We start from the raw sequence: 144179 nt of genomic DNA on the forward strand, positions 1-144179 counted from the left end.
TTGTGGCTATCCTAAAAGAATTGTTAGAGGTGGCACGGTGGTGTAGTGGTTAGCACAAGGCTTTATAGTGTAGCCAACCCAAGTTCAATTTCTGCTGCCTGTAAAGAGTTTGTATGTTCTCCTCGTGACCGTGTGGGTTTTCTTGGCGTGCTCCAGCTTCCACCCACAGTCCAAAGAGGTACCGGTTGGTAGGTTAACTGGTCGCTGTAAATTTTCCTGTGATTAGACTAGGATTAAATCAGGGAATTGCCAGACAGCGAGGCTCAAAGGGCCGGAAGGGTTTATTCCGCACTCCATCTCAATGAATAAATGAATGCCAGAAGCACGTTGGCAGGCAGGCAATTACAGAGCTAAGAAAAGAGGAGGTTTCATGATGCCAGGGAGAATATGATTGGAAATGATAAACTGAAGAATCCAGAATTATCTTCATCCAGAGGTTCCAAAGAGGACAATCGCTGGTGCTGTGAAGAAGTTCCCACCGTTACAGAAGGCAATCTTGGCCATATCAGCCTGCTCTATGTCTTACGGAGGAATACAATTCACTCCCTTTATGCAAATGAAAACTTAATCTTCAAGCTGAAACAAGGTAAGCATTTCTGGGTTGAGTGGCACAGTAAGGCTCCGGTCAGATAGATTCAATCCCAATGCTGTCCGGGTGGGGTCTGCACTTTCTCCATGTGACCACGTAGGTTCCCCGAGCTTCTCCAGTTTCACGTCCCGAAGCTGTGTGGGGTGCGAGGTTAAGTGGCTACAATAAATTGTTTCCCGTCTGTAGCTCAGAGCCTTGTTTAGGTTTGAGATGCTAACCAGCTCCCATAACGGTGATTATAACAAATTGCATAGCAACACATTGACAGACACCCAGAGTTGGGAAAGAATAACACAGCTATTTAGGCAGACACGTAATAAACAGTAGCAGCTGTGGCACTGTAGTGGAGCAGTTAGGTTTGGTGCTACAGGTCGTGTTGAGCATGCATACTGTCCTTCAGATCACATGGCTCTCCCACATTCCAATGTACACGGGCACTTAAGCTGGCTTCTGTGATAATTACTCCTCGGGGCATTGAATGGCAGGAGAATCAGCAAGATCGGTATCTGAGAGAAAATAGGTTGCAAAGAGAATGGGACCGATGGGTGTGACCTGCCTTCTCGTATCACAAGGAGATGTGAGAAATGTGGCAATGGAAATGGATTGTGAAGCAGGATCCACACCGATGGAAGTAGGGGGGTTGCTGTTAATGACGTGCCAGAGAACTATTCACAGACCACTCAGGAAAATGCCTATTTTCCCATGTGGGTGGTCAGGCCCACAAAGTGATCACACATACCATGCTGATTTATTATTCAAGTGAGAGTCGTTGTTAAAGGCCCGTGTGTGAATCGAGTGACATAGTGAAGACTCTCAGGTGGAACGCCCGCCATTCACTGGCGGCTGAGAAGACAATACCTGAAGAATGGTCTTCAGAACATGACCTCTACTGGCCAATGAAACCACATGTCGGATTTTTGTCTTTGGTCTCTGCAGGTAGGCGATAAGCACACATGAGATAGAACTGGCTTTCAACCTGCCATCTCCAAAGGGGCAGACCAAAACCAAGCTTGGCTGCTGTGGTTGGGATCTGCAATGATGCAGCTGGCTTTGCAATCCACTGTTTAGCTCCTGGAGCTAAAGATAATAAAAGTTCCATGTCACTCAGTGTTCTTGCATAGACTGCAGACTCATCGACATACAATCAAATTGAGAGTAGTTTGGAAAGGTGTTAGAATTATTGAGCTGTCATTCTTGGATTGGTTGGAATCAATGGCATTAATCCTCAGTAAAAGGCAATGAGGATTTGCACAAATTCAATTCACAAGACAAAGATAAAACAAAAAGGACTCTAAAATATTTTCTCTCTCTCTCTCTCTCTCTCTCTCTCTCTTTCTTTCTTTCTTCCATCATCTTCACCTGTCTCTGCCCTTCCTTTCCTTTTCCCTATTGTCCTCTCTACACTCAGCAGATGGTTTGGTTGGTAAGCCATCAAGTTGCCTGAACAAATGTTTATGGTAAAATGACAATTTTGACCATTTGAAGAAGTTTGGTATCCCAAACACTATCACAAAAACAAGTGTAAATTTCAGTAATTATGAATCAGGAATCCACACTGGATTAGATTTACAGAAAGTCAAGTTTATCATGACTATCCCAGACAAATAAACAATTTACAGTTTTTCTCAACTTACCAGGTTTCCTAGTACTGCGTGGGTGGAGGTTTACACTAGAGTTGCAGGGGAATTGGAACCAGAGTGCCCGAACAGATAGTGGAGGTGGTTGTGGAGACAGATGTTGTTAAATCTTCAAAGTTAGGAATCAAATGATGCGACTAATGTTCTGAGCTGCGTATATTTCAAATGCAAGAAGTGCTGTAGGAAAGGCGGATGAGCTCAGGGCATGGATCAACACTGGAATTATGATATTGTAGCTATTAGTGAGACTTGGTTGCAGGAGGGGCAGGACAGGCAACACAGCGTTCCGGGGATCCATTGTTTTAGATACGACAGAGCGGGAGGGATTAAAGGAGGAGGGGTGGTGATACTAGTCAGGGAAATGTCACGGCGGTGCTCAGTCAGGACAGACGAGGATTCATCGAGGGAGGCTCTATGTGTGGAAGTGAGGAATAAGAAAGATAAGGCCATGTTAATGGAGCTGTATTATAGATCACCCAAAAGCCCAAGGGAGAGATCACAGACTGTTGAAAGAAACATAAGGTTGTCATAGTAGGTGATTTTAACCTTCTACATATTGACTGGGACTCCCATACTGTCAAAGGACTAGATGGGATAGAGTTTGTCAAATGTGTTTAAGAAAGTTTCCTTAATCAGTTCATAGAAATTCCAACAAGAGAGTGTGAGATACTTGACCTACTATTAGGGAATGTTTCAGGACAGATGACAGATGTTTGTGTAGGGGAATACTTTGCATCTAGTGATTATAATGCCATTTGTTTTGTGCTAAATATGGGAAAAGATAGGTCTGGTCTGCAGGTTCAGATTCTAAATTGGAGAAAGGCCAATGTTGATGGCATCGGAAAGGATCTGGCAAGGGACTGGGACAGGCTGTTTATTGGCAAAAGTGTACATGGTAAGCAGGAGGCCTTCAAAAGTCAAATTTTGAGAGTACAAAGTTTGTATGTGCCTGTTAGAATAAAAAGCAAGGATAACTGGTTTAGGGAAACCTTGGTTTTCAAGAGATATTGAGGTCCTGGTTAAGGAAAAAAAAAGGAGGTGCATAGCAGGTATAGGCAAGTATAGACAAATGAGGTACTTGACGAGTATAAGAAATGCAGGAGCCCACTGAAGATGGAAACCAGGAGGGCTAAAAGAAGGCATGAGGTGGCTCTAGCGGACAAGACGGAGGAGAATCTCAAGGGCATCTACGGATATGTAAAGAGCAAAAGGAGAGCAAGGGACAAAATTGGTCCTCTGGAAGATCAAAGTGGCAATCTATGTGTGGAGCCAAAAGAGATGGGGGAGATCTTAAATGGGTTTTTTTGTATCTGTATTTACTCGGGAGATGGACACAGAATCTATAGAAGTGAGGCAAAGCAGCATCGATTCCATGGACCCAATACAGATTACAGAGGAGGAGGTGTTTGTTGTCTTGAGGCAAAGTCGGATGGATAAATTCCCAGATCCTGATAATCCCTAGCAGAGATATTTAAATCATCCTTAGTGACAGGTGAGGTACTGGAGGATTGAAGGATAACCAATGTTGTTCCGCTGCTTAAGAAAGGCTCTAAAAATAAAACAAGAAATTATAGGCCAGTGAGCCTGACATCAGTAGTATTGGAAGATATTCGAAGGGACTGGATTTATGAGCATTTGGACAGGCAGGGACTGATTAAGGACAGTCAGCATGGTTTTGTGTCTGGTAGGTCGTGTCTCTCCAATCTTATCGAGCGTTTTGAGGAAGTTACCAGGAAAGTTGATGAAGGCAAGCAGTGGATGCTGTGTACATGGACTTCAGCAAGGTACTTGGCAAGGTCCTGCGTTGGAGGTTGGCCAAGGAGGTTCAGTCACTTGGCATTCAAAATGAGGTAGTAAATTGGATTAGTCATTGGCTTTGCGGGAAAAGCCAGAGAATGGTAGCGCCTCTCTGACTAGAGGCCTGTGACGAGTGGAGCGTCATAGGGATCGGTGCTTGGTGCATTGTTGCTTGTCATCTACAGCAATGATCTGGATGATAATGTGGTTGACAGGATCAGCAAATTTGCAGGTGACACTAAGACTGGGCTGTAGTGGACCCCCGAGGAAGACTATTGGAACTTGCAGAGGGATCTGGATCAGCTGGATAAATGGTCTGAAAAATGGCAGATGGATTTTAATGCAGACAAGTGTGAGGTGTTGCACTTTGAACGGTGGGGCACTGAGGAGTGCGGTAGAACAAAGGGATCTGGGAATACAGGTCCACAATTCATTGAAAGTGGTGGCACAGGTAGATAGATTCATAAAGAAAGCTTTTGGCACATTGGGCTTCATAAATCAAAGTACTGAGTGCAAGAGATGGGATGCTACATTGAGGTTATATAAGGCATTGGTGAGGCCTAATTTGGAGTATTGTGTGCAGTTTTGGTGACCTACCCACAGGAAATATGCAAAAATTGAAAGAGTACAGAAAAAATTTCCAAGGATGTTACCAGAACTGGAGGACCTGAGTTATACAGAAAGATTGAATAGGTTTAGACTTTATTTCTTGGAACGTAGAAGACTGTGGGGAGATTTGCTAGAGGTATACAAAATTGAGAGGGGTGTATATATATAAGGCAAGTGCAAACAGGCTTCTTTCACTGATATTGGCTTGGACTACAACTAGAAGTCATGGGTTAGGGGTGAAAGGTGAAATATTTAAGGGTAACATGAGGAGAAACTTATTCACACAGAGGGTCATGAGGGTGTGGAATGAGCTGCCAGTGTAAGAGTGTCGAGAGTGTTTGGTAGGAATACAGTATAGCACCTCAGCTCTCACCAATAGTACCAGAAACCGTTCAAAGTTCAAAGTAAATTTATAATCAAGGTACATATATGTCTCCATTGGCAACCCTGAGATTAATTTCCTTGCGGGTATACTCAATAAATCTAACAATCAATGAAAGACTGCACTGACAGGGCGGACAACCAGTGTCTAAAAGACAACAACCTGTGCAAATACAAAAAGGAAAAGAAAGAAATAATGATAACAATAACTAAGTAAGCAATAAATATCAAGAACACACGATCAAGAGTCCTTGAAAATGAGTCCACAGGTTGTGGGAACATTTCGGTGATGGGGGCAAGTGAAGTTATCTCCTTTGGTTCAAGAGCCCGATGGTTGAGGAGTAATAACTATCCCTGGACCTGGTGGCGTGAGCCCTGAGGCTCTTATACCTTCTTCTTGATGGCAGCAATGAGAAGAAAGCATGACTTGGGTGGTTAGGGTTGCCAATGATGGATGCTGCTTTCCTGCAATGATGCTCCATGTAGATGTGCTCAGTGGGGTGGAGAAGCTTTTACCCTTGATAGACTGAGCAGGAAAAGGACTGTAAACATATGGTTTTTGTTCCCCAAGCTCCCTGAATTTAATAGATATCAGCCGCAGCACCAATTTGTAACATCGTACTGTCAGACACCTCACTGATAATAGTGTAGATATTAAACTCAGTTCCACTGTCGGTAATGTGACTGACATCTACATCTACTGTCAGTACTGAACTTAATGCCTTCATCCATTATTGGTGCTGTGTCTGATATATGCACCATTGTTGGTGCTGTGTTTGATACCTGCATCATCATTCCTACAGAACTAATTGACAAGTCACAGAACCTGGACCTCTGCACCTCCCTCTGCAATTGGATCATCGACTTCCTAACCAGAAGACCACAATCTTTGTGGATTGGTAATAACATCTTCACCTCACTGACAATCAACAACACATGCCTTAGGGATACATGCTTAGCCCACTGCTCTACTCTCTCTATACCCATGACTGTGTGTCTAGGCACAGCTCAAATATCATCTATATGTAACTCTCCATTCGGCTAGTGGCTTAATATAGGGGATGATAGACCCTGACCCAGCCAAACTTAAGAAATCTCATTTGGGTGGATGCTGCACGATGTGTCCCCTGTTACAAATCAGTACCACGAAATAACAAACAGTACACAATATGCGATTAAACAATTGAGCTTTATAATTCTTGATTTGACTATATGGTTAGTGAAGAAAGCAAAAAAAGAAAACGGGCCCATTCTCATGAAACAGTCCATTGCGCAATGTTAGAGCTCACTGATAAAGCCGTTCGTCCACCATCGACCTCCTCCGATTGTCGCTGACCTTTGGACCCTCGTTCCGCGTTCACTCCGTCCGGCGGTCTGCCAACTCTCTCCATTCCTGTCTTCACTCCTCATCTCTCCCTGGCAAAAGACCACGAATTCCCGGCTCCCAGGTGCACAAGAAAGAGCAACATCCCATTCATTGGCTAATGCGCCCCGTTATCTCTAGTCATAACCCAAACATCGCTGCTACAGAGAAACCATTACCTTAGCAGTGGAACATTACAGAGAAACCGTTACCTCAGCAGTGGAACATTACAGAGAAGCCATTACATTAGCAGTGAAACCTTACAGCGTGTTACATATAAATTTGCTGACAGAATCTCGGATAGTGACGAGAGGGTGAACCAGAGTGAGATATACCAGCCAGTTGAGTGGTTTCACAGTAACAACCTTGCACTCAACATCAGTAAGACAAATTGTGGACTTCAGGGAGAGTAAGACAAGGGAAGACAAACCAGTCCTCACTAAGGATCAGAAGTGGAGAGAACAAGCAATTTCAAGTTCCTGGGTGTCAATATCTCTGAGGATTAACCTGGTCCCAACATATCGATGCAGCTACACAGAAAACAAGACAGCAGCTATATTTCAATAGGAGTTTGAGGAGATTTAGTTATTACCTAAAACACTCAAAAACTTCTGCAGATGTATTGTACAGAGCATTCTGACAGGCTGCATCACCGTCTGGTATGGGGGGATGGGGATGCTACTGCACAGGATCAAAGTAAACTGCAGAGAGTTGTAAATTCAGTCAGCTCCAACATGGGAACTAGCCTCTGTAGTATCCAAGACATCTTCAAAGAGCAGTGCCTCAGAAAGGTGATGTCCATCATTAAGAACCCCCACCACACTGTCTTCCAATTGTTCCCATCAGGTAGGAGGTACAGAAGCTTGAAGGCACACACTCAGTGATTCAGGAACAGCTTCTTCCCCTCTGCCATATGATTGCTAGGTGGACATTGAACCAATGAACACTACCTCACGACTTTTTTTTAAATTTCTATTTCTTCACTACTTATTATAATTTAACTATTTAATATACATATATATACACACTTACTATAATTCAGATTTTCCTATATATAACAGGTATTGCAAGGTATTGTTGCCGCAAAGTTAGCAAATTTCACGTCATATGCTGGTGATATTAAATGTGATTCTACTTCTGATTCTGATTATTGATACTTGCATGATATCTGCAGCCATGATTAATGCTGTATCTACTGTCTGCTTACACTATTGTTTACTGTGTCTGATATCTGCCATGTTTCTCAGTGCTGTGTCTGATACCTGGAATGTTTCTCAGTGCTGTGCCTGATATCCACCATGTTTCTCAGTGCTGTGTCTGATATCCGCCATGTTTCTCAGTGCTGTGTCTGATATCCGCCATGTTTCTTAGTGCCGTTTCTGATACCGAACCCACTCTTGGTGTTTTGTTCATTGCTACAGTTCCTTCTGATTTTCATAACCAGATAATTTCCAAAACAGAAAGAGCATAACTTTCATGCTGACTTTAAAGTGAAGTTAATCAGCCTCTACATTACCTTTGATTGTTTATCAGATCTCTCCACAAGAAGAGGACAGACACACAGATAAAGTTTTCAGAGATGATACTCTCCATAGATTCACTCCTTTAATCACAGCTTTGCTTTAGAATGAGCTGCTTTTGCAATGTTACCAGATAAATGGAACAGGAAAGATTGTGGATCATTCGGCAGTCTGCCCAAATCTCTGTTTACTTAGTGATAATTCTGGGTGGAATGACTGAGTGTATCCACTCAGCAGACCCAAAATGGCGAGCACATAGATTCCAGGTTTAATTTCAGCAGCTGCACTCCACACCAGAGGAAAGAAAAGTTGTTTTACCTACTGTGGGTCAGAAATAGACAACACAGGAGGCAGATTGTACAGGATTGTGGAGAGAAGGGTTTGATAGGGAATTGTTTAGGCGGATAATCAGCGAGAGATGGAGATCAGCATGACTTTATTGTGCGATGTGTGTAATGGCCTTGCAAACTGAAGCAGGAGGGACTTCTCTGAGTGAGAGCTCAGGACTAGTTGGGTCTATAGCTCAGTCTTGGGCAAGTTCATAGAGGAGATTCAGCTACACCTCGAGGACTCTGTGTGACTGTTGACATATCCAAGCCAGAAACAGCTATAAAAACAATTTTTTGTCACTTTACTGGCTCAGGAAATGTTCAAAATTAATTTCATACGTCCTAATCCCTCAAGAGTAATCAAATCTTTCAAATGGGGTTTGAGTACAATAAGGTCTTTGCACCAGGCCACTCCATCAGCACAACCCAAAGCAACATCTCACTCCTTCCAGCAGTGGTAAACAGAGGCTACACTGTGTACAACAAAACAAAAATGGACTGCAGACACTTATCTACATTATTCTTGCAGCACCACCCAAGTCTGAAACATTCACCACATATGAACACCACTGTTTGCCTCCAAGTCAAATACCCTGAGCTGGAAATACATGAGTGGTCTTTTATAGAATCTTAGAGCATGACAGCACTTCAGTCCATCTAGTCCATGCTGGACTTCTATTCCACTGGACTATAGCCCTCCATCCCCCTCCCATCCATGTACCTGTCCAAACTTCTCTTAAATGTTACAATTGAACTCACATCCACCATTTCCGCTGGGAGCTTGTTCCACACTCATACCACCTTCTGCGTGAACACCCTCAAGTTCCCCTTAAATATTTCACCGTTCACCCTTAACCTATGACCTCTAGTTCTCATGTTGGCCAACCTCAGTGGAAAAGGCCTGCTTGCTTTTATCCCATCTAGTCCCCTCAGAGTTTTGTATACCTCTATCAAATCTCCCCTCATTTTCCCACACTACAGGGAATAGAGTCCTAAACTATTCTGCCTTTCCCTACGTTCAGGTCCTTAAATTCCAGTAACATATTTGTGTCCTGCGGGGGGCATATCTTATGCTGACTGCTGAAAGTCGCTTCCGTTGTGATTGGTTAGTTTACAAACTGCAGTTGTGTTTCCCATTGGTTAGCTGCCTGGTGTCCACTTTCAAGTTTCCTGGGTAGATAGAGAGCACACGTTGGAGGTTCTTTCTCTTTTATTTGGTTTAAGGCAAGCAATGCACATCACCATGGACAAGGTATGCTCTGCACACTCTTTTAACTAAGAGTTTTTCTTGAATATCCCTGGTACTTTGGTGGGACGATGGGGTGAGGGATAGGGTTCCTCACATCCTCACCTACCACCTCACCAGCCTATGAGTCCAGCACATTATTCTCCGTAACTTCCACCATCTCCTACAGGATCTCACCACCAAGCACATCTTTCTCTCTCACCCCACCAACTTGCTGCTTTCCACAGGAATCACACCATACTCGACTTCCTCGTAAATTCGTCCCTCCCCAATTATCTCCTGCCTGGCACTTAGCCTTGCAAGCGGAACAGATGCTACACCTGCCCCTACACTTCCTCCCTCACTACCATTCAGGGCTCCAAACTGTCCTTCCAATTGAGGCGACACTTCACTCGTGAGTCTGTTGGGGTCATCTACTGTATCTGGGACTCCCTTTGTGGCCTCCTGTATCTCAGTGAGACCCAACATAGATTGGGAGACCGCTTCACCGAACACCTATGCTCCATCCACCAGAAAAAGTGGGATCTCCCAGTGGCCACCATTTTAATTCCACTTCCCATTCTAATTCCAACACGTCAGTGTATAGCCTCCTACTGTGACAATATGACCACACTCAGGTTGAAGGAGAAACACCTTATATTCCATCTAGGTAGCCTCCAACCTGAGGGTGTGAACACTGATTTCTCAAACTTCTAGTAATTGCATGCTCCGCAACTGTCCCCCTCCACCACCTCCTTCTCCATTCCCCTATTCCTGTTTCCCTCTCTCACCTTATCTCCCTACCTGCCCATCACTTCCCTCTGATGCTCTTCCCTCTTCCCTTTCTTCCATGGTCTTCAACCCTGTACTATCAGATTCCCCCTTCTCCAGCCCTTTATCTCTTTCACCAATCAACTTTCCAGCTCTTTACTTCACCCCCTCCACCTCTCCCAGTTTCACCTGTCACCTGCCACCTTGTACTTCTTCCTCCCCTTCCCCCACCTTCTTACTCTGACCTCTCATCTTTTTTCTCCCGTCCTGCTGACGAGTGGCAGACTGAAACGTCGATTGTTTAGTCTCTTCCATAGATGCTGCTTGGCCTGCTCAGCTCCTCCAACATCCTGTGTGTGTTGAATAAAATTAAACCTGCAGACTCTATTTCCCAAATTGTTCACACTGAACCAATAAGACGGACATCTCATTTTCTAAGTTCAGTGAGAATTGACTCAAGACAACTTCTAGTTCTACGCATGGATCCCATTGAGTCCTGGGGATTTTACCTGCTGGGTCTCACCCTCCACTGGTCACTCAGTAATAAACAAACTCTACTTTATTATCACAGCTCTTCATTGTTGGGGAAGCAGGTTTCAGTATCAGACACATCCAAAGCAAACAGTTGACCAAATACTTCTGCAGTGTAGCGAACGTGGCAAACAGAGCGTATACAGTCAGTGTCTGCGCAGTCGGAACGTACCACTGGTGTGTGATCAGCTAATCTGTACAGGTGCTGTGTGCACAACTGGTGTGAGCAGAGGTACGGGGTGCACACCCTGTGAGTGTGCAGCCATCGAGTGTGTAACCAGTGAGAGCACAGCAAGGTCTCTTAAAGAGAGGTGAAACAGTGCAGTACCGTGCACCTGTAAGGAGAGATGCTTTAAAGTATTTCCCAGAAGACAGATGCAAATTTCATTCATCCACAACTGGCAAATCTATGAACAAGTGTATGAGTTTATCTCCCTCCAACAGCTGTCTCCCATCATCACAGTCCTCTCCCACAATCTTCATACATCTGTTCTTTACTTCATTTTTCCTCTCTCCATGTGTGCCTCCATCTATTCTTCACCTTCCTCAGTCTACAAACTCCACTCCCACTCATCCCTCAGTCAACAAACTCCACTCCCACTCACCCCGTCAGACTACAAACTCCACTCCCACTCATCCCTCAGTCTACAAACTCCACTCCCACTCATCCCTCAGTCAACAAACTCCACTCCCACTCACCCCGTCAGACTACAAACTCCACTCCCACTCATCCCTCAGTCAACAAACTCCACTCCCACTCACCCCGTCAGACTACAAACTCCACTCCCACTCATACCTCAGTCAACAAACTCCACTCCCACTCACTCCTTCAGTCCACAAACTCCACTCCCACTCATTCCCATCAGCCCACAAAATCCACTCCCACTTATTCACCTCAATCTACAAATCCCACTCACACTAACTCCCTCAATCTGAAAACTCCACTCCCACTCACCCCGTCAGTCTACAAACTCCACTCCCACTCACCACGTCAGACTACAAATCCACTCCCACTCATCCCTCAGTCTACAAATTGCACTACCACTCACTCCCACAGTCTAGAAAGTCCACTCACACTCACTCCCTCAATCTTCAAACTCCACTCCCACTCACTCCCTCAGTCTACAAACTCCACACACACTCACTCCAACAGTCTATAAACTCCACTCCCACTCACTAACTTCAGCCCACAAAATCCATTCCCACTCACTCCCTCAATCTACAAACTCTACTCCCACTCACTCAGATAACAAACTCCACACCGACTCACTCCCTCAGTCTACAAACTCCACTCCCACTCATCCCTCAGTCTACAAACTCCACACCCACTCACACCCCTCACTCTACAAACTCCACTCCCACTCACTCCCTCATTCAATAAACTCCACTCCTATGCACTCCCTCAGTCTACAAACGCCACTCCCAGTCACTCCCTCAATCTACAAACTCCACTCCCACTCACTCCCTCAATCTACAAACTCCACTCCCACTCACTCCCTCAATCTACAAACTCCACTCCTACGACTCCCTCAATCTACAAAGCGCACTCCCACTCACTACGCTCAATCTACAAACTCCAGTCCCACTACCTCCCTCAGTCTATAAACTCCACTCCCACTACCTCCCTCAGTCTACAAACTCCACTCCCACTCACTCCCCTCAGACTACAAACTCCTCTCCCAATCACACCCCTCACTCTACAATCTCCACTCCCACTCACTCCCTCAATCTACAAACTCCACTCCAAATCACCACCCTCATTCCATGAACTCCACTCGCATTCACATCCATCAATCTACAAACTCCACTCCCACTCAGTCGACTCAATCAAGAAACTCACTCACACTCACTCCGCAATCTACAAATTCCACTCCCACTCACACCCCTCACTCTACAAATTCCACTCCCACTCACTCCCTCATTCAATAAACTCCACTCCTATGCACTCCCTCAGTCTACAAACGCCACTCCCAGTCACTCCCTCAATCTACAAACTCCACTCCCACTACCTCCCTCAGTCTATAAACTCCACTCCCACTCAGTCTACACAATCCAGAAACTCCACTCACACTCACACCCGCAATCTACAAAAGCCACTCCCACTCACTCCCTCAAACTTCAAACTACACTCCCACTCACTCCCTCAGTCTACAAACTGCACTCCCATGCACTCCCTCAGTCTACGAATTCCACTTCCACTCACTCCCTCTATCTACAAATGGCACTCCCACACACTCCCCTCAGTCTACCAACTCCGCTCCCACACACTCCCTCAGTCTGCAAACTAAACTCCAAATCACCACCCTTATTCCATGAACTGCACTCCCACTCACCCACCTTTGTCCAGAAAACTCCACTCCCACTCATTCCCCTCAGTCCACAACCTCCACTCCCACTCACTCCCATCACTCTACAAACTCCTCTCACACTCCCTCCCTCAGTCTACAAGCTCCACACCCACTCACTGCACACAGTCCGCAAACTCCACTCCCACTCACTCACTCAGTCTACAAACTACACTCCCACTCACTCCCACAGTCTACAAATTACACTCACACTCACTACCTCTCTCCACAAACTCCAATCCCACTCACTCCCTCAATCTACAAACTCCACTCCAACGCATTCCCTCAATCTGGAAACTGCACTCCCACTCACTCCCTCTATCTACAAATGACACTCCAACACACTTCCCTCAGTCTACAAACTCCACTCCCACTCTCCCCCTCAGTCTACCAACTCCACTCCCACACACTCCTACAGTCTACAAACTCCACTCCCACTCACTCCCCACAGTCTACAAACTCCTCTCCCAATCACTCCTTCAGTCTACAAACTCCACTCCAATGCATTCCCTCAATCTAGAAACTCCACTCCCATTCACTCCCTCAATCTACGAATTCCACTTCCACTCACTCCCTCTATCTACAAATGGCACTCCCACACACTCCCCTCAGTCTACCAAATCCACTCCCACACACTCCCTCAGTCTGCAAACTAAACTCCAAATCACCACCCTTATTCCACGAACTGCACTCCCACTCACCCTCCTTAGTCCAGAAAACTCCACTCCCACTCATTCCCCTCAGTCCACAACCTCCACTCCCTCTCACTCCCATCACTCTACAAACTCCTCTCAAACTCCCTCCCTCAGTCTACAAACTCCACACCTACTCACTGCACACAGTCCGCAAACTCCACTCCCACTCACTCACTCAGTCTACAAACTACACTCCCACTCACTCCCTCAGTCTACAAACTACACACCCACTCACTCCCTCTGTCCACAAATTCCACTCCCACTCACTCCCTCAGTCTACAAACTCCCCTCCGACTCATACCCTCAGTCTACAAACTCAACTCCAAATCACTCCCTCAGTCTAGACACTCCACTCCCACTCACTCCCTCTATCTACAAACTCCACTCCCACTCACTCCCTCAATCTACAAACTCCACTCCCAATACTCCCTCAATCTACGAAGTGCACTCCCACTCACTCCCTCTATCTACAAACTCCACTCCCACTCACTCCCTCATTCTACAAACTCCACTCCCACTCACTCCCTTCACTCTACAAATTCCACTCCCACTCACTCCCGTCATTCTACAAACTCCACTCCCACACACTCCCTCATTCTACAAACTCCACTCCCACTCACTACCTCAGTGTACAAACTACACTCCCACTCACTCCCTCTGTCCACAAACTCCACTCCCACTCACTCCCTCAGTCTAGACACTCCACTCCCAGTCTCTCCCTCAATCTACAAACTCCAATCCCACTCACTCCTTCAATATACGAACTCCACTCCCACTCACTCCCGCTATCTACAAATGACACTCCAACACACTCTCCTCAGTCTAAAAACTCCTCTCCCAATCACTCCTTCAGTCTACAAACTCTACTCCAACGCATTCTCTCAATCTCGAAACTGCATCCCACTCACTCCATCAGTCTACAAACTCCAATCCAATGCATTCCCTCAATCTAGAAACTGCACTCCCACTCTCTCCCCTCAATCTGCAAGCTCCACTCCCACTCATTCCCTCAATCTAAAAACTCAATTCCCACTATTCCCTCAGTCTACAAACTCCACTCCCACTCACTCCCTCAGTCTACAAACTCCACTCCAACGCATTCCCTCAATCTCGAAACTGCACTCCCACTCACTCCCTCTATCTACAAATGACACTCCAACACACTCCCCTCAGTCTGAAAACTCCACTCCCACTCTCTCCCTCAGTCTACCAACTCCACTCCCACACACTCCCACAGTCTACAAACTCCACTCCCACTCACTCCCCACAGTCTACAAACTCCTCTCCCAATCACTCCTCCAGTCTGCAATCTCCACTCCAACGCATGCCCTCAATCTCGAAACTGCATCCCACTCACTCCCTCAGTCTAAAACTCCACTCCAATGCATTCCCTCAATCTAGAAACTGCACTCCCACTCACTCCCTCTATCTACAAACTCCACTCCCACTCACTCCCTCAATCTACAAACTCCACTCCCAATACTCCCTCAATCTACGAAGTGCACTCCCACTCACTCCCTCTATCTACAAACTCCACTCCCACTCACTCCCTCATTCTACAAACTCCACTCCCACTCACTCCCTTCACTCTACAAATTCCACTCCCACTCACTCCCGTCATTCTACAAACTCCACTCCCACACACTCCCTCATTCTACATACTCCACTCTCACTCACTACCTCAGTGTACAAACTACACTCCCACTCACTCCCTCTGTCCACAAACTCTACTCCCACTCACTCCCTCAGTCTAGACACTCCACTCCCAGTCTCTCCCTCAATCTACAAACTCTAATCCCACTCACTCCTTCAATATACGAACTCCACTCCCACTCACTCCCGCTATCTACAAATGACACTCCAACACACTCCCCTCAGTCTAAAAACTCCTCTCCCAATCACTCCTTCAGTCTACAAACTCTACTCCAACGCATTCTCTCAATCTCGAAACTGCATCCCACTCACTCCATCAGTCTACAAACTCCAATCCAACGCATTCCCTCAATCTAGAAACTGCACTCCCACTCTCTCCCCTCAATCTGCAATCTCCACTCCCACTCATTCCCTCAATCTAAAAACTCAATTCCCACTATTCCCTCAGTCTACCAACTCCACTCCCACTCACTCCCTCTATCTACAAATGACACTCCAACACACTCCCCTCAGTCTGAAAACTCCACTCCCACTCTCTCCCTCCGTCTACCAACTCCACTCCCACACACTCCCACAGTCTACAAACTCCACTCCCACTCACTCTCCACAGTCTACAAACTCCTCTCCCAATCACTCCTCCAGTCTGCAATCTCCACTCCAACGCATGCCCTCAATCTCGAAACTGCATCCCACTCACTCCCTCAGTCTAAAACTCCACTCCAACGCATTCCCTCAATCTAGAAACTGCACTCCCACTCACTCCCCACAATCTACAAACTCCAGTCCCACTACCTCGCTCAGTCTACAAACTACACTCCCACCCACTCCCTCATTCTACAAACTCCACTCCCACTCACTCCCCTCACTCTACAAAATCCACTCCTACTCACTCCCTCAATCTACAAACTGCGCTCCCACTCACTGCACTCTGTGTACAAACTCCACTCCCACACACTCCCCTCAGACTACAAACTCCTCTCCCAATCACACCCCTCACTCTACAATCTCCACTCCCACTCACTCCCTCAATCTACAAACTCCACTCCAAATCACCACCCTCATTCCATGAACTCCACTCGCGTTCACTCCCATTAATCTACAAACTCCACTCCCACTCAGTCGACTCAATCAAGAAACTCACTCACACTCACTCCGCAATCTACAAATTCCACTCCCACTCACTCCCCTCATTCTACAAACTCCACTCCCACTCACTCCCTCATTCAATAAACTCCACTCCTATGCACTCCCTCAGTCTACAAACGCCACTCCCAGTCACTCCCTCAATCTACAAACTCCACTCCCACTCAGTCGACTCAATCAAGAAACTCACTCACACTCACTCCGCAATCTACAAACTACACTCCCACTCACTCCCCACAGTCGACAAACTCCTCTCCCAATCACTCCTTCAGTCTACAAACTCCACTCCCACTCACTCCCTCAGTCTAGACACTCCACTCCCACTCACTCCCTCAATCTACAAACTCCACTCCCACTACTCCCTCAATCTACAAAGCGCACTCCCACTCACTCCCTCAAAATACAAACTCCACTCCCAGTACCTCCCTCAGTCTACAAACTCCACTCCCACTCACTCACTCATTCTACAAACTCCACTCCCACTCACTCCCCTCACTCGACAAACTGCACTCCCACTCACTCCCCTCTGTGTACAAACTCCACTCCCACTCACTCCCTCAGTGTAGACATTCCACTCCCACTCAGTCCCTCAATCTACAAACTCCACTCCCAGTACCTCCCTCAGTCTACAAACTCCACTCCCACTCACTCACTCACTCTACAATCTCCACTCCCACTCACTCCCTCAATCTACAAACTCCACTCCCACTACTCCCTCAATCTACAAAGCGCACTCCCACTCACTCCCTCAAAATACAAACTCCACTCCCAGTACCTCCCTCAGTCTACAAACTCCACTCCCACTCACTCACTCATTCTACAAACTCCACTCCCACTCACTCCCCTCACTCGACAAACTGCACTCCCACTCACTCCCCTCTGTGTACAAACTCCACTCCCACTCACTCCCTCAGTCTAGACATTCCACTCCCACTCAGTCCCTCAATCTACAAACTCCACTCCCAGTACCTCCCTCAGTCTACAAACTCCACTCCAAATCACCACCCTCAATCCATGAACTCCACTCGCGTTCACATCCATCAATCGACAAAATCCACTCCCACTCAGTCGACTCAGTCAAGAAACTCCACTCACACTCACTCCCGCAATCTACAAACTACACTCCCACTCACTCCCTTAATCTACCAACTCCAATACCACTCACTCCCTTAGTCTACAAACTACACTCCCACACACTCCCTCAGTCTGCAAACTAAACTCCAAATCACCACCCTTATTCCACGAACTGCACTCCCACTCACCTTCCTTAGTCCAGAAAAGTCCACTCCCACTCATTCCCCTCAGTCCACAATCTCCACTCCCACTCACTCCCATCACTCTACAAACTCCTCTCACACTCCCTCCTTCAGTCTACAAATTCCACTCCAACGCATTCCCTCAATCTAGAAACTGCACTCCCACTCACTCCCCTCAATCTGCAAACCCCACTCCCACTCACTCCCTCAATCTACAAACTCCACTCCCATTACTCCCTCAATCTACAAAGCGCATTCCGACTCACTACGATCAATCTACAAACTCCACTCCCACTACCTCCCTCAGTCTACAAACTCCACTCCCACACACTCCCTCATTCTACAAATTCCACTCCCACTCACTCCCTCAAACTACAAACTGCACTCTCACTCCCTCCCCTCAGTGTATAAACTCCACTCCCACTCACTCCCCACAGTCTAAAAACTCCATTTCCACTCGCTCCCTCAGTCTGCAAACTAAAGTCCAAATCACTGCCCTTATTCCACGAACTCCACTCCCACTCTCCCCGCTCAGTCCACAAAACTCCACTCCCACTCATTCCCCTGAGTCTACAAACTCCACTAATAATCCCTCCCTCAGTCCACAAATTCCACTCCCACTCACTCCCTCAATCTACAAACACCACTCCAAGTCACCACCCTCATTCCATGAACTCCACTCTCGTTCACACCCATCAATCTACAAACTCCACTCACACTCAGTCGACTCAATCAAGAAACTCACTCACACTCACTCCCCAATCAACAAACTACACTCCCACTCACTCCCCACAGTCGACAAACTCCTCTCCCAATCACTCCCTCAATCTACAAACTCCACTCCCACTCACTCCCTCAGTCTAGACACTCCACTCCCACTCACTCCCTCAATCTACAAACTCCACTCCCACTACTCCCTCAATCTACAAAGCGCACTCCCACTCACTCCCTCAAAATACAAACTCCACTCCCAGTACCTCCCTCAGTCTACAAACTCCACTCCCACTCACTCCCTCTATCTACAAACTACACTCCCACACACTCCCCTCAGTCTACCAAATCCACTCCCACACACTCCCTCAGTCTCCAAACTAAACTCCAAATCACCACCCTTATTCCACGAACTGCACTCCCACTCACCCTCCTTAGTCCAGAAAACTCCACTCCCACTCATTCCCCTCAGTCCACAACCTCCACTCCCACTCAGTCTACTCAGTCCAGAAACTCCACTCACACTCATTCCCCTTAGTCCACAACTTCCACTCCCACTTACTCCCATCACTCTACAAACTCCTCTCACACTCCCTCCCTCAGTCTACAAACGCCACACCCACTCACTCCACACAGTCCGCAAACTCCACACCCACTCAATCCCTTAGTCTACAAACTCCACTCCAACTCACTCCCTCAGTCTAGAAACTACACTCCCACTCACTCCCATCTCTCTACAACCTCCTCTCACACTCCCTCCCTCAGTCTACAAACTCCACACCCACTCACTCCACACAGTCCGTAAACTCCACTCCCACTCAATCCCTTAGTCTACAAACTCCACTCCAAATCACTCCCTCAGTCTAGACACTCCACTCCCAGTCACACCCTCAATCTACAAACTCCAATCCCACTCACTCCCTCAGTCTACAAACTCCACTCCCACTCACTCCCTCAATCTACAAACTCCACTCCAAATCACCACCCACATTCCATGAACTCCACTCGCGTTCACACCCATCAATCTACAAACTCCACTCCCACTCAGTCTACACAGTCCAGAAACTTCACTCACACTCACTCCCGCAATCTACAAACGCCACTCCCACTCACTCCCTCAATCTTCAAACTACACTCCCACTCACTCCCTCAGTCTACAAACTGCACTCCCATGCACTCCCTCAATCTACGAATTCCACTTCCACTCACTCCCTCTATCTACAAATGGCACTCCCACACACTCCCCTCAGTCTACCAAATCCACTCCCACACACTCCCTCAGTCTGCAAACTAAACTCCAAATCACCACCCTTATTCCACGAACTCCACTTCCACTCACCCTCCTCAGTCCACAAAACTCCACTCCCACTCATTCCCCTCAGTCCACAACCTCCACTCCCACTCACTCCCTCAGTCTACAAACTCCTCTCACACTCCCTCCCTCAGTCTACAAACGCCACACCCACTCACTCCACACAGTCCGCAAACTCCACTCCCACTCAATCCCTTAGTCTACAAACTCCTCTCACACTCCCTCCCTCAGTCTACAAGCTCCACACCCACTCACTGCACACAGTCCGCAAACTCCACTCCCACTCACTCACTCACTCTACAAACTACACTCCCACTCACTCCCTCAGTCTACAAATTACACTCACACTCACTACCTCTCTCCACAAACTCCAATCCCACTCACTCCCTCAATCTACAAACTCCACTCCAACGCATTCCCTCAATCTAGAAACTTACTCCCTCTCACTCCCTCTATCTACAAATGACACTCCAACACACTTCCCTCAGTCTATAAACTCTACTCCCACTCTTCCCCTCAGTCTACCAACTCCACTCCCACTCACTCCCCTCACTCTACAAATTCCACTCCCACTCACTCCCCACAGTCTACAAACTCCTCTCCCAATCACTCCTTCAGTCTACAAACTCCACTCCAACGCATTCCCTTAATCTAGAAACGGCACTCCCACTCACTCCCCTCAATCCTCAAACTCCACTCCCACTCACTCCCTCAATCTACAAACTCCACTCCCACTACTCCCTCAATCTACAAAGCGCACTCCCACTCACTACACTCAATCTACAAACTCCAGTCCCACTACCTCCCTCAGTCTACAAAATCCACTCCCACTCACTCACTCATTCTACAAACTCTACTCCCACTCACTCCCCTCACCCTACAAATTCCACTCCCACTCAATCCCATCATTCTACAAAGTCCACTCCCACTCACTCCCTCATTCAATAAACTCCAGTCCCACTCACTCGCTCAGTCTACAAACACCCCTCCCACTCCCTCCCTCAGTCTACAAACTGCACTCCCACTCACTCCTTCAGTCTACAAACTCCACTGCCAGTCACTCCCTCAATCTACAAACTCCAATCCCACTCACTCCTACAGTCTACAAACTCCACTCCAACGCATTCCTTCAATCTGGAAACTGCACTCCCACTCACTCCCTCTATCTACAAATGACACTCCAACACACTTCCCTCAGTCTACAAACTCCACTCCCACTCTCCCCCTCAGTCTACCAACTCCACTCCCACACACTCCTACAGTCTACAAACTCCACTCCCACTCACTCCCCACAGTCTACAAACTCCTCTCCCAATCACTCCTTCAGTCTACAAACTCCACTCCAATGCATTCCCTCAATCTAGAAACTCCACTCCCATTCACTCCCCTCAATCTGCAAACCCCACTCCCACTCACTCCCTCAATCTACAAACTCCACTCCCATTACTCCCTCAATCTACAAAGCGCACTCCGACTCACTACGATCAATCTACAAACTCCACTCCCACTACCTCCCTCAGTCTACAAACTCCACTCCCATACACTCCCTCATTCTACAAATTCCACTCCCACTCACTCCCTCAAAATACAAACTGCACTCCCACTCCCTCCCCTCAGTGTATAAACTCCACTCCCACTCACTCCCCAGTCTACAAACTCCACACCCACTCACTCCACACAGTCCGCAAACTCCACTCCCACTCAATCCCTTAGTCTACAAACTCCACTCCAACTCACTCCCTCAGTCTAGAAACTACACTCCCACTCACTCACATCTCTCTACAACCTCCTCTCACACTCCCTCCCTCAGTCTACAAACTCCACACCCACCCACTCCACACAGTCCGCAAACTCCACTCCAACTCACTCCCTCAGTCTACAAACTCAACTCCAAATCACTCCCTCAGTCTAGACACTCCACTCCCAGTCACTCCCTCAATCTACAAACTCCAATCCCACTCACTCCCTCAGTCTATAAACTCCTCTCCAATGCATTCCCTCAATCTAGAAATTGCACTCCCACTCACTCCCCTCAATCTACAAACTCCACTCCCACTACTCCCTCAATCTACAAACTGCACTCCCATTCACTATGCTCAATCTACAAACTGCTGTCCCACTATCTCCCCCAGTCTAGAAACTCCACTCCCACTCACTCCCCTCACTCTACAAATTCCACTCCCACTCACTCCCCTCATTCTACAAACTCCACTCCCACTCACTCCCTCATTCTACAAACTCCACTCCCACTCACTCCCTCAGTCTAGACACTCCACTCCCAGTCTCTCCCTCAATCGACAAACTCCAATCCCACTCATTCCCTCAATATACGAACTCCACTCCCACTCACTCCCTCTATCTACGAATTCCTCTTTCACTCACACCCACTATCTATAAATGGCACTCCCACACACTCCCCTCAGTCTGCAAACTAAACTCAAAATCACCACCCTTATTCCACGAACTGCACTCCCACTCACCCTCCTCAGTCCACAAATTCGACTACCACACACTCCCCTCAGTCTACAAACTCCTCTCCCACTCACACACCTCACTCTACAATCTCCACTCCCACTCACTCCCTCAATCTACAAGCTCCACTCCAAATCACCACCCTCATTCCATAAACTCCACTCGCGTTCACACCCATCAATCTACAAACTCCACTCCCACTCAGTCTACTCAGTCCAGAAACTCCACTCACACTCACCCCCGCAATCTACAAACGCCACTCCCACTCACTCCCTCAATCTTCAAACTACACTCCCACTCACTCCCTCAGTCTACAAACTGCACTCCCATGCACTCCCTCAGTCTACGAATTCCACTTCCACTCACTCCCTCTATCTACAAATGGCACTCCCACACACTCCCCTCAGTCTACCAAATCCACTCCCACACACTCCCTCAGTCTGCAAACTAAACTCCAAATCACCACCCTTATTTCACGAACTGCACTCCCACTCACCCTCTTTAGTCCAGAAAACTCCACTCCCACTCATTCCCCTCATTCCACAACCTCCACTCCCACTCACTCCCATCACTCTACAAACTCCTCTCACACTCCCTCCCTCAGTCTACAAACTCCACACCCACTCACTCCCTCTGTCCACAAATTCCACTCCCACTCACTCCCTCAGTCTACAAACTCCCCTCCGACTCATTCCCTCAGTCGACAAACTCAACTCCAAATCACTCCCTCAGTCTAGACACTCCACTCCCAGTCACTCCCTCAATCTACAAACTCCAATCCCACTGACTCCCTCAGTCTACAAACTCCACTTCAACGCATTCCCTCAATCTAGAAACTGCACTCCCACTCACTCCCTCTATCTACAAACTCCAATCCCACTCACTCCCTCAATCTACAAACTCCACTCCCAATACTCCCTCAATCTACGAAGTGCACTCCCACTCACTCCCTCTATCTACAAACTCCACTCCCACTCACTCCCTCATTCTACAAACTCCACTCCCACTCACTCCCTTCACTCTACAAATTACACTCCCACTCACTCCCGTCATTCTACAAACTCCACTCCCACACACTCCCTCATTCTACAAACTCCACTCCCACTCACTACCTCTGTCCACAAACTCCACTCCCACTCACTCCCTCAGTCTAGACACTCCACATCCAGTCTCTCCCTCAATCTACAAACTCCAATCCCACTCACTCCTTCAATATACGAACTCCACTCCCACTCACTCCCGCTATCTACAAATGACACTCCAACACACTCCCCTCAGTCTAAACACTCCACTCCCACTCTCTCCCCACAGTCTAAAAACTCCTCTCCCAATCACTCCTTCAGTCTACAAACTCTACTCCAACGCATTCTCTCAATCTCGAAACTGCATCCCACTCACTCCATCAGTCTACAAACTCCAATCCAACGCATTCCCTCAATCTAGAAACTGCACTCCCACTCTCTACCCTCAATCTGCAAGCTCCACTCCCAGTCATTCCCTCAATCTAAAAACTCAATTCCCACTATTCCCTCAGTCTACAAACTCCACTCCCACTCACTCCCTCAGTCTACAAACTCCACTCCAACGCATTCCCTCAATCTCGAAACTGCACTCCCACTCACTCCCTCTATCTACAAATGACACTCCAACACACTCCCTTCAGTCTGAAAACTCCACTCCCACTCTCTCCCTCAGTCTACCAACTCCACTCCCACACACTCCCACAGTCTACAAACTCCACTTCCACTCACTCCCCACAGTCTACAAACTCCTCTCCCAATCACACCTTCAGTCTGCAATCTCCACTCCAACGCATGCCCTCAATCTCGAAACTGCATCCCACTCACTCCCTCAGTCTAAAACTCCACTACAACGCATTCCCTCAATCTAGAAACTGCACTCCCACTCACTCCCCACAATCTACAAACTCCAGTCCCACTACCTCGCTCAGTCTACAAACTACACTCCCACCCACTCCCTCATTCTACAAACTCCACTCCCACTCACTCCCCTCACTCTACAAACTCCAATCCCACTCACTCCCTCAATATACGAACTCCACTCCCACTCACTCCTCACAGTCTAAAAACTCCTCTCCCAATCACTCCTTCAGTCTACAAACTCCACTCCAACGCATTCTCTCAATTTCGAAACTGCATCCCACTCACTCCATCAGTCTACAAACTCCACGCCCACTCACTCCCTCAATCTACAAACTCCACACCCACTCACTCCACAGAGTCCTCAAACTCCAATCCCACTCAATCTCTTAGTCTACAAACTCCACTCCAACTCACTCCCTCAGTCTACAAACTACACTCCCACTCACTCCCTCTGTCCACAAATTCCACTCCCACTCACTCCCTCAGTCTGCAAACTAAACTTCAAATCACCACCCTTATGCCACGAACTGCACTCCCACTCATCCTCCTTAGTCCAGAAAACTCCACTCCCACTCATTCCCCTCAGTCCACAACCTCCACTCCCACTCACTCCCATCACTCTACAAACTCCTCTCACACTCCCTCCCTCAGTCTACAAACTCCACACCCACTCACTCCACACAGTTCTCAAACTCCACTCCCACTCAATCTCTTAGTCTACAAACTCCACTCCAACTCACTCCCTCAGTCTACAAACTACACTCCCACTCACTCCATCTGTCCACAAATTCCACTCCCACTCACTCCCTCAGTCTACAAACTCCCCTCCCACAAACGCCCTCAGTCTAGACACTCCACTCCAACGCATTCCCTCAATCTAGAAACTGCACTCCCACTCACTCCCTCTATCTAAAAACTCCACTCCCACTCACTCACTCAATCTACAAACTCCACTCCCACTACTCCCTCAATCTACAAAGCGCACTCCCACTCACTATGCTCAATATACAAACTCCAGTCCCACTACCTCTCTCAGTCTACAAACTCCACTCCCACTCACTCCCTCATTCTACAAACTCCACTCCCACTCACTCCCTCATTCTACAAACTCCACTCCCACTCACTACCTCAGTCTACAAACTACACTCCCACTCACTCCCTCTGTCCACAAACTCCACTCCAACTCACTCCCTCAGTCTACAAAATCCCCTCCCACTCACTCCCTCAGTCTACAAACCCCACTCCCACTCACTCCCTCAGTCTAGACACTCCACTCCCAGTCTCTCCCTCAATCTACAAACTCCAATCCCACTCACTCCCTCAATATACGAACTCCACTCCCACTCACTCCCGCTATCTACAAATTACACTCCAACACACTCCCCTCAGTCTGAAAACTCCACTCCCACTCTCTCCCTCAGTCTACCAACTCCACTCCCACACACTCCCACAGTCTACAAACTCCACTCCCACTCACTCCTCACAGTCTAAAAACTCCTCTCCCAATCACTCCTTCAGTCTACAAACTCCACTCCAACGCATTCTCTCAATCTCGAAACTGCATCCCACTCACTCCATCAGTCTACAAACTCCACTCCCACTCACTCCCTCAATCTACAAACTCCACACCCACTCACTCCACACAGTCCGCAAACTCCAATCCCACTCAATCTCTTAGTCTACAAACTCCACTCCAACTCACTCCCTCAGTCTACAAACTACACTCCCACTCACTCCCTCTGTCCACAAATTCCACTCCCACTCACTCCCTCAGTCTGCAAACTAAACTTCAAATCACCACCCTTATTCCACGAACTGCACTCCCACTCACCCTCCTTGGTCCAGAAAACTCCACTCCCACTCATTCCCCTCAGTCCACAACCTCCACTCCCACTCACTCCCATCACTCTACAAACTCCTCTCACACTCCCTCCCTCAGTCTACAAACTCCACACCCACTCACTCCACACAGTTCTCAAACTCCACTCCCACTCAATCTCTTAGTCTACAAACTCCACTCCAACTCACTCCCTCAGTCTACAAACTATACTCCCACTCACACCCTCTGTCCACAAATTCCACTCCCACTCACTCCCTCAGTCTACAAACTCCCCTCCCACAAATGCCCTCAGTCTAGACACTCCACTACCAGTCACTCCCTCAATCTACAAACTCCAATCCTACGCACTCCCTCAGTCTACAAACTCCACTCCAATGCATTCCCTCAATCTAGAAACTGCCTCCCACTCACTCCCTCTATCTACAAACTCCACTCCCACTCACTCCCTCATTCTACAAACTCCACTCCAACTCACTCACTCTGTCCACAAACTCCACTCCAACTCACTCCCTCAGTCTACAAAATTCCCTCCCACTCACTCCCTCAGTCTACAAACCCCATTCCCACTCACTCCCTCAGTCTAGACACTCCACTCCCAGTCTCTCCGTCAATCTACAAACTCCAATCCCACTCACTCCCTCAATATACGAACTCCACTCCCACTCACTCCCGCTATCTACAAATGACACTCCAACACACTCCCCTCAGTCTGAAAACTCCACTCCCACTCCCTCCCTCAGTCTACAAACTCCACACCCACTCACTCCACACAGTTCTCAAACTCCACTCCCACTCAATCTCTTAGTCTACAAACTCCACTCCAACTCACTCCCTCAGTCTACAAACTATACTCCCACTCACACCCTCTGTCCACAAATTCCACTCCCACTCACTCCCTCAGTCTACAAACTCCCCTCCCACAAATGCCCTCAGTCTAGACACTCCACTACCAGTCACTCCCTCAATCTACAAACTCCAATCCTACGCACTCCCTCAGTCTACAAACTCCACTCCAATGCATTCCCTCAATCTAGAAACTGCCTCCCACTCACTCCCTCTATCTACAAACTCCACTCCCACTCACTCCCTCATTCTACAAACTCCACTCCAACTCACTCACTCTGTCCACAAACTCCACTCCAACTCACTCCCTCAGTCTACAAAATTCCCTCCCACTCACTCCCTCAGTCTACAAACCCCATTCCCACTCACTCCCTCAGTCTAGACACTCCACTCCCAGTCTCTCCGTCAATCTACAAACTCCAATCCCACTCACTCCCTCAATATACGAACTCCACTCCCACTCACTCCCGCTATCTACAAATGACACTCCAACACACTCCCCTCAGTCTGAAAACTCCACTCCCACTCTCTCCCTCAGTCTACCAACTCCACTCCCACACACTCCCACAGTCTACAAACTCCACTCCCACTCACTCCTCACAGTCTAAAAACTCCTCGCCCAACCACTCCTTCAGTCTACAAACTCCACTCCAACGCATTCTCTCAATCTCGAAACTGCATCCCACTCACTCCATCAGTCTACAAACTCCACTCCCACTCACTCCCTCAATCTACAAACTCCACACCCACTCACTCCACACAGTCCGCAAACTCCAATCTCACTCAATCTCTTAGTCTACAAATTCCACTCCAACTCACTCCCTCAGTCTACAAACTACACTCGCACTAACCCCCTCAGTCCACGAATTCCACTCCCACACACGCCCCTCAGTCTACAAACACCACTCCAAGTCACCACCCTCATTCCATGAACTCCACTCTCGTTCACACCCATCAATCTACAAACTCCACTCCCACTCAGTCTACTCAGTCCAGAAACTCCACTCACACTCACCCCTGCAATCTACAAACTCCACTCCCACTCAGTCTACTCAGTCCAGAAACTCCACTCACACTCACCCCTGCAATCTACAAACGCCACTCCCACTCACTCCCTCAATCTTCAAACTACACTCCCACTCACTCCCGCAGTCTACAAACTGCACTCCCATGCACTCCCTCAGTCTACGAATTCCACTTCCACTCACTCCCTCTATCTACAAATGGCACTCGCACACACTCCCCTCAGTCTACCAAATCCACTCCCACACACTCCCTCAGTCTGCAAACTAAACTCCAAATCACCACCCTTATTCCACGAACTGCACTCCCACTCACCCTCCTTAGTCCAGAAAACTCCACTCCCACTCATTCCCCTCAGTCCACAACCTCCACTCCCACTCACTCACTCAGTCTACAAACTACACTCCCACTCACTCCCTCAGTCTACAAACTACACACCCACTCACTCCCTCTGTCCACAAATTCCACTCCCACTCACTCCCTCAGTCTACAAACTCCCCTCCGACTCATTCCCTCAGTCTAAAAACTCAACTCCAAATCACTCCCTCAGTCTAGACACTCCACTCCCAGTCACTCCCTCAATCTACAAACTCCAATCCCACTGACTCCCTCAGTCTACAAACTCCACTCCACCGCATTCCCTCAATCTAGAAACTGCACTCCCACTCACTCCCTCTATCTACAAACTCCACTCCCACTCACTCCCTCAATCTACAAACTCCACTCCCAATACTCCCTCAATCTACGAAGTGCACTCCCACTCACTCCCTCTATCTACAAACTCCACTCCCACTCACTCCCTCATTCTACAAACTCCACTCCCACTCACTCCCTTCACTCTACAAATTCCACTCCCACTCACTCCTGTCATTCTACAAACTCCACTCCCACACACTCCCTCATTCTACAAACTCCACTCCCACTCACTACCTCAGTGTACAAACTACACTCCCACTCACTCCCTCTGTCCACAAACTCCACTCCCACTCACTCCCTCAGTCTAGACACTCCACTCCCAGTCTCTCCCTCAATCTACAAACTCCAATCCCACTCACTCCTTCAATATACGAACTCCACTCCCACTCACTCCCGCTATCTACAAATGACACTCCAACACACTCCCCTCAGTCTAAAAACTCCACTCCCATTCTCTCCCCACAGTCTAAAAACTCCTCTCCCAATCACTCCTTCAGTCTACAAACTCTACTCCAACGCATTCTCTCAATCTCGAAACTGCATCCCACTCACTCCATCAGTCTACAAACTCCAATCCAACGCATTCCCTCAATCTAGAAACTGCACTCCCACTCTCTACCCTCAATCTGCAAGCTCCACTCCCACTCATTCCCTCAATCTAAAAACTCAATTCCCAGTATTCCCTCAGTCTACAAACTCCACTCCCACTCACTCCCTCAGTCTACAAACTCCACTCCAACGCATTCCCTCAATCTCGAAACTGCACTCCCACTCACTCCCTCTATCTACAAATGACACTCCAACACACTCCCCTCAGTCTGAAAACTCCACTCCCACTCTCTCCCTCAGTCTACCAACTCCACTCCCACACACTCCCACAGTCTACAAACTCCACTCCCACTCACTCCCCACAGTCTACAAACTCCTCTCCCAATCACTCCTCCAGTCTGCAATCTCCACTCCAACGCATGCCCTCAATCCAGAAACTGCACTCCCACTCACTCCCCACAATCTACAAACTCCAGTCCCACTACCTCGCTCAGTCTACAAACTACACTCCCACCCACTCCCTCATTCTACAAACTCCACTCCCACTCACTCCCCTCACTCTACAAATTCCACTCCCACTCACTCCCCAGTCTAAAAACTCCATTTCCACTCACTCCCTCAGTCTGCAAACTAAACTCCAAATCACTGCCCTCATTCCACAAACTCCACTCCCACTCGCCCGCCTCAGTCCACAAAACTCCACTCCCACTCATTCCCCTGAGTCTACAATCTCCACTAATACTCCCTCCCTCAGTCCACAAATTCCACTCCCACACACTCCCCTCAGTCTACAAACTCCTCTCCCACTCACTCACCTCACCCTACAATCTCCACTCCCACTCACTCCCTCAATCTACAAACTCCACTCCCACTCTCTCCCTCAGTCTACAAACTCCACTCCCATTCACTCCCTCAATCTACGAATTCCACTTCCACTCACTCCCTCTATCTACAAATGGCACTCCCACACACTCCGCTCAGTCTACCAACTCCACTCCCACACACTCCCTCAGTCTGCAAACTAAACTCCAAATCACCACCCTTATTCCACGAACTGCACTCCCACTCACCCTCCTTAGTCCAGAAAACTCCACTCCTACTCATTCCCCTCAGTCCACAACCTCCACTCCCACTCAGTCCCATCACTCTACAAACTCCTCTCACACTCCCTCCCTCAGTCTACAAACTCCACACCTACTCACTCCACACAGTCCGCAAACTCCACTCCCACTCAATCCCTTAGTCTACAAACTCCACTCCAACTCACTCCCACAGTCTAGAAAATACACTCCCACTCACTCCCACTGTCTACAAAATCCACTCCCACTCACTGCACACAGTCCGCAAACTCCACTCCCACTCACTCACTCAGTCTACAAACTACACTCCCACTCACTCCCTCAGTCTACAAATTACACTCACACTCACTACCTCTCTCCACAAACTCCAATCCCACTCACTCCCTCAATCTACAAACTCCACTCCAACGCATTCCCTCAATCTAGAAACTCACTCCCACTCACTCCCTCTATCTACAAATGACACTCCAACACACTTCCCTCAGTCTATAAACTCTACTCCCAATCTTCCCCTCAGTCTACCAACTCCACTCCCACTCACTCCCCTCACTCTACAAATTCCACTCCCACTCACTCCCCACAGTCTACAAACTCCTCTCCCAATCACTCCTTCAGTCTACAAACTCCACTCCAACGCATTTCCTCAATCTAGAAACTGCATCTCACTCACTCCCTCAGTCTACAAACTCCACTCCAACGCATTCCCTTAATCTAGAAACGGCACTCCCACTCACTCCCTTCAATCCTCAAACTCCACTCCCACTCACTCCCTCAATCTACAAACTCCACTGCCACTACTCGCTCAATCTACAAAGCGCACTCCCACTCACTACACACAATCTACAAACTCCAGTCCCACTACCTCCCTCAGTCTACAAAATCCACTCCCACTCACTCACTCATTCTACAAACTCTACTCCCACTCACTCCCCTCAACCTACAAATTCCACTCCCACTCAATCCCATCATTCTACAAACTCCACTCCCACTCACTCCCTCATTCAATAAACTCCAGTCCCACTCACTCGCTCAGTCTACAAACACCCCTCCCACTCCCTCCCTCAGTCTACAAACTGCACTCCCACTCACTCCCTCAGTCTACAAACTCCACTCCCAGTCACTCCCTCAATCTACAAACTCCAATCCCACTCACTCCTACAGTCTACAAACTCCACTCCAACGCATTCCCTCAATCTAGAAACTGCACTCCCACTCACTCCCTCTATCTACAAATGACACTCCAACACACTTCCCTCAGTCTACAAACTCCACTCCCACTCTCCCCCTCAGTCTACCAACTGCACTCCCACACACTCCTACAGTCTACAAACTCCTCTCCCAATCACTCCATCAGTCTACAAACTACACTCCAATGCATTCCCTCAATCTAGAAACTGCACTCCCACTCACTCCCCTCAATCTGCAAACCCCACTCCCACTCAATCCCTCAATCTACAAACTCCACTCCCATTACTCCCTCAATCTACAAAGCGCATTCCGACTCACTACGATCAATCTACAAACTCCACTCCCACTACCTCCCTCAGTCTACAAATTCCACTCCCACACCCTCCCTCATTCTACAAATTCCACTCCCACTCACTCCCTCAAACTACAAACTGCACTCCCACTCCCTCCCCTCAGTGTATAAACTCCACTCCCACTCACTCCCCACAGTCTAAAAACTCCATTTCCACTCACTCCCTCAGTCTGCAAACTAAACTCCAAATCACTGCCCTTATTCCACGAACTCCACTCCCACTCACCCGCTCAGTCCACAAAACTCCACTCCCACTCATTCCCGAGTCTACAAACTCCACTAATACTCCCTCCCTCAGTCCACAAATTCCACTCCCACACACGCCCCTCAGTCTCCAAACACCACTCCAAGTCACCACACTCATTCCATGAACTCCACTCTCGTTCACACCCATCAATCTACAAACTCCACTCCCACTCAGTCTACACAGTCCAGAAACTGCACTCACACTCACTCCCGCAATCTACAAACTCCACTCCCACTCTCTCCCTCAGTCTACAAACTCCACTCCCATTCACTCCCTCAATCTGCAAATTCCACTTCCACTCACTCCCTCTATCTACAAATGGCACTCCCACACACTCCCCTCAGTCTACCAAATCCACTCCCACACACTCCCTCAGTCTGCAAACTAAACTCCAAATCACCACCCTTATTCCACGAACTGCACTCCCACTCACCCTCCTTAGTCCAGAAAACTCCACTCCCACTCATTCCCCTCAGTCCACAACTTCCACTCCCACTCACTCCCATCACTCTACAAACTCCTCTCACACTCCCTCCCTCAGTCTACAAACGCCACATCCACTCACTCCACACAGTCCGCAAACTCCACTCCCACTCAATCCCTTAGTCTACAAACTCCACTCAAACTCTCTCCCTCAGTCTACAAATTACACTCCCACTCACTCTCATCTCTCTACAACCTCCTCTCACACTCCCTCCCTGTCTACAAACTCCACACCCACTCACTCCACACAGTCCGCAAACTCCACTCCCACTCAATCCATTGTCTACAAACTCCACTCCAACTCACTCCCTCAGTCTACAAACTACACTCCCACTCACTCCCTCTGTCCACAAATTCCACTCCCACTCACTCCCTCAGTCTACAAACTCCCCTCCCACAAACGCCCTCAGTCTAGACACTCCACTCCAACGCATTCCCTCAATCTAGAAACTGCACTCCCACTCACTCCCTCTATCTACAAACTCCACTCCCACTCACTCCCTCAATCTACAAACTCCACTCCCACTACTCCCTCAATCTACAAAGCGCACTCCCACTCACTACGCTCAATATACAAACTCCAGTCCCACTACCTCTCTCAGTCTACAAACTCCACTCCCACTCACTCCCTCATTCTACAAACTCCACTCCCACTCACTCCCTCATTCTACAAACTCCACTCCCACTCACTACCTCAGTCTACAAACTACACTCCCACTCACTCCCTCTGTCCACAAACTCCACTCCAACTCACTACCTCAGTCTAGAAAATACACTCCCACTCACTCCCTCTGTCTACAAAATCCACACCCACTCACTCCCTCAGTCTACAAACTCCACTCTCACTCCCTCCCTCAGTCTACAAACTCCACACCAACTCACTGCACACAGTCCGCAAACTCCACTCCCACTCAATCCCTTAGTCTACAAACTCCACTCCAACTCACTACCTCAGTCTAGAAAATACACTCCCACTCACTCCCTCTGTCTACAAAATCCACACCCACTCACTCCCTCAGTCTACAAACTCCACTCTCACTCCCTCCCTCAGTCTACAAACTCCCCTCCCACTCATTCCCTCAGTCTACAAACTCCACTCCCACAAACGCCCTCAGTCTAGACACTCCACTACCAGTCACTCCCTCAATCTACAAACTCCAATCCCACTCACTCCCTCAGTCTACAAACTCCACTCCAACGCATTCCCTTAATCTAGAAACTGCACTCCCACTCACTCCCTCTATCTACAAACTCCACTCCCACTCACTCCCTCAATCTACAAACTCCACTCCAACGCATTCCCTCAATCTAGAAACTGCACTCCCACTCACTCCCTCTATCTACAAACTCCACTCCCACTCACTCCCTCAATCTACAAACTCCACTCCCACTACTCCCTCAATCTACAAAGCGCACTCCCACTCACTACGCTCCATATACAAACTCCAGTCCCACTACCTCTCTCAGTCTACAAAATCCCCTCCCATTCACTCCCTCAGTCCACAACCTCCACTCCCACTCACTCCCATCACTCTACAAACTCCTCTCACACTCCCTCCCTCAGTCAACAAACTCCACACCCACTCACTCCACACAGTTCTCAAACTCCACTCCCACTCAATCCCTTACTCTACAAACTCCACTCCAACTCACTACCTCAGTCTAGAAAATACACTCCCACTCACTCCCTCTGTCTACAAAATCCACTCCCACTCACTCCCTCAGTCTACAAACTCCACTCTCACTCCCTCCCTCAGTCTACAAACTCCCCTCCCACTCATTCCCTCAGTCTACAAACTCCACTCCCACAAACGCCCTCAGTCTAGACACTCCACTACCAGTCACTCCCTCAAACTACAAACTCCAATCCCACTCACTCCCTCAGTCTGCAAACTCCACTCCCACTACTCCCTCAATCTACAAAGCGCACTCCCACTCACTACGCTCCATATACAAACTCCAGTCCCACTACCTCTCTCAGTCTACAAAATCCCCTCCCACTCACTCCCTCAGTCTACAAACTCCACTTCCACTCACACCCTCAGTCTAGACACTCCACTTCCAGTCTCTCCCTCAATCTACAAACTCCAATCCCACTCACTCCCTCAATATACGAACTCCACTCCCACTCACTCCCGCTATCTACAAATGACACTCCAACACACTCCCCTCAGTTTGAAAACTCCACTCCCACTCTCTCCCTCAGTCTACCAACTCTACTCCCACACACTCCCACATTCTAAAAACTCCTCTCCCAATCACTCCTTCAGTCTACAAACTCCACTCCAACGCATTCTCTCAATATCGAAACTGCATCCCACTCAATCTCTTAGTCTACAAACTCCTCTCCAACTCACTCCCTCAGTCTACAAACTACACTCCCACTCACTCCCTCTGTCCACAAATTCCACTCCCACTCACTCCCTCAGTCTGCAAACTAAACTTCAAATCACCACCCTTATTCCACGAACTGCACTCCCACTCACCCTCCTTAGTCCAGAAAACTCCACTCCCACTCATTCCCCTCAGTCCACAACCTCCACTCCCACTCACTCCCATCACTCTACAAACTCCTCTCACACTCCCTCCCTCAGTCTAGAAACTCCACACCCACTCACTCCACACAGTTCTCAAACTCCACTCCCACTCAATCTCTTAGTCTACAAACTCCACTCCAACTCACTCCCTCAGTCTACACACTACACTCCCACTCACTCCCTCTGTCCACAAATTCCACTCCCACTCACTCCCTCAGTCTACAAACTCCCCTCCCACAATCGCCCTCAGTCCAGACACTCAACTCCAACGCATTCCCTCAATCTACAAACTCCACTCCCACTCACTCCCTCAATCTACAAACTCCACTCCCACTACTCCCTCAATCTACAAACACCACTCCAAATCACCACCCTCATTGCATGAACTCCACTCGCGTTCACTCCCATCAATCTACAAACTCCACTCCCACTCAGTCTACACAGTCCAGAAACTCCACTCACACTCACCCCCGCAATCTACAAACTCCACTCCCACTCAGTCTACACAGTCCAGAAACTCCACTCACACTCACTCCCGCAATCTACAAACTCCACTCCCACTCTCTACCTCAGTCTACAAACTCCACTCCCATTCACTCCCTCAATCTACGAATTACACTTCCACTCACTCCCTCTATCTACAAATGGCACTCCCACACACTCCCCTCAGTCTACCAACTCCACTCCCACACACTCCCTCAGTCTGCAAACTAAACTCCAAATCACCACCCTTATTCCACGAACTGCACTCCCACTCACCCTCCTTAGTCCAGAAAACTCCACTCCCACTCATTCCCCTCAGTCCACAACCTCCACTCCCACTCACTCCCATCACTCTACAAACTCCTCTCACACTCCCTCCCTCAGTCTACAAACTCCACACCTACTCACTCCACACAGTCCGCAAACTCCACTCCCACTCAATTCCTTAGTCTACAAACTCCACTCCAACTCACTCCCTCAGTCTACAAACTACACTCCCACTTACTCCCATCTCTCTACAACCTCCTCTCACACTCCCTCCCTCAGTCTACAAACTCCACACCAACTCACTCCACACAGTCCGTAAACTCCACTCCCACTCAATCCCTTAGTCTACAAACTCCACTCCAACTCACTCCCTCAGTCTAGAAAATACACTCCTACTCACTCCCTCTGTCTACAAAATCCACTCCCACTCACTCCCTCAGTCTACAAACTCCACTCTCACTCCCTCCCTCAGTCTACAAACTCCCCTCCCACTCATTCCCTCAGTCCACAAACTCCACTCCCACAAACGCCCTCAGTCTAGACACTCCACTACCAGTCACTCCCTCAATCTACAAACTCCAATCCCACTCACTCCCTCATTCTACAAATTCCACTCCCTCTCACTCCCGTCATTCTACAAACTCCACTCCCACACACTCCCTCATTCTACAAACTCCACTCCCACTCACTACCTCAGTCTACAAACTACACTCCCACTCACTCCCTCTGTCCACAAACTCCACTCCAACTCACTCCCTCAGTCTACAAAATCCCCTCCCACTCACTCCCTCAGTCTAAAAACTCCACTCCCACTCACACCCTCAGTCTAGACACTCCACTTCCAGTCTCTCCCTCAATCTACAAACTCCAACCCCACTCACTCCCTCAATATACGAACTCCACTCCCACTCACTCCCGCTATCTACAAATGACACTCCAACACACTCCCCTCAGTCTGAAAACTCCACTCCCACTCTCTCCCTCAGTCTACCAACTCCACTCCCACACATTCCCACAGTCTAAAAACTCCTCTCCCAAACACTCCTTCAGTCTACAAACTTCACTCCAACGCAATCTCTCAATCTCGAAACTGCATCCCACTCAATCTCTTAGTCTACAAACTCCTCTCCAACTCACACCCTCAGTCTACAAACTACACTCCCACTCACTCCCTCTGTCCACAAATTCCACTCCCACTCACTCCCTCAGTCTGCAAACTAAACTTCAAATCACCACCCGTATTCCACGAACTGCACTCCCACTCACCCTCCTTAGTCCAGAAAACTCCACTCCCACTCATTCCCGTCAGTCCACAACCTCCACTCCCACTCACTCCCATCACTCTACAAACTCCTCTCACACTCCCTCCCTCAGTCTACAAACTCCACACCCACTCACTCCACACAGTTCTCAAACTCCACTCCCACTCAATCTCTTAGTCTACAAACTCCACTCCAACTCACTCCCTCAGTCTACAAACTACACTCCCACTCACTCCCTCTGTCCACAAATTCCACTCCCACTCACTCCCTCAGTCTACAAACTCCCCTCCCACAAACGCCCTCAGTCTAGACACTCCACTCCAACGCATTCCCTCAATCTAGAAACTGCACTCCCACTCACTCCCTCTATCTACAAACTCCACTCCCACTACTCCCTCAATCTACAAAGCGCACTCCCACTCACTACGCTCAATATACAAACTCCAGTCCCACTACCTCTCTCAGTCTACAAACTCCACTCCCACTCACTCCCTCATTCTACAAACTCCACTCCCACTCACTCCCTCATTCTACAAACTCCACTCCCACTCACTACCTCAGTCTACAAACTACACTCCCTCTCACTCCCTCTGTCCGCAAACTCCACTCCAACTCACTCCCTCAGTCTACAAAATCCCCTCCCAATCACTCCCTCAGTCTACAAACCCCACTCCCACTCACTAGCTCAGTCTAGACACTCCACTCCCAGTCTCTCCCTCAATCTACAAACTCCAATCCCACTCACTCCCTCAATATACGAACTCCACTCCCACTCACTCCCGCTATCTACAAATGACACTCCAACACACTCCCCTCAGTCTGAAAACTCCACTCCCACTCTCTCCCTCTGTCTACCAACTCCACTCCCACACACTCCCACAGTCTACAAACTCCACTCCCACTCACTCCTCACAGTCTAAAAACTCCTCTCCCAATCACTCCTCCAGTCTGCAATCTCCACTCCAACGCATGCCCTCAATCTCGAAACTGCATCCCACTCACTCCCTCAGTCTAAAACTCCACTCCCACTCACTCCCTCAATCTACAAACTCCACACCCACTCACTCCACACAGTCCGCAAACTCCAATCCCACTCAATCTCTTAGTCTACAAACTCCACTCCAACTCATTCCCTCAGTCTACAAACTGCACTCCCACTCACTCCCTCTGTCCACAAATTCCACTCCCACTCACTCCCTCAGTCTGCAAACTAAACTTCAAATCACCACCCTTATTCCACGAACTGCACTCCCACTCACCCTCCTTAGTCCAGAAAACTCCACTCCCACTCATTCCCCTCAGTCCACAACCTCCACTCCCACTCACTCCCTCAGTCTACAAACTATACTCCCACTCACTTCCTCTGTCCACAAATTCCACTCCCACTCACTCCCTCAGTCTACAAACTCCCCTCCCAGAAACGCCCTCAGTCTAGACACTCCACTATCAGTCACTCCCTCAATCTACAAACTCCAATCCTACTCACTCCCTCAGTCTACAAACTCCACTCCAACGCATTCCCTCAATCTAGAAACTGCACTCCCACTCACTCCCTCTATCTACAAACTCCACTCCCACTCACTCCCTCAATCTTCAAACTCCACTCCCACTACTCCCTCAATCTACAAAGCGCACTCCCACTCACTACGCTCAATATACAAACTCCAGTCCCCCTACCTCTCTCAGTCTACAAACTCCACTCCCACTCACTCCCTCATTCTACAAACTCCACTCCCAGTCACTCCCTCATTCTACAAACTCCACTCCCACTCACAACCTCAGTCTACAAACTACACTCCCACTCACTCCCTCTGTCCACAAACTCCACTCCAACTCACTCCCTCAGTCTACAAAATCCCCTCCCACACACTCCCTCAGTCTACAAACCCCACTCCCACTCACTCCCTCAGTCTAGACACTCCACTCCCAGTCTCTCTCTCAATCTACAAACTCCAATCCCACTCACTCCCTCAATATACGAACTCCACTCCCACTCACTCCCGCTATCTACAAATGACACTCCAATACACTCCCCTCAGTCTGAAAACTCCACTCCCACTCTCTCCCTCAGTCTACCAACTCCACTCCCACACACTCCCACAGTCTACAAACTCCACTCCCACTCACTCCTCACAGTCTAAAAACTCCTCGCCCAATCACTCCTTCAGTCTACAAACTCCACTCCAACGCATTCTCTCAATCTCAAAACTGCATCCCACTCACTCCATCAGTCTACAAACTCCACTCCCACTCACTCCCTCAATCTACAAACTCCACACCCACTCACTCCACACCTTCCGCAAACTCCAATCTCACTCAATCTCTTAGTCTACAAACTCCACTCCAACTCACTCCCTCAGTCTACAAAATCCCCTCCCACACACTCCCTCAGTCTACAAACCCCACTCCCACTCACTCCCTCAGTCTAGACACTCCACTCCCAGTCTCTCTCTCAATCTACAAACTCCAATCCCACTCACTCCCTCAATATACGAATTCCACTCCCACTCACTCCCGCTATCTACAAATGACACTCCAATACACTCCCTTCAGTCTGAAAACTCCACTCCCACTCTCTCCCTCAGTCTACCAACTCCACTCCCACACACTCCCACAGTCTACAAACTCCACTCCCACTCACTCCCTCTGTCCGCAAATTCCATTCCCACTCACTCCCTCAGTCTGCAAACTAAACTTCAAATCACCACCCTTATTCCACGAACTGCACTCCCACTCACCCTCCTTAGTCCAGAAAACTCCACTCCCACTCATTCCCCTCAGTCCACAACCTCTACTCCCACTCACTCCCATCACTCTACAAACTCCTCTCACACTCCCTCCCTCAGTCTACAAACTCCACACCCACTCACTCCACACAGATCTCAAACTCCACTCCCACTCAATCTCTTAGTCTGCAAACTCCACTCCAACTCACTCCCTCAGTCTACAAACTATACTCCCACTCACTCCCTCTGTCCACAAATTCCACTCCCACTCACTCCCTCAGTCTGCAAACTAAACTTCAAATCACCACCCTTATTCCACGAACTGCACTCCCACTCACCCTCCTTAGTCCAGAAAACTCCACTCCCACTCATTCCCCTCAGTCCACAACCTCCACTCCCACTCACTCCCTCAGTCTACAAACTATACTCCCACTCACTTCCTCTGTCCACAAATTCCACTCCCACTCACTCCCTCAGTCTACAAACTCCCCTCCCAGAAACGCCCTCAGTCTAGACACTCCACTATCAGTCACTCCCTCAATCTACAAACTCCAATCCTACTCACTCCCTCAGTCTACAAACTCCACTCCAACGCATTCCCTCAATCTAGAAACTGCACTCCCACTCACTCCCTCTATCTACAAACTCCACTCCCACTCACTCCCTCAATCTTCAAACTCCACTCCCACTACTCCCTCAATCTACAAAGCGCACTCCCACTCACTACGCTCAATATACAAACTCCAGTCCCCCTACCTCTCTCAGTCTACAAACTCCACTCCCACTCACTCCCTCATTCTACAAACTCCACTCCCAGTCACTCCCTCATTCTACAAACTCCACTCCCACTCACAACCTCAGTCTACAAACTACACTCCCACTCACTCCCTCTGTCCACAAACTCCACTCCAACTCACTCCCTCAGTCTACAAAATCCCCTCCCACACACTCCCTCAGTCTACAAACCCCACTCCCACTCACTCCCTCAGTCTACAAACTCCACTCCCACTCACTCCCTCAATCTACAAACTCCACTCCCACTCACTCCCTCAATATACTAACTCCACTCCCACTCACTCCCGCTATCTACAAATGACACTCCAATACACTCCCCTCAGTCTGAAAACTCCACTCCCACTCTCTCCCTCAGTCTACCAACTCCACTCCCACACACTCCCACAGTCTACAAACTCCACTCCCACTCACTCACTCTTCAAACTCCACTCCCACTCACTCCCTACAGTCTACAAACTCCACTCCAACTCACTCCCCTCAGTCTACAAACTCCACTCCCACTCACTCCATCAGTCTACAAACTCCACTCCCACTCACTCCCTCAATCTACAAACTCCACACCCACTCACTCCACACAGTCCGCAAACTCCACTCCCACTCAATCCCTTAGTCTACAAACTCCACTCCAACTCACTCCCTCAGTCTACAAAATCCCCTCCCACACACTCCCTCAGTCTACAAACCCCACTCCCACTCACTCCCTCAGTCTAGACACTCCACTCCCAGTCTCTCTCTCAATCTACAAACTCCAATCCCACTCACTCCCTCAATATACGAATTCCACTCCCACTCACTCCCGCTATCTACAAATGACACTCCAATACACTCCCCTCAGTCTGAAAACTCCACTCCCACTCTCTCCCTCAGTCTACCAACTCCACTCCCACACACTCCAACAGTCTACAAACTCCACTCCCACTCACTCCCTCAGTCTACAAAATCCAATCCCACTCACTCCTTCAGTCTACAAACTCCACTCCAACGCATTCTCTCAATCTCAAAACTGCATCCCACTCACTCCATCAGTCTACAAACTCCACTCCCACTCACTCCCTCAATCTACAAACTCCACACCCACTCACTCCACACCTTCCGCAAACTCCAATCTCACTCAATCTCTTAGTCTACAAACTCCACTCCAACTCACTCCCTCAGTCTACAAAATCCCCTCCCACACACTCCCTCAGTCTACAAACCCCACTCCCACTCACTCCCTCAGTCTAGACACTCCACTCCCAGTCTCTCTCTCAATCTACAAACTCCAATCCCACTCACTCCCTCAATATACGAATTCCACTCCCACTCACTCCCGCTATCTACAAATGACACTCCAATACACTCCCCTCAGTCTGAAAACTCCACTCCCACTCTCTCCCTCAGTCTACCAACTCCACTCCCACACACTCCAACAGTCTACAAACTCCACTCCCACTCACTCCCTCTGTCCGCAAATTCCATTCCCACTCACTCCCTCAGTCTGCAAACTAAACTTCAAATCACCACCCTTATTCCACGAACTGCACTCCCACTCACCCTCCTTAGTCCAGAAAACTCCACTCCCACTCATTCCCCTCAGTCCACAACCTCTACTCCCACTCACTCCCATCACTCTACAAACTCCTCTCACACTCCCTCCCTCAGTCTACAAACTCCACACCCACTCACTCCACACAGATCTCAAACTCCACTCCCACTCAATCTCTTAGTCTGCAAACTCCACTCCAACTCACTCCCTCAGTCTACAAACTATACTCCCACTCACTCCCTCTGTCCACAAATTCCATTCCCACTCACTCCCTCAGTCTGCAAACTAAACTTCAAATCACCACCCTTATTCCACGAACTGCACTCCCACTCACCCTCCTTAGTCCAGAAAACTCCACTCCCACTCATTCCCCTCAGTCCACAACCTCCACTCCCACTCACTCCCTCAGTCTACAAACTCCACTCCCACTCACTCCCTCAGTCCACAAACTCCACTCCCACTCACTCCCTCAGTCTAGAAACTCCCCTCCCACAAACGCCCTCAGTCTAGACACTCCACTACCAGTCACTCCCTCAATCTACAAACTCCACTCCCACTCACTCCCTCAGTCTACAAACTCCACTCCCACTCACTCCCTCAGTCTAGAAACTCCCCTCCCACAAACGCCCTCAGTCTAGACACTCCACTACCAGTCACTCCCTCAATCTACAAACTCCACCCCCACTACTCCCTCAATCTACAAAGCGCACTCCCACTCACTACGCTCAATATACAAACTCCAGTCCCACTACCTCTCTCAGTCTACAAACTCCACTCCCACTCACTCCCTCATTCTACAAACTCCACTCCCACTCACTCCCTCATTCTACAAACTCCACTCCCACTCACTACCTCAGTCTACAAACTACACTCCCACTCACTCCCTCTGTCCACAAACTCCACTCCAACTCACTCCCTCAGTCTACAAAATCCCCTCCCACTCACTCCCTCAGTCTACAAACCCCACTCCCACTCACTCCCTCAGTCTAGACACTCCACTCCCAGTCTCTCCCTCAATCTACAAACTCCAATCCCACTCACTCCCTCAATATACGAACTCCACTCCCACTCACTCCCGCTATCTACAAATGACACTCCAACACACTCCCCTCAGTCGAGAAAACTCCACTCCCACTCTCTCCCTCAGTCTACCAACTCCACTCCCACACACTCCCACAGTCTACAAACTCCACTCCCACTCACTCCCCACAGTCTACAAACTCCGCTCCCAATCACTCCTTCAGTCTGCAATCTCTACTCCAACGCATGCCCTCAATCTCGAAACTGCATCCCACTCACTCCGTCAGTCTAAAACTCCACTCCAGCGCATTCCCTCAATCTAGAAACTGCACTCCCACTCACTCCCCACAATCTACAAACTCCAGTCCCACTACCTCGCTCAGTCTACAAACTCCACTCCCACCCACTCCCTCATTCTACCAGCTCCACTCCCACTCACTCCAAACAGTCCGCAAACTCCACTCCCACTCAATCCCTTAGTCTACAAACTCCACTCCAACTCACTCCCTCAGTCTAGAAACTACACTCCCACTCACTCCCTCAGTCTACAAACTCCACTCCCGCTCACTCCCTCAGTCTAGTCACTCCACTCCCAGTCACTACCTCAATCTATAAACTCCAATCCCACTCACTCCCTCAGTCTACAAACTCCACTCCAACGCATTCCCTCAATCTAGAAACTGCATCCCACTCACTCCCACAGTCTACAAACTCCACTCCAATGCATTCCCTCAATCTAGAAACTGCACTCCCACTCACTCCCCACAATCTACAAACTCCAATCCCACGACCTCGCTCAGTCTACAAACTCCACTCCCACCCACTCCCTCATTCTACAAACTCCACTCCCACTCACTCCCCTCACTCTACAAATTCCACTCCCACTCACTCACTCAATCTACAAACTGCACTCCCACTCACTCCCCTCAGTGTACAAACTCCACTCCCACTCACTCCCCAGTCTAAAAACTCCATTTCCACTCACTCCCTCAGTCTGCAAACTAAACTCCAAATCACTGCCCTTATTCCACGAACTCCACTCCTACTCACCCGCCTCTGTCCACAAAACTCCACTCCCACTCATTCCCCTGAGTCTACAAACTCCACTAATACTCCCTCCCTCAGTCCACAAATTCCACTCCCACACACTCCCCTCAGTCTACAAACTCCTCTCCCACTCACGCACCTCACCCTACAATCTCCACTCCCACTCACTCCCTCAATCTACAAACACCACTCCCACTCTCTCCCTCAGTCTACAAACTCCACTCCCATTCACTCCCTCAATCTACGAATTCCACTTCCAGTCACTCCCTCTATCTACAAATGGCACTCCCACACACTCCGCTCAGTCTACCAACTCCACTCCCACACACTCCCTCAGTCTTCAAACTAAACTCCAAATCACCACCCTTATTCCACGAACTGCACTCCCACTCAACCTCCTTAGTCCAGAAAACTCCACTCCCACTCATTCCCCTCAGTCCACAACCTCCACTCCCACTCAGTCCCATCACTCTACAAACTCCTCTCACACTCCCTCCCTCAGTCTACAAACTCCACACCTACTCACTCCACACAGTCCGCAAACTCCACTCCCACTCAATCCCTTAGTCTACAAACTCCACTCCAACTCACTCCCTCAGTCTACAAACTACACTCCCACTTACTCCCATCTCTCTACAACCTCCTCTCACACTCCCTCCCTCAGTCTACAAACTCCACACCTACTCACTCCACACAGTCCGCAAACTCCACTCCCACTCAATCCCTTAGTCTACAAACTCCACTCCAACTCACTCCCTCAGTCTACAAACTACACTCCCACTTACTCCCATCTCTCTACAACCTCCTCTCACACTCCCTCCCTTAGTCTACAAACTCCACACCAACTCACTCCACACAGTTCGCAAACTCCACTCCCACTCAATCCCTTAGTCTACAAACTCCACTCCAACTCACTCCCTCAGTCTAGAAAATACACTCCCACTCACTCCCTCTGTCTACAAAATCCACTCCCACTCACTCCCTCAGTCTACAAACTCCACTCCCACTCCCTCCCTCAGTCTACAAACTACACTCCCACTCACTCCCTCTGTCCACAAACTCCACTCCAACTCACTCCCTCAGTCTACAAAATCCCCTCCCACTCACTCCCTCAGTCTACAAACTCCACTCCCACTCACACCCTCAGTCTAGACACTCCACTTCCAGTCTCTCCCTCAATCTGCAAACTCCAATCCCACTCACTCCCTCAATATACGAACTCCACTCCCACTCACTCCCGCTATCTACAAATGACACTCCAACACACTCCCTTCAGTCTGAAAACTCCACTCCCACTCTCTCCCTCAGTCTACCAACTCCACTCCCACACACTCTCACAGTCTACAAACTCCACTCCCACTCACTCATCACAGTCTAAAAACTCCTCTCCCAATCACTCCTTCAGTGTACACTCTCCACTCCAACGCATTCTCTCAATCTCGAAACTGCATCCCACTCACTCCATCAGTCTACAAACTCCACTCCCACTCAATCTCTTAGTCTACAAACTTCACTCCAACTCACTCCCTCAGTCTACAAACTACACTCCCACTCACTCCCTCTGTCCTCAAACTCCACTCCCACTCACTCCCTCAGTCTAGAAACTCCCCTCCCACTCATTCCCTCAGTCTACAAACTCCACTTCCACAAACGCCCTCAGTCTAGACACTCCACTACCAGTCACTCCCTCAATCTACAAACTCCAATCCCACTCACTCCCTCAGTCTACAAACTCCACTTCAACGCATTCCCTCAATCTAGAAACTGCACTCCCACTCACTCCCTCAATCTACAAACTCCACTCCCACTCACTCCCTCAAATTACAAACTCCAATCCCACTCACTCCCTCAATATACGAACTCCACTCCCACTCACTCCCGCTATCTACAAATGACACTCCAACACACTCCCCTCAGTCTGAATACTCCACTCCCACTCTCTCCCTCAGTCTACCAACTCCACTCCCACACACTCCCACAGTCCGCAAACTCCACTCCCACTCAATCTCTTAGTCTACAAACTCCACTCCAACGCATTCCCTCAATCTAGAAACTGCACTCCCACTCACTCCCTCTATCTACAAACTCCATTCCCACTCACTCCCTCAATCTACAAACTCCACTCCCACTACTCCCTCAATCTACAAAGCGCACTCCCACTCACTACGCTCAATCTACAAACTCCAGTCCCACTACCTCCCTCAGTCCGCAAACTCCACTCCCACTCAATCTCTTAGTCTACAAACTCCACTCCCACTCACTCCCTCATTCTACAAACTCCACTCCCACTCACTCCCCTCACTCTACAAATTCCACTCCCACTCACTCCCGTCATTCTACAAACTCCACTCCCACGCACTCCCTCATTCTACAAACTCGACTCCCACTCACTACCTCAGTCTACAAACTACACTCCCACTCACTCCCTGTTTCCACAATCTCCACTGCAACTCACTCCCTCAGTCTACAAAATCCCCTCCCACTCACTCCCTCAGTATACAAACTCCACTCCCACTCACTCCCTCAGTCTAGACACTCCACTCCCACTCACTCCCAACAGTCTAAAAACTCCTCTCCCAATCACTCCTTCAGTCTACAAACTCCACTCCAACGCATTCTCTCAATCTCAAAACTGCATCCCACTCACTCCATCAGTCTACAAACTCCACTCCAACGCATTCCCTCAATCTAGAAACTGCACTCCCACTCTCTCCCCTCAATCTGCAAGCTCCACTCCCACTCATTCCCTCAATCTACAAACTCCACTCTCACTATTCCATCAGTCTACAAACTCCACTCCCACTCACTCCCTCAGTCTACCAACTGCACTCCAACGCATTCCCTCAATCTCGAATCTGCACTCCCACTCACTCCCTCTATCTACAAATGACACTCCAACACATTCCCCTCAGTCTGAAAACTCCTCTTCCACTCTCTCCCTCAGTCTACCAACTCCACTCCCACACACTCCCACAGTCTACAAACTCCACTCCCACTCACTCCCCACAGTCTACAAACTCCTCTCCCAATCACTCCTTCAGTCTGCAATCTCCACTCCAACACATGCCCTCAATCTCGAAACTGCATCCCACTCACTCCCACAGTCTACAAACTCCACTCCAACGCATTCCCTCAATCTAGAAACTGCACTCCCACTCACTCTCCTCAATCTACAAACTCCAGTCCCACTACCTCCCTCAGTCTACAAACTCCACTCCCACCCACTCCCTCATTCTACAAACTCCACTCCCACTCACTCCCCTCACTCTACAAATTCCACTCCCACTCACTCCCTCAATCTACAAACTGCACTCCCACTCACTCCCCTCAGTGTACAAAGTCCACTCCCACTCACTCCCCAGTCTAAAAACTCCATTTCCACTCACTACCTCAGTCTGCAAACTAAACTCCAAATCACGGCCCTTATTCCACGAGCTCCGCTCCCCCTCACCCTCCTCACTCCACTCCCACTCATTCCCCTTAGTCTAAAAACTCCACTAACAATCCCTCCCTCAGTCTACAAATTCCACTCCCACTCACTCCCTCAATCTACAAACTCTACTCCCACTACTCCCTCAATCCACAAAGGGCACTCCCACTCATTATGCTCAATCTACAAACTCCAGTCCCACTACCTCTCTCAGTCTACAAACTACACTCCCACTCACTCCCTCATTCCACAAACTCCACTCCCACTCACTCCCCTCACTCTACAAACTCCACTCCCACTCGCTCCCTGTCTAGACACTCCACTCCCAGTCTCTCCCTCAATCTACAAACTCCAATCCCACTCAATCCCTCAGTATACGAACTCCACTCCCACTCACTCCCTCTATCTACAAATGACACTCCAACACACTCCTCTCAGTCTACAAACTCCACTCCCACTTTATCCCTCAGTCTACAAACTCCGCTCCCACTCACTCCTTCAGTCTACAAACTCCATTCCCAGTCACTCCCTCAACCTACAAACTCCAATCCCACTCACTCCCTCAGTCTACAAACTCCACTCCAACGCATTCCCTCAATCTCGAAACTGCACTCCCACTCACTCCCTCTATCTACAAATGACACTCCAACCCACTCCCCTCAGTCTACAAACTCCACTCCCACTCTCTCCCTCAGTCTACCAACTCCACTCCCACACATTCCTACAGTCTACAAACTCCACTCCCACTCACTCCCCACAGTCTACAAACTCCTCTCCGAATCACTCCTTCAGTCTGCAATCTCCAATCCAACGCATGCCCTCAATCTCGAAACTGCATCCCACTCACTCCCTCAGTCTACAAACTCCACTCCAGCGCATTCCCTCAATCTAGAAACTGCACTCCCACTCACTCCCCTCAATCTTCAAACTCCACTCCCACTCACTACGCTCAATCTACAAACTCCAGTCCCACTACCTCCCTCAGTCTACATACTCCACTCTCACTCACTCCCTCATTCTACAAACTCCACTCCCACTCACTCCCCTCACTCTACAAATTCCACTCCCACTCACTCCCTGAATCTACAAACTGCACTCCCACACACTCCCTCAGTATAGACACTCCACTCCCACACACTCCCACAGTCTACAAACACCACTCCCACTCACTCCCCTCACTCTACAAATTCCACTCCCACTCACTCCCTCAATCTACAAACTGCACTCCCACTCACTCCCCTCAGTGTACAAACTCCACTCCCACTCTCTCCCCACAGTCTAAAAACTCCATTTCCACTCACTCCCTCAGTCTGCAAACTAAACTCCAAATCACCACCCTTATTCCACGAACTCCACTCCCACTCACTCTCCTCAGTCCACAAAACTCCACTCCCGCTCATTCCCCTTAGTCTACAAACTCCACTAACACTCAGTCCCTCAGTCCACAAGTTCCTCTCCCACACACTCCCCTCAGTCTAGAAACTCCTCTCCCACTCTCTCCCTCAGTCTACCTACTCCACTCCCACACACTCCCTCAGTCTAGACACTCCACTCCCACCCACGCCCACAGTCTTCAAACTCCACTCCCACTCACTCCCCTCACTCTACAAATTCCACTCCCACTCACTCCTTCCATCTACAAAGTGCACTCCCACTCACTCCCCTCAGTGTACAAACTCCACTCCCACTCACTCCCCTCAGTGTATAAACTCCACTCCCACTCTCTCCCCACAGTCTAAAAACTCCATTTCCACTCACTCCCTCAGTCTGCAAACTAAACTCCAAATCACCACCCTTATTCCACGAACTCCACTTCCACTCAGTCTACACAGTCCAGAAACTTCACTCGCACTCACTCCCGCAATCTACAAACTCCACTCCCATTCACTCCCTCAATCTACAAACTCCACTCCCACTCACTCCCTCAATCTACGAATTCCACTTCCACTCACTCCCTCTATCTACAAATGGCACTCCCACACACTCCCCTCAGTCTACCAAATCCACTCCCACACACTCCCTCAGTCTGCAAACTAAACTCCAAATCACCACCCTTATTCCACGAACTGCACTCCCACTCACCCACCTTTGTCCAGAAAACTCCACTCCCACTCATTCCCCTCAGTCCACAACCTCTATTCCCACTCACTCCCATCACTCTACGAACTCCTCTCACACTCCCTCCCTCAGTCTACAAACTCCACACCCACTCACTCCACACAGTCCGCAAACTCCACTCCCACTCAATCCCTTAGTCTACAAACTCCACTCCACCTCACTCCCTCAGTCTACAAACTACACTCCCACTCACTCCCTCTGTCCACAAACTCCACTCCCACTAACTACCTCAGTCTAGACACTCCACTCTCAGTCCTCCCTCAATCTACAAACTCCAATCCCACTCACTTCCTCAGTCTACAAACTCCACTCCAACGCATTCCCTCAATCTAGAAACTGCACTCCCACTCACTCCCTCAATCTATAAATGACACTCCAACACACTCCCCTCAGTCTACAAACTCCACTCCCACTCTCTCCCTCAGACTACCTACTCCACTCCCACACACTCCCTCAGTCTAGACACTCCACTCCCACTCACTCACAACAGTCTAGAAACTACTCACCCAATCACTCCTTCAGTCTACAAACTCCACTCCAACGCATTCCCTCAATCTAGAAACTGCAATCCCACTCACTCCCCTCAGTCTACAAACTCCACTCCAACGCATTCCCTCAATCTAGAAACTGCACTCCCACTCACTCCCTCAATCTACAAATTCCACTCCCACTCACTCCCCTCACTCTACAAATTCCACTCCCACTCACTCCCCTCATTCTACAAACTCCACTCCCACTCATTCCCTCATTCTACAAACTCCACTCCCACTCACTCCCTCAGTCTACAAACTACACTCCCACTCACTGCCTCAGTCTAGACACTCCACTCCAAGTCTCTCCCTCAATCTACTAACTCCAATCCCACTCACTCCCTCAATATACGAACTCCACTCCCTCTCACTCCCTCCATCTACAAATGACACTCCAACACACTCTCCTCAGTCTACAAACTCCATTCCCACTCACTCCCTCTGTCCACAAACTCCATTCCCACTCACTACCTCAGTCTACAAGCTCCACTCTCACTCATCCCTCAGTCTACAAACATCACTCCCTCTCACTCCCTCAGTCTAGACACTCCACCCCCAGTCACTCTGTCAGTCTGCAAACTCCTCTCTCACTCACACCTTCAGTATACAAATGCCATTCCCACTCACTCCCATCACTCTACAAACTCCACTCCCACTCATTCCCCTCAGTCTACAAACTCCTATCCCACTCACTCCCCTCACTCTACAATCTCCACTCCCACTCACTCCCTCCATCTACAAACTCCACTCCAATCACCACCCTCATTCCATGAACTCCACTCCCACTCATTCCCTTAATCTACAATCTACACTCCCACTCACTCCCTCAGTCTACAAACTCCACTCCCATTCACTCCCCTCAGTCTACCAACTCCACTCCCACACACTCCCTCAGTCTGCAAACTAAACTCCAAATCACCTCCCTTATTCCACGAACTGCACTCCCACTCACCCTCCTTAGTCCAGAAAACTCCACTCCCACTCATTCCCCTCAGTCCACAACCTCCACTCCCACTCACGCCCATCACTCTACCAACTCCTCTCACACTCCCTCCCTCAGTCTACAAACTCCACACCCACTCACTCCACACAGTCTTCAAACTCCGCTCCCACTCACTCCTTCAGTCTACAAACTCCATTCCCAGTCACTCCCTCAACCTACAAACTCCACTCCCACGCACTCCCTCAGTCCTCAATCTCGAAACTGCACTCCCACTCACTCCCTCTATCTACAAATGACACTCCAACCCACTCCCCTCAGTCTACAAACTCCACTCCCACTCTCTCCCTCAGTCTACCAACTCCACTCCCACACATTCCTACAGTCTACAAACTCCACTCCCACTCACTCCCCACAGTCTACAAACTCCTCTCCGAATCACTCCTTCAGTCTGCAATCTCCAATCCAACGCATGCCCTCAATCTCGAAACTGCATCCCACTCACTCCCTCAGTCTACAAACTCCACTCCAGCGCATTCCCTCAATCTAGAAACTGCACTCCCACTCACTCCCCTCAATCTTCAAACTCCACTCCCACTCACTACGCTCAATCTACAAACTCCAGTCCCACTACCTCCCTCAGTCTACAAACTCCACTCCCACTCACTCCCTCATTCTACAAACTCCACTCCCACTCACTCCCCTCAGTCTACAAACTCCACTCCCACTCACTCCCTCAATCTACAAACTCCACTCCCACTCACTCCCTCAGTCTAGAAACTCCACTCCCACTCACTCCCTCAGTCTACAAACTCCACTCCCACTCACTCCCCTCACTCTACAAACTCCACTCCCACTCATTCCCTCAATCTACAAACTGCACTCCCACTCACTCCCCTCAGTGTACAAACTCCACTCCAACTCACTCCCCACAGTCTAAAAACTCCATTTCCACTCACTCCCTCAGTCTGCAAACTAAACTCCAAATCACCACCCTTATTCCACGAACTCCACTCCCACTCACTCTCCTCAGTCCACAAAACTCCACTCCCGCTCATTCCCCTTAGTCTACAAACTCCACTAACACTCAGTCCCTCAGTCCACAAGTTCCTCTCCCACACACTCCCCTCAGTCTAGAAACTTCTCTCCCACTCTCTCCCTCAGTCTACCTACTCCACTCCCACACACTCCCTCAGTCTAGACACTCCACTCCCACCCACGCCCACAGTCTTCAAACTCCACTCCCACTCACTCCCTCATTCTACAAACTCCACTCCCACTCACTCCCCTCACTCTACAAATTCCACTCCCACTCACTCCCTCCATCTACAAACTTCACTCCCACTCACTCCCCTCAGTGTATAAACTCCACTCCCACTCTCTCCCCACAGTCTAAAAACTCCATTTCCACTCACTCCCTCAGTCTGCAAACTAAACTCCAAATCACCACCCTTATTCCACGAACTCCACTTCCACTCACCCTCCTCAGTCCACAAAACTCCACTCCCGCTTATTCCCCTTAGTCTACAAACTCCACTAACACTCCCTCCCTCAGTCCACTAATTCCTCTCCCACTCACTCACTCAATCTACAATCTCCACTCCAAATCACCACCCTCATTCCATGAACTCCACTCACGTTCACACCCATCAATCTACAAACTCCACTCCCACTCAGTCTACACAGTCCAGAAACTTCACTCACACTCACTCCCGCAATCTACAAACTCCACTCCCACTCACTCCCTCAATCTACAAACTCCACTCCCACTCACTCCCTCAATCTACAAACTCCACTCCCACTCACTCCCTCAATCTACAAACTCCACTCCCACTCACTCCCTCAATCTACGAATTCCACTTCCACTCACTCCCTCTATCTACAAATGGCACTCCCACACACTCCCCTCAGTCTACCATCTCCGCTCCCACACACTCCCTCAGTCTGCAAACTAAACTCCAAATCGCCACCCTTATTCCACGAACTGCACTCCCACTCACCCTCCTTAGTCCAGAAAACTCCACTCCTACTCATTCCCCTCAGTCCACAACCTCAACTCCCACTCAGTCCCATCACTCTACAAACTCCTCTCACACTCCCTCCCTCAGTCTACAAACTCCACACCCACTCACTCCACACAGTCCGCAAACTCCACTCCCACTCAATCCCTCAGTCTACAAACTCCACTCCAACTCACTCCCTCAGTCTACAAACTACACTCCCACTCACTCCCTCTGTCCACAAACTCCACTCCCACTAACTACCTCAGTCTAGACACTCCACTCTCAGTCCTCCCTCAATCTACAAACTCCAATCCCACTCACTCCCTCAGTCTACAAACTCCACTCCAACGCATTCCCTCAATCTAGAAACTGCACTCCCACTCACTCCCTCAATCTATAAATGACACTCCAACACACTCCCCTCAGTCTACAAACTCCACTCCCACTCACTCCCTCAGTCTACAAACTCCACTCCCACACACTCCCTCAGTCTACACACTCCACTCCCACTCACTCACAACAGTCTAGAAACTACTCACCCAATCACTCCTTCAGTCTACAAACTCCACTCCAACGCATTCCCTCAATCTAGAAACTGCAATCCCACTCACTCCCCTCAGTCTACAAACTCCACTCCAACGCATTCCCTCAATCTAGAAACTGCACTCCCACTCACTCCCCTCAATCTGCAATCTCCACTCCCACTCACTCCCTCAATCTACAAATTCCACTCCCACTCACTCCCCTCACTCTACAAATTCCACTCCCACTCACTCCCCTCATTCTACAAACTCCACTCCCACTCATTCCCTCATTCTACAAACTCCACTCCCACTCACTCCCTCAGTCTACAAACTCCACTCCCACTCACTCCCTCAGTCTACAAACTCCACTCCCACTGACTCCCTCAATCTACAAACTCCACTGCCACTCTCTCCCTCAGTCTAGAAACGCCACTCCAACTCACTCCATCAGTCCACAAACTCCACTCCCACTCACTCCCTCAGTCTAGAAACTCAACTCCCACTCATTACCCTCAGTCTAGAAACTCCACTCACACTCACTCACTCAATCTACAAACTGCACTCACACTCAGTCCCTCAGTCTGCAAACTGAACACCCACTCACTCCAACGGTCTACAAACTCCACTCCCACTCATCCATCAGTCTAGAAACTCCACTCCCACTCACTCCAGCAGTCTACAAACTCCACTCCCACTCACTCCCCACAGTCTAAAACTTCCACTCCAACTCCTTCACTCAGTCTACAAGCTCTATCCAAATCACCACCCTAGATCCATGAATGCCACTCCCACTCACCCACCTCAGACCACAAAGCTTCACTCCCACTCATTCCCCTCAGTCAAGAAACTCCACTCACTCTCACTCCCCTCAGCCTACAAACTCCACACCCACTCACTCCCTCAATCTACAAACTCCACTCCCACTCACTCCCCTCAGTCTACAAACTCCACTCCCACTCACTCCCCTGAATCTACAAACTCCACTCCCACTTACTCTCTCAGTCTACAAACTAAACTCCAAATCACCACCCTCATTCCACGAACTCCACTCCAACTCACCCTCCTCAGTCCACAAAACTCCACTCCCACTCATTCCCCTCTGTCTACAAACTCCACTCACATTCACTCCTTTAGTCTACAAAATCCAATCCCACTCACTCCAGCAGTCTACAAACTCCACTCCCACTCACTCCCCACAGTCTAAAAATTCCACTCCAACTCCTTCCCTCAGTCTACAAACTCTATCCAAATCACCACCCTCGATCCATGATCGCCACTCCCACCCATTCACCTCAGACCACAAAGCTTCACTCCCACTCATTCCCCTCAGTCGAGAAACTCCACTCACTCTCACTCCATTCAGCCTACAAACTCCACACCCACTCACTCCCCTCAGCTCACAAACTCCTCTTCCACTCACTCCCTCAATCTACAAATCTCCACTACACTCCCTCCCTCAGTCCACATATTCCACTCCCACACACTCTCCTCAGTCTGCAAACTCCACTCGCGTTCACTCCCATCAATCTACAAACTCCACTCCCACTCAGTCCAGAAACTCCATGCACACTCACTCCCGCAATCTACAAACTCCACTCCCACTCACTCCCTCAATCTACAAACTCCAATACCACTCACTCCCTCAGTCTATAAACGACACTCCCACTCACTCCCTCAGTCTACAAACTCCACTCCCACTCGCTCCCTCAATCTACGAATTCTACTTCCACTCACTCCCTCTATCTACAAATGGCACTCCCACACACTCCCCTCAGTCTACCAACTCCACTCCCACACACTCCCTCAGTCTGCAAACTAAACTCCACATCACCATCCTTATTCCACGAACTGCACTCCCACTCACCCTCCTTAGTCCAGAAAACTCCATTCCCACTCATTCCCCTCAGTCCACAAACTCCACTACCACTCACTCCCATCACTCTACAAACTCCTCTCACACTCCCTCCCTCAGTCTAAAAACTCCACACCCACTCACTCCGCACAGTCCGCAAACTCCACTCCCACTCAATCCCTCAGTCTACAAACTCCACCAACTCACTCCCTCAGTCTACAAACTACACTCCCACTCACTCCCTCTGTCCACAAACTCCACTCCCACTCACTCCCTCAGTCTACAAACTCCCCTCCCACTCACTCCCTCAATCTACAAACTCCACCAACTCACTCCCTCAGTCTACAAACTACACTCCCACTCACTTCCTCTGTCCACAAACTCCACTCCCACTCACTCCCTCAGTCTACAAACTCCACTCCCACTCACTCCCTCAGTCTACAAACTCCCCTCCAACTCACTCCCCACAGTCTACAAACTCCGCTCCACTCACCCCGTCAGTCTAGACACTCCACTCCCAGTCACCCCCTCAGTGTGCAAACTCCTCTCCCACTCACATCCTCAGTTTACAAACTCCACTCCCACTCACTCCCTCAATCTACAAACTGCACTCCCACACACTCCCTCAATCTACAAACTGCACTCCCACTCACTCCCTGAACCTACAAACTCCACTCCCACTCACTCCCTCTGTGTAGAAACTCAACTCCCACTCAACCCATCAGACTATAAACACCCCTCCCACTCAATCCCTCAGTCTACAAACTCCACTCCCACTCATTACCCTCAGTCTACAAATTCCACTCACACTCACTCCCACCGTCTACCAACTCCACTACCACTCACTTCCTCGGTCTAGAAACTCCACTCACACTCACTCACTCAATCTACAAACTGCACTCCCACTCAGTCCCTCACTCTGCAAACTCAACACCCACTCACTCCAGCAGTCTACAAACTCCACTCCCACTCACTCCCCACAGTCTAAAACTTCCACTCCAACTCCTTCCCTCAGTCTACAAGCTCTATCCAAATCACCACCCTAGATCCATGAATGCCACTCCCACTCACCCACCTCAGACCACAAATCTCCACTCCCACTCATTCCCTTCAGTATAGACACTCCACTCCCTCTCACTCCCCTCAGCCTACAAACTCCACTCCCATTCATACCCTCACTCTATAAACTCCACTCCCACTCACTCCCCTCAGTCTACAAACTCCACTCCCACTCACTCCCCTCAGTCTACAAACTCCACTCCCACTCACTCCCTCAGTCTACAAACTAAACTCCAAATCACCACCCTCATTCCACGAACTCCACTCCCACTCACCCTCCTCAGTCCACAAAACTCCACTCCCACTCATTCCCCTCAGTCTACAAACTCCACTCCCACTCACTCCCTCAGTCTACAAACTCCACTCCCACTCACTCCCTCAGTCTACAAACTCCACTCCCACTCACTCCCCTCAGTCTAAAAACTCCACTCCCACTCACTCCCTCAGTCTACAAACTAAACTCCAAATTACTACCCTCATTCCATGAACTCCACTCCCACTCACCCTCCTCAGTCCACAAAACTCCACTCCCACTCACTCCCCTCACTCTACAAACTCCACTCCCACTCACTCCCCTCAGCCTACAAACTCCACTCCCACTCATACCCTCAGTCTACAAACTCCACTCCCACTCACTCCCTCAATCTACAAACTCCACTCCCACTCACTCCCTCACTCCACAAACTCCAGTCCCACTCACCCTCCACAGTCTACAAACTCCACTCCAACTCACTCCCATCAGTCTACAAACTCCACTCCCACTCACTCCCTCAGTCCACAAACTCCACTCCCACTCACTCCCTCAATCTACAAACTCCACTCCCACTCACTCCCTCAATCTACAAACTCCACTCCCACTCACTCCCTCAGTCTACAAACTCCACTCCCACTCACTCCCTCAGTCTACAAACTCCACTCCCACTCACTCCCCTCAGTCTACAAACTCCACTCCCACTCACTCCCTCAATCTACAAACTCCACTCCCACTCACTCCCCTCAGTCTACAAACTCCACTCCCACTCACTCCCTCAGTCTACAAACTCCACTCCCACTCACCCCCCTCAGTCTACAAACTCCACTCCCACTCATTCCCTCAGTCTACAAACTCCACTCCAACGCATTCCCTCAATCTAGAAACTGCACTCCCACTCACTCCCCTCAGTCTACAAACTCCACTCCCACTCACTCCCTCAATCTACTAACTGCACTCCCACTCACTCCCCACAGTCTACAAACTCCACTCCCACTCACTCCCCTCACTCTAGAAATTCCACTCCCACTCACTCCCCACAGTCTAAAAACTCCATTTCCACTCACTCCCTCAGTCTGCAAACTAAACTCCAAATCACTACCTTCATTCCACGAACTCCACTCCCACTCAGCCTCCTCAGTCCACAAAACTCCACTCCCACTCACTCCCTGTGTCTACAAACCCCACTCCCACTATCTCCCTCAATCTACAAACTCCACTCCCACACACTCGCTCAGTCTACAAACTACACTCACACTCACACCCCTCAGTCTACAAACTCCAAACCCACTCAGTCCCTCAGTCTACAAACTCAACACCCACTAACACCAACAGTCTACAAACTCCACTCCCACTCATCGCTCAGTCTACAAACTCTACTCCCACTCACTCCTCTCAATCTACAAACTCCAATCCCCGTCACTCCCCTCAGCCCACAAACTCCAATCCCACTCACTCCCTCAGTCTACAAACTCCACTCACACTCACTCACCACTGTCTACAAACTCCACTCCCACTCAATCCCTCAGTCTACAAACTCCACTCCCACTCACTCCCTCAGTCTAGAGAGTCCACTCACACTCACTCCCTTAGCTACAAACTCCACTCCCACTCTCTCACTAAGTCTACAAACTCCGCTCCCACTCACCCCCTCAGTTTACAAGCTCCCCTCCTACTCATCCCTCAGTCTATAAATTCCACTCCCACTCACTCCCCTCAGACTACAAACTCCACTCCAAATCATCACTCGCAATCCACGAACGCCACTGCAACTCACCCTCCTCAGTCCACAAATCTCCACTCCCACTCATTCCCTTCAGTATAGACACTCCACTCCCTCTCACTCCCCTCAGTCTACAAAATCCACTCCCACTCACACTCTCAGTCTTCAAACAGAACTCCCACTCACTCCCTCAGTCTACAAACACCACTCCCACTCACTCCCTCAGTCTAGAAACTGAACTCCCACTCAACCCATCAGACTACAAACACCCCTCCCACTCACTCCCTCAGTCGACAAACTCCACTCCCACTCACTCCCTCAGTCTACAAACTCCACTCCCACTCACTCCCTCAATCTACAAACACCACTCCCACCCACTCCCCTCCGTCTACAAGCTCCACTCCCACACACTCCCTCAATCTACAAACTTCACTCTCACTCAGTCCCTCAGTCTACAAACTCAACACCCGCTAACACCAACAGTCTACAAACTCCACTCCCACTCAACCATCAGTCTACAAACTCTACTCCCACTCACTCCTCTCAATCTACAAACTCCACTCCCACTCACTCCCCTCAGCCCACAAACTCCACTCCCATTCACTCCCTCAGTTTACAAACTCCACTCCAAATTACCTCCCTTATTCCATGAACTCCACTCCCACTCACCCTCCTCAGTTCACAAAACTCCACTCCCACTCACTCCCCTCAGTCTACAAACTCCACTCCCACTCACTCCCTCAATCTACAAACTCCACTCCCACTCTCTCCCTCAGTCTACAAACTCCACTCCCACTCATTCCCCTCAGACTGCAAACTCCACTCCCACTGACTCCCTCAATCTACAAACTCCACTGCCACTCTCTACCTCCGTCTACAAACGCCACTCCAACTTACTCCATCAGTCCACAAACTCCACTCCCACTCACTCCCTCAGTCTACAAACTCCACTCCCACTCATTACCCTCAGTCTACAAATTCCACTCACACTCACTCCCACCGTCTACATACTCCACTACCACTCACTCCCTCAGTCTAGAAACTCTACTCACACTCAACCTACAAACCGCACTCCCACTCAGTCACTCAGTCTACAAACTCCACTCCCACGCACTCCTGCATTCCACAAACTCCACTCACACTGACTCTCCTCAGCCCACAAAATCCACTCCCACACACTCACTCAATCTACAAACTCCACTCCCACTCACTCTCTCAGTTTACAAACTCCAGTCCATCTCAATCCATCAGTCTACAAACTCCACTCCCACTCACTCCCTCAGTCTACAAAATCCACTCACACTCACTCCCTCAGTCTACAAAACTCCACTCCAACTCATTCCCTCAGTTTACAAACTCCACTCCCACTCACTCCCTCAGTCTACAAACTCCACTCCCACTCACTCACTCAGTCTCCAAACTCCACTCCCACTCCATCCCTCAGTCTACAAACTCCACTCCCACTCACTCCCCTCTGTCTTCAAATTCCACTTCCACTCACTCCCTCAATCGACAAACACCACTCCCACCCACTCATCTCCGTCTACAAGCTCCACTACCACACACTTCCTCAATCTACAAACTTCACTCCCACTCAGTCCCTCAGTCTACAAACTCAACACCCGCTAACACCAACAGTCTACAAACTTCACTCCCACTCAACCATCAGTCTACAAACTCTACTCCCACTCACTCCTCTCAATCTGCAAACTCCACTCCCACTCACTCCCCTCAGCCCACAAACTCCACTCCCACTCACTCCCTCAGTCTACAAACTCCACTCCAAATTACCGCCCTCATTCCATGAACTCCACTCCCACTCACCCTCCTCAGTCCACAAAACTCCACTCCCACTCACTCCTCTCAGTCCACAAACTCCACTCCCACTCACTCCCTCAATCTACAAACTCCACTCCCACTCTGTCCCTCAGTCTACAAAACTCCACTCCCACTCATTCCCCTCAGACTGCAAACTCCACTCCAACTCATTCCCTCAGTTTACAAACTCCACAGCCACTCACTCCCTCAATCTACACACTCCACTCCCACTCACTCAGTCTACAAACTCCACTCCCACTCACTCCCTCAGTCTACAAACTCCACTCCCACTCACTCCCTCAATCTACAAACTCCACTCCCACTCACTCCCTCAGTCTACAAACTCCACTCCCACTCATTCCCTCAATCTACAAACTCCACTCCCACTCACTCCCCTCAGTCTACAAACTCCACTCCCACTCCCTCCCTCAGTCTACAAACTCCACTCCCACTCACTCCATCAATCTACAAACTCCACTGCCACTCTCTACCTCCGTCTACAAACGCCACTCCAACTTACTCCATCAGTCCACAAACTCCACTCCCACTCACTCCCTCAGTCTAGAAACTCAACTCCCACTCAACCCATCAGACTACAAACACCCCTCCCACTCAATCCCTCAGTCTACAAACTCCACTCCCACTCATTACCCTCAGTCTACAAATTCCACTCACACTCACTCCCACCGTCTACAAACTCCACTACCACTCACTCCCTCAGTCTAGAAACTCTACTCACACTCAACCTACAAACCGCACTCCCACTCAGTCACTCAGTCTACAAACTCCACTCCCACGCACTCCTGCATTCCATAAACTCCACTCACACTGACTCTCCTCAGCCCACAAAATCCACTCCCACACACTCACTCAATCTACAAACTCCACTCCCACTCACTCTCTCAGTTTACAAACTCCAGTCCGTCTCACTCCATCAGTCTACAAACTCCACTCCCACTCACTCCCTCAGTCTACAAACTCCACTCCCACTCACTCACTCAATCTACAAACTCCACTCCCACTCCATCCCTCAGTCTACAAACTCCACTCCCACTGACTCCCTCAATCTACAAACTCCAATCCCACTCTCTCCCTCAGTCTACAAAACTCCGCTCCCACTCATTCCCATCAGACTGCAAACTCTACTCCAACTCACTCCCTCAGTCTACAAACTCCACTCCCACTCACTCCCTCAATCTACAAACTCCACTCCCACTCACTCCCTCAGTCTACAAACTCCGCTCCCACTCATTCCCATCAGACTGCAAACTCTACTCCAACTCATTCCTTCAGTTTACAAACTCCACTCCCACTCACTCCCTCAATCTACACAGTCCACTCCCACTCACTCAGTCTCGAAACTCCACTCCCAATCAATCCCCTCACTCTAGAAATTCCACTTCCACTCATTCCCTCAATCTACAAACCCCACTCCCACTCACTCCCCTCCGTCTACTAGCTCCACTCCCACACACTCCCTCAATCTACGAACTACACTCCCACTCAGTCCCTCAGTCTACAAACTCAACACCCACTAACACCAACAGTCTACAAACTCCACTCCCACTCAACCATCAGTCTACAAACTCTACTCCCACTCACTCCTCTCAATCTACAAACTCCATTACCACTCATTCACCCTCAGCCCACAAACTCCACTCCCACTCATTCCCTCAGTCTACAAACTCCACCCCAAATTACCGCCCTCATTTCATGAACTCCATTCCCACTCACTCCTCTCAGTCCACAAACTCCAATCCCACTCACTCCTTCAATCTACAAACTCCACTCCCACTCTCTCCCGCAGTCTCCAAAACTCCACTCCCACTCAGTCCACTCAGTCCAGAAACTCCACTCCCACTCACTCCCCTCAGTCTACAAACTCCACTCCCACTCACTCGCTCAGTCTACAAACTCCACTCCAACTCATTCCCTCAATCTACAAACTCCACTCCCACTCACTCCCCTCAGTCTACAAACTCCACTCCCACTCACTCCCTCAATCTACAAACTCCACTCCCACTCACTCCCTCAATCTACAAACTCCACTCTCACTCACTCCCCTCAGTGTACAAACTCCACTCCCACTCCCTCCCTCAGTCTACAAACTCCACTTCCACTGACTCCATCAATCTACAAACTCCACTGCCACTCTCTACTTCCGTCTACAAACGCCACTCCAACTTACTCCATCAGTCCACAAACTCCACTCCCACTCACTCCCTCAGTCTAGAAACTCAACTCCCACTCAACCCATCAGACTACAACCTCCACTCCCACTCACTCCCTCAGTCTACAAACTCCACTCCCACTCACTCCCTCAGTCTACAAACTCCACTCCCACTCACTCCCACAGTCTACAAACTCCACTCCCACTCACTCACTCAGTCTACAAACTCCACTCACACTCACTCCCTCAATCTACAAACTCCACTCCCACTCAGTCACTCAGTCTACAAACTCCACTCCCACGCACTCCTGCATTCCACAAACTCCACTCACACTGACTCTCCTCAGCCCACAAAATCCACTCCCACACACTCACTCAATCTACAAACTCCACTCCCACTCACTCTCTCAGTCTACAAACTCCACTCCCACTCACTCCATCAGTCTACAAACTCCACTCCCACTCACTCCCTCAGTCTACAAACTCCACTCCCACTCACTCCCTCAATCTACAAACTCCAATCCCACTCTCTCCCTCAGTCTACAAAACTCCGCTCCCACTCATTCCCCTCAGACTGCAAACTCTACTCCAACTCATTCCTTCAGTTTACAAACTCCACAGCCACTCACTCCCTCAATCTACACAGTCCACTCCCACTCACTCAGTCTCGAAACTCCACTCCCACTCAATCCCCTCAGTCTACAAATTCCACTTCCACTCACTCCCTCAATCTACAAACCCCACTCCCACTCACTCCCCTCCGTCTACAAGCTCCACTCCCACACACTCCCTCAATCTACAAACTACACTCCCACTCAGTCCCTCAGTCTACAAACTCAACACCCACTAACACCAACAGTCTACAAACTCCACTCCCACTCAACCATCAGTCTACAAACTCTACTCCCACTCACTCCTCTCAATCTACAAACTCCATTACCACTCATTCACCCTCAGCCCACAAACTCCACTCCCACTCATTCCCTCAGTCTACAAACTCCACCCCAAATTACCGCCCTCATTTCATGAACTCCATTCCCACTCACTCCTCTCAGTCCACAAACTCCAATCCCACTCACTCCTTCAATCTACAAACTCCACTCCCACTCTCTCCCGCAGTCTCCAAACTCCACACCCACTCAGTCCACTCAGTCCAGAAACTCCACTCCCACGCACTCCCCTCAGTCTACAAACTCCACTCCCACTCACTCGCTCAGTCTACAAACTCCACTCCAACTCACTCCCTCAATCTACAAACTCCACTCCCACTCACTCCCTCAATCTACAAACTCCACTCCCACTCACTCCCTCAATCTACAAACTCCACTCTCACTCACTCCCCTCAGTGTACAAACTCCACTCCCACTCACTCCCCACAGTCCACAAACTCCACTCCCACTCACTCCCTCAGTCTGCAAACTAAACTCCAAATCACTACCCTCATTCCACTAACTCCACACCCACTCAGCCTTCTCAGTTCACAAAACTCCACTGCCACTCACTCCCTGTGTCTACAAACCCCACTCCCACTATCTCCCTCAATCTACAAACTCCACTCCCACACACTCACTCAGTCTACAAACTACACTCCCACTCACACCCCTCAGTCTACAAACTCCAAACCCACTCACTCCCCTCAGTCTACAAACTCAACACCCACTCACACCAACAGTCTACAAACTCCACTCCCACTCACCCCTCAGTCTACAAACTCCACTCCCACACACTCCCTCACTCTACAAACTCCACTCCCACTCACTCCCCTCAGCCCACAAACTCCACTCCCACTCACTCCCCTCAGACCACAAAGTCCACTCCCACTCACTGTCCTCAGCCCACAAACTCCACTCCCACACACTCCCTCACTCTACAAACTCCACTGCCATTCACTCCCCTCAGCCTACAAACTCCACTCCCACTCACTCCCTCAGTCTACAAACTCCACTCCCACTCACTCACTCAGTTTACAAACTCCACTCCCACTCACTCCCTCAGACCACAAACTCCACTCCCACTCACTCCCTCAGCTCACAAACTCCACTCCCACACACTCCCTCACTCTACAAACTCCACTGCCACTCACTCCCTCAGTCTACAAACTCCACTCCCACTCACCCCTCAGTCTACAAACTCCACTCCCACTCACTCCTCTCATTCCACATACTCCACTCCCACTCACTCCCTCAGTTCACAAACTCCACTCCCACTCATTCCCCTCAGTCTACAAACTCCACTCCCACTCACTCCCTCAGAATATAAAATCCACTCCCACTCACTCCCTCAGTCTACAAACTCCACTCCCACTCACTCCCTCAGAGTATAAACTCCTGTCCCACTCACTCCCTCAGAGTATAAACTCCTCTCCCACTCACTTCCTCAGTTCACAAACTCCACTCCCACTCATTCCCCTCAGTCTACAAACTCCACTCCCACTCACTCCCTCAGAGTATAAACTCCTGTCCCACTCACTCCCTCAGAGTATAAACTCCTCTCCCACTCACTCCCTCAGAGTATAAACTCCTCTCCCACTCACTCCCCTACCTGACACAACCTGCCTGTCAACTCGCAGCCTTCTTCAGTCCACCAATCACCCCAGAGTCTTTTCTTGTCACTCAGTTTCTCCTCTCTGGGCATGAGAGAGGACACGCACAGAGGTCTGCAGCTGAATATATAAGCACTGCTTGTCCATTATTATCACGCATCACGGCCTGTCCGAGCACCACAATGTCATGCTGTTTACCTGGGAGATTCCCACCAACCTCGACAGCCTCATCACTCTGTCCCTCCGTATCGACAAGCGCCTTATGAAATGACCCTCCTGGAGGCTGGTGCCTTTCCCAGAATCATTTCAACATGCAGGTCCTTCACCTGCAACTCTTTCAGAACCCATGGATTCAGGGAGCATTCCCTCAACTCCACCATGAGCATTAGCATCGGTGGAGAAATAACTTGTGAAGTAAGTCAGAGCTGACATTCACCATGGATCAGACACCCACTACATCCAGGAAACCGCACCACCAGCTAGAGACGAAGGGACTTCTGTCTGGAAGCATTCTGGTCCAGACTCTGTGTGCAGCTTGGTCTCCCTACCGAGTCTATCTCTCACCCCTTCTGCATCACATCTATTGACGGACATGCTTTGGGGCCTGTGATGATCTGAGCGTACACATGACCTGACCACGTGTGCATCAGCGAGCACTGCAAGTTCATGCAATATCTCCTTATCGTCTCACCCAGTACTTCTCTCATCTTGGGTTACCTCTGGCCCTCCACTCACAACCTTCACTTCGCCTGGTCATCTGATTCACTGCTACTTCGGGGACCCGCCTGCCCTCAACACCAGTTGACTTCACTCTGTAAATCTGTGTAGAATCAATTTGTTCTCCCGAAGTGTAATGCCTCACACGTGTCTGCATTAAATCCCAGCTGCCATTTTTCTGCCCAATTATCCATTTCCACTGGAACTCCCTCGCCAACAGCATTGTTGGAGCTTCTTCACCAAGGCCACAATAATTCAAGATGGTGGCTCACCATCTCCTCGGTGGGCATCAGATGCTGTCCTTTGCAGTGACACTCTATCCTGAATAATGAATAAAGAGCATCTCTCACACAAAGTGGAGACAGTGCTCCAAAATCCACCTCATCAATAATATTTAAGATTTCAAATGTGGTAATATTGGCTGAAGAGCTGTGTTTGCTCTGCCTCATGTCACTACTGAGTTGGCCTTCTTCCTTGTAGGATTAATGATATAGTAATACCCTTCAGGGATTAGTCTGCAGATCCAGCAGCAGCATACACAGAAATATATATCTGCCATATTCTAGACAAGAAACAGAACCACCAGCCCCCACAAAAAATTGAACAGATTACAATAATCAACAAACAGGGGCCCACTAATGAAAACTTTGCTGAGCTGAAACTGTATTCAGACTTTATTTGAAAGATTTAATTACACTCGAGAGGATAGTGTATATAAAATAGTTTAAAACAGTGAAAAAATGCAGACAGTACAAGTCGAAAATAAAACTCGAAAATGGTGAAGTTCTTCTACAGGCCAGGCAGCATCTATGGAGAGAAACAAAGTCAACTCTTTCAGTGACTTTTTATCAGAAATGTAACAGCAAAATAATTTTAGTTGCAGAGGCCAAAATGGAGAGGAAGATAAAGAGAATGTTCATGATGGGGTGGAGACCACTGTTGATCAAGTGACGTTGGTACCATTACACAGAGGATGGTGATCCAACTGGAGGGCAGACAATAGAGAGAGATGAATACATACAGTAAAGGGAAATAATGTTGGAGTTGTGCAATATGAAGTTGTTGGAAAGCTGGAATAAAAGAGAACGGTGGACAGTATGTCAGGCAGCATCTGTGGGGAGAAGAAAACAGAGTTAATGTTAATACTGAAGGATGACCATACATCACCACTGGCCAGTTCTGACACAGGCGGGAAAGAACAGTTACCTGAAATAGGTGAGTCTAACATTGAGTCCCAGAGCTTCCGCGTGCCTGGACAGATAATGAAGTGTAATTTCTTAAGCTTACATGCAAAGGCAGAACCTGTACGGAAGAAATTGCACTTCTAACCTACTGCATTGCATCTGGGGCTCACAATCTGGTCTCCTCTACACTAGAGAATCCAACACTGACTGGATGACTGCTTTGCCCTGAGTTACATGTTACTTTAGTTCTTCATCCCATTCTGACATATTTGTCTTTGGCCTTTTACACTGTCCCATCAAAGCTCGTGTAAGTTCAAGGATTAACACATCATCTTCGGCGATGTGATCTCAGGATTGCTACCCGTACCATGGTGTCGTGAGGCCAAAAAGAGGAAGATGATACAGTTCAACACGTGACTAAGGACAATAGACAATAGACAATAGGTGCAGGAGTAGGCCATTCGGCCCTTCGAACCAGCATCGCCATTCACTGTGATCATGGCTGATCATCCACAATCAGTATCCAGTTCCTGCCTTATCCCCATAACCTTTGATTCTGCTATCTTTAAGAGCTCTATCCATCTCTTTCTTGAAAGCATCCAGAGACTTGACCTCCACAGCCTTCTGGGGCAGAGCATTCCATATATCCACCACTCTCTGGGTGAAAAAGATTTTCCTCAACTCCATTCTAAATGGACCCCTACCCCTTATTCTTAAACTGTGGCCTCCAGTTCCGGACTCACCCATCAGCGGGAACATGCTTCCTGCCTAAGATCCCCTCTCAGCCTTCTAAATTCCAGAGTATACAAGCCCAGTTGCTCCAATCTTTCGACATATGACAGTCCCGCCATCCCGGGAATTAATCTTGTGAACCTACACTGCACTCTCTCAATAGCAAGAACGTCCTTCCTCAAATTTGGAGACCAAAACTGCACACAGTACTCCAGGTGTAGTCTCACCAGGGCCCTGTACAGCTGCAGAAGGACCTCTTTGCTCTTATACTCAATTCCCCTTGTTATGAAGGCCAGCATGCCATTAGCTTTCTTCACTGTCTGCTGTACTTGCATGCTTGCTTTCAGTGACTGATGTACAAGAACACCTAGATCTCATTGTGCTTCCCCTTTTCCTAACTTGACTCCATTTAGATAATAATCTGCCTTCCCGTTCTTACCACCAAAGTGGATAACTCACATTTATCCACATTAAACTGCATCTGCCATGCATCTGCCCACTCGCCCAGCCTGTCCAAGTCACCCTGCATTCTCATTAACATCCTCCCCACATTTCACACTGCCACCCAGCTTTGTGTCATCAGCAAATTTGTTAATGTTACTTTTAATTCCCTCATCTAAATCATTAATAGATATTGTAAACAGCTGCGGTCCCAGCACTGAACCCTGCGGTACCCCACAGGAGATGGTGTAGGAGGGAGGCCTTCAGGTTTTTGGATCATTAGGCTAAGCCCAGTTGCCAATCATAATTAACCAAACACAATTATTACTCGTCACACATAGCACTTGCTCTACTGTGAATTCAGCTCTCAAGAGGCCAAACATCTTTATGACCAACAATTTTTACAAGTGTTCCTTAAACCTAATTATCCCTGTGGCCTTTTTGTGCTGCAGTAGGTTTTCTGAGAAAGTGCTACCTCAACAATGCCATGGTTTAAACCTTTTAACCATCTGCATGAGTCTAGCCTCGGATTAGAGCATAAAACAGTAACGGGGCCTGCCAAAGTCAGTTGTTATGGGAGCACTGAGTGGTCACTGAACGAGAAGTCCATCTAATGGCTGTAATTTCCATCTGGCCCAATAGCAAACCAGCAGGTACCATTGTTGTCTCACTGCTCTGGTGTCCTAGGTTTGGTCCTGACCCATGGTGTTGCCTGTGTAGAGTTTACACATTCTCCGTGCAGCTCTGTGGGATTTGCCCGTGTGCTCTGGTTTCCTCCCAAACACCAAAGACTTGCCGGTAGATTTATTGCAGCCTAGTACGGACTAATGTCAGAAGAACTGATGGAGGGTTGGAGGGCATGTGAGAGAGAAAATAGGTTGTAGGACTTAGTACATTGACTGTACTGTTTAGATTATGAGAACATTCAGTCCTCTTTTATTGTCATTTTGAAATGCATACGTGCATTAAGAAATGATACAATGTTTCTCCGGAGTAGTATCACAGAAAACAGGGCAAACCAAAGACTAACACTGACAGAACCACATAATTATAACATATAGTTACAGCAGTGCAAAGTAATACCATAATTTGATGAAGAACAAACCATGGGCACGGTAAAAAAAGTCTCAAAAGTTCCCGAATCGATCGACTCCCGAGTCTCCGATAGCAGGCGGCAAAAGGGAGAAACTCCCTGCCGTAAACCTCCAAGCAGCGTCAACTTGCCGATGCCTTGGAAGCAGCCGACACTGAGTCTGTCCGTCCGAAAACTTGGAGCCTCCGACCAGCCCCTCCAATACAGCCTCCCGAGCGCCATCCTCTGCCGAGCACCTTTGACCTTGCCCCAGCTGCTGAAACAAGGAAAGCCGAGGATTCGGGTCCTTCTGCTCCGGAGATTCCGGTTACCACACAGTAGCAGCGGCAGCAAAGCGGGCATTTCAGAAGTTTTCCAGATGTTCCTCCATACTCTCACGTCCGTCTCCATCAAATCAGAATTGTACATGGTCCCCTACTTGACAGATTACAGATATCATTCACTAGAGAGGCCACGTACGCTGCGTCGCGTCGCCATCTTCTCCTCCTCTTTTATTATTTATTATAAATTACTATGATTGCATATTGCACATTTAGACGGAGATGTAACGTAAAGATTTTTACTCCTCATGTATGTGAAGGATGTAAGAAATAAAGTCAATTCAATTCAATTCAGGGAACTAAGGAGAGGGAGAATGGGAGTGATGGGATTGCTAGAGGTTAGCATGAACCTGAGGGACTGAAGGGCTCCCTTTTATATCATAACAAATGCACTTCCTAATAAAGTTGTGTCTGACAGCAGCACTCTCTGTGGATGAATCCAATGTAGCCATCGAGTATCCCACTGGTTGCTGAGTGTGGTGGAAACTCCTTGCTATGTCGAGTGCCCTCTGTCAGTTTTAACCTGCACCTTTCCTGTTGGCACTGGCTGCTGCCAGTGTTAAAATGCTTTGTGGTAAACACTAACCAGTAACCAGCTGCAGCACCCTCTACTGAGCCTGCATACTGAGTAGCAGCATCTTCCACTGGACTTCAGCTCCCTCTGTCGACAGCCTCACGTCCGTACTAATCCACTGTGCTCTCTCTTACAGGGTGCTCTTTTGTAGCAACTGGTACATCGAATTGAACTTAGGCTGGTCCATAAATTAATTCAAACATAAACTAATACAGTGAACAGATGTAGTAACTGAACAAATCACTGGAAAGTTTAAGTGTATTCTTTCCATTTCTAACTTCATCTAGTCGTTCTGAACACCATCATCGGTTACATCATTTAACACAAGTATATTTTTGTTAGCTTCAGAAGTTCTTCCCTGCTGGAGGGTAGCTTACATGTTGAAAGATAATAACTTCTTTGAATTAGCTTTTTTGAACCAAGCTGCCTGATTTAGTTTGTTGAATGAAGTTAGCCGTAGGTAGGAAATGCTCTGAAAGTGAAGCTCCCTTGTGTGATGCGTTTACTGTTGCAGCAACAATCTACCTTAAACCTGAGGAGACTTGACTATCCAATATCCACAGCCTGGTTTAAGCAGGATACTGAGAGGGTTGTTCCCTATGGCCTCAGTGAGTTATAAAGCACAGAACCAGGCCTCTCATTGCCGACTGACCGTGCCAGTCATTAATTATCCACCTATACTAATCCTATTTCCCGAGCCTTCTATACTCTAGCAATTCAAGTGCTTATTTAGATACTTCTTAAGATGCACAGTGCATCTAATTATGACGATGAATGTAAAGATCACAAAGTTTACTCTGAGCATTACTCTGCAATGCAGTGCCGGTTTGTTGGCAGGATCCACGTCTGATTTCAGCAGAGGGGCAATAGATGAGGGACTTCTCTGGTGTTCTTTCTTATGGGCCACAATTGAAAGCCAATTTAATGTAATATACTCAGGGTGCCACATTTGCAAGTTGATAAGATAGTGGTTCATACTGTACTGGCCCCCGTCAATGGACTAAGCAATTTATCTTGTAAATATATCTACACATTTTGATCTAGTTTAAATAATACAACAATAACAAGTAATTATCTGAATTGAATTGTTATCTATCTTGTGTTTTTACCCACCAATTCCTGCCTTGATTCCTGACTGCAGTGACAAATTTGGTTTTCTTGTCCTATAATTCCCAGTATTTCCACCAATGATCTATCCTCTCCGGAACTATGATCCTTTGAACTAAATCCCAGGCTGGTATCCAATCGTCAGGGCTGCCCCGAGGCGCGGCTCTCCATTTCACAAGCCTCCAGTTATACACTCAGTGGCCATTTTATTAGGTACATTTGTATGCCTGTTCAATAATGCAAATGTCCAATCAGCCGATCATGTGGCAGCAACTCAATGCATAAAAGGCATGCCCACACTGTCAAGAAGTTCAGTTGTTGTTCAGACCAAACTTCAGAATGGGGTTGAAACGTGAGCTAAGCGATTTTGACTGTGGAATGATTGTTGGTGCCAGATGGGGTGGTTTGAATATCGCAGAAACTGCTGATCCCCTGGGCTTTTCTCTCACAACAGTCTCTATTGTTTACAGTGAGTGGTGCAAAACGCAAAAACCATCCAGTGAGCAGCAGTTCTGTGGATGAAAATGCCTTGTTCAGAGAGAGTTCAGAAGAGAATGACCGGACAGGTTCAAGCCAACAAGAAGGTGACAGTAACTCAAGTAACCACACCAAAAGTGGTGAGCAGAAGGGCATCTTTGAATGCACAACAGGTCAAACCTTGAGTTGGATAGGCTACAGCAGAAGAAGACAACGAATATAAGACCATAAGACAAAGGAGTGGAATTAGGTCATCTAGTCCAGGGGTCCCCAACCCTTTTTTGCACCGTGGACCAGTTTAATATTGACAATACTCTTGTGGACCGGCCGACCGGGGGGGAGGGGGGTGTGTTAATCACAACTGGAATACAGGTGATAAGTCAACTATATGTCACTTATAAGTGGCTAAAACACTCAATTTCATTTCTAAAGGGGTTTATCTAACGAATTTAACATTAAACACACAGCGCATATTTTCCTCGCATGAAAATAGTGATAAGTCAATTATAACAGTGGTCCTCAATCCTCGGGCTGCAAAGAATGCAGTGGTGGGTGAAACGCACCCAGTACATCTTTAAGAAAAAAGCCAAAATAAACAAGCTAATTGATTAGGTGCTGCCCGGCATGTAAATGTTGGCCCAGATCAGAGGTGGCGCAATCGGCAATCCCCTCTGATCTGGGCCGACGTTTACGTGCCGGGTGGCACCTAATCCATTAGCTTGTTTATTTTGGATTTTTTCTTAAAGATGTGCTGGGTGCGTTCCGACCGCCGCTGTATTCTTCACGGCCCGCAGGGTGGAGACAACTGAATTATAAGTCACTTGTAAGTCAATAGCATCATAACATTTTAAGTAACGTTTGGATATTAAACACACAGCACATATTTTCCTTGTATGAACACATAAAATCATTGCAACACACCAATATCGCTGAATCAGTGGGAGCCCTGGGCTTGTTCTCCTGCAACAACACGGTCCTATCGAGGGGTGATGGGAGACAGCGATACTCGAAGGGGGTTCCTTATGTCCAGTCTATTCCGCAGTTTAGTTTTCGTTGCATTCACTGCAGAAAACTCCACTTCACAGAGATATGTTGGAAATGGAAGCAACGTTTTCAGTGCTTTCGTGGCTATCTCAGGATATTCAGCCTTGACTTTGATCCAGAATGCCGGCAGAGATGATTTTATATCAAACATACCTTTCAGCCCACCATCATTTGCAAGCTCGATGAAGTTGATCTCCTTCCCGCGCTGACATGGATAATTCACCAGAAACATTCACAAATGGGTCACGGGCCCATTCCTTTGCACGTCTTGGGTCATTTGCGTCTTGGGTCACTGATGACCTTGCGTTCGTAATGACCTCGTGTGTGTTAAAGTTCAACAGTGGGCATGACAGGGAATGAAGAAAGGTGCAACTGACTCATATCGCCAAATCATATCATTTCCTCTCGGCCCAGTAGCACATGCTTTGCGGCCCGGTACCAGTCCACGGCCCAGTGGTTGGGGACCACTGATCTAGCCCATCGAGTCTGCTCCGCCATTCAATCATGGCTGATCCTTTTCCTCTATCTCCTCCTCAACCACAGTTCCTGGCCTTCTCCCCATAACCCATGATGTCATGTTCAATCAAGAACCTATCAATTCTTGCCATAAATACACCCAACGACCTGGCCTCCACAGCTGTCTGTGGCAACAAATGCCGCTGAATATGTACTTAGTGCCACTTTATTTGGTACAGGGGGTATCTGACTGCGGACATCCAACTCCCACTCTCCTGCCAGCTTTCCAGATAAAACCACCCTCCAAAAATTCTGATAAACCTTGAAACAGAACCAGAATTCGGTTTACTATCACGGACTTAAGGGCATTTTTAAAGTTTCCGTTTTTAGCCCCATTACAAAAATGATTAATTTCCTCTTCAAGTGAACTGGGTCCTGTTTACGCAGAGAATTCCCTTCTAAGTAAAGTTTACTGTCCTGTTGTTTGAAATACTCAAGTCATTAACGAGTAAAGATAAACCAAGAAGAAAATGGTATCTTGGTAGCAAACTCAGTCTAGATTCCGAGTTCAAAATAGGCTGATACTGTAGCACAGGGAACTCAGAAGTCACTACAATATCTGTTAATGACTTTTTAAAGTCAGTCACAACATGAGTATGTGATTTCTTGTCAACTAACTTAATATTGACAGCCTGCAAGGGACAGTTTCAACAACCGGATTTAGAGAAATGCTCAACGGTTCAATTTAATGTCAGAGAACGTATACAGTATACAACCTGAAATTCTTACTCTTTGCAGACATCCACAAAAAAACCCGAAGGATGAATGACAAAAATAAATTAGAGTCCCAAAGACCCCCTTGCCCCCTCCCACACACAAATGGCAGCAAAAGCATCAGCCCTCCCCCGACTTGCTTCAGCAAAAACATCAGCCACCACCCACCACGCGTCCCTAGAGACAATGATCGAGTGTCCACACCAACACCCACCACGCGTCCCTAGAGACAATGATCGAGTGTCCACACCAACACCCACCACGCGTCCCTAGAGACAATGATCGAGTGTCCACACCAACACCTTGACATGCCACAGGTTCTCTCTCACCAGCAAGGGAGAGAGAGATATCACTCCCACCACGGCAAGAAGGGAGGCCAACGGCTCGCTGTTTTGATGTTACAATCTGCAGCGTCATTGATTCAAGTCCCCCTGACTCAAGGACCAGCAAACTCCTGACAGAGTGAGAGAGAGAGAGAGAGAGACCCCTCCAATAGCCGCGCCCGCAGTCTCGATGTTCCAATCTCCCGCGGCACTTCAGTCATCTACAGGGCTGCATTCCAAAGGCACACATCTTCCAAGATGCTCCTGGAGATCCTGAGATGTGGGCCACTCAACAAGATCCCACTGCCCGTGAAGAAGATGATTTGAGTGCAGCCATAGATCATGAGCTCTGACAGGACTCCAGCCACCTTGAAAATGAAAAAAAAGAGGTGTGAGAACTAAAGATTTAAACTGATTCGTGGAAGAACTGGAAGAAGTCACCCTGGTCAACAAAAATCTCTGGAACCATCGTTAGCTCCTACAAACATTAAACAAAAGAATTTGGGAGACAACTTGCAAATCAAAATATGGCAGTGGCCTGAAATCTAAAACAAAAACAGAAAATGCTGGGAGTTGTCTGTGTGTGAGGCCACATCTGTGAGGTAATGCTTCTGTCAGAGACCCCTCCCAGGTATCATGAAAGGTGTCCAACCTGAAGCATTAACTCTGCTTCCCTTCCCACAGATGAGTGAGTGTTTTCTGCTTTTGTTTTGGGGAGCCAATATGGGTTAATGGGAGAATGCTAACGAGCACCCCATTAAAGCATGCCGTAATTCCAAGAGTATCTTCACATCCACCCAGGGATTTGTACAGCCTCTGACCATGCCCCGTTACAGCTTTGATCTGATCACTGAAAATGATTCTAGCGTCACTGTAAATGGGTTAATTAATCCTTCAGCCTCCTCTAACAACCCAAAATGGGCAAGTACTTCTCCGGTTCCAAATACGCAACGAAGTGTGGGTGAACTACAGAGATGGATAGGGGTGAAAGAAGGCGTGGATGTGAGGTCTTGCCTCGAGGTTCCTTTACACCCTTCCCCCATCAACCCCCCCTCCTCACTTCCATGGGTTAGTTGACCACGTGTATCAGAATGCCCCATGGACACGTGCTCTCACATGGATGCCAGTCGAGCCGTCTATTACAGGCTCTCAAAGCCTTTATAGACAGAGGATTTCAGCCAAGAACATCATGGCAGTCAGAACATCCCAGCACCTTGATTACCCAGCTGATGGTAAAGGGAGGTACTATTGTCAGGAAAGGAAGTGAATATATATCAGAGAAAGACATAGAGATGATTTTCTCTGGTTAGACATGATTGAGCTGTCATATCTCAAACAGACCACCAGAGGGAGGCAGAGTTGCCAAGACCAACCCCTTCCTGCTCACCTGCCTATTCGGCTAATTATTAGTTCATTGTTTTCACCTGTGCCTTGTTTGTAGCACTGGTCAAGTTCCTCGTCCCTCATTTCTTTGCTTAGTTTTGGGATCATTTCTCATAAGGAATCTCCAGTTATTGTTTTTTTTTGGATTTTGTCTTTGCCTGTAAGTTTTTTTTGGACCCTCAACCTGCACCTTGCTTGCTGAAGAACCCAGTAAAGCCTTGCTGAATTTTTTTTTCCTACAATCTTGGGTGACTTTTCACCACTATCCAGTGTGAGGGAAGTTAAAACTGAAGAAGTTACTAGCCAGCTGTGACATAACCTGCTGTTTTATATTTCAGCTGATAAAAGATTGTGTGGCCTCTCTCAAGTCTTGCCCACCCCTGCTGATTGACAGGCAAGCTGCCTTTTGAGTGTGGGGCGATGGACAGCAAGATGTGAGGTGATAGCAGGTGTGTAAAGCAGACTTGGTTATTTGCCCCTGAGGAAGGTGGGTGTTGATGGGGAAGGTGTGGAGAGCAGCCCTTGCCTTCGGTTATTGTGTGTGCACTATATGTGCATTTAGAAAGCCTATTCTCTCCTTGGCAGTGGTGCATTCCGGCAGATCCAACTTGTTCTATTCTCTGCAAGGCACATAAAATGCTGGAGGAACTCAGCAGGTCAGGCAACATCTATGGAAAAGCGTAAACAGCTGATGTTTGGGGCTGAGATCCTTCATCAGGACTGGGGGGAAAAGATGAGAAGTCAGAGCTTTAAGGTGGGAATGGGGAGCAAGGAGCACAAGGTAGATGAAGGGTGAAACTGGGAGGGGTGGTAAAGAGTTGGAAAGAGATAAAGGGCTGGAGAAGGGGAGATGTGATAGGAGAGGGTAGAAGACCATGGAAGAAAGGGAAGGGGGAGGAGCACCAGAGGTTGGTGATGGGCAGGTAGGGAGATAAGGTGGGGTGGGGGCTACAATTACTGGAAGTTCAAGAAATTGATGCTCATGCCATCAAGTTGGAGGCTACCCAAATGGAATGTAAGGTGTTGCTCCTCCGGTCTGAGTGTGACCTCATCGTGACAGTAGAGGAGGCCATGGACTGAGATGTCAGAATGGCAAGTAGAATTGAAATGAGTAGCCACTGGGAGGTCCAGGTTTCTCTGGCAAATGGAGCGTAGATGCTTGGTGAAGCAGTCTATTCTCTGCTGTGAAGATACAGATGGCTGCTGCCTTTTTATCCTCCTGGTGCTCCTTGTACTGCAATACTGATGATCAGTCTAGTCCAGTGTAACACGGCATAGGATCCACCCTTGCAGCTCACTACAGCTCCTACCATTGAACCTTCAGACTGCAGAAGGAATGTCTAAAGGGGAAGCAGCTCTCAGTATGGAAACAGGCCCTTCAGCCCATCAAGTCTACACTGACCATCAAACATCCATTTACACTTGTGCTACATTAACCCCATTTGTATTCTCCCCATATTCTTGGAGTAAGAGGAGCTAAAGATGGCACCAGAGGGTTTTGCAGACCTGGCCAACTTCTTCGCCTTCATTCATGAAACAGTTTAAATCTTCTGTTCTTGTCTTTTCCCCCTCTCTTCAAGGTGGCTGGGGTTGTGTCAGAGTCCATGATCTACAACTGCACTCAAACGATGTTCTCCCTCGTTAGTGAGAGAGAGGGCATGTTGAGACGTCAGTGTTGGGATGAACTGTAGTTTTTTTTTTAACTTTATTGAACAAACACATATCTACAAACAAGCATCAGCTATCAGTCCACAGTTCACTGCACAGTGGTAAATACCTATATCAACAGTACCAGGGGTAGAAGAGAGTATGAGCAAGAGAAAGAAGAAACAAAGAGCACATACTGTGCAAACAATTACATACAAACACAAACATACACATGATCTACATACTTTACATCACCCCCAATGTAGGTTTACATCTATTTTAAATAAAATCACAGTCCTCAGTAAATCAACTCGGGTCCCACATTTTACCAGGCCCCTGTTTGGGCCATTCACTGTGCCAGGTACACTATAACAGAGTTCCATCTTTCCAAGTAAGAGTCCATTTTCAGTTGTAAACTTGCAGTGATATTTTCCATACAGTTCACTTCTTTCAGTCTCTGTATCCATTGTTCCAATGTGGGTGGGTGAGATTTAAGCCAGTTGACAGTTAGCATTTTGTGAGCAATCAGAATCACGACTCTTAATACGTCTAGTTTATTCTTCTCTAATGCAGATTGTGGGAGGTTGCCTACAATTAAATGACTATGTTCAAAGGTTGTACTTATATCTAAAATCCTTCTTCCTTCCTCAGTGACCTTGTACCAAAATTCCCTTAATTTGGGACAGTCCCAGAATATATGTACAAAACCCCCCACTAGGCCACAGCCTCTCCAGCAAAGTCTGCTGTTTTTTCCTGCGTATAACGATATTACTAACAGGGTTTTGAAGTACCTCATCGTTATTTTCCAAGCAAATTCCCTCCAATTGGGACTATTCAAGCATTTATGCCATGACTCCCAAGACCTCTCCCACTCTTCCTCTTCTATTATAGTGTTTAACTCCAATTCCCACTTAATGTTTAACATCTAACGTGTTGTCCATTGTATCCAGGTGTATTTTTTTATATAGACAAGATACAATTTTCTGGGATTGTGACCTACTCATGATGATCTCTAGCCAAAATTTTTCCAAGTTACTTGGCTATATTTTAAGATTGTTCCATTCTTTGTGTGATGTAAGGTAATGTCTAATTTGGATGAATCTATAAAAATCATTTAATACAAGGTCGAATTCAGTTTGGAGTTGGGAGAAAGATTTGAGTGCCTCACCATCAAACATTTGGTCCACAAGAACCAGCCCTCTTTACGCCCCCCTGTTAAAACCAGAATCCAGTCTTGCTGGAATAAAATCTGAAATGAATGCAATTCTAGTTGCCCTTGATATAGTCCTTGGAAAATCTAATTTTTTCCTCATTCTAACCCATACTTTCAATGGGTAGTTAACCCATTCATTCTGAGTCTCAACATTAGAAACATAGAAACATAGAAAATAGGTGCAGGAGTAGGCCATTCGGCCCTTCGAGCCTGCACCGCCATTTATTATGATCATGGCTGATCATCCAACTCAGAACCCAGCCTTCCCTCCATACCCCCTGACCCCTGTAGCCACAAGGGCCATATCTAACTTCCTTTTAAACATAGCTAATGAACTGGCCTCAACAGTTTGCTGTGGCAGAGAATTCCACAGATTCACCACTCTCTGTGTGAAGAAGTTTTTCCTAACCTCGGTCCTAAAAGGCTTCCCCTCTATCCTCAAACTGTGACCCCTCGTTCTAGACCTCCCCAACATCGGGAACAATCTTCCTGCATCTAGCCTGTCCAATCCCTTTAGGATCTTATACGTTTCAATCAGATCCCCCCTCAATCTTCTAAATTCCAACGAGTACAAGCCCAGTTCATCCAGTCTTTCTTCATATGAAAGACCTGCCATCCCAGGAATCAATCTGGTGAACCTTCTTTGTACTCCCTCTATGGCAAAGATGTCTTTCCTCAGATTAGGGGACCAAAACTGCACACAATACTCCAGGTGTGGTCTCACCAAGGCCTTGTACAACTGCAGTAGTACCTCCCTGCTCCTGTACTCGAATCCTCTCGCTATAAATGCCAGCATACCGTTCGCCTTTTTCACCGCCTGCTGTACCTGCATGCCCACTTTCAATGACTGGTGTATAATGACACCCAGGTCTCGTTGCACCTCCCCTTTTCCTAATCGGCCACCATTCAGATAATAATCTGTTTTCCTATTTTTGCCACCAAAGTGGATAACTTCACATTTATCCACATTAAATTGCATCTGCCATGAGTTTGCCCACTCACCCAACCTATCCAAGTCACCCTGCATCCTCTTAGCATCCTCCTCACTGCTAACACTGCCACCCAGCTTCGTGTCATCCGCAAACTTGGAGATGCTGCATTTAATTCCCTCATCCAAGTCATTAATATATATTGTAAACAACTGGGGTCCCAGCACTGAGCCTTGCGGTACCCCACTAGTCACCGCCTGCCATTCTGAAAAGGTCCCGTTTATTCCCACTCTTTGCTTCCTGTCTGCTAACCAATTCTCCACCCACACCAATACCTTACCCCCAATACCGTGTGCTTTAAGTTTGCACACTAATCTCCTATGTGGGACCTTGTCAAAAGCCTTTTGAAAATCCAAATATACCACATCCACTGGTTCTCCCCTATCCACTCTACTAGTTACATCCTCAAAAAATTCTATGAGATTCGTCAGACATGATTTTCCTTTCACAAATCCATGCTGACTTTGTCCGATCATTTCACCGCTTTCCAAATGTGCTGTTATCACATCCTTGATAACTGACTCCAGCAGTTTCCCCACCACCGACGTTAGGCTAACCGGCCTATAATTCCCCGGTTTCTCTCTCCCTCCTTTTTTAAAAAGTGGGGTTACATTAGCCACCCTCCAATCCTCAGGAACTAGTCCAGAATCTAACGAGTTTTGAAAAATTATCACTAATGCATCCACTATTTCTTGGGCCACTTCCTTAAGCACTCTGGGATGCAGACCATCTGGCCCTGGGGATTTATCTGCCTTCAATCCCTTCAATTTACCTAACACCACTTCCCTACTAACATGTATTTCGCTCAGTTCCTCCATCTCACTGGACCCTCTGTCCCTTACTATTTCTGGAAGATTATTTATGTCCTCCTTAGTGAAGACAGAACCAAAGTAATTATTCAATTGGTCTGCCATGTCCTTGCTCCCCATAATCAATTCACCTGTTTCTGTTTGCAGGGGACCTACATTTGTCTTTATCAGTCTTTTCCTTTTTACATATCTATAAAAGCTTTTACAGTCCGTTTTTATGTTCTCTGCCAGTTTTCTCTCATAATCTTTTTTCCCCTTCCTAATTAAGCCCTTTGTCCTCCTCTGCTGAACTCTGAATTTCTCCCAGTCCTCAGGTGAGCCACTTTCTCTGGCTAATTTGTATGCTACTTCTTTGGAATTGATACTATCCCTAATTTCTCTTGTCAGCCACGGGTGCACTACCTTCCTTGATTTATTCTTTTGCCAAACTGGGATGAACAATTGTTGTAGTTCATCCATGCAACCTTTAAATGCCTGCCATTGCATATCCACCGTCAATCCTTGAAGTGTCATTTGCCAGTCTATCTTAGCTAATTCATGTCTCATACCTTCAAAGTTACCCCTCTTTAAGTTCAGAACCTTTGTTTCTGAATTAACTACGTCACTCTCCATGTTAATGAAGAATTCCACCATATTATGGTCACTCTTACCCAAGGGGCCTCTCACGACAAGATCGCTAATTAACCCTTCCTCATTGCTCAAAACCCAGTCCAGAATAGCCTGCTCTCTAGTCGGTTCCTCGACATGTTGGTTCAAAAAACCATCCCGCATACATTCCAAGAAATCCTCTTCCTCAGCACCTTTACCAATTTGGTTCACCCAGTCTACATGTAGATTGAAGTCACCCATTATAACTGCTGTTCCTTTATTGCACACATTTCTAATTTCCTGTTTAATACCATCTCCGACCTCACTACTACTGTTAGGTGGCCTGTACACAACTCCCACCAGCGTCTTCTGCCCCTTAGTGTTACGCAGCTCTACCCATATCGATTCCACATCTTCCCGGCTTATGTCCTTCCTTTCTATTGCGTTAATCTCTTTTTTAACCAGCAACGCCACCCCACCTCCCCTTCCTTCGTGTCTATCCCTCCTGAATATTGAATATCCCTGAACGTTGAGCTCCCATCCCTGGTCACCCTGGAGCCATGTCTCTGTGATCCCAACTATATCATAATCATTAATAACAATCTGCACTTTCAATTCATCCACCTTATTACGAATGCTCCTTGCATTGACACATAAAGCCTTCAGGCACTCTTTTACAACTCTCTTAGCCCTTTTTAATGCTTGCCCTGGATTTGTCGGCCTGCCACTTTTACTTTTCCCCTTTGTACTTTTTGCTTCTACGCTCACTTTACACCCCTCTGTCTCTCTGCACTGGTTCCCATCCCTCTGTTGTGAACTAACCTCCTCACACCTAGCCGCTTTAATTTGATTCCCACCCCCCAACCATTCTAGTTTAAAGTCACCTCAGTAGCCCCCGCTAATCTCCCTGCCAGGATATTGGTCCCCCGAGGATTTAAGTGTAACCCGTCCTTTTTGTACAGGTCACACCTGCGCCAAAAGAGGTCCCAATGATCCAAAAACTTGAATCCCTGCCCCCTGCTCCAATCCCTCAGCCACGCATTTATCCTCCACCTCATCGCATTCCTACTCTCACTGTCGCGTGGCACAGGCAGTAATCCCGAGATTACTACCTTTGCGGTCCTTTTTCTCAACTCCCTTCCTAGCTCCCTATATTCTTCTTTCAGGACCTCATCCCTTTTCCTACCTATGTCATTGGTACCTATATGTACCAGGACCTCTGGCTCTTCACCCTCCCACTTCAGGATATCTTGGACATGATCAGAAATATCCCGGACCCTGGCACCAGGGAGGCAAACTACCATCCGAGTCTCTGGACTGCGTCCACAGAATCGCCTATCTGACCCCCTTACTATCGAGTCCCCTATCACAACTGCCCTCCTCTTCCTTGCCCTACCCTTCTGAGCTACAGGGCCAGACTCTGTGCCGGAGGCAGGGCCACTGTCGCTTCCCCCGGGTAAGCTGTCCCCCCCAACAGTACTCAAACAGGAGTACCTGCTGTTAAGGGGCACAGCCGCCGGGGTACTCCCCATCACCTTCCTTTTCCCCTTCCCCCTCCTAACCGTGACCCACTTGTCTGCCTCCCGTGGCCCCGGCGTGACCACCTGCCTTCCACTCCTCTCTATCACCTCCTCACTCTCCCTGACCAGACGAAGGTCATCGAGCTGCAGCTCCAGTTCCGTAACGCGGTCCCTTAGGAGCTGCATCTCGATGCACTTGGCGCAGATGTAGACGTCCGGGAGGCTTGGAGACTCCAGGGCCTCCCACATCCGACACCGAGAACAGCAAACTGCCCTCACAGTCATAATGCCCCTCTCCTCAAATAGCAACAGAAAATGAATGTCAAACCTTCCTCGCCTCACCCGCTTCCGCCTAAGCCCGGTGAGCCGAAGCCCTTAAGTCTTCACTCTGCTCCCGGCTCACTCCGCCGCCCGCAAACTACGCTGCCCGCTCTATGAGGCTCTGTTCCTTTTAAATCTGCCGCGCTGCACTGCCCGACGTCACACGCCTGCGCAGTCCCGCCTCTCAGAAAGCCGTTGGAGAAAAAAAAATAACGAAAATTTCAAAAATCTCTTTTTCGGCACTCCCACTCAGACTCTCAGACTCCTTCTTCGAATCAAATCCGAAGCAGGATGTCTGCCCTTTTAAATCTGCCGCGCTGCACTGCCCGACGTCACACGCCTGCGCAGTCCCGCCTCTCAGAAAGCCGTTGGAGAAAAAAAAATAACGAAAATTTCAAAAATCTCTTTTTCGGCACTCCCACTCAGACTCTCAGACTCCTTCTTCGAATCAAATCCGAAGCAGGATGTCTGCCCTTTTAAATCTGCCGCGCTGCACTGCCCGACGTCACACGCCTGCGCAGTCCCGCCTCTCAGAAAGCCGTTGGAGAAAAAAAAATAACGAAAATTTCAAAAATCTCTTTTTCGGCACTCCCACTCAGACTCTCAGACTCCTTCTTCGAATCAAATCCACACGTTTGGATTTAAAAAGAGAAGAGCTGCTAAAGATAACTCACCAATTGAATTTTGCACTATCTGAACCCTTCTTGAATCCACGTCCTCTCTGATCTATGACACAATTGCTCTTAATTGGGCAACCCAATAATAGGTCTTTAAATGAGGTTTCTTATTTGAGTATAACACTTTTGAGTATAACCCTGGGCCTCTTCTTCTGCCATATAAATCTATTGATAAGTCTATCCAACATTTTAAAAGTAGATATGCGACCTATTATGGGTAGAGCACTGAAAAGAAAAAGAAACCAGGGCAAAATATTCATCCTGATCACTTCTACTCTACCTATCAGTGAGAAAGGAAGCATCTCCCTATGTGCAAGATCTCTCCTCACTTGATTAATAAGTTTAACATAATTGGCTGCAAAGAGCTGAGAGGAACTATGAGGTAAACTAACCACTAAATATCTAAAGCCTTGTTTTGGCCAACGAAAAGTCACTTCATCATCCAGCTGGCTTGGCCAGGTCCCTGTAACCATCATAGCTTCAGATTTCACTTCATTAACTTTGTATCCAGAGACCTCTCCATAGCTTCTCAAACATTGCATAAGCGGGGGAGCTGATGAGAGAGGATTCTTTATAAAGAGAAGAATGTCATCTGCAAATAAAGCTAACTTATGGATTATACCTACTTTATCTGTTATACCCTCACATTTGTTCATTTTGTCTTATTAACTCAGCCAGTGATTCGATGCTTAGGGCAAATAATATCGGGGATAGGGGACTTCGGTGTCTGGTTCCCCTTTTGAGCCTGAAGAAATAGGAACAGTATCCTTTTACTCTAACCCTGGAAATTGGGTCTTTATTCAGTGTCTTCATCCAACTTGGAAATGTTGCATTAAAACCCATTTTATTCTAAAGTATAGTCTAAGTATATCGAATCCACCTTGTCAAATGCCTTCTCGGCATCTAAGCTAAGAAGCATTGATGGATCTCTGTGCTAAAGACTGATATTTAAAGTTCTTCTAACATTGTTTGCTCCCTGGCGGCCTGGAATAAATCCAGTTTGATCTGGGTTAATCAGTTTTCCTATATCCTTCTGTAGACTCTTTGCTAAAATAGAACAAAAAATCTTCACTTCAATACCAAGCAGGCTGATTGGTCTGGACGAACTACATGCTATAGGGTCCTTTCTATCCTTGTGGATTACTGATATCATTGTCTCTGACCAGCTCTCCGGGGGGGTGGGGGTCATGTTCATTCAGAGCATAATTAAAAACTTTACGTAAAACTGGAGTAAGTTCTGTTGTAAAGATGTTACAGAACTCACCGGAAATCCATCCGTACCCGGAGATTTATTATTATGTTTTAATAACATCTTTTATTTCTAGTTCTGAGATTGGTTGTGTCAGTGAAACAGTCTCACTTTCTGAAAGTTTGTTCATACAGATGTCTCTGAAAATTTCGTCCGGCTTGGTCTTATTTTGTGGTGGATCCGAAGAATCATACAGATCTTTATAGAAGGCCCTAAATACCCCTGCTACATCGTTTGGGTTCGATACCTTGGAGAAAGTTAAAGGATGTCTAATTTTTGGTACAACTCTGTTAGATTGTGCCTTTCTCAACTGAAATGCTAAGACGGCTGGCCCAGTTCCCTAACTCATAATACTTTTGATTTGTGTATCTAAGTGCTCCTTCTGCTTTATATGTGAGCAACTCATTCAAGGCATCCCTGCACTTTTGGGGGTTTTTCTAAACATCCTTGTTCAGTGTTAATTTGTGCCTTTGTTCTAATCTTTTTACTTCACTTTGTAACTGATTATATTTTTCATTTCGGTATTTTTTCATTTGAACAGCCAAATCAATACGTTTTCCCCTAATCACGGCTTTTGCACCTTCCCACAGAATCGAGCGGGAAACCGCCCCATTGTCATCTGTCACAAAATATTCGTCAATGCATTGTTTTCGTTGATTATAGGAAGAGGGGTCCATCAATGTGGAAACATAAAGCCTCCAATATTTGAAATTCCACTCAGAGCCTACTTTCAGTACAAGTCTAACAGGAGCATGATCTGACAATATAATGGGTTCAATAATACACCTGATGTAGATTCTTCTTTGGGATGCAAATGGACTGTAGTTTTTAACGGACTGTAAATCATGGTCTCTCCAGGCTTGCTACGGGGTGGAGGTTGGGGTGTATGGGGTGTCAGGGAGGGGTAGCATCTCTGGTGGGGGAACATGTCGCGTCCTTTTCAGGGCGGTTAGTCCACCTTTGGTCCCCACCTGGCACTCAGCTCCCCATAGCTGTTTGCATGTGACAGTGGCCATACCCCGGGCAACGGCTTTGACAAGCCGGCTAAACCAGGTGAGGGTAGCCAACGGGTCTCAAACCCTCGGTGAGATAGGGAGTTGTCTATCCCAGCATGTGAAGACAGACTCCGGCGGATTGAGCGGACGAGACCTATGGAAGGTCCAACGGTCAAGAAGGCGGTCTCTGCAAGCGTCATGGAACGTGTAGAGCAGGACAAGACACAGAAGACATCCTGGTCATCCACTGCACCTAGTCCCATCTCCAGCCGTCTCGACTCTGTCTTGCCACTGGATCCAGATGGGAATTGGGAAGAGAGACTGAGGCTGATGCTACGCAACTCTCCCTCACTTAAATCCAAATCATGCGCTAGTCTCGACACCATAATCGCCCAACCTGCATGCTTGCAGGACGTGGAAGCTCCTAGGTGAAACCTGTGGTCACCGGGAGGATACGCAGGTCCCACAGAGACAGAACTGGGGGTCAGGATCAAACACAGCTCTCTGGTGCTCAGTGGCTCCACAAGCAAGGAAGCAGGTAAGAAATCGTAAAGTATCCAGCGAACAGGCCTCGCCGCCCCTCAATCTTGCTCCACTGTTTAATAAGATCATGGTTGATCTGAGTTCTCTCAACTCTGTACTCCTGTCAACACTCAAACCTTTCTTCTCAAGAAGTTACCTATTTCTACCTCCAGGTATTCAAAGACTTTTGTTTCCTTTGCCTTTTGAGGAAGAGAGTTCCAAAGACCCGTGATCCTCCAAAAGAATCTTCACCTCATCCCGGTATCCCTCTCGCATTTCGACATCAAGACATAGATTTCATTCATGTTTGCAATGTATATTATAAGTCTGGAGGCCGAGATTACAGTGGTGGGGGGTTGGTGAGGCAAGTGTACAAGTGTCGTTGGACCTATTTCCTGCACCATAAGCTAACACCACCCCCTCGGGCTGTGGGTAAGGTACAATCCAACTCTCATTGCACCTTGGTTGAACTTTAACTGCAGTTGCTTCTGCTGGCACAGGACTTGCATGATATAGGTGTGCCACCATAAAGCCCAAGAGTAGTGGGGCGTAGTAGAGCAGCTCCTTTGCAACTCCAGTAATCCCAACCGCAGGTACCGTATGCCCTTCCTGTGACTGTGTGGGTTTTTCTGGCTACTTCTGTTTCTTGCCGAAGGGTTCCGACCAGAAACGTTGACTGATCGTTTCCACGGATGCTGCCTGACCTGCTGAGTTCCTCCAGTGTGTTGTGAGTGTTGCTTCTGTTTCCTGCCAACTCCCAGATTGGCTGTAACACACACAAAATGCTGAAGGAAAGCTACAAATCTTCAGCAGGCCAGACAGCATCTATGGAAAAGAGTAAAGAGTCGACTTTTGGGGTGAGACCCTTTACCAGTCCTTCACCTCCTCCACTGCTAAAAGCAAACTTGCATATCTCTTTCCCAATTCTGAGAAAAGGTTGCAAGTTTCAAACCTTAGCTGTTCCTTGTTCCACAGATGCTGCTTGATCTGTAGAGGTTATGCTGTATTTTCTTCAACCATTTTTAATAGAGATTATACAAAAGTTTTCTAAATGTACAAAGTGTGGAACTTTGTTCCTCAAATTTCAAAGGATGCTGGATCAATCTTTAATTAAAACGGAATATTCTAGAAATGCTCAGCTGGTCAGGCAGCACCTAAGGAGAGAGAGAGAAACAGTTAAATGTTTCAGAACCTGGCTCACTATTTTTAAAATAGCCGAGATATATTATAAAATAAAAATTGAAACTTCAATCACTATAGATTATGAGAACACGCAGTCCTCTTTTATTGTCATTTAGAAACGCATACCTGCATTAAGAAATGATACGATGTTCCTCCAGAGTGATATCACAGAAAACAGGACAAACCAAAGAGTGACACTGACAGAACCACATAATTATAACATATAGTTACAGCAGCGCAAAGCAATACCATAATTTGATAAAGAACAGACCATGGGCACTGTAAAAAAAAAGTCTCAAGTCCCGATCGACTCCCGAGTCCCCGATAGCAGGCGGCAAAAGGGAGAAACTCCCTGCCATAAACCTCCAGGCACCGACAACTTGCCAATGCTTTGGAAGCACACGACCACAGCCGACACTGAGTCCGTCCATCTGAAAACTTCAAGCCTCTGACCAGCCCCTCTGATACAGCCTCCCGAGCACCATCCTCTGCCGAGCACCTTCGACCTCGCCCCGGCCGCTGAAAAAAGCAAAGCCGAGGATTCGGGGCCTTCTGCTCTGGAGATTCCGGTTACCACACAGTAGCAGCGGCAGCGAAGCGGGCATTTCAGAAGTTTCTCCAGATGTTCCTCTGTACTCTCATGTCTGTCTCTATCAAATCGGGATTGTGCACGGTCCCCTACTTGACAGATTACAGATATCATTCACCGGAGAGGCCGCGCACGCTGCGTCGCGTCGCCATCTTCTCCTCCTCCTATATAGTGTACTTTAATTGAAAAGCAATCACATAAATTTAAAAACAATTAAATGCATTTAAACTCACTGAATGGAGTCAAGTGGAGGATCCATTTGCCTCCCAGCAGCAGCCATTTCATCTAACGCATTTCAATGCGACTGTTCACCTGGTTCAGCAAGAGCGTTTCTCAACCTGACAGCGGGAAGTCTGGGGAAGTCTGCACTATCATGTGGAGATCACCAGCACAGTGCAGATGTCCAGGGGCTGGAGCAGTTAAGATGTCCTCAGGAATCCTCAGCTTCTGCCCAGTGGTGCTTGAAAGCTACTAGATCCCAGTAGATTTCCCACCCCGTAAACAGAAGGCATACAGTACATAGTTGTATCCTGGGTGGAAGGATGAGTATTGAGTAAGTGTGTGATGCAGGAAGCTCTTGAGCACCGGGCAACATAATAAGGTGGTGTCGCTAGAAAGACAGTGAGACCTTTTATGCCAAACAAGAGAAAATCTGCAGATGCTGGAAATCCGAACAACGCACACAAAGTGCTAGAGGACTTCAGCAGGCCAGGCAGCAGCGATGGAAAGGAGTACAGTTGACAGTTCAGGCCAAAGCCCTTTTGTGCTTCTTGCTTTTCAAAAGGTGGACAAAAGCATACAGCAGGGACCCCTATCGTAATCACTTTTTTTCTCAAAACACACTTCATTTATAATAATAAGCTATAAATACGATAGTGACAATTCATTCTACCAGCAATACCCCCTCCTACAATGTTCAAACACCGCTCCTCATTTCTCAGTAAATGCAGCAGCAATGCAGTGTGTGAGAGGTGCCCAGTGACAGCAGGTCCCTAAACTGTGTGGTGGCTACATATGACCCTGACATGATGTCCCCTTCATTGGACAGACGTTGTGGAATTTTGTTGAGAAAGGTGTCCATGTTTCAGTGTCCTGAACCACTTTTCACTTGGGACGCACGTGCTTTCCACAGGAAAGGTATTCCTAGAATGCTCAAGCAGGAGGGTCTGACCCTCTAATGGACCTGTGAATTATGCTTTGAACATGTAGGATGTGTTAATTCATGGCAGTTCAAGGAGAAACTGAATAGTAAAAATGCAGGTCAGAACTGCAGGGTTTCTGGTTATGGTGTTGTACACATTTTAATTGATAGAAAATTCCATCCCCTCCCACTCTAGCCTTTTCCACTTCAGGGTACCCTCCTCTTTCCCTTTCTCCCATGGTCCACTCTTCTCTCCTATCAGATTCCTTCCTTTCCAGCCCTTGACCTTTTCCACTCACCTGGCTTCACCTATCACATTCCAGTGAGCTTTCTTCCCCTCCCCCCACCTTTTTATGCTGGCGTTTTCCCCTTCCTTTCCAGTTCCGATGAAGGGTCTTGAACCGAAACGTCGACTGTTAACTCATTTCCATGGATGCTGCCTGACCTGCTGAGTTCCTCCAGCTTTAATTCACCGTGTTTAATAACTGGAGGTTAATGTGATAAGCAACCTAATCAAACTACAAGAACAGACAACATACAAATTATGAGCAGCAGTAGGCCTTACAGCTCTGATATTTAATGATTTATAGCTAACCTAACAATTACTCCAATGCTCATTGCTCTCAACCCAAATAATCTTTCGCTTCCTTGGTTATGAAGGATATGTATACCTGTCTGCTTAACTTTTCAAACATTGCTTCCACCATCTTTCAAGGTAAAGAGTTCCAAAGGTTTGTGACTCTCAAAAATAATGTTAACATATCTTGGTCAATGCGATGAGGTGGAGGATAAATGCGTGGCTGAGGGATTGGAGCAGGGGGCAGGGATTCAAGTTTTTGGATCATTGGGACCTCTTTTGGCGCAGGTGTGACCTGTACAAAAAGGACGGGTTACACTTAAATCCTCGGGGGACCAATATCCTGGCAGGGAGATTAGCGGGGGCTACTGAGGTGACTTTAAACTAGAATGGTTGGGGGGTGGGAATCAAATTAAAGCGGCTAGGTGTGAGGAGGTTAGTTCACAACAGAGGGATGGGAACCAGTGCAGAGAGACAGAGGGGTGTAAAGTGAGCGTAGAAGCAAAAAGTACAAAGGGGAAAAGTAAAAGTGGCAGGCCGACAAATCCAGGGCAAGCATTAAAAAGGGCTAAGAGAGTTGTAAAAGAGTGCCTGAAGGCTTTATGTGTCAATGCAAGGAGCATTCGTAATAAGGTGGATGAATTGAAAGTGCAGATTGTTATTAATGATTATGATATAGTTGGGATCACAGAGACATGGCTCCAGGGTGACCAGGGATGGGAGCTCAACGTTCAGGGATATTCAATATTCAGGAGGGATAGACACGAAGGAAGGGGAGGTGGGGTGGCGTTGCTGGTTAAAAAAGAGATTAACGCAATAGAAAGGAAGGACATAAGCCGGGAAGATGTGGAATCGATATGGGTAGAGCTGCGTAACACTAAGGGGCAGAAGACGCTGGTGGGAGTTGTGTACAGGCCACCTAACAGTAGTAGTGAGGTCGGAGATGGTATTAAACAGGAAATTAGAAATGTGTGCAATAAAGGAACAGCAGTTATAATGGGTGACTTCAATCTACATGTAGACTGGGTGAACCAAATTGGTAAAGGTGCTGAGGAAGAGGATTTCTTGGAATGTATGCGGGATGGTTTTTTGAACCAACATGTCGAGGAACCGACTAGAGAGCAGGCTATTCTGGACTGGGTTTTGAGCAATGAGGAAGGGTTAATTAGCGATCTTGTCGTGAGAGGCCCCTTGGGTAAGAGTGACCATAATATGGTGGAATTCTTCATTAACATGGAGAGTGACGTAGTTAATTCAGAAACAAAGGTTCTGAACTTAAAGAGGGGTAACTTTGAAGGTATGAGACATGAATTAGCTAAGATAGACTGGCAAATGACACTTCAAGGATTGACGGTGGATATGCAATGGCAGGCATTTAAAGGTTGCATGGATGAACTACAACAATTGTTCATCCCAGTTTGGCAAAAGAATAAATCAAGGAAGGTAGTGCACCCGTGGCTGACAAGAGAAATTAGGGATAGTATCAATTCCAAAGAAGTAGCATACAAATTAGCCAGAGAAAGTGGCTCACCTGAGGACTGGGAGAAATTCAGAGTTCAGCAGAGGAGGACAAAGGGCTTAATTAGGAAGGGGAAAAAAGATTATGAGAGAAAACTGGCAGAGAACATAAAAACGGACTGTAAAAGCTTTTATAGATATGTAAAAAGGAAAAGACTGATAAAGACAAATGTAGGTCCCCTGCAAACAGAAACAGGTGAATTGATTATGGGGAGCAAGGACATGGCAGACCAATTGAATAATTACTTTGGTTCTGTCTTCACTAAGGAGGACATAAATAATCTTCCAGAAATAGTAAGGGACAGAGGGTCCAGTGAGATGGAGGAACTGAGCGAAATACATGTTAGTAGGGAAGTGGTGTTAGGTAAATTGAAGGGATTGAAGGCAGATAAATCCCCAGGGCCAGATGGTCTGCATCCCAGAGTGCTTAAGGAAGTGGCCCAAGAAATAGTGGATGCATTAGTGATAATTTTTCAAAACTCGTTAGATTCTGGACTAGTTCCTGAGGATTGGAGGGTGGCTAATGTAACCCCACTTTTTAAAAAAGGAGGGAGAGAGAAACCGGGGAATTATAGGCCGGTTAGCCTAACGTCAGTGGTGGGGAAACTGCTGGAGTCAGTTATCAAGGATGTGATAACAGCACATTTGGAAAGCGGTGAAATGATCGGACAAAGTCAGCATGGATTTGTGAAAGGAAAATCATGTCTGACGAATCTCATAGAATTTTTTGAGGATGTAACTAGTAGAGTGGATAGGGGAGAACCAGTGGATGTGGTATATTTGGATTTTCAAAAGGCTTTTGACAAGGTCCCACATAGGAGATTAGTGTGCAAACTTAAAGCACACGGTATTGGGGGTAAGGTATTGGTGTGGGTGGAGAATTGGTTAGCAGACAGGAAGCAAAGAGTGGGAATAAACGGGACCTTTTCAGAATGGCAGGCGGTGACTAGTGGGGTACCGCAAGGCTCAGTGCTGGGACCCCAGTTGTTTACAATATATATTAATGACTTGGATGAGGGAATTAAATGCAGCATCTCCAAGTTTGCGGATGACACGAAGCTGGGTGGCAGTGTTAGCAGTGAGGAGGATGCTAAGAGGATGCAGGGTGACTTGGATAGGTTGGGTGAGTGGGCAAACTCATGGCAGATGCAATTTAATGTGGATAAATGTGAAGTTATCCACTTTGGTGGCAAAAATAGGAAAACAGATTATTATCTGAATGGTGGCCGATTAGGAAAAGGGGAGGTGCAACGAGACCTGGGTGTCATTATACACCAGTCATTGAAAGTGGGCATGCAGGTACAGCAGGCGGTGAAAAAGGCGAACGGTATGCTGGCATTTATAGCGAGAGGATTCGAGTACAGGAGCAGGGAGGTACTACTGCAGTTGTACAAGGCCTTGGTGAGACCACACCTGGAGTACTGTGTGCAGTTTTGGTCCCCTAATCTGAGGAAAGACATCTTTGCCATAGAGGGAGTACAAAGAAGGTTCACCAGATTGATTCCTGGGATGGCAGGTCTTTCATATGAAGAAAGACTGGATGAACTGGGCTTGTACTCGTTGGAATTTAGAAGATTGAGGGGGGATCTGATTGAAACGTATAAGATCCTAAAGGGATTGGACAGGCTAGATGCAGGAAGATTGTTCCCGATGTTGGGGAGGTCTAGAACGAGGGGTCACAGTTTGAGGATAGAGGGGAAGCCTTTTAGGACCGAGGTTAGGAAAAACTTCTTCACACAGAGAGTGGTGAATCTGTGGAATTCTCTGCCACAGCAAACTGTTGAGGCCAGTTCATTAGCTATGTTTAAAAGGAAGTTAGATATGGCCCTTGTGGCTACAGGGGTCAGGGGGTATGGAGGGAAGGCTGGGTTCTGAGTTGGATGATCAGCCATGATCATAATAAATGGCGGTGCAGGCTCGAAGGGCCGAATGGCCTACTCCTGCACCTATTTTCTATGTTTCTATGTTTCTATAGTTGATCAGACTGTTACTTGTAACCCAAATTCTTGAACATAGTCTGGGATATTAGTTGGCTCTGATTCTATTTTGATAAACGTAGAAAAAGAGCCACCTTTCATGACCTCAGAATGTCACTGGGTGCTGAAGATGATATTTGAAATGGGGTTGAATTTGAAATGCAGGAGAGCACTCTCACTTTTAAGAGAGAGGGTAGGTCAGTAGGTTTATTTAAAGAAACTGAAATTCAATTCCTAGATTTTTGAAAGTGGGCCAAGACATCAACTGTATTTTAGTTGAGTGATTTCCATCTGGTTTCTTCCATTTTACTGAGACAGCTGTATCTGTCCTATACACAGACATGATGATACACAGTCAACTTGATACAGAGGTTCATCTGAGGCCCGAATCCTCATAAAACACTTCATTGTCATTTTTGTGAGTTAACTATCATTGGGATAAGAGGTTTGAGAATCGGTGTGTAATAGCTGGAGATTACTGGTATATTGGGAGTCTCCTCTTGCAGCCAAGGGAGTACTAAATGACAAAATTTGCATTGCAGCTGCCAAAGAAACATCTGCTTAAAATTTACTGTACCAGAGAGGAAAAATAACTTGCAATAAAAACAAAAATCCCTTATGTATATTTTTGGCATGGTGTGACTGGAAGAAATCTCCTAGAGCTATTGCATCAGAAACCGAACTCAGGGTCATGAAGAAGTCAGTGGGTATCCTTCTGACTGAGTCCATGGAGCTGCAGCCTTTGTTGACATTGGCTTATCAGCACCAGGGCTGAATACGTTAATAACTTGGCACGAGTTTGTTCTGGCAAATACTCCAAGAGGGGGGATTTCTCCCATTTTTTTCCTAAGCATTAAAGGAGACGTTAACAGAATATCTAGAGCCATTTCTACCAGTGTCAGCTGTGGCTCAGTGGGAAGCATTCCTGGCACAGTTGATGTGAGTTCAAATTCCCAGTCAGTCCCAAGGTGTGAACAGATGATTTCAGCTGACACTCTGCGTTTTGGAGGAGACTGAATAGACCCCCTCATCTCCTTCTCAAGTGGCCATAAACGAACCCACGGCATTATGCTAAAGGACAGTAGTTGTATTATCCTTGGCATACTGGCCAATGTTTATCGTGCAAATAACACCACTGAGATACTTTTGCTGTTATTACCTCACGGCTATGTGTGGAAATTAGTAGGCATATTACAAATTCTCCAACTTAGACTTGCTGTACCACACAGTACAGGCCCTACGACCCACAGTTGTGCTGACCTAACCACCTCCAAGATCAATCTATCCCCTCCCAGAATGCCACTCATTTTTCTTTCATCCATGTGCCTATCTATGAGTCTCTTAAATGTCCCTAATGTATCTGCCTCCACCACTACCACTAGCAATGTGTTCCATGCATCTACCAGTCTGTAAAAACTTCTAGCATCCCCCCATACTTCCCTCCAATCACCTTAAAATTACACCAACTTCTAGTAGCCATTTCTCCTCTGAGAAAAAGGCACAAACTGTCCATTTTCTTTACACCTTTGTCAAGTTGCTTCACATCTTCCTTTGCTCCAAAGAGAAAAGCCCTAGCTCACTCAACTCATCCTCATAAAATATGGTCTCCAATCCAGGCCGTATCCTGATAAATCTCCGATATACCCTCTCTAAAGCTTCCACATCATTTCTATAATGAAAGTGGCCAGAACTGAACACAATATTTCAAGTATGATCTGCCCAGGGCTTTATAGAGCTACATTGCTTGTGGCTCTTGAACTCAAATCACACAACTAATAAAGGCCAACACATCATATGCCTTCTTAACCATTCTAACTGTGAGGGATCTATGAATGTGGACCCGAATTCCCTGTTCCTCCAAACTGCTCAAAATCCTGCCATTGACCCTGTATTTTGCCTTAAACCTGACCTTCCAAGGTGAATCACTTCACACTTTTTAAGGCTGAACTCCATCTTCCATTTTTCAGCCCAGCTTGACATCTCATCAATGACCTGTTGTAACCTATAACAACTTCTCAGAATCAGAATCACCTTTAATATCACTGGCACATGTCCTGAATTATTCTTTGGCAGCGGCACATTGTAATACATGATAAGATCTATAAATTACTATAAGTATATATAAAAAAGAAAATGAAATGAAATAACAAGAGCAAAAAGAGAGGAAACAATACTGAAGTAGAGTTCAAGGGTTCATTGTCCAGTCAGAGATCTGATGGAGGGGAGAAGCTGCTCCTGAATTGTGTCTTCAGACTCCTGTAGCACCTCGTTGGTAACCATGCAAGAAGAGCATGTCCTGGAGATGAGAAGAGGGGGTCCTTAATGACGGATACTGCCCTTTTGAGGCTTCAAGGTGTCCTGGACGCTTGAACTCAGTCCTTTGACTAATGAAGGCTGTTACGTACCCCGTAACTGGGTTGCCAAACCAGCAGAAATGGATCACTCAGTTGGAGTCTGGAGTACTAGAACTAAGAAAGTTTTATTAAAGAAACAAGCAACACAGTAATCGAAAGGATAATAAATGCAACAGTTCAGTGATGATAAACACACATGTGCACAGAATTAAGATAACAGCATCAATCAAGCTCTATCGTTGTCTAGGGGTAAATGACCAATTTCAAAATGACTCAAAGTTCAGTCCAGTTTAGTAGTTCAGTTCGCAGTAATCGTTGCCATGGCGGTGGACAATGTGGGGGAAGAGAGAGATAGAATAGGAACAACTCATCATTCAGAACGGCTTCACTCACAGACCAGCAGGATGGCTCACAGACCAGCGAGATGGCTCACAAACAGCTTTTGGGCAGGTCCTTGGTGATGTCACCTGAGGTCACCGACTGTGACCCCTCCTCCAGATGCAGTCGATCCTCTGCAGTGAACCCGGCACCCAGGCAAGGGCGGACACACACCGGGTTCCCGCTGATCGTACCTTTCCACCCTGTGCGTTGTCCGATTCTTCTCACCACTCGTGAGAGGCGCACCGCTTCCAGGGTCTCGTTACCTCGGGTGGCGTGTGTCTGTCTTAGCGAACCTGTCCCTTTTTATCCCCCTGCTGGGGTATCGCCTGTCCATCACTTCAAACAGTTCAGGGCTCAAAGGGGGGAGCCGCTCCAGACAGCTCTTCCTCCCACATCCCTTCATTACACATCTCCAGACGCTGCTCCATTGTTCCTTATCTCTCCTTCCCCTGAGGGCAGGTGGCAGACCAACTGCTGATGCCACTGATGCTAGCCCAGGCCAGCAAACATCTTAATTTTATGTGTATTCTCGTAACACTTCCCCCCTTTAAGGATTTTTACCGGGAGGTAAAAATTACAAACATGACTACATTATCTGATACATACACAATATACATCTTTAACAGTTATTTAGCTAATACAGAGAATTTGAAATTGTCAACACCTTGACAGACAGTCATCACATTTTCTGTTCCTTTTACACGTGTTATTAATAATCCCTTAGACCAGGCTCCAACTCAGCAAACTTCATAGTGGCCAAAAACACTGATGAATTGCGACCAATGTAACCTCTCATTTGGTTTTGTCCCGGACCACAACAACAAGGGTCGTCCCATTCCGACTCAATTTTCCCTCGCAAGGGCTTAGTAGGAGGGGGACGGGTATTGACCGCAGAGTTATTGCAAAACTTCCTGCAGTACCCCACCATCTCCAAAAGCCTTCTGAGGGCCCTCTTGTCTGTCGGGGTTGGGAGGTCAGCGATAGCCTGCACTGTAGCTTGCATCACTGCCAGCTGCCCCTGTGTCACCACAATTCCCAGGTAAGTGACATTCGCGTGGCCGAATTCATTTTTTCCAAGGTTCACTATCAAGCTGGCTTCAGACAGCCGTGTTAAATTGCCAATACACACCTCTGTGTTCATCAGCCCTTTAGTCACTGAATTACTCAAAAAATATGGGTGTTGTTTACTTGGCCGCCCTATTGTAACCGACATAACCCAACGTCCCAGTTCTTTGCATTTCCTCGGGACAATCAAACACATGGGTGCGAGTCGTTTAATTACTCCTTCGGGGATTAAGGGAGAGACCTTATCAGTAGACCTGGCCAAAACAATAGCCTTCTCCCATCTGACCGATCCCATCCTAATCTTTTCAAAATGGTTTTTTCCTCTTATCAAGGGGCCCCTAGCTTCATTGATTTCCACGCTAACACCGACTAGGTTTGTTAGCATATCAAAAGCCGGTGACCGTCTCAGTTCGCGTCGGTCATGATCAATAACATTTTTCCCCCTGGGCAGCCGGCAACTCTCTTTCATGATTCCACCAACTGTTTCCTCCAGCACCGCAAAATGTCCACCGGGGGGTACCTCGTGGGCCATGTTAAAAACCTCATCCCCATAACTCTTTTGCACCACCCCCCACTCCTCATCTGCGGATGCTGTACTTGATTTCCCTTTCTTCCTTAGCACTTCCTCATCCGCACAATAGCCTACTAGTTCCCTTGTCAAGGCTGTGTCAGAGAGAGCTGTCTCGGCCAAAACCATCAGCCCCTCGTCTCGCTCCTGCGTCTGCACAAATTCTTTCCTGGCTACTGCTACGTCCGTCCCAGCTCCCTCACTACCTCTTATCTCACTACACCCTGTCTCATACAAGGTTGGCAGAAATGTTTCAGCCAAATTCACCATCGCGGGCGGGGCCTCCATGCTGGCAGGCTGACCCGTCAATCTCACGACTGGGAACACGATTCCTCCGGCGATGTCATTACCGAGCAAGACTTCCACGTCTTTCATCGGTAATTCGGACCTCACCCCGATCGTGACTAGTCCAGAGACCAGGTTGCTCTGTAAATGTATCTGGTGCAAAGGGACTGACTCTGTCCCTTCCCCAACACCTTTGACCTCTACCTCCCCAGTCTGGGTCTCTGAGCTAAACTCTAATACACTCTTCAGTATTAGTGACTGACACGCTCCCGTGTCTCTCCAGATCCGCACTGGAACTGGTTTTAACCTCTTTTTCACTGACACCAGTCCGGCCGAGATAAACCTCTCGCGCCCTTCCTGGACTTTTTCAGACCTGTCCTTCCCTAGCGGTTCGCTTAACAGCTCAATACAGCCATTCAAAATTTCCGCTTTTCCTTTCCCCGTCTCCTTCCTTGGGGCAAAGCACCTGGACGCAAAGTGTCCGACTTTCCCACAATTATAACAGACGACCCCAGGAGACTTCCTACCAGGCTGCTCCCGGTCTACCTTATCCTTTTCACTAGTCCCCGGCTTACTTTCTGACTTTTCCGGCGGACTCTCCCCGCCGTCCTGACTACCCTTCTGGTAGCCTTTACTCGGGGCAACCTTCATTTTATGCGTCAACGCATACTCATCCGCTAACTTAGCAGTTGCGGCTAACGTGGCTGCCTCTTTCTCATCGAGGTAGGGTCTCATACCCTCAGGGACACAACCTTTAAACTGCTCAATCAGAACCAGTTGCAGCAGTCTGTCATAATCCTCCTCTACCCCTTTCGAGGCGCACCAACGCTCACAATATGTTTGCATCTCACGAGCAAACTCCAAATACGTGCGGTCCCACCGCTTCCTCGCATTCCGGAACCTCTGCCGGTATGCCTCCGGGACCAACTCATAAATCCTGAGGATGGCCTCCTTCACCACCTCATACTTCTGGGCATCTTCCGCGGATAAGGCGGAGTAAGCTTGTTGGGCCTTCCCTTTCAGTACACTCTGAAGTAAGACAACCCACTTATCCCTCGGCCATTCCTGACTTATAGCTACTTTTTCGAAGTGGAGAAAGTACCGATCCACATCGGTATCGTCAAATGGGGGAACCAGCCTAACCTCCTGGGTCGCCCGGAACCCTCCACCTTGGTTCGGCACGAGCCCCTGCTCGGCCCTTATCTTTAACTTCTCCAGCTCAAATTCCCTTTCCCTCTGTTTCTCCTCTCTCTCCAACTGTCTGTCCCTCTCTCTCTCTTCTCTCTCCAACTGTCTGTCCCTCTCCTGCCTTTCTAACTCTCTCTCTTTCTCCTGCCTTTCTAACTGCCGTACCCGGAACTCGTGCTCGAGTCTCAGTTTTTCAAGCTGTACCTGTACCGCGTCTCCAGCAGGTTTTTCAATAGACACCTCCCCCAGCTCACCTTGGGGAAACACACCTTTAGATACATAGTGCTCTACAATAGCTCTGTGTATCTCCTCTCTCCTCATTGTCGACTTCACCTTAGCAAGATTCACCCGTTTTGCCACAGCTATCAATTCCGATTTCCTGGCATCCTCTAATGCCTCCAAGGTCGGCGCCTTTATAAATTCCTCAACCTCCATTTCTGCTGTTTGTCTTTTCTTTCTTTCGGGAATTTTAACCCAATCAATTTACTCGGTCCCAAATTTAGCGTTCAAAATCGCGGACGAGAACCCCACTTATGTTACGTACCCCGTAACTGGGTTGCCAAACCAGCAGAAATGGATCACTCAGTTGGAGTCTGGAGTACTAGAACTAAGAAAGTTTTATTAAAGAAACAAGCAACACAGTAATCGAAAGGATAATAAATGCAACAGTTCAGTGATGATAAACACACATGTGCACAGAATTAAGATAACAGCATCAATCAAGCTCTATCGTTGTCTAGGGGTAAATGACCAATTTCAAAATGACTCAAAGTTCAGTCCAGTTTAGTAGTTCAGTTCGCAGTAATCGTTGCCATGGCGGTGGACAATGTGGGGGAAGAGAGAGATAGAATAGGAACAACTCATCATTCAGAACGGCTTCACTCACAGACCAGCAGGATGGCTCACAGACCAGCGAGATGGCTCACAAACAGCTTTTTGGGCGGGTCCTTGGTGATGTCACCTGAGGTCACCGACTGTGACCCCTCCTCCAGATGCAGTCGATCCTCTGCAGTGAACCCGGCACCCAGGCAAGGGCGGACACACACCGGGTTCCCGCTGATCGTACCTTTCCACCCTGTGCGTTGTCCGGTTCTTCTCACCACTCGTGAGAGGCGCACCGCTTCCAGGGTCTCGTTACCTCGGGTGGCGTGTGTCTGTCTTAGCGAACCTGTCCCTTTTTATCCCCCTGCTGGGGTATCGCCTGTCCATCACTTCAAACAGTTCAGGGCTCAAAGGGGGGAGCCGCTCCAGACAGCTCTTCCTCCCACATCCCTTCATTACACATCTCCAGACGCTGCTCCATTGTTCCTTATCTCTCCTTCCCCTGAGGGCAGGTGGCAGACCAACTGCTGATGCCACTGATGCTAGCCCAGGCCAGCAAACATCTTAATTTTATGTGTATTCTCGTAACAAGGCCAACACACCATATGTCTTCTTAACCACCTTGTCAACTTGCACGACAACTTTGGATGCGGACCTCAAGATCTTTCTGTTCCTCCACCCTCCTGAAAGTACAATGGCACCACTTTCAGGAGGGCTTTATTGGGTGCACTTTAGAATGTCCTGAATTCTTCCTTTTCACCTGACTTCCAAGCAGCACAATGAAGTATCGTTTCTACACCAATCCAACAAATTAATACAATTTGACAAAAAAAAACGGAGTTCCTGGTCCATTTCCTTAGGCAAATCATCTTCCACCCGACATCTATTTCACAGTTTGTTCAGATGAAGAAACAAAAAGGGACAGAGAAAGTTTTATTTTGTTGCTGTCCTAAAATTCATGTCCAGGCCAGATGTGGTGCTGATTGCCACTCTACTCTGCCTATCTGCCTACTGCAAAATCAAAGATTCAAAGTACATTTATTATCAAAGTATGTATACAGTTTACAACCCTGAGGTTTGTCCTCCCCACAGACACTCATGAAACAAAGAAAAACCATGGAACCCATTCAAAGAAAAAAGCGTTTAATTGGAGTAAGGGGAAATATGAGGCTATCAGGCAGGAACTTGGAAGCATAAATTGGGAACAGATGTTCTCAGGGAAATGTATGGCAGAAATGTGGCAAATGTTCAGGGGATATTTGTGTGGCATTCTGCAGGTAGGGAGACAGATTCTGGAAAGGAGTAATAATAACAGGGTTGTCGTGGTGGGAGATTTTAATTTCACAAATATTGATTGGCATCTCTCCAGAGTGAGGGGTTTAGATGGGGTGGAGTTTGTTAGGTGTGTTCAAGAAGGTTTCTTGACACAATATGTAGAAAAGCCTACAAGAGGAGAGGCTGTACCTGATCTGGTATTGGAAAATGAACCTGGTCAGGTGTCAGGTCTCTCAGTAGGAGAGCATTTTGGAGATAGTGATCACAATTCTATGTCCTTTACCATAGCATTGGAGAGGGATAGGAACAGACAAGTTAGGGAAGTATTTAATTGGAGTAAGGAGAAATATGAGGCAATCAGGCAGGAACTTGGAAGCATAAATTGGGAACAGATGTTCTCAGGGAAATGTACAACAGAAATGTGGAAATGTTCAGGGGATATTTGCATGGCATTCTGCATAGGTAAATTCCAATGAGACAGGGAAAGGATGGTAGGGTACAGGAACCGTGGTGTACAAAGGCTGTTGTAAATCTAGTCAAGAAAAAAGAAAAGCTTATGAAAGGTTCAAAAAACTAGGTAATGGTAGCGATCTAGAAGATTATAAGGCTAGCAGGAAGGAGCTTAAGAGTGAAATTAGGAGAGCCAGAAGGGGCCATGAGAAGGCCTCTGCAAGCAGGATTAAGGAAAACCCCAAGATATTCTATGTACGTGAAGACCAAGAGGATAAGACGTGAGAGAATAGGACCAATCAAGTGTGACAGTGGAAAAGTATGTATGGAACCAGAGGAGGTAGCGGAGGTACTTAATGAATATTTGCTTCAGTATTCACTATGGAAAAGGACCTTGGTGATTGTAGGGATGACTTACAATGGACTGAAAAGCTTGAGCATATAGACATAAAGAAAGAGGGTGCACTGGAGCTATTGGAAAGCATCAAGTTGGATAAGTCTCCGGAACCAGATGAGATGTACCCCAGGCTACCATGGGAGGTGAGGGAGGAGATTGCTGAGCCTCTGGCAATGATCTTTATATCATCAATAGGGATGGGAGAGGTTCTGGAGAATTGGAAGGTTGTAGATGTTGTTCCCTTATTCAAGAAAGGGAGTAGAGATAGTCCAGGAAATTATAGACCAGTAAGTCTTAATTCAGTGGTTGGTAAGTTGATGGAAAAAATCCTGAGAGGCAGGATTTACGAACATTTGGAGAGGCATAATATGATTAGGAATATTCATCATGGCTTTGTCAAAGGCAGGTCGTGCTTTACAAGCCGATAGAATTTTTTGAGGATGTGACTAAACACGTTGATGAAGGTAGAGCAGTAGATGTAGTGTATATGGATTTTCGCAAGGCATTTGATAAAGTACCCCATGCAAGGCTTATTGAGAAAGTAAGGAGGCATGGGATCCAAGGGGACTTTGCTTTGTGGATCCAGAATTGGCTTGCTCACAGAAGTGGTTGTAAACGGGTCATATTCTGCATGGAGGTCAGTGACAAATGAGGTGCGTCAGGGATCTGTTCTGGGACCCCTTCTCTTCATGCTTTTTATAAATGGCCTGGATGAGGAAGTGGAGGGATGGGTTAATAAGTTTGCTGATGACACAAAGGTTGGAGGTGTTGTGGATAGTGTGGAGGGTTGTCAGAGGTTACAGCGGGACATTGATAGGATGCAAAACTGGGCTAAGAAGTGGCAGATGGAGTTCAACCCAGACAAGCGTGAGGTGGTTCATTTTGGTAGGTCAAATATGATGGCAGAATATAGCATTAATGGTAAGACTCTTGGCAGTGTGGAGGATCAGAGGGATTTTGGAATCCGAGTCCGTACGACACTCAAAGTTGCTACGCAGGTTGACTCTGTGGTTAAGGGATACAGCGCAATGACCTTCATCATCCATGGAATAGACTTCAAGAGCGGAGAGCTAATGTTGCAGCTATATTGGAACTTGGTCAGACCCCACTTGGAGTACTGTGCTCAGTTCTGGTCACCTCACTACAGGAAGGATGTGGAAACTATAGAAAGGGTGCAGAGGAGATTTACAAGGATGTTGCCTGGATTGGGGAGCATGCCTTATGAAAATAGTCTGAGTGAACTCGGCCTTTTCTCCTTGGAGCGACTGAGGATGAGAGGTGACTTGACAGAGGTGTACAAGATGATGAGAGGTATTGATCATGTGGATAGTCTACCTTCCCATGTGCAAAAAAATACAAATCGCACAAAAGTCAAAAAAGAAAAAAGATTGAAGAACACAGAACATAAAATACAAAATCAAAAGAGTGAGTCCAGGCATATTCAGTTCAGCTCAGCTCATTTCAAATCTAGCTCAGCAATGTTAGCTATCTGCAGGCCACACTGATCAAAATCGCCCAAATTAGCAACAGGCCAAAAACCAGAAACACTTCACAACATGTACTACAGAGTCTGATCCACAGACCATGTCAATTAAACCTTTTCCAAGACCCAGGACCCTGGCACAATCTTCCAGTAGCTGTGAGCAAGAGGGAGAGAGCAATCGTCACACCCAGACACCTTCCCCCAGGACCAGAGAGAGAGAGATCGTCACACACAGACACCTTCCCCCAGGACCAGAGAGAGAGAGCATCACACACAGACACCTTCTGCTCTCGCCTCGATGATTTCAGACCTCCCTGATGCTTTAATCAGCACGGTCGGTGAGAAATAGAGTCACTCATGGACTCCTGCCCCATCTCCAGGCTTCTTGGCCTCACATGCTTCACCTGAAATCAGGTATAAATTTAAAAAAAACTTACTTTACAATATACTGGGCATAAAACTCCACTATTTCCGACTTAATGGTGCCAGATATGCATTAGAGTGAAGCTCATTGTAAATGTTAAATTCAGTTTTATGCTGGACATAGCTTTATTGGCAAATAAAGAAAACTTCATGAATTAAGAATGATCTCATCTTAAATTCTGTGATCTTGGTGCTGAGATACACCCTAGGATGGCTGGGACACATCATCAGTGATGTAACCTGGGGTCATTGGGTGTTTCAGGTCTTCCAACCTCAGACACTCTCGCCAGTGTTAACCAGCTCCCAGCACCACTGGTCTGCGGGTCACACCTCTTGATCCATAGCCATCTGGAGGCCCACTCAGCAGCCTCTGTGACAGTCCTCGTGTCTGTTTTCTTTGCAGCCCCTGTAGTGCCAAGGGGAGAGTAGGTTCTGCACAGCCAGCAGCCAGCTAAACCTCTACATCTCACCTCTCTAGGCTCCCATCGTGCCCTCCACCCCAGTCTCTGGCAGTGCTCTATCAGCGCCTGATAGCTGGCTTTTTACGCTCAAACACACCTACGCAATGTGGTCTTCCCAAGGAGCTGTCGGCTGTACCATAACCACCTGCTTCAAGGTTTCTGACAGTATGACCAGGTCAGACCTCAGGGATGATGATGCAATGAAGCTGGATTTCTCTGTCAATATGGATGCGTACATTACCCTGAATTCCTGCGTTGTTATTCTTTAATTTAACTTTTTTTCCTTACATATTCCTGTCATAACTGAGTCATCATTTGGGGAGCACCGTTTGCCCCTAAGAATCACGCCCCTAACGATGGATCTGTCTTTGGCGAGCGGGCAGATTGGTTGTCCACTAACAGTGCTGTTGATCTTTACGATCCTGGCTGAGAAACCGGATCACTGTTTCTAACAGTGTCTAGCCTCCTGTTTCCCCTTGTGTTACCCTGATTAGCCAGTGGCCTGACGGAGGCTAGCTCTTCAAACAACAGAGCAGCACGGGGTAAACTCGGATAATGGAACAGTGAGTAAAACAACTCCCTATTGAAGTATAAACAGCAAATGCTGGAGACACTCAGTGGATCAGGCCGCACCTGTGGAAGGAGAAACGGTTGGTGTGGCAGAGCTCAGCACTGACGATGCAGAACGGGTGAAGCATTGACAATTTCTCCCTCCGCAGATGCAGCCTCAACAGCTGACAAGTTGTATTTCAGGTCTTTAGTATCTGTAGTCTTTTTGATTTTCTTTGATTTAAGGTGCAGCATGTGATCACAGGGTCATAGAACACTACAGGCCCTTCAGCCCGTCAGTCCATGCCATCCTATAAATCTGCCTAGTCCCGTGAATCTACTGTGGGACCATAGCCCTCTGTCCCCCTCCCATCGACATAGCTATCCAAATTTCTCTAAATGTTGAAATCAAACCTACATCCTCCACTTCAGCCGGTAGTGCTCGCTCCACACTCTCACACCCTCTGAGTGAAGGCATACCCCTTCACATTCCCTGTGTGCGTTTCACTTTTCACACTTGGCCCATGACCTCTCATTCTACTCTCACCCAAACTCAGTGAAAAACGCCTGCTCGCACTTACCCTATCTATACCCCTCATGGGGTGTATGGGGTGTCTAGGGAGGGGTAGCACCTCTGGTGGGGTGGGGGGGCCTGTCGTGCCCTTTTTCAGGGCAGCTCGTCCACCTTTGGTCCCCACCTGGCGCTCAGCTCTCACCTGTGGCTCCAAGTAGCTGGAACATGCACAGCAGCCACACCCTGGTAAACCGTCTTGGCAGACGGGCCAAACCAGGTGAGGGTAGCTGACGGGTCTTCGACGTCGGTGAGGTAGGTGATCTGCCTATCCCAGCATGTGAAGTCTGGCCATGGCGGATTGTGTGGAGGAGACCGATTCATGGTCCACTGGTCAAGCAGGCAGGCCAGCAGGAGTTTGTGGAGCACTAAGAGCATGACAAGGCACTCCGATGTCCTGGTCATCCACTGCAAGAGGTGGTGATCTCTTTAAACTCACCCGACAGTAAGCAAAGGCAGACCACTGCTGTAACTGGCCACAAACATGATTTCCCAATATGCCAGAGCGGCGTGGAGGGAAATTATCCACCAACAGGAATTTCCAGATGCGACCTAAAGCGAGCGATAACCCTCATAGTTTTGTATACCTGTGTCAAATCGCCCCTCATTCTCCTGTGCTCAGAGAACAAAGTCCTAACATATTCAACCTTTCCCTATAACTCAGATCCTCACCTCTTGGAAGATCCTCGTAAGTTTTCTCTCTACTCTTTCAATCGTTTTTATCTCTTTCCTGTAGGTAGATGACCAGAACTGCTCACAATACCCCAGAGCTGGGCCCCACCGACGTCTTATCCAGCTTCAACGCAACATCCCAACTCCAGTACTCAGTACTACGATTTATGAAGGCCAATGTGCCAAAAGCTCTCCTTACAATCCTATCTACCTGTGATGCCACTTTTAAGGAATTATAGATCTGTATTCCCACAACCCTCTGTTCCACTGCACTCCTCAATGCCCTACCACTCACTGTGTAAGACCTACCCTGGTTTGTCCTCCCAAAGTGCAACACCTCACACTTATATAACCATATAACAATTACAGCACGGAAACAGGCCATCTCAGCCCTTCTAGTCCATGCCGAACTCTTACTCTCAACTAGTCCCACCGACCTGCACTCAGCCCATAACCCTCCATTCCTTTCCTGTCCATATAGCTGTCCAATTTAACTTTAAACGACAACATCAAACCTGCCTCAACCACTTTTGCTGGAAGCTCGTTCCACACAGCTACCACTCTCTGAGTAAGGAAGTTCCCCGTCATGATACCCCTAAACTTTTTCCTTTAACTCTCAACTCATGTCCTCTTGTTCGAATCTCCCCCACTCTCAATGGAAAAAGCCTATCCACGTCAACTCTATCAATCCCCCTCATAATTTTAAACACCTCTATCAAGTCCCCTCTCAACCTTCTATGCTCTCAATTTTATTGACATCTATCCTATAATTCGCTGACCAGAACTGTACACCATACTCCAAACTTGTCTGCATTAAATTCCATCTGTCATTTATCAGCCCACTTTTCCAGCTGGTCTAGTTCCTGCTGCGAGCTTTGATAGTCTTCCTTACTGTCCTCTACGCCCCCAATCTTGGTGTCATCTGCAAATTTGCTGATCCATTTTACCACATTTTCAAACAGATTGTTTATATGGTTGAAACAACAATGGACCCAGCACCAATCCCTGGGGTACTCCTCTAGACACAGGCCTCCAGTCAGAGAGGCAACCATCAACCTCCACTCTCTGACTTATCCCACAAAGCCAATGTCTAATCCAGTTTACTACCTCATCCTGAATGCCAAATGTCTAAACCTTCTTTACCAACCTCCCATGCAGGACTTTGTCAAAGACCTTGCTAAGGTCCATGTAGACAACATTCACTGACTTCCATTCATTAACTTTCTTGGTAATTTCCTTGAAAAACATGGGTAGACACATCCTACCATCCACAAAGCCATGTTGACTATCCCTTATCAGTTCCTCTATCCAAATATTTATATATCCAGTCACTTAAAATATCTTCCAATAACTTGCCCACTAATGATGTCAGGCTCACTGGCCTATAACTTCCCTGCTTATTATCAGAGCCTTTCTTAAACAATGGAATGTTAGCTCTCTTTCAATCCTCCAGCACCTCCAATATCTTTGAAAGGACCCTGCAGTTTCTGCACTGACCTCCCACAAGGTCCAAGGGGACCCTTATTGGGCCCTAGGGACTTATCCACCCTAATTTCCCTCAAGACAGCAAACACTTCATACTCTGTAATCTCCATAGGGTCTATGATCTTACTATCCCTTTGCCTCACTTCTATAGACTCTGTGTCCATCTCCAGAGAAAATACAGATGTAAAAAATCCACTTAATATCTCCCCCTTCTCTTTTGGTTCCATTCACAGATGACCACGCTGATCTTCAAGAGGGCAAATTTTATCCCTTGCTATTCCTTTCTCTCAATATGTCTATAGAATCCATTAAGATTCTCTTTCACCTTGTCTGCTAGAGCAACCTTGTGCCTTCTTTTAGCCCTCCTGATTTCCTTCTGTAGTGTTCTCTTGCATTTCTCAGACTCTTGAAGTACCTGGTTTGTTCCTTGTTCCCACCTGCTATGCTCCTCCTACTTCTTTCTTTCTTTCTTTCTTTCTTTTTCCGATATTTTTATTAAATTTAAATTTCATGTACACAAATACAGAATTCATAAGGATACTTATTATAAATCAAAAGAAGGTAGCACAAAATGCACTATATATAAATCACACTAATACAATCATGGTATCCCATATTCAGGATCAATCAAATAAAATAAATTGAATTATGAAATACAATAATATGGTTAATTATATTATTAAAAAAAATCTACACCCGCTACCAAGACAAAGCTGGTTGGTAAAAGAACAAAAGAAAGAAAAGAGTACTTTACCATATAATATTTTATAATAATAACCCAGATCTATATCTAAATAACAATAACAATTCAAAGATTTTCAAAATAGCTCGGAAAGTGTCCCCATAGTGCTTGAAAATCTTGATTAGAATCAGAAATCGAACAATGAATCTTCTCTAAATTTAAACATGACATAACATCGCATAACCATTGAGCTCGTGTAGGGGGAGGCAACCTCCTTCCATTTAAGCAAGGTCGTCCTCCTAGCCATAAGAGAAATAACCAGTACTCGCAAATGAGAAGGCTCCAAAATTATAGCTCTTTCCTCAACAATACCAAATAAGGCAGTCAAAAGATTGGTCTTAAAATTAACTTTAAAAAGTACAGAAAAAGTTTGGAATACATCTTTCCAATATTTTTCAAGGCTTGGACATGACCAGAATATATGAATTAATGAAGCCTGTCCATTATTACATCTGTCACAATAAGGAGATATATCTACACAAAAACGAGAGAGCTTGTCTTTAGACATGTGAGCCCTATGTACCACTTCAAATTGTAGGAGGGAGTGACGAGCACATAATGATGAAGGATTTGAAAATAGCCCTCCAGGTCTCATCAGATAATGAAGTCTGTAAATCCTTTTCCCAAACTTTTTTAATTTTATCTAAAGGAGCCATTCTCAGTCCCAACAACAGACCATAAATATAAGATATTGAACCATTATCAAAAGGTTTCAAATTAAAAGTTACATCTATTATGTTCTTATCCATGCTGATAGTAAAGATATGTAGTTTAGATCTTAAAAAATCTCTTATCTGTAGATATCAAAAAAGTGGGTATTTGATAGATTATATTTCACTGAGAGCTGCTCAAAAGAAAAAAAGATTCCCTCCACAAACAGATCCTGAAATCATTTAATGCCTAATCTATCCCATTCTCTAAAAAACAGATCAGTCGTAGATGGTTTTTAAAAAATTAGAAAAAATAGGACTAGAAAGGGAAAATCTCAATAAACCGAAAAGTTTTCTAAACTGTAGCCAGATCCTCAAAGTGTGTTGAACCACCAGACTGTCAGTTAATTTATTTAAAGATGAAGGAAGAGAGGATTCAAGAAGAGAAATAATAGAAAATTTCCTAACAGAGTTGGCTTCCAAAAAGACCCATATTGGACAATCCTCACAATTAATATAATATAACCAGAACGTAAGATTTCGTATGTTAATTACCCAATAACATAACCTAAAATTGGGTAGAGCAAGGCCTCCATTCTTTTTAATTTTTTGAAGATGCGCTTTATTTAATTGGTGTTTTCCGTTCTTCCATATATAGGAAGAAAGAATCAAATCTAAAGAATCAAAAAAAAAAAGACTTGGGAATAAAAACAGGTATAGCTTGAAAAAGGTGTATAAATTTAGGTAAAATATTCATTTTCATAAAATTAATTCATCCAATCAACGATAAAGAGAGAGGCGACTAATTAAAAAGTGTCTTTTTCACATAATTCATTAAGGTTAGAAAATTTTCTTTGAATAGATCTTTATAATTCTTAGTGATTGTTACACCCAAGTATATAAATTGTTTTCTTACAGTTTTAAAAGGAAGGTTAATATTGGTTGGTATCAAATTATTTAAAGGAAACAATTCACTCTTATGTAAATTCAATTTATATCCTGAAAACTGACTAAGATTAATTAGTAAAAGAAACATAGAGGGTAAAGAAGTTGTAACATTAGATATAAAAAGTAATAGGCCATCAGCATAAAGCGAGACTTTATGAATAGTACCTTTCCTTAAGATACCGGTGATATCTTTAGACTCTCGAAAGGCAATTGCTAAAGGTTCTAATACCAAATCAAAAAGCAAAGGGCTCAACGGACATCCTTGTCTGGTTCCCCGTTGGGGTTTAATTGGTTTAGAATTCTGAAAGTTAGTAAGGACCCGAGCAGAGGGAGATAAGTAAAGTAATTTAATCCAAAGAACAAAATTAGGCCCAAAATTAAATTTTTCTAAGGTTTTAAATAAGAAACTCCATTCAACTCAGTCAAAAGCCTTTTCCGCATACAGAGAAATCACACATTTCGATATTTCCTTGGATGGAGAATACATAACGTTTAACAAACGCCGTATATTAAAATGGGAATATCAATTTTTAATAAATCCTGTCTGATCATCAGATATTATAGAAGGTATAATATTTTCAAGTGCGGGCCAAAACTTTAGATAGGATCTTAGCATCAACACTGAGTAAAGAGATTGGTCTATATGAAGAGCATTCAGTGGGATTCATATTCTTTTTTAAGTTAAAGCAAGCAGCTGAGAAGAAGGGAGTGAAGAAATCGGGTAAAAAGAGTTTTTTTTAAAACACTGCTCAGAGAGAAGGGTCTGCACTGCGCAGGCGTGTGACGTGGCGCGTCAAGGTTTAAAAACAGACCGCCATGTACAGCGGCCATCGTCGGAGTGGACTGAGTCAGAGTGGGATAGCTTTGGCTCAACAGGCTTCGGTGAGAACAGGCAGAGGCCAGGGTAGGTTCCAGTAAGTTTTTTGTTCAGATTGTTTAGAGTAGAGAGAATGCTAGGCAGGATGTTGGAATGCTCCTCTTGCAGGATGTGGGAAGTCAGGGAGACCTCCGGTGTCCCTGACAATGACACCTGCAAGAAGTGCATCCAGCTGCAGCTCCTGACAAGCCGCGTTAGGGAACTGGAGCAGGAGCTGGATGACCTGCGGATCATTCGGGAGAATGAGGAGATTATAGATCGTAGCTACAGCGAGGTAGTTACGCCAAAGGAGCAGAGGACAGGAAATTGGGTCACTGTCAGGCGAGGGAAGAGGAAAGGGCAGGTAGAGCAGGGTTCCCCTGTGGCCATTCCCCTCAACAACAAGTATACCGCATTGGATACTGTTGGGGGGGATGACTTACCTGGGACAAGCTGCAGTAGCCGGATCTCTGGCACTAAGTCTGGCTCTGCAGTGCAGAAGGGAGGGTGGAAAAAGAGGAGAGCGGTAGTGATAGGGGTGATAGGGGTGCAGATAGGAGGTTCTGTGGTCGTGACAGAGAATCCAGGATGGTTTGTTGCCTCCCGGGTGCCAGGGTCAAGGATGTCTCTGATCGCTTGCATGACATTCTGAAGTGAGAGGGTGATCAGCCAGATGTCGTGGTGCACAGCGGTACCAATGACATAGCAAGGAAGAGTGAGGAGGTCCTGGAGAGTGAGTATAGAGAGCTTGGTAGGAAGTTGAAAAGCAGGACCTCGAGGGTGGTAATCTCAGGATTGCTACCTGTGCTATGTGCCAGTGAGGGTAGGAATAGGATGCTGTGGAGGATGAACAAGTGGCTGAGGAACTGGTGTAGGGGGCAGGGTTTCAGATTTCAGGATCATTGGGACCTCTTCTGGGGCAGGTGGGACCTGTACAAGAGAGACGGATTACACTTGAACTACAGGGGGACCAATATCCTTTCAGGGAGGTTTGTTAGTGCTATTGGGGAGGCTTTAAAATAGATTTGCAGGGGGATGGGAACCAGAGTGCCAGAGCTGACAGTGTGGCTGGGGTGAAAATAAATGATGTTAAAAGTTCAAGCAAATCCACTAATAGAAAGGTTGTGAGTGGTGGTAAAAATCTTCTGAGGTGTATATATTTCAATAGGAGTATTGCGGGGAAGGCGGATGAATTGAGGGCGTGGATTGACACATGGAATTAAGACGTTATAGCAATTAGTGAAACTTGGCTACAGGAGGGGCAGGACTGGCAACTTAATATTCCAGGGTTCAGATGTTTCAGATGTGATCGAGGCAGAGGAATGAAAGGTGGGGGAGTAGCATTGCTTGTTAGGGAAAATATTACAGCAGTGCTCAGGCAGGACAGATTAGAGGGCTTGTCTACTGAGTCCTTATGGGTGGAGCTGAGAAACATGAAAGGTATGGCCACATTAGTGGGATTGTATTATAGACCACCCAAGTCAGAGAGAATTGGAAGAGCGAATCTGCAGAGAGTTAGTAGGCAACTGCAGGAAACAAAGTTGTGGTGGTAGGGGATTTTAATTTTCCATATATTGATTGAGACTCCCATACTCTTCGAAGTCTAGATGGGTTGGAGTGTGTAAAATGTGTTCAGAAAAGTTTTCTAAATCAATATATAGAGGGACCAACTAGAGGGGATGCAATATTGGATCTCCTGTTAGGAAACGAGTTAGGACAAGTGACGGAAGTCTGTGTAGGGGAGCACTTTGGTTCCAGTGATCATAGCACCATTAGTTTCAACTTGATCATGGACAAGGATAGATCTGGTCCTAGGGTTGAGGTTCTGAACTGGAAGAAGGCCAAATTTGAAGAAATGAGAAAGGATCTAAAAAGTGTGGATTGGGACAGGTTGTTCTCTGGGAAAGATGTGATTGATAGGTGGGAAGCCTTCAAAGGAGAAATTTTGAGAGTGCAGAGTTTGTATGTTCCTGTCAGGATTAAAGGCAAAGTGAATAGGAATAAGAAACCTTGGTTCTCAAGGGATATTGCAACTCTGATAAAGAAGAAGAGGGAGTTGTATGACATGTATAGGAAACAGGGAGTAAATAAGGTGCTTGAGGAGTATAAGAAGTGCAAGAAAATACTTAAGAAAGAAATCAGGAGGGCTAAAAGAAGACATGAGGTTGCCTTGGCAGTCAAAGTGAAGGATAATCCAAAGAGCTTTTACAGGTATATTAAGAGCAAAAGGATTGTACGGGATAAAATTGCTCCTCTTGAAGATCAGAGTGGTCGGCTATGTGCGGAACCAAAGGAAATGGGGGAGATCTTAAATAGGTTTTTTGTGTCTGTATTTACTAAGGAAACTGGCATGAAGTCTATGGAATTAAGGGAAACAAGTAGTGAGATCATGGAAACTGTACAAATTGAAAAGGAGGAGGTGCTTGCTGTCTTGAGGAAAATTAAAGTGGATAAATCCCCAGGACCTGGCAGGGTGTTCCCTCGGACCTTGAAGGAGACTAGTGTTGAAATTGCAGGGGCCCTGGCAGAAATATTTAAAATGTCGCTGTCTACAGGTGAGGTGCTGGAAGATTGAAGAGTGGCTCATGTTGTTCCGTTGTTTAAAAAAGGATCGAAAAGTATTCCAGGAAATTATAGGCTGGTAAGTTTAACATCGGTAGTAGGTAAGTTATTGGAGGGAGTACTAAGAGACAGAATCTACAAGCATTTGGATAGACAGGGACTTATTAGGGAGAGTCAACATGGCTTTGTGCGTGGTAGGTCATGTTTGACCAATCTACTGGAGTTTTTCGAGGAGGTTACCAGGAAAGTGGATGAAAGGAAGGCAGTGGATATTGTCTACATGGACTTCAGTAATGCCTTTGACAAGGTCCCGCATGGGAGGTTAGTTAGGAAAATTCAGTCGCTAGGTACACATGGAGAGGTGGTAAATTGGATTAGACATTGGCTCAATGGAAGAAGCCAAAGAGTGGTAGTAGAGAATTGCTTCTCCGAGTAGAGGCCTGTGACTAGTGGTGTGCCACAGGGATCAGTGCTGGGTCCATTGTTATTTGTCATCTATATCAATGGTCTGGATGATAATGTGGTAAATTGGATCAGCAAATTTGCTGATGATACAAAGATTGGAGGTGTAGTAGACAGTGAGGAAGGTTTTCAGAGCCTGCAGAGGGACCTGGACCAGCTGGGAAAATGGGCTGAAAAATGGCAGACGGTGTTTAATACAGACAAGTGTGAGGTATTGCACGTTGGAAGGACAAACCAAAGTAGAACATACAGGGTTAATGGTAAGGCACTGAGGAGCGCAGTAGAGCAGAGGGATCTGGGAATACAGATACAAAATTCCTTAAAAGTGGCATCACAGGTAGATAGGGTCGTAAAGAGAGCCTTTGGTACATTGGCCTTTATTAATCAAAGTATTGAATATAAGAGCTGGAATGTTATGATGAGGTTGTATAAGGCATTGATGAGGCCGAATCTGGAGTATTGTGTTCAGTTTTGGTCACCAAGTTACAGGAAGGATATAAATAAGGTTGAAAGAGTGCAGAGAAGGTTTACAAGGATGTTGCCAGGACTTGAGAAACTCAGTTACAGAGAAAGGTTGAATAGGTTAGGACTTTATTCCCTGGAGCGTAGAAGAATGAGGAGAGATTTGATAGAGGTATATAAAATTATGATGGGTATAGATAGAGTGAATGCAAGCAGGCTTTTTCCACTGAGGCAAGGGGAGAAAAAAACCAGAGGACATGGGTTAAGGGTGAGGGGGGAAAAGTTTAAAGGGAACATTAGTGGGAGCTTCTTCACACAGAGAGTGGTGGGAGTATGGAATGAGCTGCCAGACGAGGTGGTAAATGCGGGTTCTTTTTTAACATTTAAGAATAAATTGGACAGATACATGGATGGGAGGTGTATGGAGGGATATGGTCCGTGTGCAGGTCAGTGGGACTAGGCAGAAAATGGTTCGGCACAGCCAAGAAGGGCCAAAAGCCCTGTTTCTGTGCTGTAGTTTTTCTATGGTTTCTATGGTTTCTAATAAGCGAAATGGAAGCTTCGTAAAAAGACTGTGGCAACCTACCCACCTTAAAGGAATCAGTAAGAGTAGAACATAAGTAAGATATAAGCAATAAAGAAAAAGCCTTATAAAATTCTCCAGAGAATCCGTCAAGTCCTGAAGATTTCCCAGAATGCAACGAACGTATAGCTTCAGTGATTTCCTCCTGAGAAATAGGTTGATTCAACTGCTTTCGATTATCAACCGAAAGTCCAGGAATAATTAATTGGTCTAAAAAATTGTTCATTGCAGTATTATCTTTAACATAATCAGAACTATACAGTTTAGAATAAAATTCTCTAAAAGTATCATTTATTTCAACATGGTCAGTTGTCAAATCACCATTGGTTTTGCAAATTTGTTTAATTTGCCATTTAGATATAAAGGACTTCATATATATCAATGGAAAAAAAAAGAAAAAAGAAAAAAAAACCCCCCAAAAAAAAACCCACCGTGCAACTACCTAAAAGCAAAGCAAAGCAATGGGCTAACTTGAAACCAAACAGAGTTAAACTTAAAATCACGTCCTCAATCCCGACCTCCATTAAAACAGTGAAAAAAAAACAAGAAGGGTAAATATTACATTAAATGAAAATATCGAATAAAAGGTCCCCAAATCTGTTCAAATTTAAATGAAGAATCATAAAGGTTACTTCTAATTTTCTCCAGATTCAAACATAAAATCGTCTGAGAAAACCAAAAAAAGGTAGTTGGAGCATTAAGCTCTTTCCAATGTTGTAAAATACATCTTTTCGCCATTAAAGTAAGAAATGCAATCATTCTACGGGCTGAAGGGGAAAGATTACTAGAAATTTTAGGTAGTCCAAAGATAGCAGTAATAGGGTGAGGAGAGATATCTATATTTAATACCTTAGAAATAATATTGAAAATATCTCTCCAAAAAGTTTCCAAAGTAGGGCAAGACCAAAACATATGAGTTAAAGAGGCTATCTGCCCCGAACATCTATCACAGAAAGGATTAATATGCGAGTAAAAACGCGCTAACTTATCTTTGGACATATGTGCTCTATGAACCACTTTAAATTGAATTAGGGAATGTTTAGCACAAATAGAGGAAGTATTAACTAATTGTAAAATCTGCCCCCAATCATCCACAGAAATGGTAAGCCCCAATTCCTGTTCCCAATCTACCCTAATCTTATCAAATGGAGCTTTCCTAAGTTTCATAATAATATTATAAATCATAGCCGATGCACCTTTCTGACATGGATTAAGGTTAATTATCGAATCTAAAATATATATAGGAGGAAGCATTGGAAAGGAAGAAAGTATAGTACTTAGGAAATTTCTAACTTGTAAATATCTAAAAAAATGTATTCTTGATAAGTTATATTTATTAGATAATTGTTCAAAAGACATAAGGGAACCATCTAAAAATAAATCCAAAAACCGTAAAATACCCTTAGTCTTCCAAGTTTGAAAAGCGCGATCCGTAAAAGAGGGAGGAAAAAATATGTTACCTAAAATAGGAATCGCTAACCCGAATTGATTAAGATCAAAAAATTTTCTGAATTGAAACCAAATGCGCAAAGCATATTTAACTATCGGGTTAGAGACCTGCTTAAGGCGTTTCGAATCAAAAGGAAGAGAGGAACCTAAAATAGAACCAAGTGTATAACCCTGAACAGATTGTAATTCCAATGCTACCCATTTAGGAATAGATAGTATGTCCCGGTCAAGTAACCAAAATTTCATATGTCGAATATTAATAGCCCAATAATAAAATCTAAAGTTAGGTAATGCTAAACCTCCATCTCTCTTAGCTTTCTGTAAATGTATTTTACCCAGTCTCGGATTCTTATTCTGCCAAATAAATGAAGAAATTTTAGAGTCAACTTTATCAAAAAAAGATTTAGGAACGAAAATTGGTAATGCCTGAAACACATATAAAAATTTTGGCAAAAAAAACATCTTAACTGCATTAATACGACCAATCAAAGTTAAATATAAGGGAAACCATTTAGATGAAAGTTGAGTAATATGGTCTATTAATGGTAAAAAGTTAGTCTTAAATAAATCTTTATGTTTACAAGTAATTTTAATCCCAAGATATGAAAAGTAATTATTAATCAATTTAAATGGAAATTTATAATATAAGTTAGCTGCACGGTGGGTTTTTTTTGGGGGTTTTTTTTTTCTTTTTTTTTCCATTGATATATATAAAATCTAGTATACTATTATGTTATCTTGGTTTCTTATGCTTAAATTACATTGTTTGTAGTATTTTCTTTTTGGTATTGTTATCTTTTGGAATTTTATTGTACTTTAACATTGTATTAATGTTTATATGGCTTACCTTTTTTGTATACTTACTCAATAAAAAGATTTAAAAAGAAAAGAAAGATATAAAGGACTTCAATTGATTAGCCAATAGTTTACCAGTTTTTTCTACATGTATATAGAACTGGCTTCTATCTTTTAAAAGTTGGCTTTCAATTGAATACGTTATAAGAAGATTATATTTAGTTTTAATTTTAATACATCTTTTGTATAGTTCAGGGTCTGGTGCCAGAGCATATTTCTGGTCTAATTGTTTTAATTGATTAACTAAATCAGTTCTCTCTTTGTTAGCTTTTTTCTTAATATATACAGTATAGGAGATAATTTGTCCTCTAACATATGCCTTAAAAGCGTCCCAAATGATAAGACTAGTAGTCTCTTCCAACGCATTTTCTTCAAAAAAAAGAGTAATTTGATTCTCCAGGAACGTTAGAAAGTCCTTATCAGATAACAAAGTTAAATTAAAACACCAGTATCTGTTCATATGAGTAAAACCAGGAAGATTTAAAGATAGAAATACAAGAGAGTGGTCAGATATAGCTATTTCTTTATATTCAATGGATCGAACTAATGGAATCATTTGACTATCAATAAAAAAAATCAATCCTGGTATAGGGATGATGGACATGAGAGAAGAATGATTTTTTCTGCTGGGTGAAAAAAACGCCAGACATCAACAATATCACATTTCGTTAGAAAGGATTGAATAAATAAAGCTGATTTATTAGGTGTGGCTGATTTAAGAGAAGAACGATCTAATACTGGGCCTAGACAACAATTAAAATTTCCTCCCATCACTAAAGAATAAAGACTCAAATCTAGCAGGAATGAAAAGAAACGCTCAAAAATTCCTGTGTCATTGTATTTGCTAATGTATTAACTAATTTCCCTGACACTATGACAAATCGCCCATTAGGGTCAGAAACAACTTTACGTTGAACAAAAGAAATTGTATTATCTATAAAAATCGAGACTTCTCGAGATTTTTCTCTGAATGAAGAATGAAATTGTAGATCCCTCCACCGATTAAAAAGGTGTGCATTGTCACAACTACACACATGCATTTCTTGTAGAAAAATAATGGGGGCCCTTAACTTTTTAATATAAGCAAAAACCTTATTCCGTTTCACAAGGTGATTTAACCCTTTCACATTAAAACTAAGCAAATTAATATTTTGATCCATTTTAAATACTAATTAACAGAAGAGTTAAAAGATCTGATCATAAATTATTAGAACCAGAGAACGAACCATGAAATAAGGTACTCAAACAGAAAATTTGGATGGTAGCCCAACCCAGCTTCCAAAGAAAAAAGAAAAAAGAGACCCCCATCCCCCTCCCCCTCCCAAAGCCAAAAAGCTGGCCAAAGAACAGTCGGCATGCTAAACCCTAAAGACAACCATCCCAAAGAAATCCTGCTGGCAAAACTCCAGTCATTCAAGGTTATTATGTTCCTACCAAGACATAACAGACAAAAAAAACTTAAACCAGAAATCCAAAACATAAGAGGATTCATTTAAACAATTCCAAAAAATATATATATAGAAAAACCTCAGAATAAAGAATAAAGTAATAAAAAATATCAAAGAAAATATCAAAAAACAAGATATATAAATGGTCAAAATGTAAGTTTATTAAAACCTTATTCTATCCAACATTAAAAAGATTATTGCTCTTGTAAGAGATATAACGCAATTAATCTTCTGCCTTCAAAAACTTCTGTGCATGTTCAATTGATCCCAGCCATTTCTGCACACCATTTTTCTGAACGATTCTAAGACGTGCAGGGAAGCAAAGGGAGGGCTTAAACCCTTTGTTATAGAGCAGCGACGTGACCCCTTTATACTTGGCACGTTCAGCCATAACCTCCAGTGTATAATCTTCCATGAATCTGATCATCTTCCCGTTGTAATCAATCATTGCTACTCGACATTGTCATAAGGTGGTGGCTCGGAACGGACCCAAGTGCAAGACACAGACACTGAAGTACTAGGGACAGGACTAGGATACAGGGTGAGAGCAAGTACATGGACACGAAAACCGGGAACCCGGAACAGGACTGGACAAGAGAGCTAGGAGCCCGGGCTTGGACTCCGAGCCAGAGACTGGACGAGGACCCAGTACCTGGGTCTTGCCTCTGGCTCGGACCCCAGAACTAGGCAAGGACGGGACTTGGCTGGCAGGCAGGATGAGGCTGGAGTCTTCAGGCTTGAGGCTAGAGACTAGAGGCGAGGCTTGGCAGGAGCCAGGAGGCTGGAGTCTTCAGGCTTGAGGCTAGAGACTAGAGGTGAGGCTTGGCAGGAGGCTGGAGTCTTCAGGCTTGAGGCTAGAGGCTAGAGACTTGAGGCGAGGCTTGGCAGGAGGCAGGAGGTTGGAGTCTTCAGCCTTGAGGCAGGAGGCAGGAGTCTGGAAGTGAGGCAAGGCTGGAGGCTGGAGGCAGGAGACTGGAAGCTCCTCCTGGGCAGGGTGCGGTAGTCCTGGGCAGGGCGCGGTACTCCTGGGCAGGGTGCGGATCTCCACCCAACGGAGGCAAGGAACAGGAAGGGACAGAACCAACCGTAGGTAACGGCAAGACAGCCTGGCTTACCCGACGAAGGCAAGGGACAGGAAGGGAGATAGGTATGGGGTGGCTCCAGGACAAGACAGCAAGACAAAGCAAGGCTTCAGGCAATGCAAGGCAAGACAGAACTTCAGGCGAGGCGAGAGTTACCAGCAAGGCTTCAGGCAAGGAAACAGAAGGCGGAGGAAGGGATACAAGGAGTAAGGACAAGAACAATCCAGCCACCACGCCCTGGTCTCTGAAGGTATTAATGCAGCCAGCCCCTACGAGCATCAGCTGCCTCAACAGAGCTCAACAGGAACAGAAACAGGGTAGAAAGGAAAACCTGGAGCAAGGGTCGACGGACTGGACCATGAACTGGAATACGGACTTCACGGACCGGACCATGACAGACGGATATGACTGATTAAAACTCCTTAGTATGAAATTCATGAAAACATAAAATAACCGACCTAGGTCACTCCTCCAACTTTGGTTTCGGGGCCAGTGACCGGTGGGCGCGGTCCAATTTAGGCTCAGACGGCAATAAACAGGGACTAGCTGCTTCAGAAAGCTTGCAAAGAAGTTCGTGGTGTGGGCACCCTCAATTGATTCTTCAAGACCCAGAATATGTAGATTGTTCCTTCTGCTTCTGCTTTCCAGGTTGGTAACCTTCTTTGTTAATTTTTCATTAGATAATGATAATTTTTTGCAGCGCTTACTCAGGTCTTCTAAGTCCACTTCCAGTATCGACAAAGTTTCTTTATTCTCCTTAATTCGCTTTTCATGTTCGATTAGCGTTTGTTGAATAGTGTTCAACTTGACATTAAGATGTTGAAATTCCTCAGAAAGTTCCGTTCTTTGCTTTTTAAGGAAATCTTCAATTGATTCCAAAGTAGTTGGAGAATCATCTTCTTTTTCTTTTGCAGAGACTTTAGTATTCTCATAGACATAATAGAGCAATATTAAGATTTATAACAAGGTTTCAGAAAACTGGTAGGAAGCAGAAAGGTAGATAAGGTAAGAGCAAGTTCAAAAAGATGTTACCCCATTGACTGCCAGCAGGGCTCTCCTACTTCTTCTTAACCGGGATCTCAGTATATCCCAAAAACCAAGGTTCCATAAATATATTATCTTTGTCTTTTATTCTGACAGAAACATACGAACTCTGTACTCTCAAAATTTCACTTTTGACTGCCGCCCACTTACTAAGCTCACCTTTGGTGGAAAACAACCCATCCCAACCAACACTTGCCAGATTCTTTCTAATACCATTAATATTGGTCTTTCTCCAACTTAGAATCTCAATCCAAGGACCAGACCTATCATTTTCAGTAATTATCTTATAACTATGGCATTATGATCATTAAATGCTAAGTGTTCCACTACATATGGTAGGCACTAAAGGTGTTGGCAAATACCACCAACGGTGTATCAATAAGTTCCTGAGAAGACCAAATGAAATTATCAGTGTTACCTGCCAGGCCAGTGTCTCCAACACTGCAACCCAGTTACCACATTTTTACGTGTGCCATACTGTCACTGTAGTTATTACTGGAATTTATTGAAATGATGATTTAATACCCCTTAATCACAGTACTCTCCACACCAAGATTTCACTTTCACTCATCTCTAACTATTCTTGCATGCAATACATGTATGTCATTCTTCACATGGCTATTTTGTCCTTTGACTGCCATCCTATATTATCTATATTCCACACGACTTTTGTTATTTAACCTCCACACTGCGTTATCCATATTTCACATGATTATTAACCTTGGTTTTATCATATGCTTCCCTTTTAGGCTTTAGCTTTGTCAATAGAGGTTAGTTTTGAAACATGCTGCTCCTTTACAGGGTTACAGTTTGTACCTGTAATGCCACCATGGATTAGCTCTTTCTGTCTTGTGGAGATGCCTGAGAAGTTGTGGCAGCTCCCATTACAGAAAATTTACATAAGAATCAGAAGCAAGAATAGGCTGTTCAGCCCTTTCAAGTTCAAGTTCAATGTGATTGTCATTCAACCATACATGAATACACATGAATACAGCCAAGAGGAAGAGTGCTATTCTGGGGCCAAGGTGCAAAATGCAGTACCAGCAGTCATACGCAACAAGGCACATATAAGATAGCAAATGCATATAAGCTATTAGTAAAAATAGTCAGACAAAAAATATATCCCTAAACCCAGAGTCCATGAATGTTGAAGCAGTCTGCAGTTGAACACAATACAGCTTGTCTTTTGCCGAGCGAACACTGGAGGGCGGCACTGACTCTAGCTTAGATGCCACACCACACCGCCTCCAGTGGAGCACACTGACTCTGACACCTATCTTCTGGGCAATCACTCGGCTTGAGGCCTAGTCCTTACTACGACCAAGATCATGCAGCACCCACGCGATTTCCCCCTTGATGACTGCCAATAAATCATTGAATTGGACTTGCAGCATTCCACGTTAACAGTGATCACCCAAGGTTTAGTGAAAAGCAACTAAAACAATCACTCACTATTCAACTGCACACCACCTTTGTGCACTGACTCCTCTGACACCTCTCTGACACAGACAGCAGCAAAATCCACACCATGGCCAGCACCTCCAGTTTCTCCACAAACTCACCAATGGGGCAGTCCTGCAGTACTTTAAGTTTTTAATGTCAGCATAGAAACATAGAAAACCTACAGCACAATATAGGCCCTTCGGCCCACAAAGTTGTGCCGAACATGTCCCCACCTTAGAAATTACTAGGCTTACCTACAGCCCTCTATTTTTCTGAGCTCCATGTACCTATCCAGGAGTCTCTTAAAAGACCCTATGGTATCCGCCTCCACCACCGTTGCCGGCAGCCCATTCCACACATTCACCACTCCCTGCGTAAAAAACTTACCCGACATCTCCTCTGTACCTACACCCAAGCACCTTAAACCTGTGCCCTCTTGTGGCAGCCATTTCAGCCCTGGGAAAAAGCCTTTGACTATCCACATGATTAATGCTTCTCGTCATCTTATAACACCTCTATCAGCTCATCCTCCGTCGCTCCAAGGAGAAAAGGCTGAGTTCACTCAACCTGTTTTCATAAGGCATGCTCCCCAATCCAGGCAACATCCTTGTGAATCTCGTCTGCACCTTTTCTATGGTTTCCACATCCTTCCTGTAGTTAGGAATAGTCAACATGGCTTTGTCAAAGGCCGGTCGTGCCTTATGAGTCTGATTGAATTTTTTGAAGATGTGACTAAACACATTGATGAAGGTAGAACTGTAGATGTAGTGTATATTGATTTTAGCAAGGCATTTGATAAGGCACCCCATGCAAGACTTACTGAGAAAGTAAGGAGGCATGGGATCCAAGGGGATATTGCTTTGTGGATCCAGAACTGGCTTGCCCACAGTGGTTGTAGATGGGTCATATTCTGCATGGAGGTCGATGACCAGTGGTGTGCCTCAGGGATCTGTTCTGGGACCCCTACTGTTCGTGATTTTTATAAATGACCTAGATGAGGAAGTGGAGGGATGGGTTAGTAAATTTGCTGATGACACAAAGGTTGGAGGTGTTGTGGATAGTGTAGAGGGCTGTCAGAGTTTACAACAGGACATCAATAGGATACAAAACTGGGCTGAGAAGTGGCAGATGGAGTTCAACCCAGATTAGTGTGGTTCATTTCGGTAGGTCAAATATGATGACAGAATATAGCATTAATGGTAAGACTCTTGGCAGTGTAGAAGATCAGAGGGATCTTGGGGTCCGAGTCCATAAGACACTCAAAGCTGCTATGCAGGTTGACTCTGTGGTTAAGAAGGCATGAGGTACATTGGCCTTCATCAGCCATGAGATTGAGTTTAAGAGCCAGGAGGTAATGTTGCAGCTATATCGGACCCTGGTCAGACCCACTTGGAGTACTGTGCTCAATTCTGGTCGCCTCACTATAGGAAAGACGTGGAAACCATAGAAAGGGTGTAGAAGAGATTTACAAGAATGTTGCCTGGATTGGGGATCTTGCCTTATGAAGATAGGTTGAGGGAACTCGGTCTTTTCTCCTTGGAGTGACGGAGGATGAGAGGTGACCTGATAGAGGTGTACAAGATAATGAGAGGCATTGATCATGTAGATAATCAGAGGCTTTTACCCAGGGCTGAAATGGCTAACATGAGAGGGCATAGTTTTAAGGTGTGTGGAAGCAGGTACAGGGGAGATGTCAGGGGTAAGTTTTTTTACACAGAGAGTGGTGAGTGCGTGGAATGGGCTGCCAGCGGCGGTGGTGGAGGCAGATACGATAGGGTTTCTTAAGAGACTCCTGGATAGGTACATGAAGCTTAGAAAAATAGAGGGCTATGGGTAAGCCTAGGTAGTTCTAAGGCAAGGACATGTTCAGCACAGCTTTGTGTTGTAGGTTTTCTATGTTTCTACATGTAGCCTTCAGCAGACAACATACCTCCTGGTTCATCCACGGCTTTTGATTTGGGAATATACAGTAACTCTTTGTAGGCACACACTCATCCACACAGGTTTTAAAAAAGTTGATAACAACTGCAGCCTACTCATCCAGGTTCGAAGATGAATCCCTGAATACAGCCCAGTCCAGGGATTTCAAGCAGTCCTGTAAACGCTCCTGTGCTTCCCTTGTCCAACCCTTCTTGGTCCTCACAACTGGTGCTGCAATCTTCAGTCTCTGCCTATACTCAGGGAGTAGAACTACAGCCAGGTGATCAGACTTCCCGAAGTGAGCGTTGAATAGCACGGTAGGCATTCTTGATGGTGGTGTAACGATGGTTCAGTGTGTTGTTTCCTCTGGTATTGCAAGTGATCTGTTCATGGTAATTGCTTAGTGAATTTTTTAGACTGACCTGGTTAAAATCTCCCAAAATGATGGTGAAGAGGTTTGGGTGTGCTGTTTCGTGCATGTTCATCCCATTGCTCAGATCATCTAAAGCCTGCTTGACATTGGCCTGAGGTCAAAATTACCCCAGAGAACTCCCGTGGTAGGTAAAAAGGACAGCACCTAACTGCTAGATATTCCAGGTCTGGTGAGCAGAATTGGGACAACATTGATATATTTGTGCACCAAGAAGAGTTGTTCATGAGGCATACTCCTCTGCTTTTGAGAGACTCTATAGATCTATCCTGACGGTGTATAATAAACCCGTCGATCTGAATCGCTGCATCAGGCACGGAAGGAGTTAACCAGGATTCCGTGAAACAAAGGACACATGTGGTCCTAATGTCCCTCTGATTCAGCACTCTAGGTCTGCACGTTTGCCAGCAAGATAGTCAGTATAAAGAGTTTAAAACCCTGTTTTCTTAAACGCACTGGTATCCTCGATCTACAGCCATGCTTCCTCCGAGGTATCCTACGCTCCCAACCACAATTGGTGTTGTTTCGTCGGTTTTAAGCGGCGATAGTTCGTTTAAACGCATTAAGACATCTTTGTTGACTGTACTGACCTTGGAAGTAGTTGTGCTTTTTAGCTGTATCAGGAATACTTAATCGTATCCATTGAGAGCACTGCTGCTACTCAAGTCATGCCTGGGTGCCCCAGAAGTAGAAAGTGACCAAAGGTGTGCACAATACTCCAAGTATGGCCTCCCCAACATCCCACAAACTATCTCATCCCCATAATCAGAGACCTATCTGATGAAGGCCAGAGTGCCACACACCTTCTTTACCACCTTGTCTACATGTGACACCTCTTTCAGCGAAGTATCTAATTGTCCTCACAAACAAAAGAAATTCCGCAGATGCTGGAAATCGAAGTAATGTACACAAAATGCTGGAGGATCTGTGGAAAAGAGTAAACAGACGATGTTTCGGGCCAAGACCCTTCATCAGACCTGGGAAAAAAAGATTAGAAGAGCAAAACGACAGTCCTGATGAAGGGTCTCAGCCCAAAACATTGACTGTACTCTTTTCCATAGACGCTGCCTGGCCTCCAGCATCTTGTGTGTGTGTACTTGGACCTCTAGGTCCCTCTGTTTTATGGCACTCCCCAAGGCCCTACATTCACTGTATAATCCCACCCTGGCTGGATGTCTCAAAATGTAACATTTACCTGAAATGAAAGTCATTTCCCCATTCTCAGAATCAGATTTATCGTCAGTGTAGTAAACGATGTGAAAGCTCTCACTTTGCAGCAGCAGTACAAAGAAATAAATTTGCTGTAGATTACAAAATAAAAAATAGTACAAATAAAAATTTGGGGTATTTAATATTTTAGTGATATTTAAGTAATCTTGTAATATATTTGATTAAGCATTTTTGTTAATTTAAGTAATTGATTACAGGTTGTAAATAGGCGGATTGTATACATCACCACGCTACCACATGATGCGTGTGCACCTTGCTTAAAGTAAACTTGAAGTTAGACCTATATTTTCAGACTCCTATGTCTTCCTTTGAATTGGTTTAATGTTCTGAAGTTACAAAACACAGCAAAAAGGAATAGTGAGATGGTGTTCATGGACCATTCATAAATCCGATGGTGGAAGCTGTTTCTGAATCACCGAGTGTGGTTTTCAGGTTCCTATGCTTCCTGATGGTAGTCACTTCCTGGACCGAGACTGTTCCTTAGTGATGGATGCCACTTTCTTGACCTCTACCCCTTGAAGATGTCCTCAGTGATAGGGAGGGTTGTGCTCATGATGAAGCTGGGTAAGTCTACAACTTTCTGCATCCTCTTGTGCCCCTGTACATTGGAAACTCCATATGATGCAAAATACAGAATGCTTTCCACTGTACATCTACTTACTTAGCTGATCAAGATTCCCCCATAATTTTTGATAACTCTCTTCACAGTCAATGAAACTTTATTTTAGTTTCATCTGCAGTTTTGCTAACCATGCCTTCTACATTTATATCAGCATATCAGGTCCCATTTCCGGGCACCATCAGCTAGAACTGAGCCTTCCCGTTAAGGTTTACCTTGTGAATGCAATGGGCAAATAAGATCACACACAATGCAAAGATTTTGATGAACTCATCTATGAAGGCTCATGGTCTGTTTTCCTAATATGATACAATAACATTTTGTTGAACCTTCATATTGGGACCAATTTATTAAAGAGAGAGGTTGAGAAAAAAATATTACAAGGCAAAAGAGAACTTGCATTTATCTCATGCCCTCTATCTCCCAAAGCCCTGTCACAGCTAGTGTAATTCTGAAGTCTGATCGCCATGTTATTCTAAGAAGTGCAGCTGGCTTCCTCAGAAAAGTTAAAATTCAGTTTGATTACAAACTATGACTGGATATGCTATACAAATAATCTCTTCACCTAAAAATAGCTTTTGTGACAAACAAAAATCTCAAAAGTCTCAGTCTCAAGTAAGTTGCTTATTTACAATAATGATGACATTTTGCATTAATTTGGTACTTTTACCTGGTAAACCATCTCAACGTGCTTGGTAACATCACTGTTGTCAAAAATCTACACTAAGCAACAGAAAAAAATGGCATTCAAAGAAGTGGCCACGTTTGTCAGGGAAGCATGTGAAGAAAAGGAGACAGATAGAGAGGTTTGTGGAGAGAAATCCAGAGGTCTGTTTTGAGGCAGGGTGAAGAAAGTGGAACACAGAAGAGGTCAGAGCTAAACAACTGCTGTGATCACATAGGATTACAGGTCTGAAGGTGGTTGCAGTGAAAAAGGAGGAAGGACATAGAGGGTGCATTTTGTACAGTGAGTGTAGGGGTGATGAGAGAGCAACATGTAATATGGGTTATGAAATGCACAGAAAACAGTTTTCTCTGAATTCGTCCACCTACCCTGTCTTAAACTTAGTTTACCATTTCAGAGTTTGACAACAGAGGCTACCAGAGAACAGGATTGAGAAAGGATATAAAATAACGGTATTTTTTTCTCTTTAGTAGGAAATGTATTGATATTTACTGCACCTCCCATTATCAAATTATCATCCTGACCACAGTGTAGCTACGTGTGAAATATCTGGTCATGCTTGATCCACACGAGCTTCAGAAAGGCCCTGTGGGATCCTTTGTACTGAAGGTTTCCTTTCTCTCACCCTTTCCACAAGGCAGAGCATGGTTCACATGTCAACCAGGCCCCATGGTGCAATGTCCCTCCCCCTGGGACACCCTAATGACCTTTGATAGCCCATTGCTGTGAGAGGCTTAGTTCACTGTTATTTAATTGTCTCTCATACTCAGGGACAGTTATTAACCACCCAAATGGCTTTGACTAGTTAATAAAATATTATTGAGTAAAACTACATGGTAAATGTGTTAAAAATACATTAAATATAGGAGTGAAGCTTAGCGGGACGATGGCACCTAACGGCAACTCCTTTGCTTGCATCTTTAGAAGCAGCTCTACTTCTATCTTTAATATCTTTATTTTTCCCTTTCAGGGTTCTTTTGAAGACCCTGACCTGGAGTTGCACGCTGACTTTGGTTCTTTTCAGGAATGGGACCCGCTCTTGGGTCTCACAACTGGCGGCTATCCGATATGCCAAGGACATGACCTAGAAGACTAGCGCGCCTCCAGGGTTCCGGGATTTCGTGGCTCTGGAGGTGGGCAGACTCCAGGTCAGTGCCTCCGCAGGAAATCGGTGTGCCGTGGGAGATGGAAGATCGAAAGCAGTAAGCTAGCTGCTGGCTGTGTGCCCAGAGACCCGAGTTCTTTGGGCACAGAGCTCTGAAAAAGCGATGTAACAGACTTTTAACATCATAAATCAGCGAGTTGTTTGTTATGTCTCCCCTCTCGCTGTGAAACAGGGACGTCTCTTTTTTCCTTATTAGGGAGAGAGAGAGAGAGCCTGTGGTATGTTGAATTGCTGGGTGAATGGGTAGTCTTTGGGGAACCACAAATTATGTCTTTATTGATGCTTTGCTGCACGCTTGAGTGCTCAAATGGGGGTGCCGGTGCTTTTTTGTTGGTTGGGGGAGGGGGGATCGTTGCTTTACTGCCGCCTATGCGTGGGAGGGCTTTGGGTTTCTAACATTTGGTGCACTCCTCTGTTTTCATGGATGGTTGTGAAGAAAAGGAATTTCAGGATGTATATTATATACATTTCTCTGACATTAGATGTACCTTTGAAACCTTTGAATATTGTCAATTAATTTTAAGCCTGAATAAAAAGTGAAATAAATGACAAGTCTGGCCCCATGCTTCAATACCTAGAAGTACCCTTGGAGACAGCAATGGATCAAGAGCCCTAGTGCATTGGTAACCGACCTCCACTTCACCTTCCACATTACGATTTGCCAATACGGACATCAAGGGCACTCTGAGCTTTGAATATTGAACACAGAACAGCACAGCACTGGAATATGCCTCGCAGCCTACAATGCCTGTCCAAGCTAATCCCAACTACCTGCACATGGTTTGTATCCAAATGAAAGTCAGGTTTATTGTTCACGTGGTCAAGAACATGTATGCCCGGGTACAATAGGGGAAAAACTCTATTGTAGCAGCATCAAATAAGCAGCATTCAAAAGAAGAACGCAAATATAAACTACACACAATTTTTATAAGATTAAAAATGAAAAGCCAGTTTTAGTGAAAAGTGTTCATAATGTTGCTGTACTGGAGTAGTGACTCAGGTTGTGATGGTTGGTCCCTTGCCTCCATTCCGCCTGTTCCTGTGTCTATGTAAATGCCTCTTAAATGTACTATTGTATCTGTTTCCACCTCTCCTCCGGGCAGCTGGTGTTTTCTATGTAAAAGTCTCGCCTTGGAAAAACCCTTTTGGACTTTCCCTCTTTCACTTTAAAGCTACGCACTCTAGTATTTGATATTTCTACTCTGGGGAAAACTTCTCTATCTACTCTATCTACCAACACCTCTCATATTCTGAACCCTCTTGTCAGACTGTTCCCTCGGCCCCTGTAACTCCAAAGGAAATACAAATTTGTCCAACTTCTCTATATTTAATAAATCTAATCCAGGCATCATCCTGGTGAATCTCGTCTGTACCTTCTCTATCTCCTCCCTGTCGTGTGGCAATCAGACATGCGTATAATACTCTGAAAGTGACTTAACCAAAGTTTTATACAGCTGTAACATGACATCTCAACTTTAGTACTCAATTCCCCAACCAAGATAGACAAGTATGCCATATGCTCTCCTTACCACCATATCGACTTTCATTGCTGCTGTTGGGGAGTATGGACTTGCACAGTCACACACCTAAGGGTCCTGCTATTTACTGTACACTTTTTTCTAACATTTGAACCTCCCCCCACAAAGCACCACACCCCACAAACCTCCACCCCCACCTCCCCAGAAATTGAACTCCTATTTCCATATTTCTGCTCACATTCCCAACTGGCCTAAATCTTTCACATCTTTCCTCACTCTGACAACCTCCCTCACTATCCCCAGCTTCACCAACTTTTAGCAAATTTACTAATCAGCCAACCTACATTTTCATCCATATCATTTACATTTTCCTAAAGGTGCCTGCTTTATTGAAGTCTATGTGTACAACATCCTCTGCTCAACCCAGATTGGCCTACAATTGCCTAGTTTGTCTCTACTGCCCTTCTTAAACAGGGAACAGCACTGGCTATTCTGAGGTCCTTTGGGACCATAACAGTGGCTAAAACGATTATAAAAATCTGTCGTGGTCTCCTGTCTTGCAACTTCGAATAGATCCCCAAAAGCCCTGAGAATTTATCATACCAAGGCTCTTCAACAGCTACAATGCATCCTCCTTTTTGATATCAACAAGCACTACAATATCAGCATCCCTCTCGCTGATCTTGTTAATACCAAAGCAAAAGTCTCATTTTGTACTTTGCCCACTCCTCTGGCTCCAGGCACAAGTCACCTCGTTTGAGTGGTCTACCCTCTTCCTAGCTAGGTCTTGATTTTAATGTCTGTATAAAAAGCCTTAGGATTCTCTTTAATTTTACCCCACATCATTTTATGGACCCGTTTAGATTCTTTCCTGCTTCTTTTATAATCCTCAGAAGCCTTGTCTGACTTCAACTCCCTGCATCTTCTATATGTTTCCTTTTCCTTTTTGAATAAATCTGCAACCTCTCTCATCATCTAAAGTTCCAAAACCTTTCCATCCTTGTCAGTCTTCCTCACATAAATATTTTTCATCCTAAATTCTGATCAATTAGTCTTTAATCAACTCCCACAAGGTAGATGTGGACTTGCCCAATTAATAGTTGCTCCCAATCTACTCTCCCCAACTTCTGCCCAATTAGCCCCTACCCTATTTGGCACATTCCCTTCTCCTCAAGGTCTAGACTTACCCTTTTGAATGACAAATCTAAAAACTTATGGCAACTATGATCACTGTTGCCAAGATGCTCTCCAATTAAAACTCTGATCAGCCAGCCAGTCTCATTACCCACACAAGGTCTAGTACAGCCCCATCCCCAGCTAGATAATCTACATACTGTGCTGAGGCACCTAACAGATTATGTCCCGTCTAAGCCCCTGGCAGTATAGGAGTCTATCAATACTGGGGAAATTAAATTCACCCATTACAACTACCATGTCACTTTCACATCTTTCCATAACCTGTCTTCATTGGAGTGCATATGATCTGGCCCAATGTACGATTGCAATATCAAGGAATCAGTTTGTGACCAAGATCAAGATATTTTTGGTTCTCTAGACAAATACCTTGAAACAGAAACCTGAAAGTGTCATCTGAGCAAATGAGGTACAGCTTTTTTTTAGGGTGAATGACAAAGTGCTCACTTATGCTAAATCAGCAACAAATTGATCATTTTGTTGAGTCTGAAGAGACTGCAGATGCTGGAATTTGGAGCAACACACAACCTGCTGGAAGAACACAGCAGGGAGAGCAGCACCAGTGGCAGGAAAGAAATTGTCAACATTTTGCACTGAGAGTAGAAAGGAAAGATGACTAACATAGAAATCATATGACCATAAGACATGGGAGCAGAATTAGGCCATTCAGCCCATTGAGCCTGCTCATCATGACTGAGTTATTATCCCTCTCAACTCTATTCTTTTGCCTTCTCCCCGTAACCTTTGACACCCCAACCATTCAGGAACCTATCGACCTCCGCTTTAAATATACTCAGTGTCTTTGCCTCCACAGCCACCCATGGCAATGAATTCACAGATTCAGCACCCTCTGGCTAAAGAAATTCCCTCATCTCTGTTCTAGATGGGCATCCCTCTATTCTGAGACTGTGCTGTCTGGTCCTGGACTCATCCACTGTGGGGAACATCCTCTTCACATCCACTCTGTCTAGGCCTTTCAATATTCAATAGGTTTCAATGAGATTCCCCCCTCCCCACCCCACCATCCTTCTAAACTCCAGCAAATACGGGCTCAGAGCTCTTCACGCTCTCAGGAGCCTCCTCTAGACCCTCCCGAAAGGCAGCACACCTTTTCTTAGATAAGGGGCCCAAAACTGCTCACGATGCTCCAAGTGTAGTCTAACTAATGCCTTATAAAGCTTCAGCATTACACCCTTACTTTTATATTCTAGTCCTTTAGTCTTCTCAAAATGAATGTTAACATTGCCCTCCTTACCACTGACTCATCCTGCAAGTTAAACTTTAGGGAATCCTGCCATGAGGACTCTCAAGTGCCTTTACACCGCAAATTTTAGAATTTTCTCCTTGGAACAACTAGTTGAAACAGGCTGGTTCGGAGGGCGAAACAAGAACTGTGAATAAGAGCTAGGTTTAAATTTGTGTGTGTGTGTGTGTGTGTGTGTGTGTGTGTGTGTGTGTGTGTGTGGGGGGGGGGTGCGGGGGGGCCTCCGTCAGTCGTGGTCGACCATGGGTAATGCGCCTCTGGTAGTCACTGGGAGTGGCCTCTCTAGGGGGCAAGCCAGGGCAGAGTTGATATGGAGATCCATAGATCCATCTGTTGCCCATGCAGTGGGACCCCCCCCCCCCATGCTGATGACAGGTCCAAAGGAACAACGAATTTGATACAGTTTGGTGCCAGCAGCATCGCAGAAGTTGCCGTGCCGGTGCTGGGTACAGCAGTCAGCTGCCTTCGGGACTCCGACTCCGGATTTTTCCTCGGGGTTTACTCCCAAAGCCTTTCCCATGAGCGGGTAGAGCTGCAAGGCAGCGGAGGTTTGAAATTGGAGTTTTCCCTCTCCTAGATGAGCTACAATCCGTGGTTCATGAGCTCCATCTGCCCAGAGCAACTGGTTTTAAGGCACCAGTGGCCCGCCTTTGCCCCTTCTCCTGTCAGTGAGAACAGCTCTGCTGGGCATAAGAACTATGCCACACGTGAAGGCCAGGAGTTGGACTTGGTTGTCAGAGGCTGTGTGAGACGTACGCCATGAAGAGCATTTGTACAGCAGTGGGAGCTCGTCCTCACTACCACCCTTTGGCTATGACTACCTTTGGAGCCTAGGTTTAAATAGGCTTCAGGTAACAAGTTGGAAATGAGTGGCAGGTGATTTCTGTTAGCCGGGTGGAAACTGGGAGGTGCCTGCCTGTACAAGCCTGCTGGGAACACCCCCCCCAACAGCTGACACCCGACAGCCCAGGACGATCCGGGTGGCTCCAGTGGAACTCCTCAATGAGCAATGGATCCAAGATAAAACTGGACAGCATCTAAGACTGCTCATCCAGACCATACCTTTCCCAGACGAGCAGGTACTGCACACCCCATCCATGATGACATGAATCCATCAAATGGCAAACTGTGTACACTGGACCAGCTTCCACTATCCTTGGCTCTGGAGGTACAGGCTCGGGCAGGTTGAGTGGTCCATGGACAATGGGCTTGAAACAGGACATGTGGAACTTTAGGTGTGATCCTAAGGGACGGTGGCAGCTGAAATCGGAAAGTGACTGGATTGATGTGGTGGGTAATCTTGAAGTGACTAATGAACTGGGGGAGAGTTTGTGGGAGTCACTGCGCAGTGCAGATTGTGGTGAACAGCCAGACATGGCCCCCAGGACGGAGTAGTCTGGCTGGATGCCACTGGCAGTTGGCCTGGCAGCAGTTGGTGAGGTGGGCAGCGAGGATGGCCGTCCGTGGCCTCTTCCAAACATTCTGTCAGCAACAAACCAGGGATCTGGTGGGCTGGAACTCCACCATTGGCTCCTCCGTAGGGAACTGCAGGGCTGGTAGCCATGAAGCATTTCAAAGGGTGATATACTCCTGTCAGAGGAGGTGTGTAGACCGTGGGACAGCTCAGCCCAGAGCAGATACCTCTTCCATGTGGAAGCGTCACAGAAACTTCTCCACTTTCTGATTGGCTCTTTATGACTGACCATTGGTCTGTGGATGATAGCCAGAGGACAAACTCACTGAGGTACAGGGGGAGCAGAAGGTTTGTCAGAAGTGGACGATGAACTGTAGCCCTGGTCCAAAGCAACGTCCTGAGGAAAGCCATAATGGTGAACTACATGTTGGAGAACCAGGTCTGTTGTCTCAGCAGCCGACAGAAGTTTGGGAGGGCAATGAAGTGGGCCACTTCACTGAACTACTCAAGAACAAAGAACTGGTCCACCACTGTCATGATCTTGGTGATGAAATCCACGGCAATGTGGGACCACTGGTGTCGAGGAACCGGTAGGGGCCAGAGGAGCTCAGAGGGCTGCCGGTTGGAGGAATTGGAGGCAATTGGGGGCACATTGAGGGCAGGCAGCGACACACTGACCTTGAGCTCATGGTGGGCCGCCAGAACTGGCTTCGGGGAAAATCCAGAGTCCATTGTGTGTCTGGACGGCTGAAGAGGGATGACGAGTGAGCCCACTGGAGAGCCTGAGAGTGCACGGCCACCGGCAGGTACGTACGGTTGTCATGTGTGTCGGCCGGAGCAGGCTCGTGCGATAGGGCCCAGTGGATGTGGTTCCCAAAATTCCAGTTGATTGGGGCAAGGATCTGAGAAGTTGGGATCATGGGTGAAGGGTTGAACTCTGTTTCTTAATAGTCGAAATGTTGTGACAGGGTGTTCACCTTAGTGTTCTTGGAACCAGTTTGGTAGAAGATAGTGAAGTTGAATTGGTCAAAGAAGAGGGCCCAGTGAGCCCTTTATGGGTTGAGAAGTTGGATCTGTTGTGTGGATATCAGGTTCTGGTGGTCAGTCCAGATCAGGAAGGGCTCGGTGTTTCCCATCAGCCAACCTCTCCCTTTCTCCAAGGCCCATTTAATGGCGAGAAGCTCCCTGATCCTACTCCGTCATAGCACTGGGTAGATGTGAACTTGCTTGAGAAGGCACAAGGGTAAGTTTTTCCTTCTGGTCCCCGCTGGAAGAGGATGGCCCTGACACCCACATCAGATGCGTCCCCCTCTACCACAAAGAATCTGGAGGGATTCAGATGGGAGCGATGGTGAAGCATCTCCTTGGCTCCTCTGAAGTATGGTCCAGGTACTCTGAGAAGCACCACAGGTGGTTTGGTGAGGGAGGTGAGAGGGGCAGTGATTTGGCTGCAATTCCTAATGAAATGGCAGTAGAAGTTGGAGAAGCCCAAGAAACGCTGTAGCTGTTTGAAGGAGTGCGGTCGGACCCACTTTCTCTGGGTCCATGGTTGTGCCTTGAGGTGAAGGGACGCAACCCAGGAAGGAAATGACCGGATATGGAACTGGCATTTCTCTAACTCGCAGTACAGCTGGTTTTCGAGGAGACGCTAAAGGACCGAACAGACATGACAGATGTGATCTTGCGGGTCCCTGGTGAAGATGAGGATGTTGTCACAGTAGACGAACACATACCTGTGCAGCATGTCTTGTCAATGAAGGCTTGGAAAGTGTTGGGTGCCAAAGGACATCAACACGTAATTGTAGTGGAATTGTAGTGGCCAGTGGGTGTTATAAACACCACCTTCCACTCATCCCCCCGGCAGACGCGAATCGGGTTGTACACTCTCTGTTCATCCAGTTTGTGAAGGTCTAAGCCCCGCATGTGTTTCAACTGCACTATTCATCGTGGAAAGAGCAGTTCTTAACAGTGATTTTGTTGAGTCCACAGTAGCCGATGCTGGAACAGAGACTCCCATCTTTCTTTCTGACAAATAAGAATCCTGCACCAGCAGAGGCCTGAGATGGCCAAAGGAAGCCATGCCGTCGTGCTTCGGCAATGTAGTCATTCATGGCTTGGGTCTCGGGAGAGGTTGATCACACAGACATGTGGTCTGTGAGGTGGTGGGACGCTGGCTTCCCTTTTACCGAAGGTGATGGCTAAGTCGTGGTACTCCTGAGGGAGTGTGGTGAAGTCGAGGGTTTCATCCGTCTCCACAGATTTATGGAGTGAAGTCAACTGAGGCTGCAGGTAGGTGGGTCTCCAAATCAGCAGTGAGCCAGGTGACCAGGTGAAGTGAAGGTCGTGAGTGGAGAACCGGGAGTAGGTCAAAATGAGAGGAGAATTGGGTGAGTTGATAAGGAGGAGTTGGGTGGACTTGCAGTGTGCTCTGACCATCCCAGACCCCAAAGAGCACCTGTCGAAGGCCATGATGCAGAAGCGGTGAGAGACAGGCTCTGTAGGAAGTCCAAGCTGCACACAGAGTCCAGTCCAGAAAGCTGCCCACTGCACCAGAGTCCAGCACGTCTCCAGTGCGTGCTGAGCCAGCGGGGTGTTGAGGAGAACAGAGAGACTAGGTCAGGGTACGGTGCTGGAACGAGGTGCCGGGTGGAGCTCGTCTCTACTTTGTGCTGCCCTTTCCCTGATGCAGTGGGGATCTGACGTGCGTGTGATTGCCTGCTCAGCAGTAAGCTCTCGAGTTGTTTCTCCACCAACACACGCGCTCTTCGGGGAACTCTACAGGAGCTCTCCCTGACTGCATGGACTCTGGAGGCATTGCTGATGAGGGTCCTGCAGCCTGAAATGGTTCTGAATGGAACTGTGCTTCTGGCTGGTGATCTGGAGGGGTGTCCCATAAGGCACTTTACAGAGGGCCAGAGTGGCGAGGCTTTCCAAGTTCATGGGCACCTCCCACATAGACAGCTCATTTTTAAATGCTCCAAGAGGCTTTGATGGTAATGGGCCAGCAGAACTTCCACATTTAAGCTGTGCTCCACCTCAACAGTCCCGAATTCAACGGAACAGTCCAGCACCGAGCGTGATGTAGGCGAGGTATCCGATCCACTGTGCCCCTTCCACTTCCCGGATGGCCAAAAACCCAGCTCATCCCAGCAGTCAATTCCTCTTGTTTATTGCAAATGGTGGTTTTATTGTCTCAGTTAGCGGCGGTCCAGGTCAGAACTCAACCAGTCAAGAGAGAAATAACAAAGGCAATCTTGGCTCGGTCCACAGAATGCAGAGATGGCTGGAGGTCAAAGTGTAAGGTGCACTCTGACAGGAAGTTACGGCATCCAGTTGGCGATCCGCTGAGGCATTCAGACACCGGAATCTGGGGCTCCAGGGAAGGAGGATGACTGGTGCGGGGTTGCTGTAACAAGATGTAGAGTTGGCTGAGAGTGGTGAGCAGATGGTCAATGGTTTCCTGCTGCCTCTGGATCGGGTGCTCCCGTCAACGGATGAGTTCCTTCAGGCAAGCAGATTCTGCTGGGTCAACCGCTGATTCACCCATCCTGTCAGGAAGTGTAGAGGAGGCTTGATGCAAAGGCAGAGCAGCCGATTCAGCGATGAGCAATAACTTTAATAATAAACTGCAAAAACAAGCCACAAAGTGAGAAAGAACCAAGCTAACTGAAGGCCAGGAGCAACAGATTGAGGCTGGCAGACTCGATGGGTGAACAAGGACTGTGGATAAGAGTTGGGTTTAAATAGGCTGCAGGTGATGAGTTGGAAACGAGTGGCAGTGATTCCTGACGAAGGGTCTCGGCCTGAAACGTTGACTGCGCCTCTTCCTATAGATGCTGCCTGGCCTGCTGCGTTCACCAGCAACTTTGATGTATGTTGCTTGAATTTCCAGCATCTGCAGAATTCCTGTTGTTGTTGGCAGTGATTCCTGTTAGCTGTGTGAAAATTGGGAGGTGCCAGCCTGTGCAAGACTGACAACTGCTTGTGTCTTTCATAATGAATACTGACACAAAATACTCATTAAGTCTATCTACCACTTCTTTGTCTCCCAATACTACCCCTCCAGTGTTATTTTCTAGTGTTCCAATATCCACTCTCACCTCTCTTTTACTCCCGATATATCTGAAAAAACCTTTGGTATCCTCTTTCATATTCTTGGTTAACCTAACTTCATACTTCATCTTTTCTCTCTTCATGACTATTTTAGTTGCCTTCTATTGGTTTTAAAAGCTTCCTAATCCTCTACCTTCCCACTAACTTTTTTTATATTATATGTCCTCTTTTTTTCCCAATTTATGTTGTTTTTGGTTTCCCTTGTCAGTCACAGCTGCCTCATCCTCCATTTGGAATATTTTGTCGTCTTTGAGATGTATCTATCTTCGCCTTCTGAATTTCCCCAGAAACTCCAGCCACTGCTGTTCTGCGATCATCCCTGATAGTGTCCCCTTCCAATCAACTTTGTCCAGCTCCTCTCTCATGCCTAGAGAGGAGAAGGGGAGTGACGAGAAAAGACTCTGAGGTGATTGGTGGGCTGAAGAGGGCTGTAGGATGACCGGCAGGTTGTGTCAGGTAGTGGGGTGAGTGGGAGTGGAGTTTGTAGACTGACAGGGTGAGTGGGAGTGGAGTTTGTAGACTGCGGAAGGTGAACAATAGATGGAGGCAGACACGGAGAGAGGAAAAATGAAGTAAAGAACAGATGTATGAAGATTGTGGGAGAGGACTGTGATGATGGGAGACAGCTGTTGGAGGGATATAAACTCATACACTTGTTCATAGATTTGCCAGTTGTGGATGATTGAAATATGCATCTGTCTTCTGGGAAATACTTTAACGCATCTCTCCTTGCAGGTGCACGGTACTGCACTGTTTCACCTCTCTTTAAGAGACCTTGCTGTGCTCTCACTGGTTACACACTCGATGGCTGCACACTTACAGGGTGTGCACCCCGTACCTCTGCTCACACCAGTTGTGCACACAGCACCTGTACAGATTAGCTGATCACACACCAGTGGTATGTTCCGACTGCGCAGACACAGACTGTATACGCTCTGTTTGCCACGTTCGCTACACTGCAGAAGTATTTGGTCAACTGTTTGCTTTGAATGTGTCTAATACTGAAACCTGCTTCCCCAACAATGAAGAGCTGTAATAATAAAGTAGAGTTTGTTTATTACTGAGTGACCAGTGGAGGGTGAGACCCACCAGGTAAAATCCCCAGGACTCAATGGGATCCATACTCAGAACTAGAATTTGACTTGAGCAAATTAAGGGTCAAATTAAGTCAATAAAGACAGAGCCAGCGAACAACGCGACCAAGGGTGACATCCTCCAGAAGGTTCACAAAACTACTTCTTCCACTTTTACATTTTCTTTGTCCTTCAAATGTGGTTCTGCTACAGTTGGAGCCTGTGTTTCTGGTTTCTGGTCGCTCCTGTTTTTGTTGCTATTTTGGGCGATTTTGATCAGGGCAGCCTACAGATAACGAATGACTCCGTGCTGGATTAAACTGAACGGAATATGCCCAGACCCTTTCGATTTCGTGTTTTGTATTTACTATCGATTTGTAACCCAGTGAGTGGGAAGCACAGAATCAAACATCACTGTGATGATTGTACGTTCTAGTATCAATTGTTTGGCGACAAAAAAGTATAAAGCATATTCTGTGTTTTCCGCTTGTCCTTTCTTTGCTGCTTGCGTGATTCGGGTTTTTTTTGCATGTGGGGGGTGGTCTTGAACTGGTTCTGTGGTTTCTTTGTTTCATGGCTGTCTGTAGGAAGCTGAATCTCGGGGTTGTATACTGCATGCATATTTTGTTAATAAATGAACTTTCAACTTTGATTTTAGAAAATGGGGTATCAGTCTGATCGTTATTTTGCCTTGTAAGCAATTCAGTAAAGAAAAACAGGATCTACAAGTCTAATTTTAAGTCCGACAAGTCATAGTGAATCACTTGTGCCTTACACATCCTTCATTGTTGGACCACAATGATCAGTTTTTTTCCCAGTCTCCCTGTGTGTTGACCATGCCTTTCTGCTGCCAGTTACAACCTATGGCCAGGAGGTGGCAGCGGTGCTCAGATCCAGCCAGTGGTCTGCCAGATATATTAATGCACTAATATCTGTAGCACCTGTCCTTTTGTTTTCAGAGGTGCTATTTGGGCACCAAAAAATGCCTACAGCACGTGAAAAACACGCGTGGCATGGCGCACACTTGTGAGGCTTGAGCATTAAAGGGCTGCCGGAGTGTAAGCAGAATAGATGTCTGTGCAGATACTTTGCGAACACTTACTCGTAAACTCACACTGAGCACATATTCAGCAAAAGGCGAGATATTCACCAGTGCCATTTATGGAGATCAAGTACCCATGAGTTCACTGCTCTTTGATTTCTGATGTTTGCTGCAGTTCGACAGATGTGTGTTGCTTTCCTATTCTTAGCTCTGCTCATTCCCATCAAACCTTGTTGGAGAAGCTAAGAGTCTCTACACAGATGTGAGTTATGTTGGTTTGTGCGGACCAGGGGTTGACAGCTCGCCTGTGAGGTGCTGTCCGTCTGGGGGTCAGGGAAATGGAGATTTGGCAGTGGCCAATCCAGCAGTCACCCATTAGGACACAGGTGATGTGGACACCTTTGTGGTCACTCACTCTGACAATGACTTAGTCAAACAGGTATCAGCCCATGGACCAAAAGTGTTGCCATGGCTTAGGGTGACTGTCCCTCTGCTCAAGCAGGGTGCTTATTATGGAAGGACTATGCTTGAAGCCAAGAGAAGGAGTCTGTCGGACTGAGCCTTCCTGCCTCTCCAGATGACTGGCGACTAGTGCTCCAGACAGTAGTCACGTGACAATCCAGACTGAGGGCTGCATCTCCTGCCTCGATAGTCATTCACACACAACACAGCAGAAACATGGCAGAGCCTGTCTACTAACAGGTGGAAGCACCTACCAAAGCTTGGCGATTCAGCAGAGGGTGCAGGTCCATAGCTCCTGAAGCCCGGGGCTGATCCTGCACATGAAGCCACCTGTAAGAAGTATGTTCCTTTTGAGACTGTGTGTGTTTCTCTTGGGGCCTCCTCCCCACAAATGACTACTGTCAATTGCTCCTTAGGGTAGGTTGATGAGGATCAAAGGGATTGATAGGCAGGTGTGAGACAATGTTTCAAGGCTGCATGCAAACAAGGAAAGGAGTTTGTAACTGGTCTTTTGAGAGTTGACATGTGCTCAACCTGCTCTGTGGCCTCCTGAATCCTGAAAAGTTTGTATTACGATTCTCCATAATGCCAAGTCTCATTGTCTGTGCATGTGTTAATAATATGAGTTAACAAAAAAATTATTTTGTGTTTTTTTACATAAATTCCTTAAGAGAAAATTTTATTCTGAATCTTGTAGGAAAGTTGACAAAACTACTTCTACTTCTAACATACATTACTTCTAACGTACATTTATTCCCTCACAACCACCCCCCCAAAAAAATGTCAAAATTTTGGCACTTAATTTATGAATCCTGTAAAAGTGAATTTTCATTACCCGAATGGCTGTAAGGCAGGAGTCGCCTGCACAGTGTGGTTCGGGAGTAGGACAAGGTGGGGGAGAAGAGAGGGCGAAGAAAGGCCAACGTCGATAGACCCTTTCTGGACTACACAATAAATTTTCCAATGCAGTTCCTGCGCACACAATCCCAGTTCTGTGTTCACAGTCTCACACTTCCCTTTGATACCAAACGTTGCCATGTCCTCTCAGCTACAATCCTGAAATATAAACACAACAAAATTAACAAACTGCAAAATCACATCAAATTCTGTGTATGTATAAAGTGATCGTCATTGGTGGGCAAAAGCAACAAAACTCAGGTACTTTAGGACAGACTAGCTCATTCCCTCAGTACCTGGCTGTTCCAGCTCCCTTCCTCTGCAGCTGGAGAGGGCTGTTGGCTCTCAGACCAAAGATGCTGAGTGTAACAACCCTGTACCATTCTGGGTCTGGGTCCAGCTATAGACTCCGGTGCCTCAGTGCGAGGGGCAGCAGTCGCAGTTGACAGGCTGGAAGACAGCAGCAAGAGGTCTGGTGGAAGGATAAATATCATCACCATAGATCCTTGTGATATTGATGGAAGACTTTTGGCCCATCTACTCTGTGCTGCCACAAATTGCATGGAGCCACTGCACATCCTTATGAGGAAAACTTCCTTGTATTTCATATTTCCTTGTGACATAAGAGGCCTTCATGTCTATGCTGACTCAGAAAGCAATCCCATTCCTCACTAATTTTCTCTGTAATGCCCTGGTTCACATCTTTTCTGCTATGCTATAGGTATTTCATTTGGCAGTTCTGTAAGAGCAGTTTGTTCTGCTTTCAGCCTGGTTGGGTTATTGTTGAAGATGAGGGATGATGGGAAATGTGAGCCATCCAATTAGCGGGAAGTTTTCTTGCTGAGGGACAACAAGGTTGGTCTTAGGATTTTGTTCATCAGGAGATGAAGAGAGAAGACGCTGGGAAGGACTGGTCGTAGCATACGATCTGGTGGGAGACCGTTTGTTCGAGATGGATTGCGAGCGACATTCAGAAGATGGTGTGGGTGTTCACGCTGATGAGTGCCCAGCGCACAAGTGACAGAGAAGTTCAAGATGAGCTCCAACTTGTGCACATTTGACTGTTGAATTCGAATGGGCCCTTTTCTTTTTGTTATTATTTACTAACCCTGTGGTGATATCACATGTAATGATGTGTAAGAACATAATTGGACAAAGTTCTGAGCATGCGCAGAAATGTTAGAATGATCTGGAATGTGGCTTGGTAAAAACATGGCTTGGTTTTGTTGCTGTAAATAAAAGTTCTAATTCTTCCAGACTATGATCCTTTATTGTTAGCCCACAGTACGTATAAATATAAAGGACACAACATGGTGTCAGAAGTTGGTCTGGAAGAATAATACGTTCACTAACATGGGAGAAGCGAAGATAATTGAAGAAAAAAGAGTGCAAACTGTTTTGGTGTTTGCTAACAGTTTTAAAAATGGAAGGTTTGCAACCTGCGCTGACACTTCAGCTGACTGGGAATGTAGCTGAGAACTGGAGAAAATTCAAACAGCGTTATGAAATTTATTTGTCAGCAATCGAAGCGAATAAAAAAACAGAAAAAACAAAAACTGCGCTCCTACTCCACGTAATAGGTTACAACGCAATTGAGGTATATAACCATTTTACTTTTGAAAATGGAAATAATTTGAATCTAAATGTGATAATGGACAAATTTGAACCATTTAGTACACCGAAGCATAATGTGACGTATGAAAGATATAAATTTTTCACATGTAAGCAGAGAGCTGCTGAAACTATTGATCAGTATGTTACTGGGTTGAGACACCGTAGTAAAACATGCGATTTTGCAGAACTGACAGACTCTCTCATTAAAGGCAGAATTGTTTGTGGTATTCTGGATAATGGTCTGACAGAAAGACTGTTAAAAGAACAAGATTTAGATTTGGAAAAAGCTTTGGCGCTCTGCAAAACTTCAGAAACCATAATGTCTCAGGCTAAAGAGCTTTTTATTGAGAACTGCAATGTACACACTGTGCACGAACATATTAGAAAAAATAATGAAGCGACAATGAAACTGACAGAGAGTAAGACGTCACGTGAGAAAAAAAATCTTGTGATCACTGTGGGCAGCAGCACCAGCCAAAACAGTGTCCAGCGTATGGGAAAATGTGCAACGACTGCGGTAAGAGTAATCATTTTTCCCCGCTGTTGCAGAAGTAGAAAGAAAATAAAACAAGTAAATGCAGTGCTTGAAAATGAACTTGAGGAGTTTTATATAGATGTGGTTTGTGAAAACAAACAAAGTAAGAATGACTGGACTATTCCATTGCAAGTGAACCAAAACAATATTCAGTTTAAACTTGAAACTGGAGCACAAGTAAATGTTCTTGAAGAATCTGAGTTTAATGCATTAAAGCCAAGACCAAAGTTGCATAAGACAAATATAAAAGTGACTGGGTATTCAGGTGCAGACATTCCACTTAAAGGAACATGTGTGGCAAAAGTATCACACAAAAATATTGTGCACACTCTTTCATTTGTGGTAGTGCCAAAGGATATACAGTCAATAATGGGTCTATCTGCCTGTGAGAGACTGAATTTTGTGAAAAGAAATTTAGTCCTGGATAGTGACACACAGTCAGAATACAGTGACAGACTGGAACGGCTAGAAGTCATAAAGAAAGCTCCCAGACCCATCCCTTTGTTACCAGCATCTGACAAAGCATTGCCACCAAAACCAAGAGTTGCAATTTTCCCCTCTGGAAGTAACGCATATGCATCAATGGGCCATGTATTCCATCACAATCTCACCTTGGCAGGAGGACAGAGGACAGAGGACAAACTTGCCGGTACAGTACAATACTGATCTGAGGCCAAACAGTGACAAGAATCAGGATCCAATTGAAGAAGTGAAAGCACAAGTGAAGGAATTGAGAAGTTTTATTGAA

Source organism: Mobula hypostoma, chromosome 11 (genome assembly GCF_963921235.1).
Source record: "Mobula hypostoma chromosome 11, sMobHyp1.1, whole genome shotgun sequence".
Lineage (NCBI taxonomy): Eukaryota > Metazoa > Chordata > Chondrichthyes > Myliobatiformes > Myliobatidae > Mobula > Mobula hypostoma.